The sequence below is a fragment of the Pithys albifrons genome, chromosome 6 (genome assembly GCF_047495875.1).
Source record: "Pithys albifrons albifrons isolate INPA30051 chromosome 6, PitAlb_v1, whole genome shotgun sequence".
NCBI classification, from domain to species: Eukaryota; Metazoa; Chordata; class Aves; order Passeriformes; family Thamnophilidae; genus Pithys; species Pithys albifrons.
Genome location: NC_092463.1, coordinates 7,608,521 through 7,750,367, shown reverse-complemented (window position 1 = coordinate 7,750,367; position 141,847 = coordinate 7,608,521). Strand labels below are relative to the sequence as shown.

The window sequence follows — 141,847 nt, the reverse complement described above, 5'->3', positions numbered from 1 at the left end:
CCAAGTCTGTTCTTGAAAAGATGGCATTGCAGACTGCTGGGTATCCTTGGAACTGAATCCACAGTTACCTTCTTTCAAAGCTTCCCAGTTTATGAAGTACAAAGTGTAAGTTGGGCCCAGATGTACTGCATTAATCTGAAGTCCTGCTACATGGTGAAATGGCTGATGGAGCTGTTTGTGGCAGGCCAGGAGTTTACTGGCATCTAGAAATGTCACCAAGGGCAATGGAAAAGAAAGACTGTAAATTTTCTTATCTACAGAGATGAAACTATAAGGCTAATGATGAGAAGAAATCTACAGAGCAGACTGCTCAGAAGGACCACAGGCTGTGGTGGGAACAGCCTGTGGTCCAAGAGATGTCAAGGGATAGAAAGCCCCAAGTTTAGGTCTCCAAGGGGAAAAGGTTTGGGCTGAAGGGCAAAGAGATGGGATTTTACAGGTACACCTAGGCCCTGGAAGTAAAACTTTATCCTAGATACTCTGCCCTGTAAGTAAACTAGTGGGAGAACCTAAAAGGAAAGAAGCATTTGGATGTGCAAGGGAGGGACACACTCTGGGCTGATACTCAGTCATACTCTCCATTTATCTTTGTGTCTTTGCCTCCTCCAAGAAGCTCCAATGATGTTTTTCTCCTAAGGCAGTGAACAAGAGCACAAAATTAATAGCAGCAGTTGTCCTTTCAGTTCCGTGAACAGAGCATTGAATATGACTCATGGGGCCATGCCAAGCTGGCATTTCACCAGGGCCATAAAGTTGTTGCTGGTAGATCCTCATTACCAGCATGCAGAGACCCACCGTCCAAGAGGAAAACAGGAGCTCTGCATTGCCTCAGAAGGACAAAATGCAAAATATTGTATAGCTCAGTTAATTAAATCTGACAGAGAACAAAGCTGGATGTGATGAGCGGGCGAGGCTCCCCTGCTATGCCATCTACACTGAGCTCTCTGCATGGGCCTCTCAAAAGTGGTCAGTGCTGATCTAACCCGGTTCCCACTGAAGTCAATAAAAAAGTCTTCCTGACATCACTGAAAGAGATCAACAAGCAGAGTTACCAGGGGCATAAAGCCAGGCCAACACTGAGACAATGAACTTGAAAACCACGAAGGAGGCGCCTGATGCATCTCCAAGAAGAGATGTAAAACATGCACGACAAAGGGCCTTTGTTAAAGAAGCAGCAATTTGCCCAGTAGAAGTCTGAGAGATGCTCTCACCCCTGAATTGAGCCCAGGATTGTCACACAAAGCCAAATGATGGTCCAGCATGGAAGCAGCCATTAGGCAGAGGGTGACACACACATCCCAGCAGCCACTCAGTTCTCCTGGAGATGGCACAGCTCACCCTCATGGAAATGGCAGCACATTTTCCCTCTTAGCCTACAGATCCCCACAAATCTGGCTTGAATCTACCAGACCCACAGGAAAGCCTGTCTCAACATCAGCTCACTAGCTCCTGACATGTCCCTTATCATCCTGATAACATCAAGTGATCCACACATGGAGGGTGTCCCCAGCTGCCACCACCCCAGAACCAACAATACACAGCAGTCCATGGAGATAATACCTTTCAGCCCTATAGCTTTATTTACTATCTTTAGACTTTCACTTACTGACTTTTTGATCAAGAAGACCATGCATATCCCTACCTGGCTCCCACCAGCCATAATCCTGCTGACACTTCACATGTGGTGCAAGGGAAAAGCAGTTTGACTCTGCACACACAGCATGTCCCTTTGCCAAAGAGAACTCCCAGAACATCTCTGATGATTTGGGTTCCTTATGGATTCTGGTAAGCACAGCACATTCTCTGTTCAGAGTATCAAAGCAGAGAAACCTAAAGTGACCCTGGGTTCTTAAACCTAAACATGAAACCCAGCTTCACCTTTTAACATTACACAGCTTGTGCAGTGCCCTGGAACTAAGACTCTGGTTTAGCAGAGTAACATATGTAAAGGCCAGGAGCAGAAAATAGCACTAATAATTACAGTTAAATGAGGCCAAGGGTCTTCATCCTTCTTTCTCCCAGTGTTTTCTGCCCCAAGGTGAGGTACTAAGCCAAAAGGCCTGATTGAAGTAAAGTTTCCTGAAATAAGTATTGGACTAGGAAACACCTCCCATGTCTAGGGCACAGTTGCTAGTTAGGAAAATACAGAAAGGGACAGGAAAACATCCTGAAGCAGGATGGGACCTGTAAGACATTTGAAAGAGTGAGCAAACAGCATCATGCCTTCTAGTAACACAGTAATGTTGTTAATAGAATTGATACAGTAATACTGATTTCTCAGAGCTGTGAAGGGGACAGGATGAGTTCATACTCACAGGGCAGTAAGTGTGAGGTTTGGATGCAAGGTGATAATGGCTTCAGACTCTGCAAGAACTGCTGTTGTGCACAGGGGCACATGGGCAAGAAAAGCTTCCTATGCCATTCAGCAGCTCCTGCCACCACAGCCGGGACTCTGCCCATGGATCAGGCCAGCTCCAAGGATCAGCAAGGACTGGCTCGGCTGTGTTTGCCCCATCGGTGGATGCAGCTTCAGGAACACTCTGTATTTTTCCCATTGTGACAAATGCCCATGAGGAAACTGGCACTACAAAAAGGTTGCACCATCGCCATCAACTTAAAGGGAGAAAGCCAGACACACCCATTCCTTCCTCAGCATCGGAGGCACGAAAGGACTAATGCTAACATACACAAATAACAGCTCTGGAGGAACTCTCTCAAATTCCAGTCTATGACAGTATCAAGATAGGATTAATGCTGAATTTTACAAATTATATAAATGGTTAAGGTGAAGATGCTCTTCACCTAAGCCTCCCTTGTTAAAATTTCAGAGAAAACCCTTTCATGAAAAATCAGTATTTTCACATGAACACAGATCTGGCAGAAAAAGCACTTTACCAACATAGGATAAAATTTCATTAAATTGTTGCTATGATGAGTTGGAGTGAAAAGCAAAAGCTTCAACACCATTATGAACCCATAGTTGAGTTATAAGAAAATACAGTAAAACTATGGGTGATCATCAAGAGTTCCTCAGCTTTCTAATCTAAATATTTCTCATTTTAAAAAGTGACTTAGCAAAAGTAACCTTCCCCACAGTTTCCATTTCATCCAAACTCTCATGTGCTGAAAAAATTCCTAACCATCTTTTGTAATTAAGAGTGTTAATCAGGTCTGTCACTTAGCTCTTGTATTTTCATATAATGGTTTGGGAGGATCCAGATAACATTTAAGGCTGACATGAGTCATCCTGGAAAAGATTATGTTCATATAATTGCAGCATGGTATGGGAAGTGCCCCACATTGTAACATGCTCAGCATTAGCCTGACTCTGAAGGCAGCTGTAGTCAGCCACCCTGCTATGAGTAACTCACTGAGGGCTCTCCTCGCACAGCACCCTACTTACCTTGTTAGGGCTTTAAGACACAGCCCTTTTCCAGCCCTTGTGTTCTCACAGCCTGGACATCAACATCCCAAACCACTGCCAGCCTTCAACCCCCACTGTGATGGAAATATTAAAGAACACAATTCCTCTTATTTCAATGCTTGTGACTTTTTGCCACTAGATCTCTTTCTTGCCTCAATCCTTCCCATCTGCCAGACAATACGAGTGACTGAGGAGGCAGCAGAGCTGACCGGCTGGGTATACCACAGTCTGTTTTATCCAGCTGCATCCAGTTCTTGGATCCAAGTTATTGCAGTAAATTCCTCCAGCTGATTTCATAAGCACAGACATTAGGGCCACCCAACAAGTAATGAAATGCTGTCATGACCCTCTCTGTCCAATCAGCAAGAAGGCTGCCTCTGCTCAGCAGGGTTTGGGAGCAGGAATTTGGCAGAGAAGACAGCTCTCAGAGTGCCCAGTGGAGTTCTGACATGCCAGGACACAGAGAGAACACATTCTTAATTCTCAGTGTCCAACACCTTGTGGGATGGGACACACTAAAATGGAAGCCCAGTTGGGACAGCAATTTCAGCTCCCCTTTGACTCCATCATTTCATGGGTTACCTTCTCATCTTGATTAGAAGGAAACCCAGGTTCCCCCACCCCAGCCAGGAGCAAGGTTTCCTGAAGCTGTGTTGCATGAAGGCAGGTGCATGTTTGTGACTCCAGTGGGGGACTGGCAGCAGTTTCACACCAACTGACTGAAAAAGTTTTCCTAAAACTGCTCTGAGAGGATTCCAAGGGGCTGGAGTGCTGTGGGGGGGACTGCAGCTCCTTTCTGCTACCAGGGAAGTGAAACTGTGGGAACATGCATTGCTGAGGAAAGAGTCCCCAACACTAGCACAGTATATGATCTCTCTGTCATTACATTCTCCTTCCATTAAGTATTTTTTTGTGGTGCTTAGTTGCTGGCCAGGGTTAATCCACACCACGTTCACTATCTGTCAAAAATCCCCTTTTCCTTTCCTCATCATTCCCTTCATTTCTCTGCCCTCCCATCCTGTCCTGCCTTCCTCATGTTCTTTTTAAAATCTCACTACGAGTTTGTCTCCCATCTCAGCTCATGGCTGGGACCATCACATCTAAAGAATGGTTGGTCTCCATTACTCTGAAATAGCCTGGCACCATCTTCCCCTCTCAAAGGTGGGAGTCCTACACTTCCAATGCCCAAGCATAGCCTCTTCTTACCTCTACTCCCTGCACCTGCTGCTGTTCAGGTACATGGTCTCCTTCACTTGCTAGACTAGTCTTTATACTATCTCAGACTTGGCATAACAGGAAATTTATGCAGGGATCAGTTGCAATCAGCAGGCACTTAATGATTTGCTTACAAGAGTTAGTTAAGTGGAAGTAGCAGGGGTAAGATCCAGGGCTGACACTGATTTTTGCCCTGTTGACTTTCATTTTGAGCCCATTAAACTTTTCTGCTCCGTATATTCAGCAACACTTCCACACACCAGGACTAGAGCTTTCCACTCTGGTATCCAGAGCTTTGCTGCAGCTCATTGCGGCCAAATCAGTTGGCAGCAGCTCACCAGAAACACCTTTGGAGTCAGTTATGAGATGAGACAGAGCTGCAGGAAGATCAGGACACTTCTCTGTCTCGTGGTCCCATAGCCCTCTGTGAGTCCTTAGCTCACAACACATTTATTACCCTGGGTCTTCACTTGCCACACAGCAGAGACCTTGACATAGCCAGGAGTGCCCAGAAGGGACTGGCTTGCTTTCCAGTGGGTACATGGTGCTGCTGTGCCATGTCTTGTCCAAGGATAAGGTTAAAGTACACCCTGGGCAAGGTAGATCCTGGACACACCTAACTTCACCAGCACATCTTCTCAGAAAAAATATCATAGTCCTTTTCAAAACAAAAAAGCAAAAAAGTTTTCAGGGAACAGGCTCTGGACAGAAGAGATGCAGAAAGAGTGAACTAAGCACAAATTCCAGGCACCTAAACCAACTTGCTGCATGACACCACGATTACGGGGCCCCTCTGCAGCATGGCTGGGCTCAGATGCTTCCAGAACAGCTGGGCAAAGCTGGTGGGGTGACAAGGCATTGGGCTCGTCCAAGTCCTTCTTGCCCCACACAGCCTATAAGCTGCATGCCCACAGCCTGCCGGTTGCCACCTTTGATCCTGCACAGCTTACAAGCCCTTCCTGAGGGCAGCACAAAAGCCTGGAGGTTGGGATCCCCAGGCACTGCCTTTGTCACTTGCCAGCCTGGAGCTGTGGGTCTGGCTCACCCAGAGCTACCACTTGCTGCTCTTCAAACAGGCACACAAAGTGCTTTTGGGACCACCCCCAAACAGGAACGGCTGACACCACAAGCCTGTATTTTAAATCAATTCAGATCAAACACTAAGGAAATTCCAAACCAAAGAGCTTTCTATTTCCTCTGCTTCCCCTGTAATCCACTCGAGTGTCCGCCAGTGCCTGGGATTGCTGCTGGCCTAAAAGCTACCAGCCTCCTCTCACACTCAGGAGAGTTGGATTTATCTGCTCTGTCCCTGATGGGCTCTAAAGCTTCCTACACAGCCCCCCTTTAATAAATTAGAACAATTACTCCGGGCTTCTCAAGGATAATTGCTAATAAAATTCAGCAGATGTCCCCCAAAAGACATGAAAGGGTTGGAAGCAGAAACAGAAACTAAAGGAGAAAGAAAATGCAGGACAGAAATAATAGCCCTTGTTCCATTCATGTCTCATCCACCACTGGTGAGTTTTTGTTCTGGCAGTCACATATTTCCGAGGTGAATCCTGTCATGCTGTCTCCAGAGGGGGAATGCCTCATGCTCGTTGCTTTGGAAAGCTGGCTGGTTGGTTTTGAAGTTAGTTTACAAGGTCTTCCTGAACCTAAAAAAAACCATGAAAGCCTCAGGCTGGGATTTACAAAGAATCAGCATGACATCAACAAAAGACAAAGTCATAAGAAGCAAAAGATGTCCATATTCATCCTGACTTGCTCTGATAGGAACCCCCTCCAATACTTTATTTTCCAAAGACAGTTTAATTCACACAAGCAATGACTTCTAAAGTCCAGATGTTCCCTTGAGGCACTGTGGGCTACTTCTACATGGTCTAGGTTCAAGACAGCTGAGGAGCTATTTAGACCATCAGGTCTGGCTCCCTGTTGACAAAATTAGACCCAACAGATGAGTTAAGCATCTCAAATAGCAGCCCAAATGGCAGGAATCCCCAAACACACCAAGGAGGGGCAGGAACAACCAGCGCTGTTTTCTGTGTTATTAGGTTATCACACTGGGCCTACAAGAAGAGCAGCTGGAAGACTGCAGAGCTCTGGATGTGTCTGTCACATGAGAACATGCGGCTGATAAAGGACTAGGTAGGTCACCAAGCCCTGTCTCCAAGTAATCTGTCTGTCGGTTGAACTGGGAGCAAATTATAGGCATCACTAACGAGAAACATGAAATGGTACTGGCATGTCTTGCCTCCAGTCTGTCTCTCCTTGTGGCACATTGCCAGTACTACACAGGAAAGCCAAAGAGCCTCTGAAACCAAATTATATCTTGGAGGAAGGGGGAGGAGTTTTCACCCTGAGCAGGCCAGTAGTGGCAGCCCTGAGCATGGGATTTATGTGGGATAGGTACAGGAAAACAAATAACTGTGCAATCTTCTTTCACATTCACTCAAATACATCAGCATATCACAAATCCAAGGATTCTTATCACTAGCGTGATTTTATGTCATTATGTTTCTATTCTGTAGTTATAAAATCCCTTACACAAGCTCTCAGAGCTCCACCTTCAGAAACACAGTTTTCTTACCTGCCCCTGCAACCTCACAGTGGAAGACCATTCCAGAACTTTACTCCACAGGAGAAGAAATACATTTTATTTGAAATATAGCACATGTAAGTTTGTAATCAGACCATGTGGATAACAAGAAATGGGAGGTCTTGAACAGGGAAAGAAGATGAAATATCAGAGAGCTGTTCACACCATGACTAACATTTCCCTGTTTCTCCAAGTGACCCAAGATGCTAAAATAATTAAGACTGAATTCAACATTATATAGGACTGAAAATTGCCTTTTGTAATTTTATTTTCCTTACTTTTATTTATATTTCAGTAAATCAATATCCTGAATTCCTGCTTCTACACGGCATGTGCCTCTCTAAGCTTCTCTGCTGACAACACTCCATTCAGACAACCCTGACAAGCCAGCCAGTTTCTTTCAGGGGAGGTAATGAATCTAAATAAGCAGTATTGTAGAATTGGAGGGTCAGTATATGTTTCCCACTAAAAGGCAGGACTCACTTTGGGGAGTACTGCATGGCACAATGCACTGAAAAACCTCTCCTGGCAGGGTTCATCCAGTAGCTTACACCTGATACCTACTAAGCTGAGTCCCTTGATCCAGGACTCATATTGCACTAGGTCCAAATTCCCCTTTGTTTCAGTCTGTTTCTGCATTTGCCACACCACTCAAAGATATGAGCCATAATGAGGTGTTATGACCCATGGACTGGCCTCCTTCTCCTTTAGCAGGCAAGAGCAAAGGGGTTGTTTTGTAAACTGCAGCCTCGAGCACCTCAACTGAGTCTGTGACCTTTGTGTATTGAATTGTGCAGCTGATTTTCCTTATTTATTAATTATCCCTTGTGCATTGAGAGAAATACCTGTCCATCTATGGATTTAGAACTTCCTTAGGGCCACCAATCCTCCAACACTCTTTTCTTCAACCCAGATAAATCTGCCCCTCTTTATCTCAAGGCTTCATGAACTGTGAAATCATTACTCATTAAGTGTTTTAAGAAAATCATCAATCAGTTCACAGAGATTACTACAGACTCTAGAAAGTCACTGAAGTTTCTTACAATCATAGTTTTTAGCTCCTCAGTGGTTTCTCCCAAGGCATATAACCCTCAAACACAGCAGCATCTAAGCTATTCCCCTGTCATCCCCACTTCCACTCTGCAAGGCAGCAAGTGTGGTCACACACCCTTACTTGGGAACTGCTTTCCTTGCACATATTCCTCATGTTGTAACATGTTTCTAGCACCTCAGAGTCATCCAAACCTGCTTTGCAAAGCATTTGGAAATGAGGTCTTAAAGCAATGTCACCCACAGCACAAATTAACACCCAGCAGACTCAGTTGTGACTATTTGCAGGCAGAAATCACTGAATGCCAGTGTTGTCCCTCAGAAACGGCATAGAGGGATGGTAACTCCATCCAGGGCACTCACACAGATTAAACACTGGTGGGAGAAATAATGATTTATTCAAATTGCAGCATTACCTTGAGGAGCCAGATTATTTGGTGACCCCACTGCAACAGGACTGGACCCAGACACCATCTTGATAGGGACACTGTGGTGATGCCATGGCTTGTGAACAACAGCACATACCACTCAGGGAAAGGCTGGGGCAAAGAGGGATTTCAACACTGCCAGACAATCTGCCTCTCCATAGTCAGGGGAGTCTTGAAGAGCACAGAGGACAAGTGGAAGGGAGACACAAATGGTGAGACCAAGGAGCCTTTCTCCATAGTATTGTGTATATAGACTGAGCCACTATAGCAAGGTGTCCTTGCTCATATGGACTGGAGTTGGACCAAGGGTTGTACTTGATGATCTCGGAGGTCTTTTCCAACCCAATCGATTCTATGATTCTATGATTCTATATGCAGAATCTCACTGATTGGGACCCAAACAGCTGTCCTGTGATTCCAGATTTGCTTTGTGTGCTTATACCCCTAAAGTCTCGCGCTCACAAAATCAAGGACCTGCATTCTTTTTCCAGGTAATTCCAGAGAAATTTTTTCCTGATGAAAAGATAGGTAGAAGAGCAGGCCATGAAGGACTCATCCAGTTTGTCATTTCTAAGTAGAAGAACTTCACTGTGAAGTTTGCAGATTTGCAGATATAGACACCACCAGATCAAAGAACAGTCTCTGCTCACGGGGCTGCATTATCTTAAATATTGGCTCTGAGGGGAACAGCAGCAGCACAGGAAGGCAGCCCAGATTCCCAGTCACCTTAGCACTCCTGATGCATGCAGCACTGGATGTGCTGGCTAACATGGAATTTACCAGAAAGTAAAATGGGTAACAACTTTGGATATTTAGGCCCAAATTCTTGGCTCCCTTTAGATAACAGAGTAGAAAACTTTCAAACAGGTGATAGGATCATTTATTTGCATGTGTTGAGGACTACATGCATTTGGTATTGTTTCCCACTGAACCCCACAGATGAGAGATTTAAAACCTCTAATATTTGCTATTCTGCTTCTCAAACACCCTGGTTCCCCTGCTACCAGCCACATACACATAGTTCTCAAAACAAACTCTACATTGACATATCTTATAACTTCTGCAAATGGTAACATTTGCTCAATTGCTTCTTTCAAGAGCAAAACAGCATCTAAAAGTCTACAGAGGATAAAAATGATATTTCCTAAAAAAAAAAAAAAGCTAGTGTCAGCAGAAACACCTTTCTAACTTGTACAGGCAATGCTTTGCTGATGTGAAATTCCAGCAATTACTCACATTTGACATCATCCAATGTCATGTACCCATGTTGAACCCACTGCTTTGTCAGCCAGCCTTCTTGCAGGGAGCATTGCACTGCAATCATCTTGGAAGATGCTAATGGTTGACCAACATATAACATTCAAGGTCACAATGGTAATTCCAGTCCAAGAATATTACCTGCCTGGTACTTACTCTCCTCATTGCACTCAGTTTCAAAGGGACAGGCAGTGAAATGTGTTTGGCAGGTATCCTGAACTAACTTTCAGCTATTATAACTACAAACCAGGCTGGGGATGTTGGGAGAAATAGGACATTTCACCTCTAAGGTTGCGTCTGAAGTTGCTCTTTTAGTAGCTAACATAATAAATTGCGACTGCATTATTTAGATCAAAGAGGTTTTAAGTAATGGATGAAAGTCAGCTATACCCTGCTGTGAATTTATAAAATTAATAATAATAATAATTTAATCTTTGAAGTGCCTTACACAGATGAATTAATTACCTCACAATACTCTTTGGAGTATATGAGAATTATTACCTCGTTCTGAGCCATCTGCAAACAGCAACAAAGATGCTGGATGACTTTACCAAAGTCATAGCAGGCTACTGCCTGAGCTAGCATTCAACACCAGGCATGTCTGGCTCTGTTTTTGTGTTCAGACCACTCATCCACCCTGCTGAAATGACAGCTGGCTTCCTGCTTCATGTGCTTTGTTCAGACATGATCCTCAGACAATGGGTGAAAATATTCCCACACAAATGATCTTGTTGCTTTTTGAGCTAGCCTAGTTGAATTGAAAGACCTCTTTAGTGTCTTAACATGCACTTCCTGACAGCAAGTATTTTTCTCCTTCCTTAAGGTTTTCCTCAGCTGCTGGATAGGAACTGAAAAGTAAAGTATGAAGATGCAGTAGTAAGATTTTAAATTACTAGCAGCAGTACGAAGAGGTCGACATCCCAGGACATGAAGGTATATCCATTTTGGCCTCTAGTTGATACTGACAAAACATCTGGGTTGTGGTGAGGTCAGTGTGAGATGTTGTTTTGAGAACACAGAAGCAAAGAACAAAGGGGTTTCCTGGGGTTCTTCCTCCTGCTCTGTCTCCTGCCCACATGCACTGTGCCATGTAAACCCTTAAAGCAGTGTCTCAAGTGGCTTTTGGAACATTTCAGGTGCAAACTGCTCCATTCCAGAGCTCTTCTGTGGGATAATTGATGGGAGATCAGGCAGAGGTCACCAGCCAGCCCTCACCTCTCCCTGGAGAGCCACCAGGCAGAGTCAGCAGCGTTCCCAAGCCCAGTGGAGAAGTTGGCTCTGAAGCTGCTGAGACACAAACCATGAAAGGCTTCTGCAGTAGCTCTGTGACCAGGAGAGAGGTGAACTGGCTCCACTGTTACAAAGGCTTGGAAAATGCCCAGCAGGGCAGGAGGCAGCATCAGGCAGTGCATGAGTGACCCACTGCAACCACACTCCACCCACTCCCTGCCCCTGAGAGGAGAGATCAGGGACATAGTTTGGCTGTTGGGGGTTTTTTTTGCCAATGGCTTAAAAGGCACAGACACAACTGCCTAATCCACAACTGCCACAGACATTCAAAGCAGAGTTTTGGGCACTTTTTCCCATGCAGAGCTGTGGTTTCCCCAAAGGTCCACAGTGGTCTGGTGCTCCCCACTGCACAGGGTCACACATAACACCAGCAGCAGGGAACATCACGCTGTTGAGTCCCACCTCTGGACATCTGGGATGGCATTTGGCCCTCATGTCCAGCACTGCTGCCCCGTTGTCGTGTGGCACATTTCTGACACAGCAGGACTCACACACACTTTTAACCATTTTTCTGTAGTCCAGCTTGAGACCAGTATGGAGTAAATGCATATTTCTCATTTTCTCCATTAACATGATGCAAGAATTTGTCCCACAGTTGTTGTTTGGGCAAAACAATATTAGACTCTGATTTGACTTGGAACTGCTGTATTTATTAAGGCCTAAACCTGCATAATTTGTAACTGAACATCATTCTTTTACCTTGCAAATTCAAGGGTATTGGTATCATCTGTCTAGTACCACACCTTGAATTAGTTTTATCATCTGCAAGGAAACAGTGTACAGAGTACATGTCATAAATCTATGCTAAAGTTCTCAGCCCAATAAAGTATTTATAATGAAATCCTGTGTGTTTGGGCCACTTTCTATCATTCTTCAGTCTGCTTTTCCCCCAGATATTGTTTCTGGGTGTTAACTGAACAGAAGTTCTCCAAAGTTGCCATTGTAAGAAAGAAAAATGGGTACTTTTCCTTTTTTGTCTTTCAGGTTATGAATAAATAATTGAAAGTTTGCTAAGCAACATCAATTCTCTGATTGCCAGTGAATCAATGGAGACTGACAAATCAAATGGAGGCATGCATTAAACAATACATTGATTTTGCACTTTTTATATAATATTTATGTAATTGTAGAGTCTAAATATCAGGAGAAAAGAAACCTTCATTTAAAAATGGAATATATTGTGCACATTCCTGATATTCTAACAACTTTAAATAAACACCAGACAGACTCTTCAGGTGACACTGGACTAAACTACTAGTAACAGCATTTTTCAGCATCTATATTTTTTTAAAATTCCAAACAAAAATATCCTCTGGAAATAAATGAGTTCTATTAGTCTTTCTTAATTAACAAGAGAGACTTGCAAACCCTTAACTATTATTTGCAGGTCACCTTTAAAGGAAAATGACTCTAATTGCTGAAATCCTACTGCCTACAAATTTAAATGGAGTGAAACTTTGAGGCTTCCTGTGACTTTTTGCCAGGTACCATTCAGCCAGGCAGCCACAAGGCTCTCACAAATTCTTACTCAATCTAATTTGGTAGTAGAGGCTGGATATGGGACAACAGAATAATTCCATGTCAGCAGCCTGCGATGGTTAGACCGCAGGGATGAATGTTAGGAAACCATGGCTCTAATCCTTTGACAAAAAGTGGTTACTTCAACTTGTCTGTTCCAGTCTTCGGTTCCAGCTTTCTAATAGTGTTTTACAACTCTCAGATGAAAAGGCCTGCGCAAAGGCTGAACCTTTATGTTGCACACTGGGGATTATGAACCATGAAAGGAAAACAGTAAAGGTGGTAACACGGCATAGCAAGACCTACCAGTGCACCACAGGAAGGAGAAAATTTCACTCCTGTGCCTCCAAAATACATCTCACCTGCTTCTCACTCATTCCAGTGGCTGAATGACTGCCTCTGTCTGGGGCAGCGGGACAGGTCCCACCCGTGGGTTCTCCTGCGGCCCTTGGGAGCTGCTGCAAAGGCAAACAAGGACAGCAGGAACAGGATGGAGCTGGGAAAAGCAGGGAGACTCACAGATGGAATGGTGCTGCCTGGGAGGCTGCCAGCAGTGAAGGGGATAAGGTGACACGGTCCATGGCCGTAGATCCCAGTATGCAAATCCCACTTCAGCCTGCTCTGTGGAGTGGGACTCATGGCCAATGTCCTCTGCTCCTTCCCAGCCCTGCTAAGCAGCTTCCCTGGGTAACATTTTAGTCCAAAGAGGGAAATTAAGCATTTCCCATGCAGCCACTCATTTAGGTTTACTGTGGCTTTGATGGTTGAAAGCTGTGGAGGTTTTTCTGTTTTTCCCAGGACTGGCAGCAGTGAGGGCAGCTGGTCCTGGTCCCTCTGTTGTGGACAGTGATGTCTGTATAGCACTCTGAATATTGAATACACTTTAGCTTTGGACTTTACAAGATTTAAAAGTGTATCTACCAGGACACAAGTGTGTGACATGACCTAGGTCCCTATGTGAGCCATCAGCTCAAGATTTGGAAGTTGCACCTGGAAATAATGCCCACATGTAGGCCACTCTAGGGCATGATTTTGAGGCTTGGAATCTTTGGGATACTGTGAAGCATTTGCTTCTGCAAGCAGAGAATCTCTCACATGTCATTTACAGCAGATCAGCGTTGTGGATAACAGGTACTGCTTAGATCACACCCAAAATTGGGACAAGTTATGTTGACAAAAGCACTTCTTGTCAATAGAAGTCAAGTCCCCATGAAGGATAAGATTTCATGTCACAGCTAATCCAGACTCAGAGCCAGTTGTTGATGGAAGAAGCATTCTTGCTCCCATCAAAGTTTTCCCATCATTTGTCTTTGTGTTGATTCTATATCTTCTCTGACCCCACAGCAAGGCGGCTCCCTGAACTGTCAAAAATAGTCATCCATCAAAAATAAATGAGAATCTTTCTGTTGAGTTTGCAGCTTAATCAGTCCGTGGTGCAGTCAGAGAAGGACCAGTGGAGATGCTGATAAATATAAGGGGACAGGAGGAGCACCACACCTCTCAAAAACCAGGTCAGCTACAAGGTGAACACGGTGCTGTGCTGGGCCAGTGTGTCTTCTGAAAGGATGAAAATACCTGATCTAAGACTTTCAGACAGATCAGTAAGACAGAAGGGACATTTCCTGTGTTTTTACCCCTTAAAAATAGCATCATTTATTTTTGCAATAGTTTCTGACTAGGGAAAATACTCCTGCTGAAAGCAACACTGAGGTGTTCATGACCACATAGGAAGAATACACGGACAACACAATGTGGGGGAAGAACATTTCCATGAAGCATCCTGTCCCTAACCTTCCTCATTTCCAAAGCCTTCCAAACACTGCATTTTTTTCCTGTAGGTGCTCTTTAAAGGTTTATTCATGCAAACACAATCAGTTCATGGATAGCTAACCAAGAATCTCAAATGAGCCTGAAAACTCAGCTCTGGCTCTGTTCTGTACAGCCATCTCTCTCTTTTTATTTTGACAATTGTGTTGTGTATGTTGTGTTTCCCGTTGCTATTGCCAGCTGCCAAGTACATATCCATGACTTGGCAGCCAAGTTACATATTTAAGAGGATGAGAGAAGCAGGTTTGGGAACAACCTCAGATCTCACCCATGGCAGCCAGGCAGCACTATAGAAATAGGCTCAAGGAAAAGGGGGATGTATGGAACTGGTGGCTCATCAACTCATTTTTAGAGAGTGGGGCTGTCATCAGCCTCAGAAGACCATCAACCCACCTTGGCTCCAGTAAAAGTCATACTGAAAGAACTGGCAAAAATAAAGGTTGAGTGCAGATATTCAGGGCTACTTGTGTTAGTGTTCAAGATGCAGGAGGCAGCACAGACAAACCTTTGGTTGTGCTGGAGTTGGGGGAAGATTCTCACAAAAAATACAGATGAAAGACGGGGAGAAGCTACAACTGAGACTTACCTACAGTCAGAACAACTGTGGATGCAAAGACTGGGACTGAAAGCTAAAGACAGAGCTGGTTAGGCAGGTGGGCAGTGCCTGGGAATCACAGCAGCAGACAAGTGAACTGGGGGAAAATGAAGATAAATGTGGAAGGAATTTGGGGAGTGTGGGACAGAACTGTACTGGCCCTGTAGAAGAGGTAGGACAGACATCAGTGTTAGAGAGTGTAATCTCTTGCCATAACCCTGAGATGCCTGAGTTCCTAGGACAGGGGATTCGGGATACTCAGACTCAGCACTGTGCTACCCCTAACACAACACCTGCTGGAGGAAACCAGTTCAGATATTTCATGAGCATCAAACATCCCACCTGTCCTGGTGGCCCAAATGGGTATCAGTCTGAAAAAAAAATAATTAAAAGCTTTGCACTGTGTAACAAAGGAGAGTAGTGTCAGCTGGATCCGTGCTTCAGCCTCCCATGAGTTGGAACCTCTAAAATGAGCCAGAAGATTACAAGAAGTAAAATTAAGGTGTAATAGTTGAAACAGTGAAGGCTATGAGATAAACTGATTTCCACACGGAAATGCCAGGCAAATCACTCCAACTCACATTCAGCCCCAATGTCCACAATTTCACGCTCTTCTTTCTGAACCAATGGCCTGGCTTCATGGAAGTCAGAAATGCTGGACTCAGCATCCACAGCTGCAACTGAATGGGAAATCTGCTTTGAACAGTCCAAGGAGTGCATAACACTATGGTGTCTGAAAAAAAGCAGCTCCTTGGCATTTCCAGTGGAAGACCCCATAATATACACATGGCATTCAGCTTTTGCTGATTTATCACTTTCTTTCTGTGGGAACTATACACATTTCAGGAGTGGAAAGATACGGATAATGGATAATGTGAAGCACTCAAGGTGATGAGCTCCACAGGCAGCATCCTAAGTGATAAGCTTTCTTCTGAGCTGGGGCTGGACAGCACACAGTAAATAATGTGTATGTTGAACCATGAAATGCTACTTTCTTAGAGCTTAGTGCCCATTGTGGGCAGTGACTGAGGCAGGTGCCCTGAAGAAGGAAAAAATATTAAAAAACCTGCTAGTGCATAATTAAAAACTGGGTTATGAGGCATAAGCACAAAGAAAGCAAGAAATAGGCTTGCTACAATTGTCATAATTCTGAACAACTGACCTTGCACCCTTAATAGGCTTCTTCTAGTGTTGTTTCTTGTGGTGTTTGTGTGTCCTTGGGCATCCCAGTAGCTGGGAACACTCAACAATATGTATATGTACCCATTCTTTCGGTATATCTAATGTTTAATTTGGATATCACACCCAGAAAATAAACACATGCATAAACTCAACAAAAATATCACTGACTCACCATCCAGTCATCCACCTCTTCTCTGCCTCTTGTTTCTTCTTGCTGTGTCAAGCCTCTGTCTTCCATACCCACCGTATTAATTTCCTCCTCTTCTCCCAGGGACAAGTTAAATGTCAGCCCTGGTTTCTCTGGGAATATTGCACTCCTTGTGTGCACTACTGTTTGTATTGGACACACAAGTACAGAATTCAATTTCACAGTAGCTAATAGAGTCCATGACTATGTCATTTACCTGCCAAGTACTCTGCCTGCTCATTAAAAACAGGATCATGCCCTGTGAATAGGGTAAATACTGTCCTTAGGCACAACACTGTGAACACTGGTGTGGTCTTTTGCTTCAGATTTCTGCAACACTGAAGCTCCTAATTCCTTGTTCTCAGCAATTTGCACTGTTTTCACCTATCACCACTGCATTTCGGTGCACTCCTTGGATCACCCAAAGCAAAGGGAAGTTAGGTAGCTGCACTGTGACTTCTGAAGAAATCCTGAGTCCACCTCACATCTTCATCTTCCTGGGACAGCAGCACCAGCCGTGCCCCAGAATGAGAGCCCTGTGGCCTCACAGCTGCATCCACAGCAGCAAACTGGGTAAAGTGTCTGAGAGACACAGACAGAAAGAGCTCCTGACTCCAGACCAAGGATCTAAGGGAACTCAAGAAGCAACAACTGCCCAGCACCACTTACAGGCACGCAGGCTGCTTTTGGGAAGCCAGAAAAAACAGCTGTGCATTATTTCACTGAAATCTTTGTGCAATTACTCCCTCTTCGTGGTTTTATCAGGTGAGATTATTGAACAGTTATCAGGTCTTTTCACACAGCCTTGCGCCCCCAACAATCAACCTTTAGTTATTAAGGTGCTTCTGGCAAAAAGGAAGAAGTATGAAAATGTACTTCACATTCAATAGGTATTTTCAAACTTTGGATTTTGTTTCTGTATTCTGAGCTGCTCAGAAATTTATGGAGCTTAGCAAAAAACATCATAGTCTAGTTTCCAATTCTTCTCAGGATATAATAATCATTCCCTCCTATAGAATTAGGGGGGAAAATGTGAGAATTTAATATAGAAGTACTATAAACAAGATCTTCTCTATTCAATTCTGTTAGCTTTGAAGAGAACTTTTCACTTTTTCTGTATTACACAGACTTTTTAGCTTATCAGAATTTTATATTTAGTTATCTCACACCTGTAGTGCTGGGGGTAGGACTAAGGACTTGCTAGCATCAGTTGTCTTTAACCAGGCTGAGTTGGTGCATTTGCAAACATGTGAATGAGGTCTGAAGCAGGGAAATAAAGAGTCTGCCAAAGCAGAAATAAACGTGGTTTTGAAAGAAATATGTTTACATTTTTAGATACAGCCTGTCAAAAAGAAATGCTGCTTTCAGCTGTGACATGTGATTGTTAGACTGTCAGTGTAACTGCAGAGGAGCTCTTACAGGGACTGACAGAAAATATTTCATTATGCTTGCCAGTGAATATAGCAAGGCAACAAAGACCCCCTAAACCTATGTGGGTTTCTATACAGTCCTGCCTGAAGTACACAACATTGCCACTTCTTGAAGTGTTTTTGTCCCCTAAATCATGTTCAAAACAGGTTTCTAACTGCTGACTTGCATATCATTTAGAGTAGCAACATTTTGAACTGTTCGAGCAGAGAGGGTACAGGTACTGCAAACTGCTACCCAAGCAAGGGCAAGAATGACCTCGCACTTCTTGCTCCAGGATGCAACAGAAATCTGTCAACTTTTGCACAGGCCAATACACAAAAAACAACTCCTGAATGGTGGAAGAAAATATCTTCAGCAGTGGAAAAGGAGCAAAAGTTTCCTATACTCTTGATTTTGTTTAAGGCTACCAAAAAAGTGTTGGGCCTTAAAGGAAAATTTATCCCCTCTCTAAAATTCCTGGCTGGTGCTGTTATTGGGAAGACAAGAGGAACCAGCTTGTCTCTGTCTCCATCCTACTGATGCAGGCGAGAGTAAAGGCAAATGGGTCATGCAAGGGTGGATCAGGGGGTTTTAATACTGCTGTTTCATATGTGGAAGTGAAATATGTTGTTGCATCTGGAAATGCTGGCCTGCCCAACTCTATAATCACCACACTGCTGCAAGCAAAATCTACTCCAGAGGCAGGTCTATGCTATAGGCTTCTGCCTGCATAAATATGTGGATGAGAGCGGTGGAGAGATGTGATACCTGACCCACAAAGGTGCGCTAAAGAAGCTTTACTGGCATAACTTGTTCTGCTGTGGGGTAGGGAGGGGTGATAACTTTGCTGTGATGAACAACTAAAGAACATAATTTCACTGCTCTCAGAACATCCACATCCTTTGCTGGTTTAGCATCACAGGATTTCCATGTGCCAGGTACAGTGTTCCTGGTGTAGCAGCGATTAGACCACCCTGTGCTCTCTGAAGGGACACAGAAAGGGAAATTCGTGCCAGACACAGGGCCAGGAGGAGAAATAAGGAACACCTTTGAAATAAGTAGAGCTTGAAATTCTCTTAGCTTGCAACACACTGACAAGACTGAAAAAGCAAACTTTAAAATTAAGTATGCATGCTGGGTGTAAGTGCATGTTTTTTTATGTGGTGCTTTGCATTTAATGTAACTTCCAAGCCTGGATTTGTGAATTCCCTGAACACTTTTCCCGTTTCTTCCTGTTCCTCATATGTACCTGCAGGAGTGGCTCACAATAGGAAAGACAAAATTTATGGTGCAATCCTGAGGTCCTTCATCTCCTTTCTTAGCTGCGCCCCACAGAGCCCCAAACCCTCAAGGAGAACCTTTCAAATAAATGACAGGCAGCTCCCCAGAGAAACGCTGCCCAGCCTGCAGGGCTCCACGCAGTGTCTGCCGAGAGATAAAAGGCAGGCTGCTGGGATATATTCATTCCTGCCTTTAAGATGGTATCACAGGGGATGAGCAGGGCTGCAGCCTGTCTGCTCAGCCCTCTGCAGAACTTCAAACAGACGCTCCAGAGGCGGCGGGACCGGGGCTGACTCACCCGGCCGGCTGGGTGGACACAGCCTGTCCGAGCACGTCTCAGCTTTCCAGCTCCTGATGGGTTGCCCTCAGACAGCTCCCCTGTCCTCAGCTCCCTCCCAGGGCTCTCACATAGCACGTTATTTTAGCCATGCTTTCGGTTTTGTCTTTTTTTGGCTCTTTCCTCTCCCCCGCAAAGCGGCGGCGGGGAATTGCAGAGCACCTGCATCACACACAAGAAGGGACGGCTCTGCATCACTCCGCGCCTGGATGCGCTGTAAGCGAGGTGCTAAGGCGCTTAAGGGGTTTAATTTGGGTGATTAAATTCCCCAGGATTAATACTATGGGTGTTCCTCTATTGGAAACAATACTATCCAAACTCAATCAGCAAATACACAGAGCCATCAAAAGTTAACTGAGCAGTTGAACAAGCGCTAAAAGTTACAACCACTTTGTGTTCTTCCTGTGGGCTTTGCCTTTCTGGCACAGTCCTGTTTGAGAGCAGCAAAGTGCAGCCACCCAAGCCCACAATTGTGACAGGAGCAGCTGCTCTCCCTGTGAGTCAGGGCAGCACAAACGATGAGAGACGCTGGGTGCAAAAGCAATGAAACTGCAGATTTCAGGCAAGATTACTTTCCTGGCTTTGCCAAATCCATTGGAAATGTGCAACTACTCCCCAGAACAACACGTACACATCAAATGCACCTGTTTGCAAATGAGGAGCAGCATTTGGGAAATTTATTTTATTTCTTTAAGAAATTGGAGTCAGGGAGAATATAGACCCACTGGAGTCAGTGGGAAGTTTCCACTAACAGGATCAGAGTTCACTCCATGGTAACTACACTATACTGAAAATCAACTCCAAGTTCTTCTTTGTTTTATAAACTAAGTGAATGAATGCAAGGAATCCAGCTCTGAGCCCGTCAAGTTTTCTGCCTCTTGCATTCTGGGGGGTTGTTCACATACTTGAAAGGCTACTTTGTGCCTCAAGACTTCAAATCTTTTCCCAAACCTGTAAGTCAGCAGAGATTTCCAATCTTTTGCATATTCCACACACGGTCCAGGTGCAGGAAAAAAAAAAAACAAAACAATTATCCCAGCGTTAATCTGTTCTTGTCCTCAGCCCTTGGGGTACTTTATCTGGATGGGGACTCCAATCCTGTGGTCCATTTTCCCTGCCTGCCCCACTGCTGAAACAGTCACAGAGCAGCAGTGGCAGCAGTGGCTGAGGTGAGGGGAAGGACAGACCACAGCATGGGCGTGTGACAAACTGCTGTGCACGTTTAGCTACATTAGCTCTGCAATACACTTAAATAACAAAAAATTGTGTTTAATAACTGGGAAGCGACACTGAGGAATGCAAACCAAGAGCTGAAAAGTAAAGGAAACTATGTGGCAAGGGCAATTACCCGTTGGTTAATAGAAAAAATAGTTAACCTGTATTTACACTGAAAATGGGCACCACCTGTTCCTTCTTGTCATCCCATGGTAGTGGGATTTCACTTAGGAAGAGAGCATCTGACAGAGTATGAGTTTGCAGCAAGAACTTTTCACCTAGATAAGCTAGTCCTATTCCCAAACATATTTACCTACTATTTCCCAGGAAGAAAAAAAAAAGTCACAGTATCTTTTCATTCCCAGGGGTCCTCTATACGTTACAGCCTGGAAATCAGAGGCTGACTGCCAGGGAAATGCTGTGTACCTGAACACCAAGATCATCCAGCCTGACTGCAGCCTTTAGAGATCGCTCTGAAGCCCTGAGCAGGTGCTGAAGTTGCTGAATTGACTTCTCCATCTCACAGTGACAGCACTGCCATTTACCTACAAAACATTCAATAAACCTGAAGTGGTTTTGAATAATTTGCAACGATAGCTGACGAAACAAGCTTTTTAGAAGTCTCACATCCCCCCCATGACAACTGCAACCCCTGTCTGTACCCAGTGAAGAGAAACCCACAAGACAGTGCCCTAGAAAAACAGCCAAGAAAAATCGACATAGTACATCTGTGCTGATTATTAAATACTGAATAAGTTTATTTTTGTCTGCCTTCTTGTCACAAAATACTTTTGATAGATTTTTTTTTAATATACATCGCCTATAAGTTTAAGGACTCAGAGTCCTAAAAGTTCTTTGCAGCAGGGAGGGCTGGCAGGGCAGGACCCACCGCGGTTCCCGGGACATCAACACTCTCACACACAAAGGAGCAACAAACCAAAACACGGCGGCCGGTTCCCTTCAGCTGCCCTCTGCTCCGCAGTTTTTTCCCTTAAAGGACAAGCCAGCCCGAAATGTGCGTGCCATCAGGATCCTCCATGAGAGCTCATTAACTCGCAGCGCCTCGGACTCCGAAGGCTGCCTGAGGAGTTTTTTTGCTTTCTTAAGCAAATGAAGAGCTCTGCAGACAGTTTGCAGCAAAGCCAGACAAGATTAACTACTACAAATTTTGCCTATTCTATTAAGTCCAGCAAACCGGCTCCTTACTCAGCACTCCCAGCTCTGGGGGTGCCCCTGCCAGCTTTACTTTTGAATGTCTTAAGAGGGGGAGAAAACACATTCAGTGAAGTATTGAAAGCTCAGTACGCACACAAGAAACCCAAGAATAACTCAGCACTTTGCACAACTGCCCACAAACCGGTCTCTATTTTATCGAGCCCCACCACCTGCCAGGCAAGACTGTTTCTGTTGTCCTCATTTCCCCGCTCTTCTCTCCCAGCCACACAAACGCAACCAGCATTCCCGTGCTGGGCGCTCCAGCCCCAGACACCAGTTGCGGGTAAGAGCAGGTCCTGCCCAAAACCAGCACCTGCACCTTTGGGGAACTTCTCCCCACCTTAGGGCAGTGCTGGGGATGGCACTGCCACTGCCCCAGCCACAGGGCTTGACACCAACACCCCCTCCCCAGTTCCCAGTCCGGGCTGGGCTCCCCTCGGAAAGTCCCCGTGCCCTCTCCCACTGCCACCCGGGGGCCACCAGCCCCCCCTCCGGAACCTGCCACCCCCTGGCTCCACTGCCACCCTCCCCCCCCCCCCCCCCCCCCCGGCAGGGCAGGTCTCAGGAGCCACAGACACTGCCAGAAAGGTCTTCCTCACCCCCACCCCCCCAACTACTGCCCCTTCACAGAGAGGAGGATAGATTTATGCTTTAAATACATTTTATTTATTACCAAAATTTCCAGAAGCCTAATTTGGCATTTTGTCTTTTAATCTTCTCTAAAGATTTTCATGCATAACTTGAAACTTGTCAACTGCAACAGTCGAGTGGTTACTTTAGGAGTGACAGAGACAAACATCCAGAGTACAAACAGCTGTATCTGAATTAACAAAACTTGTCTATTACTAACCTTATAGAGCAGGACGTGCCTTCCCTCTTATCAAAACCAAGCTGACAGATCTGCCTTTATACACACCCAACAGAATAAACTCTGTTATCGGCAAGGACGTTTTCCTTAAAACGTTAGAAAAAAAATACAAAGCAAAGAATGGAGTGACTGTCCATAAACCAGTCTATGCTTCAGTCCTCTTTAATCCACTTCTTCGATGGTGGGGCCACCAGAGCCGCCCGCCCCGGCCCCTCCATCTCCCCGGTACAATTTTGTGACGATGGGGTTGCAGAGTTTCTCCAGCTCTTTCTGCTTGTGCTCGTACTCTTCCTTCTCAGCCATCTGGTTGCGATCGAGCCAGGAGATCACCTCCTTGCACTTGTCGAGCACTTTCTGCTTGTCCTGGTCACTGATCTTTCCCTTCAGTTTTTCATCCTCCACCGTCTGCTTCATGTTGTAAGTGTAGGACTCAAGGGAGTTCTTGGCTGACACCCGATCTCTATTCGCTTCATCCTCTGCTTTGTACTTCTCTGCCTCTTGCACCATGCGGTCAATGTCGTCCTTGCTGAGGCGACCCTTGTCATTGGTGATGGTGATCTTGTTCTCCTTACCCGTGCTCTTGTCCACAGCACTGACATTCAGGATACCATTGGCATCAATGTCAAAAGTGACCTCAATCTGGGGGACTCCTCGAGGTGCTGGGGGGATGCCTGTCAGGTCAAACTTGCCCAGCAAGTTGTTATCCTTCGTCATGGCCCTCTCACCCTCGTACACCTGGACCAGGACACTGCTCTGGTTGTCAGAGTAGGTGGTGAAGGTCTGAGTTTGTTTGGTGGGGATGGTGGTGTTGCGCTTGATGAGAGCAGTCATCACTCCTCCAGCAGTCTCGATGCCCAGGGACAGAGGGGTGACATCCAACAGCAGCAGATCCTGCACATTCTCAGACTTGTCTCCCATGAGGATAGCTGCTTGCACGGCAGCACCGTAAGCCACAGCCTCATCAGGATTGATGCTCTTGTTGAGCTCTTTGCCATTGAAGAAGTCCTGTAGCAGCTTCTGAATCTTGGGGATACGAGTAGAGCCACCCACCAGCACAATCTCCTGGATCTGCCCCTTGTCGAGCTTGGCATCTCGCAGAGCCTTCTCCACTGGCTCCAGGGTGCCACGGAAGAGATCAGCATTGAGCTCCTCGAAGCGGGCACGAGTGATAGAGGTGTAGAAGTCTATGCCCTCGAAGAGGGAGTCAATCTCAATGCTCGCCTGTGTGGAGGAGCTGAGGGTGCGCTTGGCCCTCTCACAAGCCGTACGCAGCCGCCTCACCGCCCGCTTGTTACCAGCAATGTCACGCTTGTGCTTGCGCTTGAATTCTTCCACAAAGTGGTTCACCATGCGGTTGTCAAAGTCCTCCCCACCCAGATGGGTATCACCAGCCGTGGACTTCACCTCAAAGATCCCATCCTCGATGGTAAGGATAGACACATCAAAAGTGCCCCCTCCCAGATCAAAGATGAGCACGTTCTTCTCTCCAGCTCGGGTTCCTTTCTTGTCCAGGCCATAGGCAATGGCAGCTGCAGTGGGCTCGTTGATGATGCGCATCACATTGAGGCCAGTGATGGTGCCGGCATCCTTGGTGGCCTGGCGCTGGGAGTCATTGAAGTACGCTGGTACCGTGATCACGGCATTCTGCACCTTGCGCCCTAGATAAGCCTCAGCAATCTCCTTCATCTTGGTGAGCACCATGGAGCTGATCTCCTCTGGGAAGAAGGTCTTCATCTCCCCCTTGTACTCCACCTGCACCTTGGGCTTGCCACCCTCGTTCACCACACGGAAGGGCCAGTGCTTCATGTCTGATTGCACCGTGGGGTCATCAAACTTGCGGCCGATGAGGCGCTTGGCATCGAAGATGGTGTTGGTGGGGTTCATTGCCACCTGGTTCTTGGCAGCATCCCCGATGAGCCTCTCGGTGTCGGTGAACGCCACATAGCTGGGTGTGGTGCGGTTGCCTTGGTCGTTGGCGATGATCTCCACCTTGCCGTGCTGGAAGACGCCCACACAGGAGTATGTGGTGCCCAGGTCGATGCCGATCGCCGGCCCTTTGGCAGACATGGTGTCGGCTCTCTGTGCAGCTGCTCGCCCGTGTCTCCCCCGCCCGCTCCCGCTGCCGCCGCGGCGCGATGTGCTCGCTGCGCGCCGCCGCCGCCCCTTTTATATCCGCCGCCGCCGCTTCTGGAACCTGCCAGAACCCCCGCGGCCAATCCGAACGCGTCGCGAGCCTCCGGAAAGCCAATGGCCTAGGCGATCCGTCGATGAGCGCCCGCCCCCCGCCTCCCGGCGAATCAGAGCGGGCAGCGCCCGCCCGCCCCGCCCCACGGCCGCGAGTCTTCCGGGTTTTTCTCGTGCGCCACTGCCCTCGGCCAATCACAGCCCGCTCTGCCCGCTCGCCCCGCCCCCGCCGCCAAAAGCTGCTGGAAGGTTCCAGCTCGGGGTGACGTCATGCGGGTGATTGACAGGGGCGCTGCCCAATGGCGGGCGGGGTCGGGCGGGGCGGCCCGCGGGGCGCGGGGGACGGGGGTTCGCGCCCGCTCCCGCCGCCGGTGCTCGTCACTGCTGAGCGCTCGACCGGCGCTTGGCTATTTACCCTTATTTGGTCGCAGGGCGGCAGAAATTCCGCCCTCCGTTCTTCACACAAACACACATACACCCTCCCTCCTTCAGCCTCCCCCCGCCTGTGAGAGCGGAACGGCCGGGAGACCCCCGAGCTGTCATGGCGGAACGGCCGCCCCCCACACCCCGCACCCTCCCAGTGGGTGAGGGAAGGTCCCGCCGAGCCCCTTTTTAGCCTTGTTTCGGCCGAACTTGGCGGGGGCAGCGGGGCCGGGTTGTCCCAGAGCGGAGGGAGCTTCTTGTCACTGCTGAGGGGCTGAGGCGGGGGGTGCCTGAGGGGAGGGAGTGGCTCCGGGCTGTCCCCTCCTGTCCCGGCACCAGAACTCAGGGAAGGGCTCCGGGCTGTCCCCTCCTGTCCCAGTGCCAGAACTCAGGGAATGGCACCAGAACTCGGGGAATGACACGGGGCTGCTCTCCTATCCTGACACCAGAACTCAGGGAATGGCACCGGGCTGTCCCTTCCTATCCAAATACCAGAACTCGGGGAATGGCACCGGGCTGTCCCCTCCTCTCCCGGCACCAGAACTCAGGGAATGGCACCAGGCTGTCCCTTCCTATCCAAATACCAGAACTCAGGGAATGGCACCGAGCTGCTCTCTCCTGTCCTGGCACCAGAACTCGGGGTGTAACACCCCGCTCTCCCCTCCTGTGCCAGTGCCAGAATTCAGGGTGTAACCCGCAGCTCTCCCGTCCTGTGCCGGCCCCAGGACTCCGGGAATGGAATGGCAGCAGTGCGGGATTTGGGGCCCTGTTGCTGCGTGGTGACCATTCTTGAACCGCCTCCAAATTCTTGTCTGTTGTGCTAATGTGAGATGTCGTCACGCCTACGTTTAGCAAAAGCTATGGAGCTATTAACTCGGAGCTAGGAAAGTGCTTTGATGAAAATATATTAAACATGAAAATCTGCTGTGGTTCCTCCAAATTATTCCTCCTTACTTTGAGACAAAACACTTCAAAATATTCCACTTCTAGTACGGAGGGTAAAACACCATCCTGAGATCTTTTTTTTTTCCCAGGAAGCTGCTCCTTTTCAGTAGCTGCTTTAAAAGTGTTACTAAAAGTTTGTTGCCCTTAGACAAGTTACATGAGAGAAAGATTAAATTCGCTGTGCAATTAAATCATCTTTCATTCGTTTTGTCCCCAGCCCTCAGCACTATTTTGTAGCAGGCCTTGTAGAAAATAAGTTACAGCTTTTCCCAGAGTGATTTGTACTCACACAATTGTTACAGGCACTGTAACTCCCCATCAAAAACATCCCTGTTTCCATTAGTGTGTTTTTTAAAGTCTTTTTATAAGACATGAGGGCTCCACCTCTTTTGTGTAACCTCTGTATGTAGTTTGGAGATGGAAGAGCTTCAATTTCAGATCATAAATATCGTACGTGCTGACATGACTTATTCTTCCTCAGATCCTGGTCTGTTTTGTTTTGGTTTTTTTCCACACAGGTTCTGACGTTAGAGAAATCCGAAAGTCAATGGAAAATGGAAACCATCAGCTGTCCCCATCGTGACAGGAGCTGCTCTGTATATTCTGTGTATATACTGTGTGCATATTTCTTTGATGGGAAGGGTGTCGGTTTCTCTTGTAGTTAGACCAGTGACTGATTCATCACTGAACCATCTCTTCCTGTAATTCACTGCTACTTCATTCAGTTGAATGTATTATATGGAGCAGGGACAAATGCCAGAGCAATACAAAGAGAGGTGGTTGGTAAATTCTGTTTCAGCTGAAAAGTTGATGTTTTTTATTATTTGTGTCCTTGTGAGAACTGTCCCTTAGGAACATTAGTAATGCACAAGAACCCTGTTTTGATGGCTGCAGGAGAAACTCAGACCTTGTTATTCCAGAGTAAAAAGAGGATTCCTGCCCCCAAAAATACGTACAGAAACAAGAGATGGAAAGAACAAAAGGAGTAAGGAATAAAGCAGCAATATTGATTAGCACAATAAGCAGTTTTTGCAGCAAAATTAATTTGATATCTCATTTAAGTATAGCTGTAATCTAACAGGTTTTATCAGATTTAGAAGGGACACTTCATTAATTTGGCCCAAAGCTTTTAGCTGTATGTTTTATCATCCCAGGCACAGATTATGTACAACAGCTCCAGACACTTGTTTGGGAGTTCCTTGGCCCAATAACCAGTCTGGCCCTGCTATGGTTTTGCTGATACCCAGATGTGCTGATAACCTGCTAAAGAGATGGTTACAGTGACTGGATTACTGCTCACCTGGAGTATTCCCTCCGTCCTGATTATTTCATCATTTGAATTGTTTCGCTACAGTAATTTTGGGGGAAAGATCTCAACGGAATATGCACGAGCACACCATTTTAGTGCTAATGGTGTAAATGAGACACTTGTGGCCGTTCTCGGGAAAAATCCAAAGGTCTGTGAACTCAGGCTACCAAATATTTTATTCAGCCTGTTGCAGAAGTATTTCTTTTTCAGCTGAGCATGCAGGTGCTGTTTTTTTCTTGCACAACAATATATCTAGGTCCAAGCTGCTTTTTCATTCCTAATCAGAAGTTCATGTGATATTCTTGCCATCATCTCTTACCAACATCCTTAGAGAAAGTCCAGTCTAACGAGAGGGAGCAACCTCTAAAACCTCATTAGACTTATTCTCTCTTCTCAGCAGAGCTATTACCAGCCTGCTGTTTGTCAGCAGTTTGTGAACCAACTCATCCATGCAGTCATCCTCTCATATGGGAAGAGACACATGATTCTCTTTTATGTTGCTTCATATGCAGTCATGTTACAGGTGAGCCAAACCAACTGGTTTGGAAATTAAAGAGTGAGCTTTATGGGGAGGGCTTCAGCGCAAGTCTGATTTTCGCTTTAACAAAACATTTGCTGTTATTCCCCCATCCTCAGTCTGTAAGCTGTAACTTTCAGAAGAGCAAGCCGGCACTTCTGGAAGTGGCAGCCCCCTTTCTGATCCATTTATTTGTGTTTAGGATCAATAATGCACCCATGTCTCCTGTTTGGCAGCATTATGTAATACGCTGTAGGCTATTCTCCATTACACCACCCAGCCAGAATGAAGAGGGTATGTAGATTCCGTCAGTGAAGCAAGAGCTCAGTATCTGGAGCAGAACTGGGAACTCAACCCTTATCTCTACCTTGACAAGAACAAGATTTTTTCCCCATGTGTTTCATAAGGCAATGTAGTATAAAAATAGGACTGAACCCAAGTTACAGTTCAGTCAGATATCAGCCACTTGGATCATTACAATAAAGCTGAAATGCAATGAATGGTCTGTTCAGGTTGGACAGTCAGAATACCTTAGACCTTAAATTCCGGTATCCATTTCCCTCATATCCATTTCCCTAGTATCCATTTCCCTAGAAAAACTACCCAGAAAATTGCATAAGTCAGATTGTATTGATGAGAAGGAATTATAATACAGCAATCAGTTCAGAAAAGTCTAAGCAACTGCTGTTCTAAGAACAAATAATACCTTTTCATCGCTGAAATTCTTCATCGCGTTTATATTTGCAGACATATGTCTAGTATTTGGAATTCAGACAAGAACTACCAGTGTATAAAATTACAAGATTCTTCTGACAAGGTGTTGCACTAAAAATTGTATTTATGTGGGGTGAGCTATGTAATTTATTTTGTATTTATGTACCTCCAGGTTTTGTGCACAGCTGTTCCTTGTTAATTTAAAAGGCAGCCACAAGACATGATCTTTCTTAAATAAGTGTTCTTTTGTTTTTGTGAGTAACAGAGTTCTGCAAATCTGCATCACATGTTTATGGCAAATCACACAAATGCATGATTAGTACTATGGAAGTATTCAGAACAGCAGAATATAGGGCATTGTAATTCCATACTGCCAAACCAGGAGTTCAAAAATCATGAGTCAGATATCCTAAAATTATAAACCTAGTTTAAAATTATGAGCTTAAAAAACGTATGTGGCTTTATTCAGCTTCTGGCTTTGTTCAGATGACACTTCTAGGATTTTCCATGTAATTGGCAGATCTATTTTTTTTTAATAAATAAAATAGCCGATTACACCATCTCACAACTGAAACCAGGCTGCCTCGGATTGATTAGACTCAATAAAATCATGGAAGTTCTCAACACTGATTAAACTACTGCTTGATGTTTCAAGGAATAATTATTTTATAATTAAGTGGTTTTAAAGTGTGTTTATTTACACAGACTTCTGACAATTTGCTGAGGCATGATTAAAAGCTGAGGTTAGAATCAGTACTGCTAACTAGATAAACTGGTGTGCTGTGCTTTTTAGGGACTCAGTTGTTTATTCCTTTCCTGTAACTGCAGCCTCCTTTTCTTGCAGCTCTACTGACAGTCATGAGCAAGTGACTGGAAGGCAGAAAGTTTGCAAGTAATCACTGAATCAGATCAGAAAAGGACCTCAATAGGTTATTTAGTCTTATTTTGTGTTTAACCAAAATCCCCCTTCTTGCAATTTAAGGCAATTATTTTATTGACTGTGGATACGAGAAAAATAGCTGGTTGCTATTTTTCTTTGCAACCAGCCTTTATATATATGAAAATCATTGTGTTTTCCCTCCACCATCTCTTCTGTAAAATGACTTGAAATCACTCAACTGTGCTCAGAAGCAAAGTTTTCTCAGTTTCCAGACATTGCTTTCTCCTGGATTCTCTGCATGCAACTTGCATCTTAGTTGTCAAGTGCTATGATCAATAGTAGAGACCTCACCAGCTCACGCCTTGGGTTTTCCAAATGAGCAGATTATACCCCAGTCCAGACATTTCAGTGTTTACCTTCATTTGCAACAGCACGATGCTGCAGACTCATTGTCAGAATTTGATCCAAAATAACACATCAATTCTTTTCAATGGAAATTGAAAGGGTAGATTAAGTTCTGATGTAAGAAATTCTTCACTGCGAGGGTGGTGAGGCCCTGGCACAGGTTGTTCAGAAAAGCTGTGGCTGCCCCATCCCTGGAAGTGTCCAAAGCCAGGCTGGATGAGGCTCCGAGCAACCCAGGATAGTGGAAAGTGTCCCTGCCTATGGCAGGGGGTTGGACCTGGATAATCTTTAAGGTCCATTCCAACCCAAATCATTCTGTGATTCTATGAGATTAAGCACCCACTCCTTTACTTGTACAGCTTACGATTTCAGCTTGCACTTGTTCCTAATAAGTATCTCACGTTTTCAGATCACCAGGACTATTTTGAATTTTAATCTTTTCATGAACTTGAACTCTGCTTGGTCTTGCTGGAAGATATGAAAAAAATATAATAGTCCAGGGGGTGAGTAAATGAAAAAAAATTATCTAGAACTGCTGTGATGGGGTTAAAACAGCAAACTGTAATTATTGACAGTAACAGTAAAGCTGGAAAATTATAAATCTTAAGGGAAATGGTTACTGTAAACACAGGCAAAGACCAATACTTTATACTCAGAGATCAATATAATGGGATAATCTCTCAGATTTACTTGAATGCTTAGTGTGAAGATTTTTTATAATAATTGACCTGTAGCAGTGCTATAGATTTTTCTTATTTTCTTATTCCTATGATTATTTGACTTTTATTCATCTCTGTTTTCCCCCTTATCATTAGCAGGTGAATGGGAAAAACACAGGAGCAAATGAAGCAGGTGGTAACTGGAACTTCATCCTGTTGCCAGGACTGTTATTAACTCAGGTATAAGATGGAATTAAATGAGAATAATAAGCAGATTTGTAAGAGTATTTTATTAAAGATACTGTAGCAAAGCACAGAATAAGCTTTAAAGATTATGAAAACTAACTCGGAATGTCTTTACTGATACTCTACATAGACTACAAGTAATTGCTGAGTTACAGAACAGCCTGTTCTAGATGTCCTACACTCTGTATACTGTGGAATGCCTGTCTTTAGGTGATGCTGTAATATTTCCCTTCTCTCTTCTGCTTCTGGATGGTCCTACCATGAAGGTCCTTCCTGTTCTCTATGGAAAGGACATCCCATTTTCATTTAGATTTACCAGCTATATTGTTCCTTCTCCCTGCAGAGTCCCCAGTGGTATCTGGCTTTGCCCAGATATTCAGAGTCTTCCCTTCTGCTTCACAGAGCCACTGGGACAGAAGTATCAGCATTTCAATTCTGCACTGGAGGCTTTTAAAATGCCTATATTAATGTTTAAGATGTTACGTGTTAATAGAGCTCATACCTTCATCTGTATGCTAAAACTCTGGGGGCTATGTAATTAGATTAAGCAACCACATTCAAGGATATCTGAACATCTTTTCTTGCATTTGTGTAGCAACTTTATGAACTCAAAAAAGAGTAAAGCACAGACACATGCCCTATACAAGTTGCAATACAGACAATATTGTACACACTTTGTAACAACAGTAATGAAAATGATGCCAGGTATAAAACTGTAGACAGACTCTTCTTGAGATAACATGAACAATGAAACATCCTTTTATAATCATGAGTAGAATTAGTAAGATGCGTAACTACAGCAGAATATAATCAGCATGTTTAGTCTGCTTCCATGTCTTAATTTGAACCACTGGTGTCTGGGGGAAGCAAAAGAAATACTTTTCTAAGCCGTGCTTGCCCTAATTTGAAACATTTACTGCCTTACTGGGTTTTTTGTTAGGTTTTTTTTTAGCCCCCATTAATTTTAACTGGAAACATTAGGGTTCCTAAGATGTTCAAATTTAAACATGAATGCCTGATTCTCCTCTTCAAGCCAGGTATTGCAAGGCTTAGATCCAGAACAAGGTGAACCCTGTGCCCTGGGAAGATTATTTCAGATTTACTTATCTCCTAGTTGGTAATAACTTTTCATCATTCTTGTAATAAGACCAGAGCACCATTTCTTTCTCTCCACATACAAGCACTGTGCTCCATGGAAGGTCCTCTTCAGCTTGCAAATGATGGTCATGGCAGCAGGGGGAATCAGGTCAGTTGGGTCTCTCTCACCATCCTGTCCTTCCTCAGGGCCCCTCTGCCTTCAGTTTTTAAGATTCTTTTTCACCTCATACTCTTTTTTTCTTTTTTTTTTTAACACTTGATAGTTTAGCATTGTACATGAGTATACATTTGTAATGTTTAAACTAAAAAATTTAAGCAGTTTTTGACAGCAGCTCTAAGAAGCCTCATTTCAGAAAAGGAGCACTCCAGCATGTGAATACCAAACTCTGCAAGCTCATTTCAGTGCAGCCCTTAACACCTGGCATCTGCCTCTTTGGCTGTCTGCTCCAGGAATGACTTCAAATTGGTTTTTAACAGGTGTAAATATGAGTCACAAGGAAGTAAGTTTTATAATACAGAATAGAGTCCAAAACAACTTTTACTGCATGTTCTAATTTGACTGCTTTCGTGCCTTTTGCGACTGCTGCAGTGTGTCAAAAAAGCAAAGGTGGTGCCAATTCAGATCTGGCACACGAGGTTCTGAGTTTTATGAAATCTTTTGCCGACCAGTTCTTCCTCATGTCTTCTTCAAACCTGGTTCTCTCAGTTGTTCAGAAGCTTAGAAGTCCCTATTTCACTACTGCCATGCAGAAAAGAAATGCAAGAAAAATATTAAAAGTCAGAAGCCCGCACTGCAGTACTGTATTTGCTAAGCATGATGTGGTCCCTCCCACCTCACCATGTGTGGTTTTGCTCTAAATACCCATCCTTCAGTTATATTCAGAGCACCCACCAGAGTCAGGAACTCTTTTTAAAAGCCATACAGTTCATTTCCTTCAACCCCTGCCCCACCAAAACACAACCTTAAACAGTGTTGTTATCATGTTTCAGAAACTTTTTTGTTTCTTTCTCCTTTGCCTTCCATTTTCAAAACAGATATGCTAAAGAAAAACTTCACTTCCCAAACCTCCCAGAAGTTATTTTTGGTACTGTATGTGTTAATTTCCAGCACTGGTTTATGGCCTGGCTTAGTGGATGCTGAAAAAGTTGCATGAGTATTATTTCCCCTCAGCCTGGACTTCTCACAGCTTGGAACGCTCCCACCCTGGAATAGGTTTTACTACTTCACATTTGCCTTTATTTTTGGTTGTGGTTTTTTTCCTCCCTTGCCTAACTCAGAGGTGACTATTATGTATTTACTTAGCCTCCCTTCCCAAATTCTTATCTTAGGTTAAATGCAGATAAATTATACACATATTTAAAATTCCTGTCTCTTTTGACCCAACTAATTTATGACAAATACAAGCAGTTTTGTATCTGGTATGAACAGTCAAGAAATTGGAAATGCATGGATGTAACTTTTGAGGACAATCCAGGGTTGGGGTGTTTTTTGGTACACTGACTTCTTTCTCTGGGTATGTAAATCACATTGTACAAAGTGTGCGACTGTTCCACTTCTGGCTAATTCACATTGGTGTTTCTGTGCACATGGTGGCAGCCCTGGACCAAGCAGTTGTGTCTACACTGCAGAGCAGGAAAGTCTTTGAGGCTGCCCATGGAGCCAGACTTATCAGCCCTCTGCATTACTTACCTGCCAGAGCATCCTCAGGGCCAGCTCAGGGCTGAATTTCCTGGCACACCTTTGAGGGGAAAGCCTGGAGAGTGGTGCTCCACACTTGGTGTGCACTCCAGGGAGCCCCGTGGGACATGTGGCCAGACCCTCACCCACAGCATGTGTCAGGCCCGGGCTGGGCTGCACGTTCTGCCTGCCCTCTGTGCCATGTCACACATTTGGTGCTGGGCAAAAAAGCAAACTGGGATAAAAGGCTTTTGTTTGTGCCATGAGGGTGATATGAGCAGGGGGAAGCAGGTCTTGGGCAAACTGCTACCTTCAAAGTACTGCTGGTTCTGACAGCAAATCTATGTGTCTGCCTAACACATTCTTAAAATCTTGGAGGGGAATTCACTGGACTGATGCTGTTATCGCAAAGTAGCTCTTATATAACTTGCTCAAAAGTCAGGAAGTACCTTTTTTCTTTTTTGTAAAGTAACAAAGGAGAAAAGAAGCCGTTCTAACTACAGAATGCATGTGAGTATTATTTTTCCCCAGGCAACACCAGTGCTTAACATTGCTGTTTGTTACAGTGCCAGCCTGCATTTGCAGTCAAAGATCTCTTATTTGCACATCACACACAGCTGACACACAGCACTGAACTTCATTACACCACCACCCTCCAGCACATGGGCTGTGCTGCGTGGGACCACCTCTGAGTGAGGGAAGGTGGGCTGCCTGCGAATATTAAATTATATTTTTCCGATGAGACTGCAAAAATACTGCTAATCACTGCCAGCAGTGGTGGGGTGGGGTGATGTTCACACAGAGCTGCTGGCACTGCTTGTAGCCCACAGTACGCCAGATTAGAGGTAAAACGTTGTGCCCTCCTCGCAGACTCTAAAATCTCCCAGCTGCCCTAAGAACAAAGGCTGGTTTGGGGATGCACAGCTGCAGGAGGATCAGTTTCACCCTCCCCTCGGCGAACTGAGACGTTCGAGCCTTTGGCATTAGGAACCGGCACGTTCCCAGCGAGCCACGAGATGGCGCTCGCAGCCCCATTCCCCGCATCCCTGAACATCTGCAGAATTCCAGCCCTTCGGAGAGGTTACAGAGGATGCCGCTCTTTCCACTTCATCAAAGTCGGAGGAAGCCTGTGATTAGCTGAATGTTTACAAATAAAAGGAGGATCTGGAGACAGATCAAAATAACTCTCCAGCTTTGGCATCATACCATGTACTTGTGCTAACAGCCTCTGCATGGGTTTGACTGTCACATTAAGTGGCTGAACTTGGTCTTTCTCATCATGTATTAATAATGCTTTTTTAATGCTTAGTGCATTTATTAGAAGCCTAAAAATTCAGCCAGCTAAGGACCTGGCAAAACCAAAAAACTCCACCCCCCAGCTAGCAAGTTCTTACAGACTCCATTTAAGAGAAGCACCCATGGGGTTCCTCATCCTGCTTTCTGCAGTGTAAAGGGGATCAAGAAGCAAAGATAAGCACTGTTCCAAAATCCAAAGGATGTAGTACTTCAGACTCAGTAAAGAGGAGCAGTGGCACTCAAAGGCTGTTCTCCAGCCATCTAAGTAGCTTGGCTGGTCCAATCACACCATATATGCTCTTCACTGAGAAGTCTGCAGTCCATTCAGGAACTCTGTGACTTTGGCACAGCCCAAATGATCAGGGAGAGGAGCAGATGGGAGATAAAAGATGTGGTGTGTGAAATACACTGAGTTAATGTGTATCTGTTCTAAGGGACATCTTTGTTTTGACTCTGTGTAACAAACCAACATAGCTTGTGAGGTCTGGAAGGCCACACTAGACTATTCCTACTCTCATAGTAGTGCTCTGTTTGAAGTTGGTATTTCTATTTGGGGTCTAAAGCCACACTGAACTTCATCAAATAAACATTCACTGAAGGAAACTGCCTTTGAAATATTTAACTCTTTGTACAGCAAACTAAAGCTGAAAGAACAGTAACAATTACTGTAAGACCTCTTGTGTCTTAGAACTGAGTTACTTTCCAGTTTTTAGGTTACTGTTCATCAGGATGTCTCTCTTCTGGCAGAACTGATTGTGTTACCAACAGTCAGTAAAATCTGCGTGAAACACAACCCGGTCTGAAAGCAGACTAGGTGGGGCTAACCCTCAGACTTCCAGGCATGCAGACTGTTAGTCTCATATTTTACAGCACATGTAAGTGTACACAACTTCTATTTAATCTGCCTGATAACAACGCAGCTCAGAGATCCGAGCTCTCTCCTGGGCTGTGGGGCATTCTAAGACAGTTTCTTCATCAGTTCCAAGGGATGCCACCCTGTATTTCCTCCTCCTACGATACCACTGTATCTCTCCTTTTCCCCAAGGAGGGATATTTTAGATTTCATCTCTTAAAATGTTTATACTTTGCATAAACAATTAAATAACCAATGGCTAAAAACCAGAACCTCAGCCATTTGGAAGTTGGGACTCCCTACCAGAAGGTACCAGCAGGAAACCCACAGGCAGGGAGGGAAGAGAGGCATTATCTTTAGCATCCTGAGTAAATGCTCTAACGAAGACTTGTGTAAAAGGGAGGAGTGTAACCGATACCAGAAGTCTGAGGTATCTGCTGCCAAAACCAAAAGCAATCTATGGTATTCAGCAAACTCTATTTTTAGCCAGTGTATCTGCATTTCCACAAACTTTCATGGTCTTTGTGGCTTTTGCCATGGAGAGAAGGACATTATGTTATTTCTGCCATTCATTTTCTGGGGAGTCAGAAGCTCAAGTCCCACTGGTGACCATCCACAATGTACTGGGATGGTTACCTAAAAAGGAGAGAACAGGTATTACTGAGTTGTGTAGGTTCAACTGAACATGTGAGAACCATTAAAAAAGGCAAGTTCTTAGCCCTAGTCATTGCTTTAAAACAAGAAAAAAGCAAAGCTTCCCATTTATAAAAAACAAAAAACCCAGAAGGCAAATAGAAGAGCCAAAAGGATGAATTTTTAAAATAGCAACCTTGTCATCAGGGTAGATGGGGGAGAAGAGAGGAGGAAAGAACGATTTTTGCATCTTTCATGTTGGCAGAGACCTTGGCAACTGCTGACACTGGTGGCACTTTGCTTGATAGGCAAGTTGGGAAACCAAGGATTTACAACACTCCTGATTTCCAGTGGATTTCCTACAATCCACACAGCTTGCAGGATTTGGAGGCCTTTAAGGAATCCTCTCTTCTCATTGCCTGTCAGACACAAGACATACTCATCTAAGATCGTGTTTTACTTGCAAACAAAGTACACCCCAAAATCTCACTGATGCAAGTCACAGCTGAGTTTGAGCGAAAACTTTGTCAGAGAGGGAAATTCTTGAACTATTTTCTTTCTCCCACTGGAAATTCTAGATGCAGCATTGTTTTTGTGGTTGTATCTGTAGGAAGATTTACTGTGGTTTTAGCAATCTAGAAGGCACAGGGAAGAATAAAACCTTTTCATTTTCTTGCAAGAGAAACTGAGATACTGACCATGTCTGAACATGGAGATTCTTGGGGTAAGGTGTGCCATGCTGGCTACACAAAGCAGATAGTCAAAACCTGGCCTTGGACTATCTGCTGATTTCTCGTAATTTTGTTTTGTTCCCTTGAATACATTAATATGAAATTTTAAAAACATATTTCCAACTACTTATATAGGGAATGTTTGTGAGTTACTGAAAACAGTTTCTCTAGAAGCATGAGAAAGAATATTGTTTTCCTGTGTCTTAAATTAAAAAAAAAAACAGAATCCACCCTACAAGACATTTGAGGGCAGAAATAACCAAAACGAGTATCTGATAGCTTTTAGCTTTTAGCCTGTCAAGTTGGCACTGGTCATTCCAGTACATGAAAAGGAACATGGGGCTGTTTGTTTCAGGGCTGAATATTTATAGTCATGATGAAGTGATTCCTGAGTCATGAGCAATGTTGCCCTGTTACAAATTAAGAATTGTCTTTCTGCATGAAAAAAATAAAATCACTATTAATTCCAGAATTGTAGAAGTGACTGTAGAAGTGGCAAAAGACACTTAATTTATAAAATGTGTCCTGATTTTTGGCATCTTTCCCCTACAAAATCTCAGCCTATTCACACGTCCCAAGAATTTGCTACATAGCAAAACTTTAGGAGTTTTTTGAAGTTGGAATAAAGTACAGAAAACTGGTTTATAGCTGAGAACTTCAGAAATGTCAGCTTTTAAAAACATGTTCCTAATTTCTAGCCTTCAGCAGACTTTATAAAGTCAGATTAGTCATGCTTCATCCTGTAGGTCTCCCAAGCCTGTGAGAAGCATCAAACCAAATGAGAACTAGGAAAGTCAGAAGATTTGATTTCAGCCCTTTCAGATTAAGAAGTACTAAGAAGTCAGAAGCAGGCACATGGGGGTAGTAGCAGATACTGCCACATCTCCTGAACTAACACAATTATCCCAAGCTTTCAGTATTAGACCAAAAATGAGGTGACCTTCTCCCTTTATGCAAAGCAGTGAGGGGCACAGGGCAGCAGGAGAGCTCCACAGCTGGAGGGTGGGAAGGCCAGAGGAAGGTGGGAGCCACTCCTGGGTTTGGCCAGACAAGGGGCCCAGCTCATTATTCCTGGCCCTGGGCCAGGCCAACCACACAGACCCAGTGGCGGGGAGCACTACACAGGCTGTTTCAAGAAGGACTGAGAAAGCTCCAGAGCATATTTGTGGGATGAGCTGAATGCAGGAAGGTTTCCAGTTCTCACGAAGAGGGCAGATAGCAGAGATGTGTCTCATTTGTCAGAAGCTGGGCTGCCTTTTGCCTTATCAGGAAAATGGAGATGAATGTCAGAGTTCAGCTTCCCTAAGGATATTTGGGGGAGACAGAGACAAGTTAAACTCAGGGCATTTTGAGTTCTGGTCCATCTCATTTAAGCAAACGAGCCCCCTCCCAGCCACTCACTCCTCCCTGTGCCACCCCTTCTATTGTGCTTGCACAAGATCTGACACAGAGATGGAGAGGGAAGCACAGTGGGGAACTGGTCCAGCCAAAAACCAGCCCCACAGGGAATAAAAAAGGGCCGTTGTTTGATTCAGTTCATTGTGAAGCTACACAAATACACACTTTCTGACAATGCAGGGTGGCACACAGGAGATATGAGAGCTGAAACTAAAGGAGGGGAGGAAGGGGCTGCCAGGGCTCAAGGTGGCACTGCCTCCAGGAGCAAACTCAATAGCTGAGAGATTCTTGATGGTTTAGCACCAGAGTATTCAAATGCAATACTAAAGTCAAATTATTCACTTTTATAACTGTGTACTTTCAATGTATTCTACAGGGCAGTACATTTTCTGTCTTCAACTTTGAATAAAAAATATGCTGAGTTGTATTTTCACCATAGAAAATATTAGAGAAGTTCCCCTAAAAAAAGCCTAAATTCTTAGAATTCTCTGATGTTTTAATCCATTCAAATCAAGATTTCTCCACAGACCTGTTGGCTACAAATATGATTACACAAAAATGTAAATACTCTTTTCAACCAAGAAGTTGCCAACAAGCATTTATATATAAACACTTGAAAAATCTCCTCTGAAACTGAAAAAGCAGCGCAACAGCTTTTGTAGTATTTTAAAGCTCATTCCAGGTCTTCATTAACTCCTTGTTTTTAACTTTCAGCAAATCTTGAAAGCTAATAGCTAGGCTGGCTATTTATTTATTATTTTCAGGGTTGCAGCCCAAATCAGTGCCAAAATGAGAACAATAAAACAGAGAGAGGGCCTTGAAAAATAAGAATAGCACAACACTTAGAAATACAAGTTAGGGAACCCAGTGATCTTTCTTTCTGGCTATGCCCTGTGCAATGTCATATACTTACACCTCCAGTTTTAAAGATAACCTTGAGTGCTCTAACACTCCATGTAGCAAACTAAGGAGATGCAAAGGAACAACATTATGGCAACTGAAAAGTACAAATTAGAGGAAACAGAACTCTTAATGAAATATTTTTGCTTCCCGTTCACTGTCTTTTAAGTAACAACTACTGTTGATTTTTTTTCATCTCCTTTCATCCTGTCTCCACATTAAGTCATTTTTATCATGGTAGGAGCACTGAAATGCCATCACTTCACTTTCCCAAAGATGTCCCATTCCGAGGAGAACACTCAGGAGTGACCAGCCCAAAGCTGTCTCAGCACCCAGACCTTCTCCCTGTTCACAGCAGCTGAATTCCTCCTGTCACTCCTGGCCTTTTCTTTAACACTCTCATGCTGTTCCCCTGCACGCTTTTACACACCACCTTAAACACTCTCCCCATCTACTTGCAAGCCAGGCTGACTTGTTTGTTGTCTTAGTACATTTGATTTGTTCTCCTATACTGCCCTTGATCACTTCTCAGGCTACTTCAGTCATTCTGATTTTCTCTGCCTACATCTAAGTAGCTCCACTCTTAAGCTTCCCTGCAGTGCAGTTCATGCTCTTTGTGAGCTTTAGACTGGACATTCATTCATGTGAACTCCAAGGAACTGGGTTTTGTTTCACTACAACAGGAAAAAACATCAATTCAAGTTCAGTTGGAAAGGTTTAACAAACTTATTTTGTTACTACAACACAGCTTGTAATTGAAAAACAAAGATACTCCAGGGTGTTTATAAAGTTAAGAGAGTACACATAAATACCATCATTCCCAGTTCCTCCATTTAACTTCTTTAGTTGGTAGGTCTACTTACATTAGAAGTCACTTTTTTTGTGAAACATTTCTGGGTCAAGTTCAGACCAATACAATGTAAGCAAGGGCTCCTGATCCTGGGCAGGAGGCTCCATCAATCACCCTTAGCCCGTCACTGTATTCAGGAATGATCTCTTAGACTGCAGAGGTCACCCCCTCCTTTTCAACAAGGTCTTTAATCTGGGCTGTACTGTGGCCCTGCAGCCCTTGGGGCCGTGGGGAAAGCCGTCCTTGGTACGACTCCGCAATCCGAGTTTGTGCCGGAGTGACCTAATGGCTCCGGCCGACAGCGCTCCCAGCCAAGCTGAGTCACCCTCACTCACTGGGACATTTTATCCACTCCTCCAGCCACCCCCTCCAAGACACCCTTGGGATTTGCTTCCCCCACTGCACATCTCTAATCCTGCCCCGCTGCCATTACCGCTTCTCCCCCAGTCTTCCCACTCCTCCAGACTCTTCCACCAACTCCCCCAGTGCTTTCCAGTTCTCCCTCACTTCCCTTAACTGCTTTTCCCAATCCAGCCACAGCTGATACCATGAGGGATAACCTGCATGTCAGAGAATCACTGTGTGCAGCATATTAACCCCCCAGCTCTTCCACTGCTAGCACTTTACTGTTTCACCTCTAAGACAATCATTATAGTTAAGTATTTTGACTTTTGAAAAGTCTTATAATCACCTTAGCAACATCTCCAGTGCTAAAAGGTGTTAAAATACCCACCCAACTTACTCTTCAAACTCTTACACACTGAGCTTCAGTCTGGTTTGGGATGGGGAACATAGAATAAATCCTAAGGGGTGAAAGTTCTGAATTAACCAAAATACTGGAGCTCATTTGTACCTGTGCTCTTTTTTGCCCCAGTGTTATTCAGGACTGGGCTGGCTTCAGCATCATAAAGGAAAACACAGGATTGAGCAGTTAAAGCAAAATATAAAAGGTCTGCACTGCACCCCAAGCAGTCAGTGCCCAAGGCCAGCTGACTAAGGTCTGGTGGGCGAACCTTCTCCGTCACTGCAGAAACGCACACGTGCCAGCCAAGAGAAATAATAATGCACATTTAAAACTCCATAAATGCAAGGCAACCCATATTAATTTTAATAGTTATAGTGGAAATTCTGTACTGTATTCATTTCTCTAAGCAGTCTAACATTAGAACTCAATACTCCTCATAATTCCCAAGAAACAACAAGGAATCAAACTCAACTCTGACAGCAACAAGCATGTGAGAGCCCTGGACTTGAACCTCAGCTCTTGGCTCCTACTCTCAACCCCACCACTGGCACATGAGGTGATAGAATATTTCAGTTGGAAGGGACCTACAGTGATCATCTAGTCCAACTGCCTCAAGTGCTGATCTAAATTACTTTCCTCCCTCCACCTCTCAGTAGGAAATAGCATTACCCACCCTCTTTGAAAAAGTGAGTTCTGCTGGAAGAAAGCACTGCTAGGTTTTATTTTCTGTCTTCTCCACCATTACATATTAGGATTCTTTCCTCCCCCCATCACAAATCACACACTTAACAAACGTTTAGACAGTTGGTGCCTAAGAGTCAAAGCCAGTGTTCTCTCAAAGGCCAAAGTGCCTCACTGAATTGATGTCTGCTAGTACTTAGTAGGATTTTTAAATTCAATTAAATTAAGAGACAAGCCACGCAGATTAGGGCTCTGCTAGAATCAGAAAGGAATCTTAAAAGGCATAAAGTATCTTTACATTTATTAAGCAAACTCTGCAGTCTTTTCTTGTTATATTCTTGTTGAAAAACAGAACATTCATAAAGTATCATGAAAACAAGAAGCAAAAAAACCTAAGGTTCACATGAGCCACACTCCCCCTGCCCCTCCCCGCCCAAGCAACGGGACTATCTTCACTGTTAACTTTCCAACACAAGCAGCAAGGCACAGTTCACAGCTAGGCTGAGAATGCAGACTCCAGTGCATGTGGCCATGCTGCATTCCTAGGAACCCATCACAGCCACTCCTCCCTTGGATGTTGGGATAAGCAGGTTAAATACACCCACAGAGGTACAGACAGTAAAAGAAAGGCCAACGTCAATTGTACAGTTCTGCTAGGACTTCAAGTCTGGAAAACAACCACTGTACTGGGAACTCCTTGGTTATCCCAACAGTCATTAACTCCCTTTCCCTCTGTGCACTCCAGTCCAAGCCTGTGGGTTTAACTGAGCCTATGTGCTCTCACCCTGGGATGCACATTCCAACAAAGCCAAGAAGCAGGGAACCAGGACAGCCCTCACAGCAGAGACAGAGTGCAAAGGATTATTTCTTGGCATTGTTGTTGGGTTTTTTCATTTTGAAAATTAATTTAAGGACTATGAATAATTATGCTCTTGCACATTAATCACTGTGATCTAAAGTTTTCACATGAAGAAACAACACATGGAAATATTAAAGCACTCATCTTACGGACATGGATCCGAGAACTGTTTAATAGCAGTCAGTGAAGGGGTAACATTGTGCTTTTAATCTACAGTTTAAAAATAATGATTTGTATATCTACTTAGTAAAACAATAAAATTAAGAACAGAAACTGATATTAGGAAACAGTGAAAATGTAATAATTAAACACATGATGCTTTTCAAAGCTATATACTTAATGAGCCTAAATAGACACCTATGGTTAAGAGGGTCTTAAAAAAAATAATAAAAAAGAGACTTATTTTCAAATTTTTTTTTCCTTTTCAATTTTTTTCTACTATACTTATGCTTTGCTTTGGTGTTCTCTCTGCTGCCAACTTAATGCTTTAACAGTATGTTTATGCTTATGTTCTTTTCAAATGCTTGGCATTATAGTGAGATCTCATATCTTTCCTCAAATTAAATTTTGCTCCACATACTCCACATGTATACAGATGAACATCCATGTGCTGCTCCAGTTGCTCATTATTTGGGAATATCTGAAAGCAGACCTGGCATATAGTCTCTCCAGCTGATAAGTGAGATATCATATGCCGTACATGGTCATGTTTTCGGAAGTTTCCTTGATCACAAATGGAACAGACATACCTGGCCATGCCTTTGTGCATATCATTGTGGAGCCGCAACTGGCGCTCTCTTAAGAACTGCTTCCCACATGTCTGACAAACAAACTGTTTTTCCTTGGTATGAACGGTATAGTGTTCCCGCAAGTGGCAACGCTGGTAAAATCCTTTCCCACAAAGATTGCAGAAATGCTTACGTCTGTGATCCCTCTCGTTCTCTTCCAACATGGAGTTCTTGAACAGATCTTGCTCCAGGCAGTTGGACATATGTTCAACCACCAGGTTTTCAGTTTCAAAACGCTGACCGCAATTAGGGCATCGGAAAGGACAGGCAGAATGCTTGTATAACTGCTTTTTTTGAAGGCTGTTCATTTGGAAGTGACTGTCCCTGAAGTCCTCTAGCATCTCTGCAAACATCATGTCCCTTATTTCCGACTGCTCCTCAGGGTTTTCTTCCAAGTCCATTTTCTCTTCAGAATTTCTGATCCCGTTCATGGTCAGATCCTGGGGTTCCCCACAGGTCTGTGCATGATCCTGCAACTGCTTGCCTTTGACCAGTATTTGACCACACTTGCCACAGGCACATATATTTTCTATGTGTTTGGATAAATAATGAGAGGACAAATCTTCCTCGGTGATTGTTAGCCCACAAAGTTCACAAGGAGCGTTCTCCATGTCTTCCTGCACTGAAGGAGCCTTCCTGTTAAGGTGCCGCGGACTTTTCAAACACTTTCTTTCATCCTCGTCCATGGATAAACGGGGCTTTAAAGTCTTCCGAGCATTTCTCTTCTCCCTCATCTCTTCCTCAACATAGTATCTGTACAGCGGCTCTTCCTGCTCATCATCTAGATCATCGTTGTCGGAAGACTCATTGCAGTCTTTATCTGCCACCTTAATAATATTAAAATCCTTCAGCTCATCCGTAGGATTGTCCTCTGGTTCCACCTTGATGATAATCCTCTTTCTCTCAGAGGCTCTGCTTCCTTCTTCACCTGATGTCTCAGAGGCAACTGTGCTGCTTTTTCTGCTCGTGATGTTTGACACTGGAGATGAAGAATCATCCGCAGCTTGGCTCGAGTCCCCCTTGTATTTTTCTGTTTGTGTGGAGATCATTTTAGAAGTAGAGTCCTTTTCACTAAAGTCTATTTTCTCAGTACTGTAGTACCTGGCACTTTGGTAGGAATGCCTGTTGGTGCACGTTAACACGTGCTCATCCAGTAGCTTTTCACAGCTAAAACTGAACCCGCAGCTGTCGCACGTGAAGCTCCTTCCAAACCGGCGCGAGTGGGACACGCGCTCTTTTGTGTGAGAGAATTTGGATGTGGTGCTTTTTTTGCAGACATCAAACAGTTGTTCAGGGAAGCTGCTTAGCTGCAAAGCTTCTTCATCAGGCTCTTTGTTATGGGATGTATTTACTGTTGAACTTGGCGGCTCCATGCCCCACCTGTTTGCTTCGCTGCCACTTCTAGCAAGTGTGTCTTCATACATTCTCACACCAAATATCATTTTACTATTCTGGGTGCTAGAAGCAGAAGATGAACATTTTAAACTAGATGAGTCTGTATCCTGTATATCTTCTAGACATTCAGGTACATTATATAGCTGTAAATAGTTCATGGCCACTTTAAATTGCTCAAAATTGGCAGGGGCTGTCATGATTTTTCCTAAATACATGAACTGTAAAATAAGATCAAAGCATTCAGCGCTAATCTTCATGTTGCTTAGATTCAGCTGGGCTGTAGTGTGTTGATGGTTCATAAAAAACATTCTAAAATAGGAGCTGCAAGCAGCAAGGACTGCCTTATGTGCTTGAAAATAAATATCATCGATAGCGATGCAGCAGTCACACAGAAAGCCCCACTCTCTTTGGTTGTTTAGCTGCTGAAGGACATAGTTGCTATGGCTGGTTCTTGCCATCTTGTACTTCGATTATAGACCTGCATAGAGAAGAAGATATCTGTTAAACCATGAGCACAAAACCCAAAACCTACTTAAATGCAGGGAGGAACTGACATCGTTTTGCTCTCTAGATCTTCCTATTCTGACGGTCTGCGGTACAGCTTCCTGTCTGGAGATCTTTGCTGGTAACTACTTATGAATACTGATGCCAGTGAAAACATCCATAATTCCATGTGCTCACCACTAGGCTTACAAGACTAGTAAACTAATAAACATAACCACCACACATGTCAGTCAGAACTATGCTGCTAGAATATAAATTAGCAAATATATCTCAAAGTCCTACAGCCAAGATTTTCAGATATGAATTCTGAATGCAGAACTTCAAACACTTCACAGGGTAGACGTCCCTAAGATGGCCCCAGGACAACACCTATACAAGGCAGGCTGGCTGGCAGAAACCACTCTTCAGCCTCAACTTGCCTCTCTACCTGTCAGTCCAACAGACTTATGATGAAACTCATACCAGAAACCAGGCCAGGCTCAAACTGGTCTGTCCCTCCTCATTAAAGAGAACCAAAACACATCAATGGAGCACCCACACAAGCTACTCCACACATTCTGCTCTTTATGGCAGCTCAGGGACCGTCTCCACCTTCTCTACAAAGCCTCCTGCAAACCAGGAACTGCAGACTGAGACTCCTTCTCAGAAGCAGAGGGCAGCCCGGCTGCGGTGGCACGTCCCACGTACGAGCCCACTGCAGATGGTGACCAGGCGAGCTGCGTGACAGCCCAGGGGCTGCAGAGGCAGGAAGTGGTGCACACTGTGCCTCCAACTGCTCGCAAAACCACCAGCTCAGAGCGCTCAAATGCAACCCAAACACGTAGATGGGAAACCGGACAAGAAAAACTCAGCAATGGAGAACTGAGAGAGCCAGCAAGCCAGAGATGGAGCCACAGTGAAATGAAGCCTTGAAGGGTCTGCAAGTGCTGAGGGTTGCTGTAAGTGAAAGGTCTAATCTGTCCTCAAGAGGATGAAAACATACTGGTTTATGTTAACAAAAATATTGAGAATACATGCACTGTATACAGGAGGTGTGCATTTGACTTACAGGAGATAAACTTAACCAAGTGTGGCCAGATCCAACAGTTAGTGTGACTCACTCTGGAAAACCTGTACTGATACACATAATCTGTTCTCACTTCACAGGGTGAGGGGGTGAGAAACCAAAAGAAGGTATAAAGAACATTCTCATTGAAATGAAAAACATAAAGCAACAACGAGCATTCTTAACATTTTGAAAGGTTATCACAAACAATGCAAAGAACTGTAAGAGATTTGTACAAATAAAGTACAGGCTAGCAAATGACATATATTAAATGGCATTTTATGACTCAGTGAAATGCATGGATTGATTTGCAACACTCTTTCACTGTCCAAAATTTAAACACAATACATACACAACTGTTCCCTTTTTCTTATTATTCCTCTAACTGCTTGCATATCCTAGGGGGAAAAATGCGTAGAGAAATTAAATTCTACAATTAGTGTTGAATTCGCAAGTCACAGGCGTTGCCTGGCTTGTTAAGCAGCAGGCCTAACATTAATTCCCTGTTCCCCATTCCACAAAGGCCTGCCATGGAGGAAACACATTCAAGCTCTCGAGTCCAGAGCATGCTCACCCCACCCAGCAATATTCCCTACTGCCAACTCACACAGCGGTACCTCTGGATCAACACCAGCACAAGACCTTGTCTGGCAATAGGAACCTTGAGATTTGGGCTGAACTGCACTGATGACAAGCATCTGAATGGCAGCTGCTCCTCTGCTCTCAACCTGGCCCTCCACACCCACAACTCCAGGCGAGCACCCTGCCATAATAATTCTCAGGGCCAGTAACGTTCACTCATTGCATGGAATTCATTTAATGGGTTTCTTTGGTGGCTTTGAAAGTAGGAGAAGCTTTGAAACCACTTCACATCTTTTCCGCAGACTTCGATTATTGTCTAGATCACTGGGTAATTTCAGATGTTTCTGTGTAGCAAAGTCATAATAAAAGTATACTTCATATTCTTTCAAGGTATAACGTGTTTTGGATTTGAGGCAATTCATTGGATGCTTAAATGTCATTCAGTCTACTGTATCCAGAACAGCAGCTGCATAATGACAAAGAATTGACTTCAACTTCCACATTGTAAGAGTGAAAACCAATGAGAAAATTAGATGATACAGTCTAAGGTACAATTGGCCTCTTGGTGTAAACTGCCAACATGACAAGAAAAGGTTCAGGACAGCTCGTGTTCATCTCCCCATCCTCATAAAGTGGCAAAAATGTTTGTTCTACACTAAAAGTACTCCATCATGTCCATCAACAGTGAAACAGCAGTCCAAGCAACAAGCCTGTACCAAAAAGGTGGCCACAAACTATCTGCACACACCCGCAGACAGGAGCGTTTCCAAATGATGGGAACGACAAGTGACAGCACTCCAAGTCGCCTGTAAGTTTTCTTCTTCTTTAAAAAAAGTGAAAAGTATTTCTCCTTTTGACAGAGGAACTCCTGCAGAGCTTTCAGCATGTGGGTCCCAACACACAACAATCACCCTCTGGCAATGATTCCCTCCTGGGAACTCTGGGGAAGAACAGCCAGAGCTTGAGGTTACCTGAGCACGATGGCAAAGTGCTCAGATACATTTGCAGCTTCTACTGCAGTAGTACTACAGGTAGATATTAAAAGACTGTTTGAGATTATTTATGTTAATAAAAGTACTGCCATCCTCCCTCTGGATGCTGCATTAACCTGCTGAATCTAACTATGTATTTACAGCTACCAACACTTCCCACCATGACAGCCTGTGTTGGACTGTTTAAAACTTCAACACATTTCAACCAGCAAAAGCAAAACTTTCCTTCTGAATTGTCTACTTTGGACTGATTTATTATTTTTCCGCCCTCCACAGAAAAGTTCAACTAAAACAGTTCCCAAAATGAAGCTAAGAAAGTTTTCATATATGCAGATTAAATTTTTTTCTTTGAAAAATGAAGCTTCTCTTCCAAAATCTTTGAAGAGACACTTTATGTGGGAGAAAGCGTTAAGTCTTGGATATATTGTCAAGATATAAAAATCTGCCTGGATTTGGCCAAGCTATAAGCTTGAGGGAGAGAAGATAAAAATTACCAGTTTATTCACACCTAGAAATTTTGTTAGTTATTAACATCTCAGATTACTGCCTGGTTGAGAACATTTCATCATCTTGCAGCTCCTTTGTACAGAAGGGTCTGCCTGAGCCATCCCACCTGCAGTGAAACCCCCTTTTGCACAGAGCCTTGCCACGGTTTGATGATTCAGGCAGAAGGAATAAAGTTTTTATGATGAAGGGGGTGAGGCATCAGCACAGGTTGCCCAGCGAGGTGGTGGATGCCCCATCCCTGGGAACATTCAAGGTCAGGTTGGATGGGGCTCTGAGCAACCTGATCTAGTTGAAGATGTCCCTGCTCACTGCAGGGGAGCTGCACTAGATGACCTTTTAAGGTCCTTCCCAACCCAATTCCATGATTCTGTGTGCCACCTCCACAAAGTCAGGAGCTGAGTAGAGTGTGCTGGAGACTGCTCTGCATGATGATTCCCTGTTGGGTTTTATCATTCCCCCCTTGGTAGCTGGATAGAGAAGATGCCCAGTTCTGGCTGATGGAGAGCCAGACCCAGGAGGGGATGTAGTGTAAATACAGGGAGATTGGGAGATGTAAGAAGGATGTGATGGAAAACCTCTGGAAATCTGCAAAGTAGGGAGAGGCTGGCTGGGAGTGGAGTGCTGAGCCAAGAGGGGTGACTGGACATAGGAAGCAGCAGTGAGAATTACAAATGGGGGCAATGAGGGTCTGAACAGCAGAGGGAAGGTGCTTGTGCAAGGGGCTGGGACAAGCCAAGACAGGGCCTAGGGCAAAATGGGTAAAAAACACAGACATGCTTTTGTTGGGGAATGGCTGGAAAACAATGACAGCATTCTCTCCTTCAGCACAGGAACTGCACCCCAAAATCCTGCCATCCCTTTGCCATCAGCAAGCATGCCGGGCTTCCTGACAAACTCCTTTCCATCAGGAACCAGCTCTCAGAAAACGATACTTTATCATTATTTTGTTACTTTAATTGCTAAAATGGCAGCAATCTGCATTTATCAGCCATGTGGGTGGTTCAGCACTGCAAACTATTTTTGAAGTTTGCTTTGGAGAAAAAAAAAACAGGCATTAGGGTAAAACCAGGTCATTTTACAGAAAACACAAGATTTCAAAGTGAAATGTGTATACAAGAAATGCTGTAATTAATGCAGGATTAACTCAGCTGCCATTTATCTATCATATACTGTGTATATACCTATATCATGTATGTAACATAGTACAGCCTTCCAGCCCCCGTACCAAAGTTTCCCTCACTCAGTGCATCCTTTGGATCTGTCCAGGCCAGGCTCTGAGCAGCAGCAAGACACGCCCCCTGCTAATTGAGCAAAGCATTTGGAGGATGTGAAGTGAATGGGAGGTGGGGGACAAAAAGGAGGATCTCACAGCAATGATAACATCATCCCATTGCTGCCAGCCCCAGGACAAATATTTTAACCTTTTTATTTTTTATTTTTTTAAGTAAATCTGGCTTGCACTTCTCGGATGTCCAATTTATTAACACAGGTGAACACCACTGGCAGCAACTGAGCCCAATACTGCCTATTAAACTCCAAGTATCTTGAAAAAATTAAAGCTGCATGCAGGCAAGTTTGTCAAGCCAAAATTTTAAATTATTTCTGATCCTCTCTGACTCTTCCATTTCAAAGAGAAGAGAAACACCAGCCACTTGCCCCGTGGAGTAGCACACTGCCTTTTGTGAAGCATTCCGATGCTGGAGGCACCAAATTCACAAACCCACAAGGATCAGAAGTAACTCCAACTTCAGCAATGATTGATTTGTGCAGTAAAAACAGCACAGGCCACACTGTAAGCAACGCTGAATGATGCAGAGGTGTTCCGAAAAAAACGTGCTAGAAAAGCATCTGATATGAAAATGAAAACTGAAGATACCTGAGTTGGAAATTTTCACTCTGATTTTCAAACTCCAAGTCTCCATATGCATTTTATTTCCCTAGTAAATGTTTATTTTTTCACGTCCATGCTTTGATTCAAGCTGGGTATCTGCCACCAGATTTTTTCTTTTGAAGCACCACTTAAGACACTGTTCAATGTGACCATGAACAAGGTAAGCTGCACTACTACACTAACCAAACATGTTTTTGTAAGACTGCTAACAAAAAAGAACAGGTATTTACTACAGCTCCATGCTGTCATTTCCTCAAATTCAAAGTTTTCTGACATGTTTCAAAACAAAAGAAGAAAAAAATCCTCAAGTAAAGTTCTTTTGCTAACTTCTCTGTCTTTAAAACAAACATACCACAAGGTTCAGAATTTAGGAGCCTTTCAGCTCCTAAAATTAGTAGGTGGTTTTCAAAACCCAGCATTTCCAGTGCTGAGCAGGCAAAAACACGGCCCTTACATGCTTAGTTTACTGACTGCTTTTCTTTGGAAACCAAGAACAGGCTGGACAAAAGTGTAATAAATGAGTGGAGAATTTGGAGCTAATAGAAAATGAGACTGGCAAACCTCAAGCAAGCAACGCCCAATCACACAAAGAAATGAGCTCGTGGGCAGCAGACAGTAAATCCCCCATCGCAGTCTGACACCACACCCCACCCTGGCACAAGTTCCCAAGAACTCTCCTCCCTAAAGAGTTATTTTGCCTGTGTGGGTCAGATCTACCAAAGAGCCTGGATTCCTAAATGACAGCATCGAGATGCTGCAGAGAAAATCCTACACAACATGTATAAATTTTCCAAGTGATGCCCAAGGAGTTTAAGTGTTCAGCTACTACATCAACCACAGAGCTCTTGACAGGCTACAACTTTTACCTAGACATACCCAATAGGAAGCCACTGAGATTATTGCTCTGGAACTGCACAGTCCCAGTGCCTCAGTTTACACAAACACTGCACAACCAGCAAAGACCTTGGGGCCTGTGACCACCATCCATCCATCTCCAGAACGGCTAAGTTTGCACTGCAAGTGTAGTCTTGATCAGGAATTAAAACAGCGATGGGAATTCCACGTACTGCCAGGGAAAATGTAATTAAGCTCCATTATCTGGGCTATGAAGGACTGAAGTTGTAATTTACTCTCCTCCCCTAGCCCTTCCAATCAGCTGCCTTCAGGCAGGATAGCTGGGAAGGTGATTCCAAGGATGGAAATACTCATCTTCAGACACCTCCCGATGGCTGAATCAACTCATTTTAAAGAGACTCCTCGACAACATAAAGGAACAAGTTTTATGACACTTGGGCTAGATCTGAACGAGGGAAAATTAAGATGCTCCAAAGTCCCCAACCAGGAGCTGTCAGAGCCACTCCATCCCCTCCTCATCCTGCAGTTCTCCACTGACTCAGCATCCATGACAACAAATGAGAAACAGACATCAAAACTCAGCAAGTTAGGATTCTCAGCTGCTGAGAATTAGTTAGATATATTAAATGGTCTTAGTAAGAACATTCCTCAAAATACATGAAATACAGTGTCATAAAAGCTTGACAAAGTAAATTAAGAAAACGGAGTTCATGCTAAAGTCCCATCTCAAACAACTTTAGACCAGGTCTGGGGATTAGAAGTACTAGAGAGACCTTAAACAGTCCTTTAAAGTCACCTGCTAGCCACAAAGGACTACTCTAGAAAGTCACAGTTATCTTTAATCTGTCACCTTTACAGCTGTCAGGCAACACAGTAATGATATGTTTAAAAGAAACAATTCGTGGGGAAAAAATTATGATATCAAATTTATGCCTTGTAGCAGAAAGATGAGCCTTTTTAGCTGGGCTCTCCAAGTTACACCAACTTTTAACTTCAGGAGGCATCTTTGTGGTTTAACCATGTGTTGAGACCCTCAAATGAAGTCACATGTGCCTTCCAGGAAAACCTTGGCTAAATACAGGTAGTACTTCAGTCTAACAGCTTGCTAGATGCACACAAATGAAGCACAGTAACTTCTGATACACAAGTCAAACTACAGATTTTGTTGACTCCTTCTGGTCTGAAATGTTTCACATTTCACTTTTCAGTACATTAAAAATAAGGCCACTAAGATCTCCATCCAATGAAATAGGTTTAATAATGGAAAAAAGGCAACAGCCAGCGAATTATGGAGTTTTGCTGTGACAAAGCATGCACAAAGAAAAAATTATCATACAAATATGGGGATATAAATGGTCTTCATGCAAATTGTGTCAGCTGTTGTGCCCACACGCTGTGTCCGCAGCAGAACTCTGGGTGATGGTGTTTACTGTGCCCAAGCAGAGGCAAGGCAGGATCACCCACCTGCGGGGGAACCACTGGCCAAACTGAACAGTGAACACGTGGCTTCTCATGCCACATGAGTGTGAGGTCTGGAAGGACTCTAGTAAGAAGCCCAGCTGTAACAACTAAGAGAAAGGACACCGGGCTCTTATCAGGAACTTTCACTATCTCAGTTCTGAACAGCTATTTTATTTCCATCCAGCAGATGAATAACTACTATGGCTTTGTCCATCCTGGATTTTCAGGGATCTCCACTGTCAGCAAGAATGGAAATCTGTGAGAGAAGCAGCCTCTCATATTCAAGTAAGAAAGCACCTAAAATCCCCAATCCTTGGCTGGCAGGAGCACCCTCAACATTATCACTGCAAATTCTTGTGCCAGTGACAACAGTGGTTGAGTCTGATGAAGGAAAGACTTGTGCAAGCAGAGCTGAAGCATCTGTTGTCTGTGATCTAATTCCACACAAAACTTTCCGGCTACTAGGAAGAAGTGTCTTCTATTACTTCTCTGAGCTTCCCACACAGCACAAACCCGTATCTTCATTACCTGCATCCAACCCACCCGGGGCCGGTGCCTCCTGGTTCCCTCTTACCTCAAACAGCAGCAGAGTGCAACTAATACTACTTGTTACTCCTCAGGTTTTCTAGCCAGTCACCCAAAAATCTCTCCACAGTCTTGTCAACTCGCTGTGCTGCTGCTGCCTAGAAAAATCTCTGCCAGCGCTGCAACCGCTCGTGTTTGGCTGGTTTTCCCCACGGCCATATGGTCCCAACGCCTCTCCCCACTCGCCATGAAAGCCTAAGTAGCAATTCCGTAAAAATGAGACGCCTGCATCCTCCTGCTCACGGCTGCTGTGTGGGTTTTTCCAAGGGCTCTAATGAGGAATGTTAAACAAACACCTTTAATTAAAGGAATGTTTGCTTAATGTAATTAAATGCCTAAGGAACACCGCACTGTTGCAACCCCGGATAGTTTTGCAGTGTGTGCTGTACCTCGCAATACTCTGGTGCGAGGGAAATAATGCAAGCAAATGACATAACCTGGCAGCAAACATTCAAATATTAAACAGCATCCAAACCGTGCTACCCATTTACCAAATGCCTACGTGTTAAGAGGAGCCAGCACTCATCAGTCAGCCGAAACAGGCCAAACTTGAAAATGTGAGTTACACAAAACCCTGAAAAACAGAGAGGAGTAAAACCCCAGCCCCAAACCCACAGCGTTTTCAGTCCCTTCTACTCCACTTTCTTTACTACCTTTCTATGCGAGCAGAAAAGAGGAGACCTCTGACGAACGAGACTTTCGACGCCGCTCCCAGAGCGGCACAGGGCTTGCTTTTTATGTGACAAAAGTATTCCCTTTCCTTTCCAGCCGCCTCCGAGGCGATCCAGCACTGCCAGCCACGAGTGAAACCCAAGTCTCCCGCCTGGCAGGGTGGAGCATTCCCCGGGGCTGCAGCTCCGCTCCGTTTTTCGCCCAATTACCGCAACTCACTCCAAGTTTTGGGGTGTTTATTTTGCAAAGACAAAAGGAAGAGAAGTGGCGGGACCCACCGGGGCTGGCCGGACGCGACAGCGGCACTCGAGATGTTTGTTTACCGCGACTGGAGCCACCCGTGAGCGCGGGGCCCTTCCCCGCACCTCCCTAGGCCGCTCCTCGCTCCCGGCGCGGCATCCTCGACCCCCGCCCGGCCCGCAGGTGGAACGCGCCCGCCGCGGCCCCGGCACCGAGGGAGGGAGGGAGGGAAGGAGCGAGGGAAGGCGGGAGGGAGCCGGACCCGCCGCGGCGGCGCCTCCGCTCGGCCCCCGCGAAGCCCGGGCGGCGCCGCTCCATGCCCGGCCCGGCCGCCGGGCGCAAGGTCACCGCGGCGGCCTCCGGCCAGCGACCGGCCGCGGCTAGAAAGCCCCTACCTGGCAGCGCCGCCGCCACACTATGGCGGGCCGCGCCGGGCCACGCCGCCGCTCGGCACTTCCCACCTCCCGCCGCCAGCGGCGGAGCTGGGGCCGCCTCCCGCCTCTCGCCTCCCGGGGGCCGGCGGCGGGTCCCGGGCCCCGCTTACCGCGGCGCGGGGCGAGGCGGCGGCCGCCGAAGGGGAGCTGTGCCCGCGTCGCTCCTGCCTCCGCTGCTGCTGCTGCTGCTGCTGCCGCCGCGGCTGCAACAAAGGACTTCCGCCCCGCCGCGCTGCCGCTGCCGCAGCGCCGGCTCCGCCGCGACCGCACGGGGCCGGACCCCTCCCCTCAGCGGCCGCGGCTCCCGGCGCCGCCGCTGCCAGCGCTGCTGCGCCGCCGCCAATGCCGGCCCGCGGCGGGCGGCTCCCTGCCGCGCTCCGCTCTCCTCCCATGCCGCCGGGGCCGCGGCCAGCGGGGCCGGCGCTGCCGCCGCCCCCTCCCCGAGTGCCGCAAGCCCGGCCCCTGGCGGAGCCCCTCGGCGGGCGCCCACCGGGACCCCGCGGCCGGGCTGTCCCGCCCCGCCGCGATCCCGGTCCCGGGAATCCGCCCCTTCCCCGCGCACCCGCTCTGTCCTCTCCCCTCGGAGCGGCGCGGCTGGTGCGGACGGGGGTCCGGGCACCGGGGGGGGGGCTGTCCGGCGCTGGGTGCTGTGCCCGCGGCCTCCCGGCCCCACCGTGGGACAGTTTAACGGCGACAAAACCACTGCGAGCTGCGTGAGAAAGTATCTCCTTCTCGCTGCGATTTCACACGTTGACACCACCGCCCTCCCTCCCAGAGCTTCATGGTGATGCAGGGGCACAGGGCTGGCAGCCACCGCCTCGCTCTGTCACACATCCCCAAGACAGCGCTTTTTTCCGTCTTCCCAGGAGCTGTCCCAGCCCCTTTCCCACCAGTCTCTGGAGCTCTCCTGTCTGACAACATCCACCTCCTCAGAGCTATCCCAATGAGCAATGGGATTTCCGGGCCCTCTGCTACCTGTCACAGATCTGAGAGAAAACATAAGCCAGGGCAGGCTTTCCTCCCGGTCTTGCCACTTGACTTTTCCGCCCCCAAAGTGACATTTGTCATTCAGCACAAGCACTGGAACTCTTTAATCTGCACAGCTCCACAGTTCAGACAGTTTCTAGAGCTACCACTGGTTTTATGTTGCTGCAACTAGGATCCCTTTTAGCCTCAGACAAATTGAATCCTAGCAAAGTTAAAAGATCTTTATTACAAATTTGAAAATGACAAAAATAACAAAAAATCCTCAATAAAATAAAAGGCCATAATATTAAAGTGTACCAGCATCCATCCCTGCTTCAGTGACCTCTAAGGTTTTCCTGAAGCATCCCTCCACTGTTCAGGCAAACAGGACAAACCCAAGTAACAAAATTCTAGTCCTTCCTCCTGAGTTTATCTGGGGATTTTCTAACCACTACAGAATAAAAGGGGAGCTTTCAAAACGTGTCTTTCAGAATGTGTCTCAAAAAAATCCCCTTGTTTCCCCTCTCAGTCTGCTGCAGTCTTGCCTCAGGGGTGTGTAGCAGTGCCAAGAGAAAAAACCCTCTGTGGCTGTAAGGCACCACCCCGAGAGAAGGTGGAGGGACCCCTTCAGTACAACTTCTTAGTAGGTTTTCCTGTTTTATAGGAAGTTAAATAAAAGGCCTCCATAAGCTGACATCATCGTGGTTTTCAAATCACACTGAAAAGTTGCTTTTCTCATGGTTCAAGGCTCTTTTTCTCCCCAGCTCTTTACACACTTCAGGGCAGCACAAACCAGGAGCACCCATGCAGGGCTTACACAGGTTCTTGCTCCGTCCCAGCCCTCCCATGTGTGTCACTCCAGGAGCTTCTTCCACCTCCGATGGGGCACAAGGGAGTCCCCCTTTCTCACCGCCCGTGTTCTCCCACTGCCCTCCCACTACACTTGCCTTTCCAATTTACTTTCTTTATTATTATTTTCTAGCTACAGAGGAGGGAGCACAACCTCCCGAGAAGAGAGCTGTGACTATGTCCTGATCTTTTGACCCACCAGCATCGGCTGTATCACTTTATATCTGCTGAGGTGGGTGATACAATCACCTGTGTTTTACAGCAAAACACCAGGTTTCATTCCTCACCTTCACTTTCATCAGGTTGGCTCCAGTTTCTCTAAAGCTCTTCAAAGTCCTCTTTGGACCAGAGTCAACCTAAATAACATGTAAATAATTAATCATTTAAATAAATAACATGCCATCTGCAAATAGCAACTCACCCTGTATGCGGGTTAATAAATATGTTAAATAACCCAGAACACAGCACAAAACCTTGAGCCACCTCCTGTCAACCTTTTGGGGGAAGAAAAGTAGCTACTGATATTTATAGGAGGAGCAGGATTATAGACCCATCGTCTCTCAATCCTGTTGCTGTGCAAACAAAGGACAGAAAGACTGGTCCTAAGTCCTGTGAGCTCCTGTGAGAAAGAGAAGAAAATAAGACACGAGGCAATGGAAAAGAGAAAGCTGTGCTGGTCAGAGGAATAAGCAGCAAACACTGCCTGGATCACAATGCTCTGAAGGCTGTTTCATCTTCTCCGAGCCCGTCTTCATAATCATGTAGGCTCAGGCTTTCCAGAAAGTCTCACAGACCACTGGATTCTGGGAGCCAGGGGCATTATTTGCCCTAAATATTCAAGAATTGCTATTATGGGAATGCAGTAAGAAAATGGACTAGAAAACATCAAATGCTGAGAGAAAACCAAGAGGGATAATCCAAGGCAGTAAATACCTTCTGCAAAGGCCCTGAGCCAGGAGAGACACCATGGAGGAGGTGGGTGTGATAGGTCTTGTAAACTGCACCAAAATCATTAAAGAAGCAAATATCAATTTTCACTGCCTTTTCCAGCCGAGAAACAACCTGTGGACGTGAAATTAACCTGGTAGCAGCAGGAGGCTGGACGGACTGGAAGTTTAAACAGGTTCAGAAAGCAATTTGGTAACATTCATCAGAAAGACACCTCGGAGGTTGTACTGAGCACCAGAACAGAGGGCTGGGGCTCAGCGGGACCCTCCGCAGGGGCTGTGGTGGCCAGGCCATCGGGGGGCGGGTGGCACTGCTGCCTGTGCCCCCTCCTCTGCCAGGCGCCTCCCCCAGCGCAGCTGCTCTCGCCTAAAACAGCCCCTGGTTTGACATCAGCGAGACTGGGGGAGGTCTGACAGAGAAACGGGCTGTCCACAGGACTCGTGGTGGTTAAAGCATTGCCGAGGCCGCAGACATCGGTGAGGAAGCCTGACCGTATCTTCACATCCATTCTCATGAGCTGAGCGGGCAAACCAGGGGAAGCTCCTTTCACAGGTTTGGGAGGAGGGTTCTGTTAAAAAATAAAAAAAAAACAAAACCAAAACAAACAAACAAAAAAAAAAAACAGAAAAAAAAACCACCAAACCAACAACAAAAAAAATCCACTTTATAGGGAGAGCCGAGGCGCTCAGCAAGCCTCGCTCTGCCGAGATGCAAAATAAATCCCCCACGGGGGTGGCCGCGCTCGCTCCCTCCCTCCCGCAGGAGCTGCAGGCGCGCCGGGGCCGCGCTCATCGCACCGCACCGCATCCCACCGCACCGCATCCCACCGCACCGCATCCCATCGCACCGCATCCCATCGCATCGCCCCCTCCGGGGCGCGCACGGACCGCGCCGCGGCCGCGCTCACTTTTTCCAGGCAGAAGCCCATCCCATGCCAGCCCGGCCCGCCCCGACGGCGGCAGGAAGCGCGGGGGGGCAGCGCCCACCCCATCCGCCGTGCGGGCAGCGGGGGCGGGCGGTGTCGGCGCTTCCGCGGGGTGAGCGGTGCGGGGGCCGGGCCGGCACCGGGCGGAGGGCAGGGCGGGGCGGGCAGGGGAGGGTGCCGGTCCCGCTCCCCCGGGAGGCTGCGCTCGCCGCCTCCCTCTACGTATCGTTTCCCTTCCCCCCCAATAATTTTCCGCTGAAACAATAGCAAATATCAGCATTTATTTACAGAGGGGCCGCGGGCGTGCGGGGGGGACTCAGCCCTCACAATGGGGCTTTGTTGGGCGCACAGGGCTCCTCTGTGCGGGAGCCGTCGGGCTCGCTCGGGGCGCTGGAAAGCACGGCCCGATCAGCGGGAAAACGCCAGCCGGGTTTAAAGTTCGTGCTGGCACCCCACGGAACGTAGTTTACCCCCGGGAGAAGCAGCTCTTGAGTGTAGCTGGCTGATGGAAAAGTGCCCGAGAGGTTTTGAGCTCGTTGAACGTGATTTGAGCACCAGCGGTAGTATCGGTAGAGAAACTATTAAATTGGGGTGCAGGGACCGTCTGGAGGAGAGACGAAGCTCTGTGACAGGCGCCCAACTCGTTTCAGTGGTGAGAAACCCACATTTGAGCCTTTGGGAGCTCTGTGATTTCTTAATGAGATGAACATCTTGTTCTCCTGCTCCCAGGCACGCCATGGATACCACCGGCCACAGCGTTCTCCTCCTCCAGCAGCTGAACATGCAGCGGGAGTTTGGCTTTCTGTGTGACTGCACGGTTGCCATTGGAGATGTTTACTTCAAAGCCCACAGAGCGGTGCTCGCTGCATTTTCAAACTACTTTAAGATGATATTTATTCATCAGACGAGGTAAGAACACACATCTCTTCTATCCTTTTATCACTCTCAGTGTGCTGCTTTTTCTGGTTTCTAAAGGTATCAAAGTCTAAAAGAGTGTGAGGATGTTAGATGACTTCAGATTATTTTCCTAAGCCAGAAAAGGCCTTGATTCCCTAAATATTCCCAGTGTAGAATGTGCTGTCCTTTAAAACCACCATCTTAGTCAGCATATGGCAACAACCAGGTCCCACATTTTGGAGATGAGACATTTGTGTGCCCAGGTAAAATAAACATGTAAATACCACTGTCCTCCTGCAGTGACAGCTTTGCAGATTTGGTATCCAAGGATATCCTGTTACTTTCTCTGCCCATGTACAATGTGTCCATTACTTTGCACTAGGTTGTGGGCAAGCTTGCTGGGTGGGACTGTCCTTTCTGTCAGGATCCATCGTGAGCTTGGAGCAAGTGAGAAGCTGTAACCTTATTGCAGTTCTGCACTTCATGCTCTTGCAGATAAGGGCCAAGACTGAGACCATCAATTAATTTCAAGTTGTTGTTCAGACACTTCGCCTGGCCAGGTCAGAAGTGGTTCTGCAGGTATAACAACAGTGGTGCCAGGGTCTGGCCTCTGACCTGGACCTTGCTGCTTGTAATGGATTAAACCCTTCTCAGTTCCCCTTCCTTACTGAGGGTCCTTGGCAAAATAATCATTAGGATCAGCCTTGTAACCCTTTGGCTGGACGTGAGATAACTGCCTTTCTCTATAGATGATGTTTGCTGACACTTAAATGCAACACTTGTGAAGATTACACAGTAGCAGCAGCTGAATTTATTACTTAGACACACAGGTACTCTTTGCCTGCTGTTACTGGAGTGGCACACCCCAGTGATGCTGAGGTGCTGTGCGGCTGCATGGGAGTGACAAGGGTGACCAGGAGCTGCCCACGCACACCATCCCCAGCTGCAGCTGTGCACATGGCCTTTAGAGTCACAGGGATAAATGCAGGCTTGGGCACTTTGCTGTGCAAACAGGGCTTATGCTCATCTGCAGGGCTTGGTGGGGAGTGCTGCTCTTAACCTCAGAGGCAGGCAGCAACACAAGTGCTCTGACAGCAAATGAGCAAGTAATGGATCAGAGCTAACTTGGAGCCCTGTATGTACTTAATCATCTGTTTTGTTTCAGCGAATGCATAAAGATTCAGCCTACAGACATCCAGCCTGACATATTTAGTTACTTGTTGCATATCATGTACACTGGGAAAGGGCCAAAGCAGACCGTCAGCCAGAGCCGACTGGAGGAGGGCATCCGCTTTCTCCATGCAGACCACCTCTCCCACATAGCTATCGAGATGAACCAGGCATTCTCCCCAGAGCCAGTCCAGTCCTCCAACTTGTATGGGATCCAGATCTCAACGGCACACAAACTGGCAAAGGAGCGACTGGGAGCAAAGGACAGCCTGCCCAAGGCGGGCAGCAGGTCTGCAGCCCAGGGCGATCACCCTCAGCTGCAGCTGTCCCTGGCCATCGGCCTGGACGATGGCCCCCTGGACCAGCAGGGTGCTCGCCCCTCTGCCCAGCCCGTCGCTCTTGCCAAGCCGGCAGAGGAGCGTCCAAAGCTCTCGGTCTCCATAAAGCAGGAGAGGTGTGACTTGGAGCCCATGGTGTCCCAGAGCTGCACCCCTCCTTCTGCAGAGGTGGCCAGCCCCATCTTTGCTAAGGCCAGCCTCAAAGTACACCTGTGTCACTACTGTGGGGAGCGCTTCGACTCCCGGGGCGGGCTGCGGCAGCACCTGCACACCCACGTCTCGGGCTCGCTGCCCTTCGGCGTGCCAGCCTCCATCCTGGAGAGCAGCGACCTGGGGGAGGTGCAGCCTCTGGCTGAGGACAGGGAGGCTGGGGATGGCCACCGGCTCGGGGCCTTGCTCCTCAAGGAGGATGAGCATCAACTGGAGCATCCCAGCTGCAGTGACCTGGAGCCTCTGCAGATCAGCCAGCTCTCCCTCATCTCCAAGGACCACGAACCGGTGGAGCTGAACTGTAACTTTTCTTTCTCAAGAAAGAGAAAAATCATCTGCACTGTCTGCGGCCGCACATTCTTCCGGAAGAGCCAGCTGCTGGAACACATGTACACACACAGAGGGAAGCAGCACAAATACAGCCGCTGCCAGAGGCTGGAGAGCCCCGCCACCCCCAGGTTTCATCCCTACTGTGACAGCGAGAGCGTGGGTAAGAGCTCCAGTTTGTCCCAAGACCATTTAGATGAATGTATACTGGAGTCAGATCTCGTCCAAGAAAGTGTTGATACCATCCTGGTAGAGTAGTTCTCCCCCTGTGTAGCCTTCAGATGCTGAAACTCTGGATATTTTGGCATTTTCCATCTAGGGAGTGGCTGCTCTCTGCAGCTGATTTTCTTCAACCACCATTCCCCTCACCTCTGAGATAACTGTGAAGGACTGCGTACTTTGATTTGTGTACTTGCTTTTTTACTTCTCTAACTTTTAAACTCTAGCTAATTCCCATCTAAGTCCTTCTTGGAAGCCTCTGTGTAACTCAGTTACATTTTTCCTAAATGTGAACTTATTCCCACTCTGCTTTACTAGAGTTAAGACTGTATTGCTGGATGTGAGGTTTAAACATTGTCTAATACTCTGTGCAGTGCCTAAGACTGTTTGTATCCTATAGAATTGCTTTTCTGAAACTAGATGGATGGAAATATAGAGGGAAATAGGTATTGTGTTTCCCAAATAGTTTGTTTGTAATGAAAATAAATATCTCAAGGAGATGGAACCTGAAGTGCGTTACTGCAGTTAATAAATCTTTGCATAAATATGTGCAGGAGCCATAAGGCTGCTCTTTTCAAGGGAATTGGCAGTGTTGATGTAGGGGTGGCAGTCTTCACTTTGACAAGCCCTGGAGTCCTCATCAGTACAGTCTTCTAAATTTACTTTTAAACTCCAGGGATTTGCATGTGTTTTTTCTCCTCCCTCATTCACTGCTACTGCAGAGTCAGATTTTGATGCCCTTCTAGTACTATGTTCCATTATTGGACCATCTTCTTTGCAAGTGTCCTCTCTTCTTGTAGAGGAGCTATATCCTAAGTCTTTACAGAATTAAATACCACACTTGTATTTTCTGAGTGATGATGATTTCCGACTCCATAAACAGCTTGGAGCAAACAGTGTCTTAAATATTACAATCTGTGTATTTGCTAAGAGCAAACATATAACGTGTTATTTCTTCTCTGCTTGCACAGCAACCATAAAATGGTAACATGCAAGTTTTTTGCCTTTCACAGAATCAGAATGGTTCAGGTTGGAAGGGACCTTAAAGATCATGTAGTTCCACCCCCTCTGCCATGGGCAGGGGCACCTTCCACTGGACCAGGTTGCTCAAAGCCCCTTTCAACCTTTCATTTATCATTACTTGTTATCTCAAGGGTAATAACTTATCCAAGGGTAATAACTTATCCAAATGGGGCTTAAAATTGTATGTGTTCCTCTTAGATTCATATTTTGTCCCTCTCTAGTTTTTCACCTGAAGTATCCCAGGCTTCCTACCAGATGGGCTCCAGGCAATCCCACAAAGATGCTCTTAATCACAAGGCCTCAAGGAAGCCCACAATGTTCTTAGAGTGCAAAGGTCTCTTTTGCAGAGCAGAGCAAAAGCCTTGTGAGCTGCTCCCATAATCTCATTATCCAGTTTTTGAGAGGCTGGGGGCTCCCTGCCAGTCCTAGTGGAGCCGAGTCATTGCCTTTGGAAAGGGGGAGCCTGAACAATGGTGAGAACATTTCACTGTCAGAATGCCCGCTCCAAAGCTCTTTGTAGTCGGGACCCTTGAGCTGTCTTCTTTGAAATTGTCCTGGAGCAAGTGCTGCAATTAAGTCACTGTCGAATTAAAAGACCATCTGAGGTCTTTGTAAGGGCGGCTGCTGCTTCTCCTGGGCAGGGAGCTGCACACTCTGGGGGCTGGATTGGCTCCGTTCCTGAGAGCGGCCAAATTGTGTTTTAAGATAAAGGGGCAAAACAAACAGGCTCTGAGCCTGCCCAGATGATGTTACAAATTACAGGCTGTGGTTTGGGGTGTGCTTCCCTGCGAGCCCCAGTGCTCCTCTCACTGTGTGCACCCATTAAACCAGTGCTGGTGTGAACGCATTTTAACTCTGCTTAAAAAGCCTTTCTTTAAAACAAGCAGACAAACAGAACCCTGCCAAGACCCAGGCCTGTGGATGCTGCATCTGAGCACGCAGCAATTCACATGGAACATTTCCTAGAAGAGAGCCTTCTGTGCCTCTCCCAGGCTAATGGCCTCAGCTAACTCACATCCAGCACGGGCTGCTTATGATGGGGCAAATGCCCTCCAGCTTCCACTGACCTCTATTTCTACATGATGGGTTAACAAAAAAAAGGGTGTTTTATGATCATTCCCGATTTATATGAGACACTTTACCAAGAGGGCTCTCTTCTCCGGGTGATGCTTCCTCCACTCGGCTTCCTACGTTTAATTTAAGGAGGACTGTCTGCTGGGGTGGCTATAGCCATAGAGGGACTGAATATCTACTATTCAGTCAGTAGATAAGCACCTTGGATCGTCGACTAGATGCCTAACTTGCCCAGTAATTGGTATTGAAAGTCAAAAGGCTCTTGATGTCTCTGCAGAGATAACAGGGTAGTGGTAATAGAGCTCAGTATAGGGGACAGCAAGCAGCAGTGCTGGAACATGCTGCTCATCTTCAGGTGCGTGGACAGGATTGTTTTGTTCACTTCATTAAAAAGTGAACTTTAATATAAACTATGATCTCAGGTAGAGGAGCCAAATGCCTCTCAGCTGTATGCGCTGTGTATGTGCTGTGGTAGTGACTCCGTGGTACTGACTGCACACATGCCAGCAAAGCACCAGGGCTGTGCTCATGTGTGTGTCCTGTATGTCTTTGAAAAGTTACAACTGTAAGGGATTATTTTTTGTTACTGTCACACACCCTTTTAGGGTATACTTTGGTTAAGCTTTGTGGTACTGAACATCTGTGACTCCAAACATCTGCCAAAGGCATTATTTGCATCATTTGCAATACAAGAAATGCCTTTTCAGCAGTTTTCTACTCCGAGCATTAAAGACTGTTATAATTAAAGCAGTAGGCAAAGCTGGAGGCAGAAGTCATCAGCTCCAAGTTATGTTAACATGAAAATATCATTCTCTCCAAGTCTTATGAATAGAAAATAATTTTACAGGGCAGTTATATTTGCTAAGCAAGGGCAGCAGCTGCTTCTGGATACATCATGAGAAATTTTATTACTATATGTGGAAGACACTTGAATTAGTGAGTGCTTAACCTTTATGCCGGTGCATTCTTGGAAATCTGCCCAGCTTGCATAGCTGGGTTTGGCAGATACTAATTTCTTGTAGTGTTTTGTTGTTTGGGTTTTTTTTTCATAAAACCCTAAAACAGTTGCCACAGTGTGCAGAACAATGATACTGGTGATTCCTTCCTGATATCTGCAACTGGTTGATAGATGCACATGAGTTTAGGCAAAGAAAGCCCAGGGTAGGAATATTTTAAGGCTGAAAGTCTCAGAGTTCCAAGGGATCCCTGGAGATTTGTCCTGTGCTGCTGAAAGGGTCCCAGTATCAGGGTTATTGAGTTGATGAACCACATTCATTGAAGTGCCTTGTCTGTGGGCTCTGCAGCTCATGTTTTATGTAAAGATGGAAAGATCAGAGTTCAGACCCCTGCCAAAGTCCCTGAGTGTGAGCAGACTCCTCAGTCAACTCAAATTAACCTCTGAAGTGCCAGTACATGCTGCATTGCCTATCATTGTGTATCTGGGTGCTGGTCTGAAAGGTGGCTCAACCACCAGAGCATGCAAAACAATGTCAAGATCGGTAAATTGAAATATTTTGAATTATTTGTAGTGCTCTGATGGTAAACAGACTGGGCCAACAGGTGCCATGTTTCTTGGGCTGCTTAGGGTGCAGTAAAGTATGTGGAGAAAAGTGTATTTGCCACCCTTTGCAGTATGGAGTGTAGTTATTTTACTGAGAAAACCTACTTTTCCCCACCTGCCATGATGGATGGAGATGTGTTTGGAAAGCACTCATGCAATGAAAGAATTAGGTTGAACTTTTCCTGAATTACTGGTGACAGAGGAGCAAGACCAGTGCCTGTTTCCTGTGCACAAGTTGTCCTTAAAAGGTAACCCATCCTCTCTTGTGTTCACCTGCAAATGCTCAGATTTTGCCTCTTCCACCTTGAATTTTTGGTCATCTAGGACAGAGTGATGCTGGCATTTCCCTGCTGGCTGCCTGGAGGTGATGTTGGTGGCTGGGTCATGTTCACCCCAGCTCCACATAGGATAAAAATTCAGCTCCTTTTACCTCTGCACAGACTGTGGCTAAAAAAGGTGTCTCCTGCCATCTGGCTACAGCAGCCCTTTTGGGCAGGCTCTTCACTCACATGTTATCTGTCAAATCACTCCAGAGTTGGGTGAGGGCAGCATGCAGGGGGTGTGGAGGGGCTGACATCCCCTCTGTGGGTGCAGTGGCCCTCGCCAAAGGGGTTTGGGATGCTTGTGCACACTGAGAAGGTGGGACAGGGAAAAGAAATTTGCTGTTGGGATGTAAACCTGAAGCAGTGAGCACTGCAGTTAAAAATAAGACCATGACATGCTGCTATCATGAGCTTTTATTTTCATTACTTTTTAGTGTAATACTGATACTGAACATTTTCTACTATTTTGGAGGCAGAAAGTATTAATCCTGTGTAAGTGAAGCCCTCAGAAGTGCAGTAAAAAGTGACCTCAGCATATGCAATTCACAATCATTAAATGGGACCATGGGCTGTCAGTGGTCAAGGCAGGAGGTTCCATCTTGGCTTGTCAAAGGCCTCCCATGGCAATCTGCTGACAACAGATTGTGCCATATCACTGCCATGATCTTCAGATTCCCTATTGAATAAAACTCAGCCTTTTCTTTTCCCCTCCTGTCCGTGGTTGCCAAAAAAGGGCTGCAACTGAGCCATCCAGCACTAGGAAGATCTATTTGGAGCAATAAGAAATCCAAAGGAAAAAGGCAATGAGGATGGATGTGCCTTTAATTATATGCCAGTTAAATATTTACAACCAGAGCTGTGTCAGGACTGAGTTCTGTGAGATGCAATCACAGCATTACAGGATTTGCATGTTTCATTAGGAAAAAGTAATGACACAACTTCAAAAGCAGCCTACAAGAGGAAATGTTTCCACTAACTATTCCAAACCAGAGGCTGCACCCTCAGAACAAAGACACAGCAAAGCTCTAGACCTTCTCTGCTGCATTAGGCCAGGTTTCACCTGAGCTGAGATGCCTGTGGGAAGCTTTGTGCATTCCAAGCAGCACGGCAGCCCATGCCTGTGTGTACCTCCCAGGATGCACAGGGCAATGCAGCAGTCAGGCAAGGTTTAAACCATGTGAATCCTCCTGTTACTGGGACAAACAGTGTAAGAAAACACTGTATAAAGGCCTCTGTCCCTCCTGGTGCTGGATTTGCAACCCACCATTCTTAGGATGCAAAGCCAGCTGTAGGCACCAGGACAAAGAAACCAAGGCCACGAACCATCGAGGGTGATGGATGCAGAAGAACCCCACGGCAGGCACAGCCGTGGTGTCAGCCACCAAGCCAGAGAGCCGGCGGTGGCTGTGCAGCCTCGCCAAGCTCCGGCCGAAAGGGCGGGGGCGGAGGCTGATGCTCAGCGTCACCTCTGTCCCCGCAGCCACCCGAGGAGGGACCCGCTGCGGCAGCTGTCGCCTCCGCCACCCCGCAGCACTGTCGGAGCCGGCAGAGCAGGCACCCAAGCCTGTTATTAGGGCCGAGCACCCCCTGCCAGGCTGTTTAGCCCGGCGGGGCGGTCGTGAGCCTCTTTCTCACCGCCCTAATAAGCGGGTGCGGCTGCGGGTGCGCGTTCCTGCTGTGCCGGTCGCACACGCGGGCCGGGTCCCCCGCACGCTCTGGGGAGATGCGGGACGAGAAGCTTCCAGCGCCTCGGCCCTCCCCGCCTTGCTCCAGCTGCAAATGGAATGCAAATCGAGTTACAGGCTGTCTGGGCTGCGCCAGAGCCCGACGCCTTCGTGCAGCAGCAGTCTGGGAGCGTTTGGCAGGCAGAGAGCGAGCGGCTGAGCCTGCCGGCAGCGGCGACGGGATGGGCTGCTCCTTCTTCCCTGTGGGGGTGCTCAGAAGCTCCGTAGGAGTCGGCCTACTCGCGCTTCCCACCCAGCTGCCATCTCGCCGGTCTCCCGTCACGCGGAGCTGTCACAGCACTGAGCCTTGACGCATCGGCTCCTCAGCCTCGTGTCTTCATTACAATGGCAAATGGTGAGAGCAAATGTGACACGAGTGACTGGTGTTAGAGCGCGGAGATGACATCCCTCTCCGGATTTAAATTTTCCCTCAGGGACAATGACAAAGTGATGCTCAGTGTGGCCATGCACCGGCTGGGACTCGGTGAAGGAAAGATATTGCCTAAAAGGACACCAATACCTGCAGAAGGGACCCTGCTGGGACACCCACCTTGGTGGGGGGATGTCACCTCTTCCACATTAACGAGGTTTGGAAGACTGATCTCAGAGAGCCCTAACCTAAGGACTGACAGAGTGATTGCCAGGGAGCTCGAGCTGCAGATACTTTGATCTCAGCAATCTGAATTGCAAAATATGTTTTTCTAACGTCTCAATCCCTTTTGTATCCAGCCTGTTTGTCAGATTTTATATAAAAAAACTATTTTAAAATGCTGGGTTTGGCTATTTTTGCTGAACTCCACTTTTCAGCTAAATGGACTTTGACCCCACGGCAGCATCCCCATGATCTGGCACAGAAGAACTGCACTCTTCATAATTCTCTGCAAAAAGAAACTCACATGAAAGCTGTGCCTCCTAAAAAATGTTAACCTACATAGTTGCTTAAATAACTGTAAGAAAAACAATCCTCTGATTAGTTTGTTTTTTTTTTAAATCACATTTAATGTTAAGATGAAAATATTTCATTATTTTAATACCACACAACAAGAGCTAACAAGAACCATGTCTCTGGGAAATAAAACTGCAGAGGTAAAATAATATTAAAGCAATTATTTAAATCAATCTGTTTTCTTGGAACACTTCATCATTTTGAGTCACTCATGTTGAAAGCTTCTAGCTATAAGACAGGCAATATTAGGGCTTCAGTGCCCCTAACACGTGGGTCTGTTGGCAGGGCCTGGCTTCCATCCATCCATCCATCCATCCATCCATCCATCCATCCATCCATCCATCCATCCAAAGCACAGACCAGACCAGGATTTCTGTCTATTTCATGAGTTTACTCAATTTCTTACATACACTTGTGAAAAAAAAAAACAACTAACAAACCAAAACAAAAAAACCAACCCCACAGACAACAACAGCAACAAAACCCACAACTGGACTTTCATTTATACATAAGGACACATATGAGAATGTCCACTTTTTATACAGAGATTGCATCTTGGATTCAAATACTAGATTCGTGGCTGCTGGAGACTGGGTTCTTTGAAGAACATGGAGCTGCCCTCACCTTCAGCAGCTGGAGATCTGGATCTGTGCATTTCTAATGCACTTTGGGTGTCCTGCTGCAGGAAGGAAAACGCAGTATTTGTTTGTACCATCATTGTCTACCAGCAATTTCCATAAGGAACCTTTCAGTGGATACACTTGCTTTCTTCAGGGTTCAGTGTTGACATAACAGAAAAGCTTTTTATCCCCCTGGAAGCCTTTCTGGGCAGACTTACACTACTTAAACACTCTGTTCTTTGCTGCTAATATAAAGAAGCTGTGGGAGATGAAAATATTCAAAATGACACAGCAAAGCAGGGATAGGGAACTTGTTGAACATAAAGCCAAATTGTTCCTGCTGAGGAGGCCTCTGGAAACATCGGGGACAAAAGCGGCTGCACAATCTGTGGGGTGAGAAGAACCACTTCCATAATTCAGAGAGCAGCAAGCAATTAATTTCTTGTATTGATAAGGAGCCAGATAGCTCAAAAGCAATATGAATGGGGCTATAAAAATGATTGGGTATTAAGAAAAGTTTCTTCCCTGAGAGGATTGTCAAACATTGGAACAGGCTGCCCAGGGAAGTGGTAGAGTCACCATCCGTGAAGGTATTTAAGAGACATGTTGTTGTGGCACCTGGGGACATGGTGGCCTTGGCAGTGCTGGGTTAACAGGGGAACTTGATGATCGTAGAGTTCTTTCCCCACCTAAATGATTATATGAGTCTATGATTATTCCAGTTTATTTCAGCGGTCAGTGAAGAACAAGGTCTTAAATCCAGGCCATGCTTTGGTGCTCTGGCACAACCACACAGCCACATCTTCACAGGTTTCCTAGCCCAGTACGCCTTTCTAATAGTAAATTTATCATTCCTTCTCCAAAAGAATAAATGTTTTATTCATGTTCTACTCTCTAATCATAAGGAAGGAGTGGAGAGTCTTAATTAAGTCATTAGCAGCTGTTATGAGCCCATATTTTGTTCTGTAAACCTGAAAGAATACATAGTATTAATACTATTAAAAATTTATTACTTCTGTTCCCCGTATTTTCTGTATGTTGTGAAGTGTCTAAAGAAATTACGTGGATGATATTATGCAAAAGAATAAATTAGGGTGTGGGGTCCATTTGAACAACCACAGAAAGTGCTGAAGCACCAAACTCAGTGTCCCGCACCATGGACCCCGTCAGCACCAAACTGTGCACCTGGAAACAGCAATCTCAAGCCTTGGAAGCAGGAATCATGAACTTGTGGCTCACAGAGAAAACCAAACCACCTGCATGGGATCAGCAAGAGCTGTGCCATTCCATGAGCAGTGGGGTTTGACCCCTCTCAGTCTGCAGAGCTTCAAACAATTTTTTCCTCTGGCACTACAGGACATCTAATAGGGAATTTACCCATGGGGCAGCAGGATGGCTTTTCTTAGCTGATAGAGATTTGTGATCCCTCACAAATTCTTTATAGCAGTCCCAGGGCAGCCAGGGCTCTGCAGTAGAAATGACTGGCCAGCAACTGGAAGGAAAGGTTATAGAAAGAGCAGAGGAGGAGCGAGCCTCCAAAGAATTTGGGGCTGCCACCAACTTCAAGATTTCTTTCTGCTCTCTGTACAGCTGCCTGGAAAAGCTGGGCACAACAGAGCACCACTGTGAGATAATTCTTCCACATATAAAATCTCTCCATAGCTGCCCACTCAATCACAAGGCAAGAAAACAACAGGTACATTCAGCTTTAATGAAATAATCATCAGTTCTATGTACAGCTATAACAGAGGGAAAAACAGCTACAGAGAGGATGCAAACACAACCCTGGACATGGAGCAACAGTCATAGGGCAGGGCTGGACCAAAGCATTTCTTCCATTCTCCTCCTCTTTTGAAGATGTGTTTTGCCTAAAAGGCAATACTGAAATAACATGAAATCACCCCAAAACTGCTTAGTGGGCTGACAGCAGATGACAGCCTGGCCCCACAGGATCTTTTTCTGTTTATTTACTAGAGCTTGGACATCCTCCTTCACAGCTGGACCAGGACAGCAGCACCCCACAGCAGCCCTTTGCTTCACAATGACCTGTCACAGTGCCTGATGTAATCCTGTAAGCAACCCCCAGCATCAGTATGGCTCTTCTTGGGTGCTGTGGCAGCTCCAAAGGTACACCTAAAAGTCCCTTAAAAGTCCCTTGCAAAACTATGGCAAAATACCTGAAAGGACCAGTATGAAGTACAAAGCCATTAAAATTACACACACTGAATTACCAATATCTGATAATAAATAAATTCACAGAAGAAGAAGACACCTTTTTTTTTACATCCTCTGATTTTTCTTGAGTTTTACTTGCACAGAAATGAGCTGTGGCTCTTGTTGCTCACAGTCCTCTCGTAACAACGGAGATGCTTTATCTAGGTTTAAAATGCACCAGGTACTAGGGACGTGTACAGCCCTTGCATTTGAGCAGCAATCCAAATCCTACACTGGGAAGGGAAATCTCAGCGCACCACCCATGGTCAGTGAGCGAGTGCCAAGCGCGGCTGCTATTTCTGTATCGGCTGAGAAACACACAGGAGAATTTTGTCAGAGGAACACACTGCCTTGCCCGCAGCTGGACATAAATCCCAGCCATGCAGATGCAATCCCGAATTATTTAAAAGGCCCCTTTCTCTTGGAGGGCTTGCAGTTGGAGGCAGTGCTTACACATACACCCCACGCTGGCGCAAACCCCCTTGGAGCCGGGCAGTTCACGGGTTTTGACAGCAATAGGCTTGTCCAGGCATTTTCCAGCCATGTCCTCAGGCCCTCCATGTCTAGATTTTTTCCCTGAGGACTTCAGTAAGCTCACTCCAGCATTTCTCTGCATGTTTCAGGGCAACCTACATGGCGTGCCAGAGCCAGCTGGAGCCTGGTGGCAGCGAGCCGGGCATAATGGCTGTTTCCCAAGGGATGCCCGGGCTGGAGGGAGGCGGGCGGGCTTTGTGGCAAGCAGGGAGCGGTGCGGGACAGGCTGCCGCCAGCACCCAGGGACGCCAGCAGCGCTCAGACCAAATCAAAGCAATTCCAGTGCCGGCAGAACATTGCAGCTACCCAAACTATGCTGACTGCTAACACGCATGCAGCTCACTGCTATTTATATCACATGCCATATATAAAAAAAATATGCTACATCTGAGGACAGCTTCACCACGACACCCGGACTGGGATGGGGGAAGGCGAGGGAGGAGAGGGGCTGCCCGCAGCAGGCACCGCTCCCGCCCAGCCCACGCTGGTGATGCCCCAGGGAATATTTGTCCATTGAGTTTAATGGTGCAAAAACAGCCCTCCCCGGAAAGCGCTGTCGTTTTCCTGGCATTTGTGCAGCCCGGGGTCAGCAAGGCGAGCGGCTGATGCTGTGCTTTAACATGTCTGGAGATGCACAGGCTGCTCGTGGCAGGGGGAGAGGCTGAATGAAGGACGCAGAGCACCATTGGCTTCCCCGATGTGACAGCAACGGTGACCGCGGCTCCTGTGGCCTGTAGGTAAGTGAGTGCTCACAGTTCACAACACCAGACACGGGCCTGAGCCTGTCTGGCAGCAATGTCTTCATGTTAACACTGCAGTCACTTCGCTCTCCCACATCTCCAACAAATCCCAGGAAAACCTCCAGCTGTTCCAGCGTGCCCCCGAATCCAGGCCAGCAGTAGGTCAGGCACTCACTGCCTCTCAGGACCTTTCTTTAAGCACATGGTATATATAGATCTACAGCATGAACAGTGGGGAAACCTGGCATGGGAGATGGCAGAAATGTGGCCTTGACATAAATATGCTAATAAATGAAAATACAGTCACTGTAACACCTTAATTTTTCTGCAGCTGCAGTCAATGGTGCTGTCTGAAGCCTCCCAGGGGACTCCGTGTAGGTAGCAGCGTCTGCCCACATCCCAGGATGCATTTCACATGGACACACAACTTTCTGGGTGTGCAGAATTAACTACACCTGGACCCTGGGAGCACTCCGAGCTCTCCACACATCCTCCCAGGCCAAATGGAGCTTTAAATCACTCCCTTTACTCTTCCTCTTGGGAGCAAAGCTGCCATCACAGAAAACTGTTGTGTTTATTCTGTTCCAGGGCCATTTCATTGACCAGCTGCTCTATGGATGACTGAATGGCCGCCTTCACGAGGGAAGAGGCTGTTTCTATGAGGAGCAATTCATACTGCTCCCCAGTTCTGTGCCCCTGGTCACCCAGACCTTTCTCCTCTGCCTGGGGACCACCATCAGCCTCAGGGCCCTCTTTTTTACCAACATCAGCATTCCTGTTTGATTTTTTATTCCCTTTTTGCTTATTTTGGTGCAAAACTGGGGATGGCTCGTAGGCCTGGTCAGAGTCATTGTTGTCAGAGTCCTCGGCTTCAGTGATGGTGATGACAATGCCGACGCCGATGCCAGCACCCATGTTTGACTCCAATGGCACCTGATGGCTGGAGCACTCCTGCACACTTGCTCCATCATCTCTAGATGCCAACTTGCTGAACTCTGCTACAGGCTCCTCAGCTTTGCACTCCTCAGGAAGATTTGTGCTTTTCCCTGATCCATCCCCTTCAGGCAGCTCTTTGCAGGTATCAGGGATTTCCTGCACCTCAGAGGTTTCAGGGGCATTGTTGGGTTGATCCTTGGAAATAGATGCTTTGGGAGCTTCCCTGTCTTCTACAGCATCTGTGGTTTGGGGCAGGCTACCTTCCTGTAGTTTGTCCTGGGCTATTTCATTAACTATCTCTGAATTGGTTATCTTGGACTGAACGGTGCACTCTGTATGTCCTTCCACATCAGGTGTGGGCTCTGTCAAAGGCTCACTCTTCCCAACAGAGTTGTCACTTTCCTTTGCTGTATCCTGGTCCTCTTCCAGTGAATCCTGGTCCTCCTTCACTGTATCCTGGTCCTCCTTCACTGTATCCTGGTCCTCCTTCACTGTGTCCTGGTCCTCCTTCACTGTATCCTGAGCTTCCTTCACTGTATCCTGGTCCTCCTTCACTGTATCCTGGTCCTCCTTCACTGTGTCCTGGTCCTCCTTCACTGTATCCTGGGCTTCCTTCACTGTATCCTGGGCTTCCTTTGCTGTATCCTGGTCCTCCTTCACTGTATCCTGGGCTTCCTTCACTGTACCCTGGGCTTCCTTCGCTGTACCCTGGGCTTCCATCACTGTATCCTGGGCTTCCTTCGCTGTATCCTGGGCTTCCTTCGCTGTATCCTGGGCTTCTTTCGCTGTATCCTGGGCTTCCTTTGCTGTATCCTGGGCTTCCTTCGCTGTATCCTGGGCTTCCTTCACTGTATCCTGGGCTTCCTCTGTATCCTGGTCCTTCTCCACTGTATCCTGGTCTTTCTTCCCTGTATCCTGGTCTTCCTTCGCTATATCCTGGTCCTCCTTCACTATATCCTGGTCTTCCTTCACTGAATCCTGGTCTTCCTTCACTATATCCTGGCCCTCCTTTACTACATCCTGGTCTTTCTTCACTGTATCCTGGTCTTCCTTCACTGAATCCTGGTCCTCCTTCACTGAATCCTGGTCTTTCTTCACTGTATCCTGGTCTTTCTTCTCTAAATCCTGGTCCTCCTTCACTGTATCCTGGTCCTCCTTCACTGTATCCTGGTCCACCTCTGCAGAGACTGGGCTGAAGGATTCAGGTTTGTCCGTTGGGGCCAAATCCTCTGGCTCTTCAGCAGCTTTATTCACAATGCCCATCACTTTGTTTGCTTGACCACTGCCCTCCGACTCCTCCATGGCTTCCGAGGGGCTGTGTTTTTTCTTGCCTCTGGAGAACCGCACGCAGGGCATCTTCACCCCAGAGCTCGCCCGTTTCTTTGGGAGGTCTTGTGCACAGCCCTCCTCAGCATCCACCTCCAGCTGCACTTGGGAATCGGAGGGCACCTTCTTCCGTGAGGAGGATTTCTGCCTTCTCCGAGGTCTTGCGAGGCTTTTGATGGCTGCCCAGGCTCCTTTGGAGGATTGTGATGGACTGGCAACTTTTGCCTCCCCTTGGTCAGTGCTGACACATTGGCTTTTCTCCTCTGAGGCTCCTTCGCACGCATCCTTCACAGCCAGCCCCTTCTTACAGGGCTTCTTCCGCTTCTTAAAACAGAGCATGGAGGGTTTTTCTGTTTGTTCCTCTGGTGGGGAGCATGTCGCCCCTGTGCTGGGAGTCTCTGCCTCTCTTGGGTTCTCCATTTGAATTTCCTTAGCTGCACTCATCACATTTGCTCCTCCTTCATTTGCACTGTATTAGCGATTTTCTTGATTGATGCCTCAGACACAAGAACTGCAGAGATGCTCAAAGTGCATTTTTTCCTCAAATAGTTCTCCAAATAACATTAGTTGCTTTGTAATGAGCGGATGTGGCAGTGAAAAGAAGTTCTGCTGGAGCTATTGCATCCTCTTTATAACTCCCACTTCGTCTTATTACTCACTTTATCACCTCTCCAAGGAATCCCAGGCAGATGTGCAGTTGAACAGGCTTCTCCTTGGCTTTGCTGGCCACAGTCACTCTCATCTCCGGAATAAACCCACTCAAAGCTGCTCTTGGTCTAACAGCAGCAACTGTATAATGGCCAGTCTGACATACTTTTTGTCCCCCAAAGGATGACAAATCAAGCCGAGAGTTAATAATTTTTATTCACCCCATGGACCTCGAAAGATCTTGCACTTTGTGATCTCTCTGCAATTCCACATTGCATAGGGAGCTTGATTGAAGCACCAGTGGAACCAGTGGCTGTTTTCTGCCCCCCAGTGACGAGGTCAGATGCTGCTTTGCCGTGGCTTTGCTTTCTGCTTCAGTTCCCCTCACAGGTTATATGAAGTTTGCTGTGAAGCGTGACAGGCTTCCACTTTTTATCTGGAACACAACAAACAAATGATAAGACCTGTAGTGCAATTAAAAAAAAAGTATCGAAAAGGTTTTTTCTCTAAATATTTAATTTTGGAAGGCAGACCAGGGCTGGATGCACTATAGCAGTTTATTTCCACTAATCAGCATCAATATCCAAAGGCAAAATAAGGCCACAAGATGTCAACCCAGTGATGTTCCACCACAGCAAGTACTACTTTGCTATTTTATGTGGTAAAGGGGGACTTTTTTATATAACTGTCCATATTATGGTGAATACATATTACACATGCACACACATATATTTTCTTCTCCTATGGTTTGCTAAATCCTTTCCCCACTGCTCCATATGCACTCATAGTTCCAGCTAGGGAAATTACACCCTGAGACAGCAGATATTTTTATCTTTAATGCACCATATGACAATATGCAAAAACAGAGAATACAAAAAGGAGGCTTGTGGAATACAAAAGCCAAATCACATGGCAAGAAAGGAGATTATTTATACTACGTGCATGCCTCCCATGGCAACCTCAATTAACACCGTGTGTGCTCATCAAAGAGGTGATGTTGTAAGATGTGTGTCACTCTTATCAAAAGAAAAAATGCCAAAAAGAAAGCACTGCCTCGAAACATCAGCAGAACATTTTGGGATAGAAAGATGCAAAAAGGTGTTACCGCAAACAACTTCTGCAGGATGGGCTCGGGGGCTCCGGGCAGGCATTTTGTGCTCTGCTTTTCAGGAGCAGGGTGGTTAAAGGGAGCCTCCGGGTCGCACTTCCCCCGCAGCACATTTTGGGGTTTAAAATTATTATTACTATTATTTCAATTATAATATTTTAAGGGAGCACGAGCGAAGCTGTCGGTGCTGTGTGAGCGCGCACCCGCAGCTCCCGCTGCCCCGAGCGCATCCCGGCTCCGCCGCCCCCGTGCCCGGGAACTTTTGGGGGCGTTCGCGGGTGTGGAGCAGGAGCCGCCCGGCACCGCCGCTCCCCCGCCCCGGGCAAGGGGAACCCCCAAAGCCAGACCCCTCCGAAGGGATGCGGGGGTTGCTCCTCAGGCAGCGACCGCAGAGGCGGACCGGGAGCCCCACGCGTGTCGCCGCCCCCGCGGGTCCCCCCGAGGCGGTGCCGCCCCCGCGCCCCCCGCGCCCTCACCTGCATCCCGGCGCATCCCTGCCCTTCCCGGCCCTTCCCGCTCCGCTCCGCTCGCTGCGCTGCCGCCGCCGTCGCCTCCGCCGCAGCCGCGCCCCCCGGGCCGGTGGGGAGGGCGCTGCCGGCAGCCCCCCGCCCCCCGCCGCCAGCCCCCGGCCCGCCCCCCGCCCCGGCCCGCACCTGCTCGCAGCCTCCTTCCTCCGATGGGAAAGCATCTGCTGCCTGTTGGCTGCTCAGCATCCCTTTCTCGTGAGCATCCCAGCCTGGGGCGGGATAGCACCGCTCTTCTGGCGGGCAGCATCCTTCCTTTCTGGAAAGGCAGCATCCCTCCCCGTGGGGCAAGATCCCTCTCCCGCTGGCAGAATAGCCTTTCGTGCCCTCCCAGGCTGTGGGACAGCAGCAGACACGAAAACCATGAACTACAACTCGAGGCAAAGGTCCTCCTAGGAATCGAGCTGTGGTTCGTAGATCCGAGTGACAGCAAGATGCACTGGAAGAGAGCCAGGTGTACACCCCGCAGGGAGGAGGCACCGCTGGCGTTTGTCTGGCTGTGTGGGAAGGAGTGTGTGGGGTCTTGCTCTTGGAAGCTGTTTTTCGTGTCCCACCTGAAACCTTCACAGCTTTTAGCACACACTGTTGGGGGTGCTGCAGGAGCTACACCTTCAGAGGTGGAGGTAAGGAAAGTCAGCTCTTGGCCTTGAAGTAGTCCATGCCCAAAATGCCAGAAAAAGTGCTCCTTTCATATGAGTTTTTTTCTGTCCAAAGGAGCTGAGATCTTTAAAAAATCATGTCTCCAGCTGTTATGATTGATGGGAGAGCCTCTGGAAAAAGGACTACCTAGTGCAGCTGATGAACTACAGGAAACTATAGTTGAGATGCCTGAACGTCCCCATTCATCTCCACGGGGAGCTGACTGACGCCCACAAAGGTTTTGCAGACATTAACTGCTTCACAGTGTGTTTGCACGTAAGAAACTGGGCAAAGCAGCACTTTGAACCTGCAAGTGGCTTCCAGTGTAGGCCAGGCTTAGAAAAATACACATGACCTTCCCCCTCTTTGGATTCTTCATGGGAAAAAAGGTACAAAATGGGTTCAATGCTGAAATGTTAGCCAGGAGGACTGAAAAGTGCATCAAGCATAATAAGGAATTTCCTTTTTAAAAGCTCCCCTATGAGATGTGTTTGCTCACGTTCACTCAGGATAATAAACTTCATTTGGAAACAGCTTCCCTCCTGGGGTGGGCGGTGGGTTCTAATTACAATCCACTTCTGCATTAAAGCCAAGCGAGGCCCCTCAGTGTGAGGAGCTTTTCCCTGGTTGCAGTTGGAGGCAGGAGGGAGGGGAACAGGCAGCAGAGAAGAGAATGGCTAATGAAAGGATGGGGAATGTGTGCACTGCCTCAGGGGTGGTGTGATGGAGGCAACCTCCCAGCAACTCCATTTGGGAACACTTTGCATGGAATTCAATTATTCCTGATGCTCCAGGGGCAGATGGCGGCTCCAAAGGCTGTGGTGCAAGGGAAATAAATCACAGGGTCTGTGGCAAGCCCAGGAGCTAGTCAGAAGGTGGGTAAGCTTGACAGAAGATCCTGGCCCAGCTGGAGCTTTTTTTCTCTCTGGGCCCACACTCAAATGCTGGTGACATGCAACAAGCCAACCAAGCAACACTTTCTCCTTTCACTTCTGTCCCTTGCACTACTCAAGAAAATAAATCTGTGTTATTTCTTATATGATGTGATGCAAGACTCTCATTATAGCACAGCTCACGGGACGGATGGTCATAACACCAACTAAGGGCTCTAGGCCCACAAATAGCCCTACAGAGAACAAATTTGTACATAATTAGTTTTTTCTCTAGGCAACAGAAGGAGAAGACAACCTTCCAGTACTTAGAAAACATTAAGTGTCCTCTGTGTCCTATTTAATAGGACATGACCTGGCATACTTAGCTGCAAAGGTAAGAGTTAAAAAAACAACCTATTTATGTATCATCTCTGCAAGACCCAGACTAGGAACAGATCACATCTCAAGGGGGTGAAAATGCAGGTTAGCAAACATTCCCCTCTGGAAATGCTCGAGGCTGTTTTTCTGGCCCTCATGCCTTGTCGCTGCCAGTCCTGCCATGCACAGCAAACCCTCAAACAGTTCATGCCTGATCCAGGGCTGTGCCTCCCTGCAGGAGGTGGACTAGCAACCTCTTGAACCATCTCTCTCAAGCACATGGCTATGATCTCATGCTAAACTAAAATGAGGCTAATCTTAGCATAAATTTGCACTTATCCCATCTTTCATAAGCATAAAATGAAGGTGGAGCACAGAGCTCTTGCAGGAAAGCAGTGTAGCAGGGAAGATTAAATGTAGGAACTGACAGCAGACTTGGCAGCAACCACTCTGGCAACCTGCTTGGAGGGAAGGCTTGGCCAAGGAGCTGCAGGTGAAGAGGTCCTGTTAGCCAGGCAGGGGGCTGGGGCAGCCATGGGGGAACAACCCTTTCAACCCCCTAAAAAGGACCTGAGTGTGCTCTGCAGACCTGGCTGCCAGTAAATCCTCAGCACCATCAAAAGGAAAATTTTAGGAGGCTGTGAATACATCTCAAATACTCTTGTAACTATTTAAACTATTCTGTCTGCTTGTGTCAAAACCAAGTAACTTTGATATAATTATTCTCCTCTCCTGAATAACTGAAGAGATATATATCTCTCTCTCTCTCTATACATACACATATATATATATACACAGTATCTGTGTACTACAGATTCTCCCCTGCGTTGGTGCACACCTACATCCTGATCCTCCCAGTTCTCACCAAATCAGAATGTTTTTAGATTCAGTTCTGACACAAGCAGATGGGCCTCACAAGTTTTAATTCAGATATTCTGCAGTCAGATGCAAGTACATCAAATTCACAGAATAATTCAGGTAGTTTATTTCCTACAGATGACATACATCATCTAGGGAAGGAAACCAGATTAAATGCACACACACCCCCTGGTGCATTGCAGGCAACTTATTACTGCAATAATCACTCCTACTTGTCAATACAAGGATTGCTGCTTGTGTGCAGTTAATCACAGAAATAAGTTCTAATTCAGTAGTCTCAGTGCATACATTAAAATCCAAAAAGTTGAAGTCTTTGCCAGTTTATTTGTATTAGTTAAAAAGATCAGCAGCAGTGCTATGTTCATGTTACAAAATGATTTTTGGCCTGCGGACAAAACCTGCTACAAGTCACTTGATCAGTATTCATGTTGTCTCCATTCACCAAAACAGTACCTTTGGAAATAAGGCTTGTCACTGGTGTAACTGCACTTAATGTGAAGCATAAAATGGTTCAAAAGACACATTTGGTACAAGCCACAGATATGGGCAAGAGATCCAGTCCCTACAGATCTGATATCCAGAGGTTTCACTCCATTAACAGTAGAATACAGTAGTTGCAGATGGGCTTTCTAACACAGAAATCTGACGTTGCTCAGGTGCCTGCAGGAAGAATCCACAGCAGCAGACAGGGCAAGCACTTCTGGAGACAGATGAGGAGCAAAGGGGATTCCTCCTTGCTCCCTCTTTTAAATGACGTTGGTGCAGTTTCAGAGCACGGCGGTTTCCCCCACAGTTCAAGAAGTGGAACAGAGAAGTCAGTATGGCAAGTGGGAAACTGCAGTGTACAAGACCTTTCAAAGATAATATATGCTACAAAACCCCTATGGTTAAGACAATTAAGTCTTGAGACTGTTTCAAAGAGCTCCAGCTTTAGGATTTTTAATTATTAAAATCATGTCACTGAATCAAAAGAGGTCACTAAACCCAAGTTTCTGTATTCTGCTTCTGCTACAATTTTGAAGTGGGAGGTCTGTAGAGGAAGTATGGTTTATATGCTCAGTGTCACCTAGCTTGGAACATAGCAGTTTAAAAAATTATTACAGATTAAAAGTTAGCAGTTGATTCTTCAGCACTCCTCCTTCCAGTCAGTTCTTGCACTACATTCTCAGTCATATCTTGTTCTGATTTAAAAAAGAGATCAGGGCACAAGTTCCATTTACATGACTCATCAGGTGTTCTTCTGGGAGCTAAAAACAAAAATAAATTTAATTACTATTATATACAACTGCAGGCAACTTTCAGGCTGAATTATCATTAAATGTCATTTGGAAACATATGGCATAATACAGGATTGGCTTAACTCCATTATCTTAAGATGAGAAATAAAGCCCAAATATTGAAAGCCTTCAAGAAGGCACCTACCTTTGGTTAATTCTTCCTTTCAGAAGAGCCCATTTACTCCTCCTGACACTGGGTCCAAGTCTATATCATAGAAACAGGGTCTTGTAGGAAGTCCTGGCATAGTGCTCATCTGGACAACAAGAGAGAGAGTGTTAAAATGGCAGTGGCATCACTTTGTGCACAAGATACTGAAGACAACAATGGTGGCAGCCGGGGCAGCTCCTCGCACACAAAGACACCAGCAGGACGGTGGTCACGGACTGTTTTGAAGCACACTGTGAGAACAGGAACTCCTGGATCAGTAGACAGATCTGAGGTTTTCTCTTTTCATGATGAAGATTAAGTTTTGTTTCTGCAGCTGCCAGTGACTGAGGCCAAGATTTGGCAAAGTACTTGGGTATCCAGCTGACCAGGTCACTGTTGGAGGAGCATTCATGGACTTTGCTGTGGTGAGACAATTACTCAGGGCAGTTTTCTGGGTGCTAAAGTGAGGATACATATTTCAATGCAACTTTGCCAACTGTGAAGTCTGAGTTGATTACAACTCTTCAAGAGTCTAGAACTAGAAATATTAAATAATTAGGAATAATTACTGTTGAGAAGAGAGCTTAAATAGTTCGGGACTTGATTTGTTTTTCTAAACTAGGATAAAGCTTAGAAGAGAGATGAAGAGGTCAGTTCTCCTGACTGGAACATTTTCAGGAGGGCTGTGCAGTGGCAGAGCTCATAAAACACCTTCCAGCACTAGGCTTGCCTCAGGCCAGTCCTCTCTGCTTGTCCCACTGCCGAGTACCCAGTTTCAGGTATGCAGAATGCAAGGCTGGCAGGAACTACACTTGGCCTGATTTATTCATGCAGCTGAGAACATTTCCCCTTCCCTAACTCAGCATTCAGCCCAGCAGCACACATAGGCCAAACACGGATGCTCTACAAAAGTGGACAACTTGTGCCCATGTTTGGTAGTTTGTGTCAGTGGTCATTAACCGCTTTAATAAAAAAGGACACCTTGAAAGGTCTCATTTTCTATTTGCATCACCCAGCCTCAGCTTTCACAGTCAGTATTGTTATGCCTGTCTCCATTAGATGAAAGATCTCTTTGGCAACCTGGTATTTTCTTCCTGAGCAAGTATTTTGCACGCTAATCAAATTACCTCCCCATCTTTTTTTTTGATAATAAGCTAAGCAAGGAGGCAGAGCTCTGTTGGTGAGGCCTTTTCTGCCGTTCTCAAAACTGTTTCGGCAGCTTTTGGAGTTCCAGCCCATTGTCCTAAGCTGTTGACAAGTGCTAACTCCAGTGCCACATGTGCAGTACCACTGCAGGTCTTTCACAGCTTATGCAGAGGCAAAAATGACTTCAGGTCTCCTCTGTAATGAATTCTAGGGCTGCACTAGGTTTTTGTCAGAGCCACTGCCTTCCAGACAGACAATAGGGGGGACACAGAGAAGACCCTCGTTCCTTATTTTTCTGCTTAGCTGTATGAATATTTTGCTCTTAAGAACCTCTCACAAAGGTATTAAGAGGTTCAAGAGCCCGGAGGGGTTTTCCTATTCTCACCTGCCAGTCTCTGGTCATGCAGAGCAAGAAATTTCCTATTTATTTATGTGTCACTGAAGAATCATGGAGCTTTGCAGATCTCCACCTCCAGATTCAGAGGGCCACAGCAGGAGCTGAGAGAGTGACATTCAACAGAGTAGGAGGTGCTGAAGATATGCCTGACTTTGGCATTTCTTGTACCTTCTGTTTTGAAATGAACAGCCAATTTTTCATCCTCTCCAATCCATAGGGCATCCCACAGTGGCTACTCTGCTATCTATAACTTAAAGGCAGTCTGCTTAAACCCTAAATTTTCATACTGTGCAGAGTAACTTCCATTCAGGCTACTAATTTGCTGTACAAGTATCCACAATGCTTAACGTACTCAGTTATTTTCAAAGCTGACATTCTCCTCCTCCCCTTTAATACCACATGTGCTCAAAAAGAATTCTCACTATTTACTTACAAGAAAAATTAGCCCACATGGTTATCAAACCCCTTGCAAGATTTCAAACAAAACTAAGGCCAACTAAACATGTATTATTTATTGCCACTTAGAAACTAAAAAATAGCTGAATAAAGGATTTGAGTTCAATTCAGCAGCAGCATCAGAAAAGAAACCCAACCAATCAGAGTCCAATGATTTCTTTAATTTTCACTTTAAATCTAGCTAACCCTTGAAATTACATTTCCTTTAAAATCTCAAAGTATTTCAACAGTTTCAACTCTGAGCAAGAAAGGGAAAAACTGAAAGCTCAGAACCTGAGAAAAAAAATGAAATGTGACACCCTTTGTGATGACTTCAGATAACAAGAGTACGCACACACTGGTGATTAATTTCACCTCACATTCATCCTAAAAGCTTCTGCACAGAGCTACGTATTTGTTGCATTTTCAGCTCTCAGTTCAATGGCTGCTGCCAAAAATTTATTCTGAGGCTAACACATCCCCCTGATGAATGGGTTTAAAATAGTGATCTGATTCAAAATGCTCTGGATTGCTTCTCAAGGGCATAACCATTCCCTGGGTTTGCAGACACCACAGAAGAGTGATCATGTCCCTAACCAGAACACTTACTGTTAACTCTAGCAGAATTAACACCATGATTTACCACATAGCCAAGAAAGCATGAGGAAACTGGGAAAGGAGCAGAAAGGAAAAAGTTCAATTCCACAGAAACTGAAGACATAAAAAAAGAGCCAAAACGTTGATTTTAATGTCTGAAAACATCTCTCTTGTGTAGCTCATTAATGCAGTGTACCCTTTCCTTCTCCAATGTTTATGGGATAAATAATAAAAATAAATTGTTGTTTGGATTATATCTTGGCTTGCAAAAAATGCCATTTATAACAGCAACAGATATGTTATCTTTCATTCTATCCCAAACACACACATTAGTCTTTAGAACATGGATGAGCCAGACTTCCATCAGGATGTGGTTATTTTATTTATGTTGGGTAATCTGGAAACCCTTACCTAGCATTGGAAGGAAGAGTGGCTCCAACTCTAAACTCAGCAAATTTCATCATCTGAGTCATGCACCCCTAATGTTTTTGACAGTCTATTGTAACAAACATGTAGCCATTAAAACCTCAGAAAAAGGTTCAGGCAAGAAAAAAGATAGCTGTTTGCTCCAGCTGCCTCATCCCCTAAAAACAACCTCATTAGTTACTTCACATCTGCCCAGAGGAGATTCTCCAGATAAGACTTCCAGTGGATCCTTTCTTCCTAATGTTCTTGGTATGGATGCAAAGCTGAACTTGAGTTCATTTTGCAGGTAGCTCCTCTTTCTGCCAAGCAATTCGTATCAAAGCTGTTCAGGGATCCTGTTTCCATTGTTATTAACTCTCCCCCCCTCTCAGCTGACATGCCAATCATGCCAAAGAACAGAAACTAAAAACTCAAGGGCACAGTGAAATGAATTGCTGGAATTGATGCTGAGCAGAAAACAGATGGTCAGCAAAACCATGAGAACCAAATGGGAGGGGAGCTTGATAAATGATTGATAGCACAGGTCAGCTTCTCTGTGGAGGTGTCTCATCCAGAGCTGTTTGCTTTGAAAGCTTTGGAGGAGGAGTTGCCTTGTTCTACCCTGACATGCAGGTTCATGCAGAGCTCACCTGCAGTACCGCAAAACACTTTCATCAGGAATGCCAAGTCCAGTGGCAATCACGTGGCCAAGGATTTTTCCTATGCCCTCTACTGGATGCTGTTCCTAGAATTCACCAACTACAGAGCTCACTCTTTTCTCAAAATCTAGAGAGATGTGGGACCTGAGGGGTACAACAGGGCTTGCTAATTATTCAAATGCCAGATGGTTTATTTCAGTCTCTCTCTTCCCCCTGAAAAAAACCCATTAAGGCATCTAATACACTGGATTGTTAAAACACCAACTGTAAATGACAAGAACTCTCCTATTTTGAGATACTTAGGAGTAACTGATTACTGGAATGCACATCAAGGTTTTTTCCTCGCCCCACAGCAGAGGGTCTCACTGCCATGCCCCTCAGTCACGTACCGTTCCCACTAGTGGATAAAGGAACCCGGCTCCAACACTGGCCCGAATGTCTCGGATTGGCAGAACAAAACCTGTAGGTGCTCCTTTTTGTTCAGGGTCATGAGACAATGATAAGTGAGTTTTAGCCATGCAGATTGGCAGGTTTCCAAATCCCTAGAAAAGAGAGGAAAATTAGTGGAAAAAACCATAACTTTTCCTGTGCCCAAATGTAATTGCTTTATTCTGCCATTCTCTGTAGACATTTTATGAGGACATTTCACTCCTCACCAACTGTTTCACCCACAGCCTATCAGATCCATTGACCACCATTCTGCATCTCCATTACTGCTCTCTCAAACTCTCTCCCTGTTCCCCACTAAATCCTAAAGAAAGAACCACCATGGCAACCCCCCAGCACATCCATCTGAGGAAAAAAATTACATGTTATAGAACCTTGATAGCCAACGTACTTTCTACTCTCTTCCCAAAACATTAAACAGCTCAGAGTTAAAGTTTTGTTCAGCTGAGGTCAGTTAATTAGAAATGTTTGATCAATATAATTGTAGGTCGTGAGGAAGTGGCCATTACATGCCTATGGGATTTTGTTAGGCTTGTAAAGGAATTTACAAGAAGCATGAAAACAAGAATCTGTATATGGCAGTAGTAAATGGAGTGCAAAAGCAAAATTATTTGAGCACTCTGTAACCAGCAAATGGCCAATTCACACACTGACTTCTTTTCAAAGACCTTCAGTAATGCAAAAGGAGGTAAATTGACAAGAATCTCACACTAGAGAAAAGTAACACAGCAACCAGAAAGCATCTAATTCAACAACCAGATGCCAGGTTCAATTCTTAGAAGAAGCAGCCATTTTTTCTATCAAAAGTCTTGTATCCTGTGTTGGGAAATCTTTCCCCAACATAATTGTGACTGCCAAAAATACATGTGGATTCACAAACTTAGTAGCAGAACTTGATCTCAGTGGAACAAAAAAAATAATCAGAGACTATTTAACACCAGTGTTAACCACTTTTAATTCCCTAATTCTCTAATTGCTGAAGGATTGGAGAGTAGAGTAGAAAAAGATCACTTAACTCTTCTGCCCTTCCCTTTCCATGCACTATCATAAAAATGATACTGGGCCAGATGAGTGAGTTCCATCTTCTCCACTAGAGGACAAGAGTCACTTTCTTCCTCCCCACATTCTCTTCCTTCCCTGCTATAGCAGCATTTAAGCTGAAGAAGGACACGATTTGAGAGGTGATTCCCTTCACACACAGTTTGAACCCCACTTCAGTATGTTCAGAATTTTAAATAAAAAGCACCACCGCTATCAGGTGACATGGAAAACTCACTTGCTTAGTGTAGATGGCAACTTTCTCCTGTGCTTCTGGAAGTAGCTCAATGTCTCTTGCCCCGTAGACCTGCTGGGCAATAATCCTGATCTTATCTACAACAGGGAGCTAGAAAAAAAAAACAGACAGGCAAGTCAGTGTGGCCAAATTACAAAGACCTGCAGCATCACAGCAGCTTCACATCCCTCATATGTGTTGTGCAGTGCCCATCTGTAGATGTTTAATCCCACTTGCTGTAGAACAAAGCTATATAGCAATCTGAGGGCTTTCCAAACAGGTTTCAATATTTTACTGGTTAGTCAAAGCAACAAGAACTGACTAACAAGATCTTTGAGACTGGTGGAATAAATGTTACAGTTCAAAAACCAAATTTCTTCTCAATTTCTCAAGCAGCCTTTAAGATAGCCCTCAGAAACTTAAGCTACCAAAACCAACTGATCTCCACCTTGTAAACAAGGCAACTCTGTGTGTAATACTGGAAGCTCCTACCTCTGTGTTATAGAGGAACCTGAAGTTGCTGGGTGCCTGGGATGCTCTCTGAACAGCTCGGGCCAGTGCCAGTGCTCCTTTGCCTCCATCTGCCCAGTGAGTGCACTCCACGGCATCAAATGCTCCTGCCTCCTTTGCCTTTTGTACTACAAGGGCCAGCTCAGCCTTTGTGTCTGTCCTGTAAGAAGAAAAATTTGCATATTTGTACCAGAATGCACTGACAGTAAATTAACTGTTCCCGACAAGATCCAAAACCTGTCCAAGGAAATCTCAGAATCCTGCCATCAGGAAGCTGCTCATGGGCTATCCACCACAGTCTTCTCTCCCTTGGTGAAGGAGGGTACTCCACAGAGGAACACACAGCAACAAGTAGCTCTGGAACTATGTCCAGGGATACACGACTTAGAGCAGCATTCCAGACCTTTTGCCCTTTCTGCTTTCCAGTTTTCATGAGCAAACTCAAAAAGGTCTCAGTACTGCAGATTTAGAGATGCTCAGGTGTTCTGTATCATGGGGACACAATAGGCTAAAAGCCATCACTCCTCTACATCAGACAATATGCATCTACTTCAGATGAAGAACCCTTAGCTGGCTACTCCCCTTCAACTAGCATCAGGTTTAACACCCCAGCTCAAAGAGTCCTTTTGCTCTCATAAAACAACCACACAGAGGTTCTATTTCCTGTGCAGTTCAACGTGCAGAGCCCAATATGCCTCTTAGCAGGGCACAATTATTCCATACAGCCAACCACTGAACACGGCACTGCTGACAACACAGGCACCTCAGCAGCTCTCAAGGGCTTAGATTCAACATTGTCACAGGCACACCTGCACACAATAATCTGGCCAGCCACGGTGTAAATGATGGCAGATACTAGCTGTAAAATCCTAGGCTAATTCCAACTAAGGAATAGATTTGAAATGACTAAGCAGAACTCCCTTGTTCATTCAGCATCTTCCAACAATGCATAATGCTGCAAACAATACATCAACAGAACTGAAAACAAGAGCTTGTGTTAAACATAACATACAAAATGCCACAATTTTATACCCATGCAGCAATTCCACATCCCAGCTCACTTACTTGAAAGCATTGACAGCCACAACTACTGGGACACCAAACAGCCGTGCATTCTGGATTTGCTTGTTTAGATTACTGCAGCCATTTGCTAACAGTTGAAGATTCTGTAAAAATGCAGGAAGCATGTTTTATCAGGGGCAGTGGAACTTTTATTCCAGATCCACTATGTTCACAGCTAATGGTAAAAAATGTCAAAATGGGAATGAAACCACAAAGGCAAACACCCAGTGCTGCTTTCTGAACAGTCCAGACCACTGCACACTCTTGGAGAGAGAGGAAAAAGAATGACAACTTCTAATGATCATTGGTTTCAGCTGTCAAGCCAAGATAAACCACTTTTTGTTATTCTTAGTAAATTAATACCTGTTCCCATTAACTCCCCACAGTAAGGCCTCAGTCTCCTCTCTGTCACGTTCCTTTTTATGTATTAAATATCACCAGCAGTGAATTTCATGACACCCTTTTGAAGCCTGTGGCAACAGCTTTCAGTTTACATGTATTTACATTTTGCAGCATCAAAGACTATTCTTGGAAATTCAGACATTTCATCTCTTCCTATGCAAAGAATAATTCATACAGAACCTCCACAAGTGAAAAAGCTGCAGCAATGTAAAGAGAGCCAGATAATTACACAAGTCCACACAACTATTCAAGGCACAAGGATGGAAGGTGAGAATTTAGTTCACTCTCCTCTCTTGATTGCAGAGCTAGGGGGGACAAAAATAAAATCTGAAGAGCATAATTAGAGAGGTACTCTGGATACTTTCCAAGACAACATTTCAGCCAAGCAATTACTCAATATTGAGATGGCTGGGGACACAGAGTAAGCATTACTATGAAAAACGGAGCACAGACAATCACATGAGTGAAGGAGAAACAAAAGGCTCTGAACACTGGCTAGATCAAATACAATAAATGCTTGAAAAAGCAGCCCCAAAGTAACATCATTAAAAAAAAGAACAAAAAACCATTACTATTTGTATGAGGAAGCATTCCCAAGGCAGCTAGAGAAATGACACACTGTAATCCAAGCATGCACAGCATGACATCTTCATGCCATGACTACAGTTAGCTGGTCACCTCTCACAACAGCTTAAGATTACCTCTTCCATGTATTCCCTTGGTAAAGGTACCCCAGCAGTGACCTGGGGAAAAAAGGGAAAAAATGGAGCCCCGTAAGATTTTTACCCATGACAGCAATCCATGCTTGATTCTTATTAAATGGTATCAAGATACAACAATCTACTCCACGCTGACCCCTTTTTTTGTAAGAAAAAAATAAAGAATAAAAGACTGCAGGATGTACTCAGGCTAAAATAAATGACTGAGACTATCACAAGTGCTCCAGCACACAAGCAAATAAAACAAGCAGGTATGAACCCGTAATATACTGCAGTGAAGCCAGTGACAAGCAACAGAAAGATATTGATTCCTTTTACAACTTGAATCTCAAAACAATTTCAAGCCGATCAAACCCTACAGGGCTTTAAGTGGCTGGATCAGTACAGGAACAGCCCCCCAGGCCTATGGAAAACCTTCCCCAGTACTTACAGCAGGTCCTCCTCCATGCATTTTCAGAGCTCGGACAGTAGCAACCAACACCACCACATGAGGCCGGAGACCAGAGTAGCGGCATTTAATGTCAAAGAATTTCTCCATGCCTATGTCTGCACCAAATCCTGCTTCTGTAACTAGAGTAGGAAATAAAGAGAAAGAAGCTTGTGAAAGGTTGCTGGGTGGAAAAATCATGCTCGGATTATATAAATCAGAAGCTTCTTCCAAGATAAAAAAAAAAGCCCAAGTACATTCATGATAAAAAAGGCAGATCCTTTCCTCCAAAACAAACAGAAAGCAAACAAAATACCCTACACTCCATGCACTTACCAACAAAACCATCTTTACCCACAAGCTTCAGAGCTATTTTATCTGCCAACACAGAGGAATTCCCATGTGCAATATTGGCAAAAGGTCCAGCATGAACAAACACTGGTGTTCCCTAGAAAAGGGAGGATGTGGGAGACAGAGAAAAAATCAGAGTACAATTTTCACAGATATCCAGCATTTCGGGAGCTAAGTACTGTGGTACCTGAAGGTAAAGAAAAACATTTTTAGATGACAGATCTCAGAGCCTTCTGATCAGACATTTGTTATCAGCAATAAGGACTACAGGGCAAACAGGATTATTATAATCTGCACAAGTGGAGGTATTAATCCGCTTAGGAAAAGGATAGCTAAATCCCAGCAACTTTGAATTTACAATCTTTGTCATTCTCCTTCATCCACACCATTTAAATTCCCCAAACACTTTCTGACATTAAAGGCAGCAGAACAAAGACACAGCAAAGTTTAGAGCATTTCCTCAGTGTCATCGCACATGTCAGTGGCAGACCTAGAAGGACATCAGCCTTCTCCCCTAGCCCTGAGCCTCAGGCAGCAAACCACAGTAAAGTTCCAACTCTGGGCTAAGCAGGTCCACACTGATTGTGATGAATGAAATAAACCAGTTTTTTCTTGGCTCTGAAAAGGCACTTACAGTAAATCATCTGTGCTCACCTCTAGAGTCTGCATGAGGTTTGGTTTAATAGCATCTTTCATCAAGACAGCCAGAGCTCCAGTCACTCCCTGAAAGAAAAAAGGACAATCAGTTTCCATATGTACCAAGACCTTGAGACTGTTCCCATGTAGTGTCAAGGCTCTGCTTTTGTCCCAGTGGGCTTTCAGAACCAGAACCAGCCGTTGCTCTACATAGAACTAACTAGCCAGGGCAAGGCAGGAGAATGACCTTCACATTCCTGTGATTTCTGGTGGGGCAGCCTCTTAGTTGTGACCTTGCTGGGCCATCACTTTGTTGCAAAGGCATAAAGAACAATTAATTGCTGTTTCAATGCTATGGCAAGGTTAGTAAATATGAGCAGTGAGAGAATAACCCTTCAGCACAGACGGTTTACTGTAGCCCATTCAGTGGCACAAAGCAATGTTCTTAGGTTTGGAAGACAGATTTATCTTGGACCTTTTTCCTTCTTCATTTTAGCAACTCAGCTCCCCAGCTCTACATGCTGGCCTTAAAATGTCATAACAAGCTGCTACATCCTGCTCAAATCTCTTGTGCAGAAATAACTTTTAAAGTGAACCTCTGTGCTCATGAGAACAACCAGGCAGACGTGAAGAGCAAACACTGGAGCCCATGTAGTGCAGTCACGGACCCTGCTGAATTCTGCTTCCTGTGCAGTGGAAGGTTATGATTTCATCCCCACATTCTTTGGGAAGAGAAAAGAAGGGTTTGGTCCCCTTTATGAAGGACACAATCCAGTGGAAACCAAACCAGCTGTTATGTTACCCAGCACTTGCAAAAGTAACTAAAACTGCTGTAATGAGTCCTGAGCCAAATGTTCACAGCAGTTATGAAAACCTTGAATGATGATCTCCTTTTCTTTCCTTTCAATTTCAACTGGATTGCAGCACTCAATTATAGGAAAGATTATTATTTTATAAGACATTCAGTGCTTTGTTTCATTAGTTTCAATCTTGCCACATGAAAGCTTATTTAACATTTAATGGATAAGCTTGAAATTTCAGTCATCTCCGGAATAATGAAAATTGCAGAGCAAGATTTCCATGGTGACATTTCAGGCCTGTGTCACTCAGTGGAACTTCAATACATCCCATCTCTAAAAACTTGTTGTCAGTTTTTGATTCCACGCTTCTTCCCAGCTTTTTTTGCCCTTCCTGGTAGCACATTTGTGACATTGGCTGTATCACAGTGGAAGGACCCAGCCTGGTCTCTGCAATCATTCGATTTCTGTCTGCATGAGGAGTATGTAACAAATCCTAATGATAGGAGCTGCTGGCTGCCATCAGTGCAAACATATAACCCCTAAGAGAACCTGTTGGACAGGTCTGATACCATCCTCCATTCTGCACTTGCAATGGACAAATTCAAAACATTATTAGATAAAAAAAAGGGCAAGAAAATAAAGTATTGAGATGAAAGACTTCTATCACTGGATTCTACAGAAAACTTAAAGCAACTCCAAACCCAAGCATCATCTGCCTCCACTGCTGATGGGCAGTAGGAGACTTCTGCTTTCTAGGATAAGAGTTTAACTCATGTACATAAGGTTAAACTGGAAGCGTGCTGGGTGTAGAAATTAAAATCTCAAAGCTGCCTACTGAACTTTGGCACATGCACTCCCTCATTCACAAGAAACACCTCACAGGGGAATTCACAGCTAAACACTGCCCAGCCCAGCCCTCTTCCTGCAAGGCCAGAGTCAGACCACAAATCTACTGTTTCTTACCCTTATCCTGGTAGGAAGTAAAACAAACAAACCAACCCCCCACCCAAACCACAAGAAAACAAAAAACCTGCAGCAAGAGAGCAAGAGCTGGGTAAGGCTAAGTGGTGCCAACTTGCTGGAAACATAGGTCAGGATACCCACCCTGTGGATTCTTCTCTCCCACTGGGAACAAAATACAATGCAAACGTGGTTAACACCCCATCCTGCACTTCATGTGATACCCCTGTCTCTTGCAAAGCAGGCAGTGAAGTACCTGCTATACAGGAGAGCTCTAAGCACCAATACTGTTTCTCTGTTGGCCAGTTCTGAGCCTGTTCTCTGTCTTGGGGGCAAATGGCAGGGCACAGTTCACACAGAGAGCTCAAATCCCCTCACCCTCTTCAAACAGGGTTGTCATTTTCAAAATGCTCATTGGAAGAAGTGTCTGGGCCACAGGGCATTCCCCTGAAACCACTCTGAAGCACCGTTTGGGAGAGTGCCAGTTGACACACTCCACAAACATACCAGAACTGTACTAATAATTATTGTATGGGCAGCTGCAAGACTTAGACTGCTTTGCACACTGGTAATAGGCATCACCTGTGCTGTGACATTCAGCATTTCTTGCAGTGGAAATAAAGGATTTGTGTCCCTCATCAAGGAGTGTCTTATGGAGAATACACACTTTTTGCAAAGGCTTTGGCTTTTACAGCATTCAAAGCCTCCCAAAATAAGGTATTTCACCATCTGTAATTAAATTTACACAAGGCTTTGTTCCTGCTCAGTGCTTTCCTCACTCCAGGGAGCCTGAGGAACAGGATGGCCAGCAGGATGCATTTTGAGTTCTTCCAATTCATAAACAAGTAGAAGCCACCACTTATTTCCCCACTAATTCCTACGGTGCCATCTCCAACTTGACACAAAGCACATCACACAGAACCCTTGTCCCTGTCCAGGGCTCACACAGACTCCCTGGATGAGGTGGTAGCCACAGAGAAGCAAAAAACCTTCATTAACTACAGGGGCTGAGATGTCATCTTTGATCCCCTATATGTGAAGATCTTTTATGCACAGAACTCTTTCTGCTTTTCAATCCAAAGACTTTCAGAAGTGATAGGATAAAGCATTTAATAACTGAATGACTCTTACAAGGTCATCTGCTGTAACTGGTTGTCCTTTCTTGCTGGAAGCTACTACCATTCTGCCAAATCTCTTTTTCATATCATCCAACCCATCAGCCAGTGCTAGGACTGCCATGATTTCACTGCTCACAGTGATGTCAAACTGAGCCTGCAAGAGATAAATGAAGAACGTGAACTCATCAAGATTCCCTTGCAGCAGTTCTTACCTCTGGCAAATTCTCGAAACAAGGCCAATCATCACCATCATAACAAAAAAAAAAACCAGAAAAAAACCCGCAGGTATTCAATATACAAGAAATCCAAAGCATTGCTCTCAGGACACAAATCATTTAATTTGGCCATTTTAAACTGGATTTTTTTCTGCAAAATTAAGTAAAACCTATTATTCTGCTGCTATTATGTGTCTCTCCTGGCACATACATTAGTGATTCATGTAAGAACACTTAACACTAACAAATTATGTTTTTGAAGGCTGAGCTTACTAACTCATCTGATTGTCACTAAACAATACAGCAAATTACAAAAAAAAAACCAACAAAAAAACAGATTCTATAGGAAATGAAGGGTATAATTCATCTGACGTAATGCAGGCACTTCCATCCTGGGGAAGCTAAGCACCCTAAGGACATTTCAAGTCAATAGAAAGAGGCTTTTCTGAGCACAGTTCATTTGAACTATTAATTTGACAGTTACTTAAGGGATGAGGGGAGTCACAGCCCAGTTGCCTTTTTTACTCTATTGATTATACCGTGAATCTAGACAAGCTCAGCTACTGTGTCTAGTTTTGGCCAGATACACCCCATCCAAAGCATCTGCAGTGGTGAAGATGAGACATTGCCATGTATCATCTTTTGAAAAGGCACTTGTATACCACTTATGCCACAGTTATCCCAGTTTAGGAGCCAATACTTAGGAGAAGGGAACAGACAACAAAACATGCACTGATAGCAAATTTAACTGCTTGGTTGAAAGACTTTCTGCTTTCTCTTTAACAAGATACTGTTAAAAGATGAAATTATCTGGAGTTAAAACTTGCCTTAGGAACACATTTTTGAAAGGACTTTTTAAAACATAGAAGAAAAGGGAGCAATTACCGTTCGTGAGAAGCCTTTCTCTGTTGGAGACTGTCCAATAGTGATTTTCCTAAGGAACCTGTCATTTGTATCCAGCACTGCAAGGAATGCAGAGAGATGTCACATTGCAAGTCATAAGTCACATCTATGCCCTGTGACAAAGACTCAGCCAGGTCACTCATGAAGACAGGATGGCAGCTGGAGATACCATCCTCTCCTGGAGAGTCCCAAGTGCTTCTCAACATAATTCCTCCCCAAAACTGAACTGCAACAAAGATACCCACAGACACATCAGACCCTGCACTGCATCCAGAGGGAGTCTACATCCCTTTGTGCGCACTAACCACAAGACCAAAGCTTCTCTGAAAAGCAGAGCTCTTAGTATTATTCCAATTGATTTTCCACCATCATTAGTCAATGTGAATTCAGGAAATTACTACAGCCAAAAAGAACTTATAAAATGATAATTTTATTTAAGTGATAAAACAGTCAGACACTACCATTTAGGGAGAATTGTTTCACATAACTCCATTAACTCAAATTACCTTGGAAACACAAACTATCAAACAGTGGCATAAATTTGCTATTTCTTACTATCTGCTTGAAATATCCTAAGTATTTTGTAAAGTATGTCCCATGAGGCAAACTACTTTAGTCTCATTACAGCCTATGAAACAAATTTTGAAGAATACATTTCACACTGTATTTTAATAGAAGAAAAAGCAATACTTTTGGAGTCTAACTCAAGGAAAAAGTCCATTTTGAAATTTCTTTTGTTAGTGAAATACTAAATCTGCCAGACCAGAGATTGATTTCTTCAGGTATTTTAAAAACCTGTTAAATATGTGACCTTCATTTGCCATCCATCCCCAACAGAGCAAGGGGACAAATTAAAACAGTTTAATTCCAGAGCAGAACCCTCTCCTTGCTCACAGAGTAGTCAAGTAAAAAGAGTGTTGGCTACAGTTGCCAAATTTGTCTCTCAGTGACTGACAAATCCAGAAACACAAACTTGCACCAATTAGCAAAGACAATCTTTGTGAATTCAGTGCAGATTCAAACCCCTGTGTCAGACCCTTTAGAAATGGGATCCCAGCTGCAGGCAACTATCCCACCAAACTCAAAAGGAGAGGCCAGCCCTACCTTCTTCCTCATTTTCCCAGGAAACACAGTTTCAGCTGTATCTGCAAATGTCTTTTTTGACACATGGTTGTGTTTCTTAGTAATCATTTCATTTAATGTCTCTTGTACCTCTTTGCCATGTTATGGTGCCTGGGTCAATGTCCAGTCTCACAAATGAGTTTATTTCTTCCTTTGTCAAAGCCATAGGATCCGTTTTGTAAATGCCAAGTTTCTATGGGAAGAAAGGACAAATAAAAGAAAAAGGGTATGGTGAAAAAATTCACATAAACGAACCTTTTACTGCAGCAATGAAGCTTTGGCAGCAGCATCTGCATATTCAGAAATAATGAAAGGCTGCCTTTTTGGTGCCACTTCTCCCAGACCTCACAGCAAGGTAAGATGATCCATATCAGGGTGCATCTGGAAGCAGAGCTTGCTGCTGGACAGCTCGTAAAGGGCAAGGCAGACAATACAGCCCATTAGGGCAGGTTGTCACCAAGCTTTGTGCAAGACACCTACAGAAAGAGTGAGAGAGAGAGCTCTGCAGTTCCCTACATGCCTTGTTCTCATCATTAGTCTCACAAGCTTACATCCCTTTCTCATTAGTTTGCCTGGGGTCACTGCACACAGCCATACGCATTTAAAGCCACTGCTTTCAGCATGCTGGTTAAGCGGCACAAAGGAGGAATTAAACAATTCAGTCACAAGGCTGTCAGCATCCCAGAAAGCTGATCTTGAACATACTGAGAGGATGGGCAGTTTGCCAAGTTGCTTAATTGAGAGAAGAATTATCTCAAGAAGCCTGATACAAGCATAAGCTTAGGAATGAGGAAAGCGATTCAGTTGATTTATGAACGAGCAAGGTTTTTTTTAATTAACTAGACAGTTAAGTCGTATTTTCCCCCTGAAGAAACAGCAGGGAAGAAGAAAGTCTGTTCTCTTCCTCTTCAAGCATATAATTTAGAAAAAGAAATAAACAACAACAACAAAGATATCATCTTTCTGGAGTATTAGCATCCTGTCACATCTCGACATTCAATAACCAGAAGAATGGTCAGGGGTAGAGTTCCCTCAGCAATCTGTCAGGAAGACCAAGCACTATGACATAGTTTCTTGCTCAGCAGTGAAGCAAACCACACATTGTCTAATGATTGAGACACTATAGCCAATTAATGTAGCAGAGTTTTAGCTTGCTAAGTAGTCTGACTATTGCTCCTGACTTCCAAACAGACAGCTGATCCAGCCTGAACACTCTACAAACAGCTGTGTAGTTTGAATGAGCTCAGCAGGGCCCAGCCTGTTCTCCGAGCTGAAAGGTTCAAGCCTAGTGCAAAACTATTCCTCTGTTAATCCTCATTTTTGCAGAAGTCAATGTGAACTAGCATTTGTCCTTAATTTCTGAGGATCAGAGGAGCTGTGGGCTGCTGAGACTGCCACTCAGTGACAGGGCTACTCATCCAACTGGGGATTCTTTTTTGTAGAGGAGTGGGCAATGTAGGGAGGTGTTTTTTCCATTTTATCTTGTTTTCTCAATCTGGGTAAGACAAAAAAAATTCTCTCTGTTCTCTTTTTGCTGAATTTTCTAAATTGCCTTTCTTGTCCTGCATTATCTGCATAACTGTCACATGGGAACCATTAATCTCTAGCTATAAATGTCTGTAAGGTACAGAAACTGATTCTAGTCCTTTCTTAAACAGCATTAAGGACACTGAATTAACACTGCTAATAAAGGACACTCATCCCTTTGCCTCTTCCCACCGTGTTACTCATAAAGCATATGACAGAGTTATATCAATGATTCTTCCCCTTCGGGCTGCATCTCACTTTCTTCTGTGCTATATGAAGGGCTACCACACTTCTGCATGCTTTGTGTAAGATATAAATGCTAGCAGAATGACCTAGGGGACAAAATGAGTGTTTCTGTAACAGCTCTGTTTGTGTCAAGGATGAATAAATGGAACAGAACCAGAAACCAATGAGAAACCAGTGAGCTTACCTGCAGTCTTCGGATCTGAATGTCTGAGAACTTCCTAACTCCATTGACAGAAGGCACCAAACGGTTGTAGAGAGCCTTGCAGAATGAAACAGGTAGTTAATTAGTATTTCTGGCACACCCAAAACAGCCTGGCCAAAGTGGGTTGCCATCAAATAGATTGTAGGAAAGGACTGTACCTGGTCAGACTGCGTCAGCTCATGGAACATGCGTGCGTCAATAGCAGCAGCGACCAGGTTGTTGGCTGCAGTGATAGCATGGATGTCACCAGTGAGGTGAAGGTTAAACTAGAGGAGATAAAACATATCAGTTACCTCATCCTGCTGCAATTTTCATTTATTTCAATTCAATGTAGACAGATGGAAAGAGAAGTATTAATAGTGCTGTTAAAGTGGGTGAGGGTGGAGGGGGAGAGATTGCTCAGTGCAGTGTGTGGAAGAGAGGAAAGAATTTCTCTAAAACAGAAAAAATGCCTCCCCCACATTTATGTCATTTTACAAACTTCTAGAACAAAGCTCCCATATAAAAAGTTGTTTGTTTTTTCCCCTCCACAAGAACAGTTTTCAGAGGCTCCCTGACACTTGGTAAGACCATGGTATGGCACAACTGCATTGCTTCTCCTTCACCTTCGTTCTGACCCCCTCATTTGCACAGGTTTCACACATACAGTAGCTGAACTTGCTGCTGCTCCCACAAGGGAATCTGAGCTAAACTGGAACTCGCAACCTTGTGCAGGAGTAGCAGTGGAGCTGTGGTTGCACAGAGCTCTGCATAAGGTAACCACCCAAACACAGTGTCACAGGCAGAACCTGTACTACACAGTGATACTGCTAGTAGTTTCCTTAGTTCTACTTCATTAAAAGATAGTTTGAGTGGGCTTGCCTACATGAGTTATCTGGCTGCTTTGTAGCTGTGAAGCTGGTGAAGAGTCTAAACTGGGTTTTAGGGAAAATTTTTTCATGGAAAGAGTTGTCAAGCATTTGAACAGGTTGCCCAAGGAAGTGGTGGGGTCACCATCCCTGGAGGTGTTTAAAAGACATGTGGACACAGTGCCTGGGGACCTGGTTTAGGGGTGGGCTTGGCAGTGCTGGGTTAACAGTTGGACATGACAACCTTAGAGGGCTTTTCCAACTGAAAATTATGATTCCATACTGACAAACAGCTTAGGATATACAGCTTCCATGACACACCTGCATAATGGCAGGTGAGTAGTGGTTAAAACAATCCTTTTCCTCTGTAGCAGAGCAGCAAGGGAGGAAGATGAAAAAAGGTAACATTTGAAAAGGTGATATGACAAAAGACCTTACAAATATCATTTTGTTGAAGCCTTGCTACTGTGGTCTTAAAATCCACAGAGCTAAAAGAGAATGCAGCTATTCACACACTGATTATAAACTGTAATTAGTAAATTCTAATTGTTGTCTCATTCTGCATACATGCAACAAGAAGCAACTATTATTACCTTGGTTCTGCAGTATGAACTCAAAAGTTTTTCACTTGCTATTTTTTTTCCAAGCATTAAAGCTGCATGTAGAATAATTAAATTATATATCAAGGTCATTATTGTAACTAGTGACTGCAGATAGTTTAATTTTACGAGATATGCATTGATTAAAACACCTCCACAAAACTAAGTGCATTTGTATCACATGGGTCATAATCAAAGAAAGCTCTTTCAGCCAGTTTGGTTCATAAAAGAGGGCTGTTTCCCACTGCTGCACATAGTCAAGTATTTTGGCTTGTCTTATTAACACTCCCAAAGAGGAAGAGATTATTTTTCCTGTCACATCTATCATTGACACATGCTCTTGGCACACGACTAAATCCATATTCTGCCTCCTTAACATTTTTGTATTTTATGGACTTGCTGCATCAATTAGAACAAACAGCCCTTTTGATAGTTTCTGCTTTTCTTCCTAAAATTGCCCTGTGTCAATCTATAGTACATGAGACAAAGGCAGAATTCTACAGGCAATTACTGAGAGTTGAGAGAAGCACGAGAGCACGTGCCACACGTGTCTTTCAATTCCCTGCCTCCAGACACAGAATTTTACTTGTTGCCAAGCCACACTAGAAATATGTTCCAGTGCCAGCCCCCCACAGACCGAGGTCTTAAGATTTCTGATTCCCAATTTCCCTTTTCCTAGTTCATGTTAGTAATTTAAAACACAAGTACACCAAAATAGCTCACACAAAGAGCTGGTGACCACCACAGCTGACAGAACTACTTAATATGCTTTCAAAAAGGCATTAAGTCATTATCACCATTTCGTTGCTGGGAAAATGAGGCACAGGATGTACTTTGCTCAAGGGTATACAGCAATTAAAGGCAGAGAAGGGAAGGGAACAGAGGAACTGGGAATTTGTAGTCCTATGAAGTTCCCTGAGCATGCAGATACACTTCTGAAACAACCTGAAGATGCTTGTCTGTTTTTTTTAAAAAATGGCTTCACTAAATCAAGCATCCAGTTCTCAAGAGTGCCATATACTTATAGATTTTCCAAGTTTTCTGATTGCACTACTTTGTTACAAAGTCTGGGAGCTGTACGTGCAACGAGGTTTAGTATAAAGAATTACCTCTTCCATAGGGACAACCTGACAGTAGCCACCACCTGCAGCTCCACCTGCAGAGATACAACAGTCAGGACATACAATTCAGGTGTCTCCAGCCCTGAGTGATATTACATGTGTTTGCTTCATGGCTTTAAGAGAGCAGCTACCATTGAGCAGTTTAGTTTAAATGCCAGTACAGCACTTGAAGACAAAACTACAGAACTTAGCTGAAGTTTTTCTTTATTAAAATAAATGCAGTTGTAACAGGGAATTACGTAAAACTCCAGTGCAGCAGAATAAAATCTCTCAATGCCATCTTTCCCCACTTAGGCCAACTGCAAGCAACAGAACAGCTCATACCTTTTATACCAAAGGTTGGCCCCTGAGAAGGCTGTCGAACACAGGCAAAGACATTCTGGTGAAGGTGAGCTCCCAAGGCCTGAACAAGGCCAACAGTGGTGGTGCTCTTCCCCTCTCCCAGGGGAGTGGGAGTTATCCTGCAGCAACAGTGCAGAAGAGATACAATTAAATCCTTGTAGTGGGTGAGACTTAAACCACAGGGACAAAAGTTACCCAGTGTTTGCAATTAATGAGAATTCAAATTCTCAGCTGATCTTCATAAGTTCAAAACTGGAATGAGGTTGGCAAATTATCACATAACTGCTGATGACTGTCCTCTGAAACAGCTCACTACTTCCTGCTGAAGGCAGGCTACTAGATGAGAACTTTGATTAGGAACCAGTCTGCCTTTCATAACCCTGACCTGCAGATCAAATCAATTAATCTCCCGGAGAGAAATGTTCAGCTACATTCCCACCGTTTGCCACAAGGAATCAATCTACTTCCCAAACCACTGCATTTTTGCAGAGTGATTTACTAAAACCCAGAGAACTCCACACAGTCACCCTACCAAAAGACAATACAACAACGGGCCATGATAACAAAATTTCTTTTCATCTTGACATCATGTAAGTGATGTCTCAGTTAAGGAAGCACCTACCCAGTAACAACAACATATTTTCCATCTGGCTGGTTCTTCAGACGATTCAGAGCTGACAGCTGGACCTTGGCTTTAGTTTGGCCATAGAGCTCCACCTCATCAGGGAGCAGGCCAACTTCAGCTGCAACTTGTTCAATTGGTTTGGGTATGCAAGACCGTGAGATTTCAATGTCACTTAAAGAAAGAGAGTAAGATGAATTTATATGTCAAAGACTTCATAAATTCCCTGCTTCTGGATGGCATAAACACTTAATTTGTATTTTAGAAGTGAAGCTTTAAACCCTCCTAGTTAAATGAGTCAATCCCACCAATATCATCTACATTGGAACAGACACATCCTCAGAGTTGTCTTTTTAAAAATAAAAAATAGTAAAAGCTAAACCAAACAACAACACCCACACCCCCCCAATCCTCCCTCCACCCCAAGAATGCCTTTTTGTAGGCAACACGTTATGCGCTCTTGAGGTATTTTGCGTATTTTCAGCCGCTCCTCGGGAACTTGACACCAACAACTCCTACTTCAAGATGCTATCTTCTTGCCATGTCAGATTGAAAATATTCAAAAATGCAAGTGTTTCCTTTGTGTTTACAATGTCCCCCTGAGGGAAAGCAGAGTGGAAGAAACTGATCTCTTCTCTGTGGTGACCAGTGACAGGACCCAAAGGAATGGCCTGAAGTTGCGTCAGGGGAGTTTTAAGTTGGATAAGAGAAAAATGTCCTTCCCCCAGAGGGTGGTTGGGCACTGAACAGGTTCCTCAGGGAAGGGGTCACAGCACCAAGCCTGACAAAGTTCAAGAAGCATTTGAGCAACACTCTCAGGCACATGGTGTGACTCTTGGGAATGTCCTGTGCAGGGCCAGGAGTTGGACTTTGAAGACCCCTGTGGGTTGCTTCCAACTTTGAATATTGTGTGACTGTTTCACTATTTGCTGGATCATGACTTATTCAGCAATACTATCAGGATTACCCAAACCTACATTTCAAGAGATGTCATAGCACCACTGCAGGTTAGCTCTGCTCCCTCAGGGAGGCCTCACAGTGCCTTCCCTCTACTCTCCAAACTTCAATCCCAGCCACAGTCTACATACATATATGCCCTGTGTTACACAAAGCCTGGGAACAGATGTGGATACTATACTGCAGTATACTGCCAGTAGCTTTATTTGAAAGCATTACCTTGGAACAGGCATCTTTAGGTTAAGCTGGTTGTATTGGATGGTCCATTTGCCAGGCTGGAACTTCTCCAGAAAACGCTGTGCACTCTCCACTGTGCTCTGAAATGAGCATGAGAATCCATCACAGCAACCACCCACTGTATGAACCATGCTGGCTAACAAAGAGACCAGAAAGGTTTGCCCCTCCCATCTGTCTCACTTTGGGATTAAACTAAAGTACGTCCATTAAAGCATTTGTTAATTAACCCAAAATGAGATTTCGCTTGTAGTTTTCGTAAAAGGAACCCCGCACCACCACCATATTTAGATCTCTATTGATCTTCCAGTGTGCTGGATTTTTTAAGGTGCTCTGAGCAGGGTTTCTTAAGGAAAGCAGGAAAAAAGAGGGAGCTGGCTTGTAATGTAACTCTCCTTCTCTTTATCCAATCACTCTATGGAGAGTCTTAGAATTACAGCCAGAGCATTATATGACACAAGGCTTTCTCACTGTTTTGAGTGACCACACTCAAAAAAACTTAAAAAAAACCACCACCAAAAAAAACCAATACAAAAAACCCAACCAAAAATCTCTGTCCTAACATTTTCTTAAAGCCCATCTTCTCTCTCAGTTAACTGAATCCAAATAGTAAGTTGGAAATCCTAGATAGGTCTCTGTAAGAGCAAGAAGGAAGCAGTGGTTGCTTTGGTAGTGTGCTGGTGGGTCAGCAGCAACGTACCCCAAAGGCAAACACAGAGGAGATGACACAGACTCACAGTCTGCCCATGTACCTGCATTAACATGGCCACAGTCATGGGCCCCACGCCACCAGGAACTGGGGTGATGTAGGAAGCTTTTTCCTTTGCTGTATTGTACGCCACATCTCCCACAACTCTTTTTCCACTGGCCTTTGTGCTGTCTGGGGATTTAAAGAGAAAGCAAATTTACACATCACATTTCACCATAACAACAGAGGACACAGAGCACTGACTCAATTCAAGGTCTTTTCTTCTGCTGGAGTAAAGCCAGTAGAAGCTGAGTATGCAGGAAGCTGCAAAGAAAGATAAAAAAGCTAGAACATCATCACAAGATGAAGCTGTTATGACAGTTCACTCAGAGTAGGTCAACAGCTCATGTAACATATCCTCCCATTAAGCACCATTTACCCTTAGCCAGACAGATCTCCCTTTCCTGGGGGGATACAAGTCTTTTCTCAGTGGAGTGTGGTCCACAGGGCAATCTGAAGATGGCTCCAAAACAAACACATAGGGGTTAAAGCACAGACCAAGTTTTATATCTGTGCAATAATAAAATATAAATGGGGTGTACAAGAGAGATGACACCTGAACCATCCCCTTGCAGCTCCTGCTGTATTGTTCTGAAGGATTACAATGCTCTGATGCTTACAATGTGAAGAAGATAGAAGTCAATGGTCCGAAAAAGATGAGAGAAGAAATGCAGCTGCCTTGTTCCAAAATTCCAGGTTTACGTTTGGTCTGTTTCATTTTGGAGGACAGCTAGGCCTTAATACTGAATAAAACCACCTGCCTTTACAGAAACTGAAGACAGAAAGTGCTGAACTTTTCAATTAGCCATTGCTATTCTAACGATGGACCAGTAAATACAGCAGTTCACAGAGATTAGTCTTGTCAAAAACCTCACAGGTGGCTTAAAAGAGCTTCAACAGAATAATCTTCTTTCTCTCTGGCAAAAAACTTTGCTACCTCCTGCTCCACCACATGACCCAACAGTTCGGAAGCAGCCCTTTTTTTCCATTGGTGACCTTTAAGCCCATCCATAGAGAAAAAGATAAAATGTTTTAGTAAATTAGTACAGTCATCTAAGAAAACCACTGATTATGGCACATAAAACAAGAAAATATAAGTTTCTCCTGGAATGGCAGATCCTCGTTTCAAATAAAGGACTCTAGGGAACATCTAAGAAGTATGGAAAATCTGAAGGTAGATTTTAAAGTTGTTATATTGAAATATTATGTTGCATACAATACGTGTATGTTTGAACAGAACACATTCTATAACTTTACCATACATTTGGTGAGGGGGAGGAGTGGAGGAGAAACCAAACTCCTAAACAGCTGATTATGTTAAAACCAAAGAGAGAACAAAAGCAGCTCCTGCCAACTCTAATTTTTAGCTGCACTGTTACTGACAAGTAGCAGCTTGGATGTTTTGCTGTGTTTGTGTTTTTAAAAACATTTCTTCTCCCTAAAGCTCAAAGTCGGAACATCACAGTTGTTAACCAGTGTTTCTGCAGCCACTCTCAGCTTTGTTGCCTGGACTGCCGACCAGTCTGGCCTTCCAGCCTACAGACCAGTTTAATTAAGGCTGAAAAAGATAAATAATGCAATTTTATTTTCTTCCAAAGATGTCAAGTAGGCTTGCTGGCCACCCTGGCCAGGAAGACTTCAGGCTCAAAAATCAAGAAAACAAGCAGATACTCCAAACAAAAAGAGCCTCATCTGTTTCACAGAGACAGATGAGCACAAGCCAAACAACCCCTCAGTCCCTGCTTCTGCATCTGCAGCTCATGCCAAGCATTGCTGAGCACAACTTAGGAGCTATTCAATGACCTGCATTCTTTGAAGGATAGCTCATACATTTGCCATCTCTCTCTGTAATTCCACCTTTCACAATATTCATGATCTCACTTTTGAAAAAAACCAAACTAGTAACAGGGAGTTATAAGTGATGCTCTAACCATTCCCAGTGTCTGTCTTCCTTGGTCCAGCAGGTTCTCCAGCCAGCTGGACGACATGAGAGAGACATCCAAGGACTCTGAGATCAAAGAAGCGAAGGACACACATGGAATGAACAGGTATGATGATCTCCCAGGGTCAGATCCGTGAGACATAACCTGACTGCAGCTACTGGACTGGAACTAATTGACAGCTCTACTTTCCCCAGACAAGGGCTGGGAATATCTCCATGACTTCCAAGAAAACTTGTGCTAACATACATGCAACTCATACATTTCTGGTGGCTATGTGACTGCAAACTGACACCACCATACATGACCCTCATCTATAAAACACAAGGCCACTTTGCTTGAAATCTGCTTCTTTTTCTGGACATCACGGGGAAGGCTGTTTCATGAGGAATCCAACACAATCTGATCTCACATGCTGGTGATGCCAGCTTGATCCCAGTACAGGAAGGTACAAACAGAGAAGCAAGTCAAGGTTTTCTATATCTTTCTAGCTCCTCTGGTGTTTGAAGAGCATGGCACCGAGATCTACAGAGGCTGATTCTCCTTTGCTCCTCTCACATCTCACTGTTCAAGGCTCCCTGTTACCAAGGGCTGGAAAATCCCATACCAGAGGAGGAGACTTTGAACAGAGTTGCTTTTTCTATCAGGACTCAGAAATGGACACTCCAGAGGCACTGCCATCTCTGGGAATATCCTCTGCCTGCTCTCTTTCCCTTTCTGTAGCAGAGCAACTTCTATAGGCTTGGAATAAGGCATTTCGAGTATTTGCTGGACTAGCCCTCCAACTTCAGCAGTGGGGAGAGAAAGACAAATGCAATCCAATTTGGAAAGTAAGACACACTTGTCTGCTCTAATAGAGGTTTCAGGAGATCTTTCTTCCTCTTTGTCTGGAAACCTGGAAGAAATTCCGTTCAGCTGCAGTACACATGAACACAAACCAGATGTGCCTAATCTGCCCATGCCAGCTCCCAAACTGGCACCCTTGGGAGCATACAGGCCATCCTCTATTCAAAAGCACAAAAGCTGCTTTTGTATGGTGCTACCTGGCTATAATTTGTTTTAACTCCAACTTGGCAAGACTGTATGAAGGGAGTGTCCTGACATGTCATATCATTTGGGGTCTGCTTGTACAGAGTACCTGGACTAGCAAAGTAAAGGCATATCTAGATGCCACGTTCTCCAGCTGCAAATCCAGCAGCAATAGTCTATCTGTACAGTGACTGAGCTGGAGAAGCTGGCAAACTGGCTGATCTTTCCATAGTCATGCAATGCCAGCACTGATTTCCCAGAAGATGCATCTGAAAACTTTTTTGCAACCTATGAGAGGGGAAGAAAGAGGCAGGAAAACTCAGCAGCTTCAGAAAATCACAAGAAGGGGGCGGGGGGGGGGAAGTCTGTGGCATCCATCATTCTGCATTGTGACAATTTCCATGGTATCTACTAAGCCCTGATCCCTGAATCTCACGATGCCATTAAGTGTATTCCATGCAACACTGACTAGGCTGGGTGCACAAGAAGCTCAGATGTCACTGCACTGCCCAAGGCAGACTAATTGCAAAGGAACAGGGACGTGTCCTCAGAGATGCAGTTCACATCAAGCCTGAAAAAAAGATCATACCATCATATGTCAGAAACACAATGGCAGTTTGATTTGCAACATGTCAGTTGGGGAGACTCCAAGCCATTCTGCTTCATGCACACCATCAGCAGTGACCCTGTGCATTTTGGCAAAGGGCCTAAGTTTGGGTAGCTTGGAACAAATACATCAAGCAACAAACAGCAACAGCAGATGACTCTTTAATTTTAATTCGACAGAGGACTAATGTTTTTAAATGCAGCTCAATGTCACCTTTGAGGAACAAGACTGCTGAACAGAAATTTCTTTACATTCTGTTAAATAATGACAACAAAATGACTGATTAATTATGAAAACTACCTTTTAAAAGCCTTGTGGGTGTAGCACAGAGAGTGACTAATTTTCCATATCATTCAATATCTGTAATTTGGATTTAAAATGAGATGAAAACAGAAATTGCCAGACTGTCTGTACCTTCTCTATAAGGAAGGAGTAGCTAAATGAAACCCTACCCTAAAATCCATTATGTTAAAGCACTTTATTCTATGCCAGAGCCACTGTCACCAATACTCTTGCAGAATCTGCTTTGTTTCAAGATAACAGCCATTCAAGCCTAAGAAGTTAATGCTGTGATTCAACAAATCCGCAGCTACTTTAAGAGACTGCTTGTCATTTCTGTATTTCAAACAGAACAGCTTCATCAGATGTAACTGCAAAGTACTGACAGCAAAACATGTGCTCACAAGTGACAACACTGGCAAGACTTCACTATGTAGTTGGGACAAATTGAATGGATACTCTGTTATATTTCCTCGTTAATCATCAGCCTTGTTGAAGGCAGAATCAAAAGTGGCACTGATCTGCTTTAGGTGATACTTCAGACCAGCTATTTTTTACTCTGGCGCCTTCAGAGATTGCCATCATTACTTAAGACAGATTTAACATGATAAAGATGTCCACATGGACTAGAAACACCAAGGAAACAGTATTCATGAACTTACTTAGCAACTGCATTTATATACAAATAAACACATCCCCAGCCGTTATACATTACCCACGCACCTGGCACATGGTTAATTCCACAGTCTATTACAATTGCACCAGGCTTGATCCATTCACCTTTTACCATTTCAGCTTTACCAGCTGCAACCACCAGGATATCAGCTTTGCCAACCTATAAAAAACCCAACAAATACACAACTGTGTATTACACTGGCAGTGGAAAAACACAGAGCTCCTTCAGCAGTAACTTAGATCAGCTTCATCTGCAGTGAAACTGTGCTCACCCACCACCATCAGAGGGATGGAAGGGTATTGTCAGTGATTAAAAGGGAGCTGGCAGTTCCTTGGCAAGGACAAAATCCTGCAGCCAGAAATTATGGCCTATTTTCACACTCCTACCCTGAACTATTGCTAGTCAACACTTCAGAACCTCCTCTGAACTCCTCCATGATTCCCAAGTAGATCATACAGACTACATTTAGATAAAATTAAAGCCTTCTGCATATTCTTCTCTTCCTCCCTTGAAATATCCCTGCACATTCAGTGCTAGAAATACACCCAGCACTCATCAGACAACAGTCAGGAACAACCCCTGCATAGAACCGTTTGGCAGTTCGTTTCTGGCAGTGCTGTCTTGTGGTTTTCATGTCCAGGACTGCATAACACAAAACTCCAGGGGAAGCTGACTGCACTAATATGTGTTCAGGGAGTATTGAATTTGACAGATCTCCTCACAAAGCTGGTGTTAGAGACTGACTAAAGCTTCTTGTCAGTTCTTGCACTGCTTTATTCATGTTTGCTCAGGAAGCTGCTATCCCTTGGAATTATTTTCTTTTCATCTTCAAGGGAGATAAGCTATTTTTCAGATTTCACTAAGAATTAGCACTTCAATTTTAATCAGCCTAATGATGGTCTTATTGAACAGCAACTTAATGGCAAGAAGCATTGCAGTGTTTCTGATCTTTGTGAGTTATATTCAAATACACCTACTCTCTTTTCAGCTTTAATACTTGCCTACAGAGCCTGGCAGTGTTGATGGCTCTACAAAATCCAAGTAGGTGGCATCACAGCAACACACTATTTCTGTCGCTCTCACTGCTAAAGAGGAAAATGGTACCAACTCCCAGTCACAGAAAATAGACTGAAAAAAACAAACCAACTGAGAAATCATTTGGCCTAGCTTTTCTCAGCCATTAGAGCAAAAGATCACCTGGCCTTTATGGTGAAAAAACCTTAAAAAATCAAAAGCATATGTAGACTTGCCAGCCCCTACAAAGAGATTAGGAAAGGATAATTAAATTCTCGGCACTTGCACAAAGAAAACAAAAATAATAATTTTCTTGTTATAATGAAACCCCTCAAATTAAGAGCCAAAAATAATCAGGATGCTAGTCCAGCAGAAGTATTTAGACAATCAGATGAAAGATACCCCAGAACTAATGACTCAGAGTAGCAACACACTGAGTAACAATATGCAGCAAATAACTACAGCCTCAGGCATCCAGCCTGTCCTTACCTCCTCAGCCAGGGTGGAGGTCTTGGAGTGGCAAGTGGTGACTGTTGCATTATTCCAGAGCAGCAGGTCATGCATGGGAGCACCAACGATCTTACTGCGGCCAATCACTACGGCTCTTTTCCCTGTGACCTGGACACCTGCACCACACACAGTCAGCACAGAGTGAAAACAGGTCACTGTGCATCCCAGTACAAACTGACTCAAACTGCTCTAGAGTCCTTCAGTCAGTCTAAGTCTGGCCCTGGTACTTCAAAATGCTATTGTTCTTCTCTGTTGTGTGTGAGTTGGGAGGGAGGAAAGACTAAGCTGGTACTTTTACTACCTAAAATGAAATGTGGCATCTCGACAGAAGCTTCAGTGTGAAGCACAGCCTTGCAATGTGTGTAGTTTCTCTATTTATTGAAGATCACTGCTCTCATGAATAATGTATGGCAGCCTCCTTACCTGTCTGCCTGATAAGTTCCATGCATCCCTTTGGTGTACACGGAATAAAGCAGTCTCCAAGGTCCCCTCTTGACAGTTTCCCGGCATTTATGCTACTTAAGCTGCATTTTGAAAGAATAAAAGCCAAGTAAGATTCCCAGGCCCGTGATCACCATTCAAAAGGAAGAAAAGCAAAAAAGGGTTTTTTTCTGGAGTAGCTGTCATGCTCTCTAGGAGTCGAGTCAGCTCACCCATCCACGTCCTTCTCAGGTGCAACAGCATTGGTTATTTTTTCCGTGTTGATGGGTTTGTCAGAGTCGAGCGGCAGCTGCACTATAAAGCCATGAACAGCTGGGTCTGCATTCAAAGAGGCAATGCACTTGAGCACCTACAGAAAGAAAAGACCAAAAAGCCTAATGGCTGATAAACTGAAGTATGACTGATGTAAAGGAAAAAACATCATCCTATCTGGATTAAAAGATACACACTTTATGTTTAGTTCTTCCACCCAACAGTAACTGTCTGCCTGATAAGTTTCATGCATCCCTTTGGCATACACAGAATAAAGCAGATTTTTTATTTAAAAAAATAGTTGTTGAAGTATCTAAATTTTACATTGTGGTGTTTTAGTTTTCTTTAAAAAAGAAAACCAAACACCTCAGCAGGTTCCAGCTCTTTTTTTTGTAAGTTAATAACTATGGGCAAGTAGGTTTTTTTATCCAATGACAGGGCAAATATAAGTTCCTATCTTGAGCTCAACACCAAAGTTATATTTTTCATCACTGGTTATATTACTTACATCAGCTTCTGTTGCTGTGTTTGGCAGTTTGATGTGGTTGGCACTGATCCCAATCTGCAAATGAGAATAACAACAAATTATGTGATTTCTGAATTGACATTTGATTGATCTGACTAATCTTTCTATGCAGCTCAATCACAGCTGCATTCTGTCACATTTCCCAGGTCTGCTCCTGTGGCTACAATCCTATTGTTTAGAAACACCATAAAAAATAAAAGATTAGTGCTTTGTCTACTTAGATTGGTCCATCCTTTAACAGTCCCATTCACCTTTTGACATGAACAACACCATCTCTGCTGGACAGCACCTTGCCTTGAAGTGCCAGCAGAGATGTCAGGCACCACCAAGGGAAACGGGGACTCATCCATGTTCCTGCCCTGCTGTAGCATGTCAGGTACCACTCAGTGACAGACACAAGGCAACTGCAGGTACAAGACACTCAGAGAACACAAGCACAAGGCCACAGGTCAGGAAAGACAGTATCAGCATTTCAGACACATGTAATCTGTGATGATCACAGAAAAAGTAGCACCAACCCACACTGCTGTGACCAGTGTATCCCACCTGGCTCTCAAGATTACACAAATACACTATGTCCTTGTAACAAAGACTTCAGGCCAACACTGGTTGCTCCAATACGGGCAAAGTTCAGACAATGCTATTTGATTTGCACCTGGTTTTTCATATTCAGATTTGACTGACTCTAGGAGGGTAAAAGGTAGTACCAAAAGTCTTGGCATTACCTCAGCAGCAGCCTTCAGCTTCATATTGATGTAGAGGTTCGAATCATCCCGATTTCCAACCTAAGGATGAAAAGACAATTGAATCACAGCACAGAACAGAGATCCAGACACAGGTTGAGATTGCTTAACCCTCTGCTTCCTTGGAGCCACATCAAGGAGAAGGAGGTATTCTTGAATAACTGTAGGACACACTGATGGAGGCTGTATCTGGAGTTAACAGGGAAGTGTGCTTTCAAGTAAGAAGAAGATAGACAAGTTGTCTGATCTCCTGCATGAACATTTGCACCTGTTGAAAAATCTTAGAAACACAGTGGTCTCCAAAGCAGAAAATACTCCCTGCCAGCTGATCTAAGAAAGTTAAATCCTCAGCTAATTAACATGATCAGCAGGTGCTGATAGCACTCAATTATCTGATGAAGGCTTTCAGAAAAGTTGGCCCTCTTTGATACCCAGGAATCTTAATTTTATGCACATATGTGTGCTTTGATGGAGACATTTCTTCCACTACTGTTTCCAACCTTGAGAATTTTCCTGCCAAAAAAACCAAAACAAAACCAAAGTGATGCACAAAGAGAAAGCAGCAAGTGGAACAAATGCTTGTAGTTTCTTGCAGCACTGGGTGCTTCCAGTACAACAGCATTTCAGGAGACAGCTTGCATTGTCCAGTATGTTTTGTTAAAGGTTAACACTCCTGACCTTAAGAAAATGAGGGGCAAATAAGGAAAAGCTGATAAGCAAACTCTTGACACCCTTGTACTTGGGAGACATCCCTGGTTCTCACACAGGCTACAATGTGCAGGGCTGAGTGTATTCCCTGATCACCCAGCACATGCTGGTTTTTCCTCCCTAGGTACAGACAAAAGGGCTGTCTCCTCTGTGAAGTCTGCTGGGTTTAGGAAAGGTATGCCTCACACAGGGCAGGAAAGAAGGAAGACTGTGAGCATCAGTAGGTGCTGACAAACAGAACATACATATTGTGCTCAGAGGACACCAGATGCCTCTCAGGAAAAGAGCACATATTGTGTGGGGTGCTACATATCAAAACCAGCTCATTGGTCCTGACTTCAATGGAAGACAGACAGCAGTGAATATCAGTATTAGGAGATGAACTCCAAGACCAGACTATTTGTCAGCTTACAAGTGTCAGACAGCTAAAGAGTACACAGGTTGTAAAGGGCTCTGAGACAATTCAGGATTGAAGAGAACACAGGCCTACCATGAAAACAATCCAATAACGTTACAAGACAACAATATTTGAAGATAGTTTATGAGATCAACAGTTCAGCAACTTTCACCAAAGCATCCCTTACTAAATTTTATTGAAAAGACTTTCCTCCTTCCTCCTAAGCACCTGAAGGCAAATCTTCTGTAGAGATGATATTCTTAAAGCTAGTGGAAAACAAAACCAGAAAAAAATTCAAAACACAAACACAGATTTGTTTATGGCATTGAAGAAGAGCGTGGCCTTTGTGTGCTATTCAAAGACAGACACCAAAAGCTCTGCAGGAGCCCAAAACACTGAATAAGGACAAAAGTCACTTCTCTGAGCAGCCACTTACATTCCATCAATCCTTTGTAGGCACACAGTTCCTTCCTGTTACATGACACTTGCTACTGCTAGTCACCCTCCAAGCACAGTTTCCATTTTTCATAACTGCAAGGGTAAAAAAATTCTCCCAAACACAGGCCAACCCCTGTACTGATGAGTGCTTTTTATCTCTGCAAGCATTTCTGTGTAGACTCTAACACTTAGAATTTTGACAGAAATCCAGTTCAGAAAAGGGATTTTGTTCCAACTCCTGCACTCAAAGTTGTCTCAGCTAAAGGTAATTTGGTTCAGTTCCTTCCTCTGCCACTCTTATCTCTCCATGTTCCAACATAACAGCAGACCAAATCCCTTAATAAACACCCCATTTGGAAGATTTCTGGTACAAACACATCTCTGAAATCTGACCAACTTTGGGACTCACTCAAGTGCAGAGACTTGAAACAGAGTCTACAAGCACTGCTTCCTCAATAGGCAAGCAGCTTCATGTCACCATTTCACACACACAACACTCAAACAGAGTCTGATGAAAGTAAAAAAAACAACTGAAAAATCCAAAAATGTTTTTGGGCCCCAGTACTTGCAGAAAAGACATCACAGAACAGCGCTGCCATCCCACAGACAACTCTGGTCTTCTGTTCCTTATAAAATACCACTGCAGGTCAGCTTTGACAAAGCTCATTAGCTGTGCACTTACCATTGCAAAGCAATTCAGATTTTCTGTAGTGCTCATTAAAGAAAACAATACCTGCAAAATTGCGAGTCCTGGTCTGAAGCCTGGAAACTTTTCTTTCATCTCAACAACTTGCTGCTTTAGTCTGTCTCTCACTTGCCTGAAGAGGGGGAAAGGAACAAAAACAAGGTAGAAGTTAATCAAGGATCTGACTTCTGATACAGTGATAATTCAGGAATTTAAACGGTGACAGATGGGTTGAGTAGCAAACACATAGTTATGTCTTGAGTACAGAAGTCCTGGCAATCTCCAAATAAAATTGATGTCCATAAATCACTAAGAAACTTTGGAACCAGGTTTATTCAAACAATTTTTTTAAGTCCACGCTGTACTTCTTCACCCTCCTCTTCATGATCACGTAGGATACAAAGGTCAAAAAATTTTCAAAAATTGGCATGGAAACCCCTGGGATTTCAAACTCCCTTCTCAGAAAGAAATCCTCTTTCCACATATGCTGCACTAAAATTACCTGTCTTCCACAGGCACCATTTAACACTATCAAATATGCTGTACTGGTAAGGGATGATGAATCTGCAATGGTAAAAATATGTAAAATAACTAAACGAGCACAAGGTACCCAAAGAAACCCCTCTTCTGCAGCTTGTCAATACTGTGTATTTCTATTTCCTGCCTGCCTGGCCTGACCCAGGCTGGACTGGCTGCAGTGCTACACCCACCTTCCTGCCCCTCACGTGCTTCTGAGCTTGCCAACACGTGTGAGACAATGCCCTCAGCAAAAGGGCTTTCAAACAAGACCAAGATTTTGCCATGGGAGCACGAAGGAGAATGGGAGGAGGACAGAAGTGAGGAAAAGTAGCTGAACTCTGGTACACAGCCCAGGTCAACTCTTCAGCAAAGACAAGTTTAAGGATACAATTGTTAAAACACAACTTTGAAACAGAACATGAGAGGATTTATTGATTAATTAATCAAGCTCAGATGTGAACTCATACCCAGTTTACTAGGGAATGTTTTAGAAATAATGAGTACCTATCACTGATAAATTAGCCATGGACAGCTCAAAAGCCACTGTCACCACCTCCCCCCATCCTTGCACTGATCTCTAATTTACCGCTCCCTGGCCCCACATGCGTGATCCTTCACCAGTGAATGTGCAAGGAAAGAGGTCCTGGTGCCAGGCCCAATGTGCTCTTTTGAACCTGAAATTCTGCCAAAAGCCCAGGTGCAGACCCAGTGCCACTGCTCTGTGTGCTCACCAGAGGCTGCTGGGATTCAGAGAGAACTGACCAGTCATGCCAATCTCATGGGCTCATGGCACTGAATTGCACATGTAAGAGATACTCACTCAGAAGCAAAAGCCAGGTAAGCAAAACTTCACAGAGCACCAGAGGCTTGACAAGTCTTTCCCCCACATGATCTCCAGCCCATATCCCACCCACTATTCTCAGAGATAAGAAGGTGCTACCATCACAATTAACAAACCCATCCTGCGACAAACATGCTTCCATTTAAAACACAGGTGGTCTCCTTGTGTTCATCTACCCTCAAATCAGTATCACCAGGTCTGCTACTTCCTAAGTGGAACCAGAGTCCTCAGATTGGAGGAGGTGCTCTTGGTATCAGTTCATTAAAATGTGAACAAAGGTACAGGGACAAAGTAGCTGACACCAGCTGGGAGGCTGCAATTCCTGCCACATGGGGAAATTCCAGAATGACAAAAAGCCAACTCTACCTTGCAACTGTAAGCTCCAAATCAGAAATGCCAGAGGCAGCAGAAGAGGGAAATGGGAGCAGTACACACTCTGCTGCAACCCAGCAGCACTGATCCTAGGGGACAGCTGCAGCTGGGCCAGCCTGAAGCAGCCCTAAGGCTGTTCCAAGTCACCTCTCAGGGGGAATCACAGCCTCCAGCTACATCCCAAATCATGCATCTCTCCTGCTGCATCCCAAATCACATGGTCAGAGCTCTGCCACACCTGAGGAGCAGCTTCAAAGTATTTACAGGTATCTGGCCAAGGGGTTCAAAGTTTCTTAACAAGCTTCAGCAGAAGAGGCTGTTTACAGCCTTAGTTAAGAAACAGTAGTTCTGAGGCTTCCTTTGGCTGTTGCCTCAAGAAGGCTTGGCACCAGGAGTGGCTGATGAACTCAGATGACAGTGTCATAGCAAGCCTTGTCCTGGCAATTCTTTGTGCTTAAGTGACAAAAGTTCATCTGCCGGGGCAAAATCACCAACTGCCTCTCCTTCCAGTCCAGCTACAAGCCCTTAGGGAAGGCACCCGAGTTGGCTCATGATCAGCCTGCAACAACACAACAGTCTCAAGGAGCATCAGAAACCCACTACACGTGGCCTGGGAGCAGGGGCTGTGGGCTTTAAGGGACCTGTTTCTGAGAACAGTCTCTGGTGTTCCAGTAAGGAAAGGGCAGCACTGGTTTGTGGCTGGCAAACAAAAAGAAATGCAAAGAAATATGAAATGTATTGTGATTCATGATGCAGTAAAGCCCTTGTAAGGGACAGCCAACTGGAAAAGTTCCCAGGTATTACTTTTACTCCTGTCTTCTCAGTTGAAGAGAAATGAGCCCACCCAATTTCCCCTGGCCTCTGCAAAGCAGGGCTTTGGTGTGCTTTTACCCCCAGCAGTCATGACTATTCACTGCTGTCATTTTCTCTAATTAGGCATTAGCTCACTTCCCCTACAGCTACAGAAGAAAGGTAACACAAACACAGGGAAGTGGTGCTGTCAGTGCTGATTTGCTTTAGGAGCCTTGAATCAAGAAATCACTTGTTAGACAGCCACCTAGTGTTGGGCACCACTGTCCTACAACGACCACAAAAGCCACAGGGCCAAAGGTTTGTGAGAGAATTCAGGAAAAAAGAAGAAATCCTTGTTTTAACTCCACAGACTTACAAAAGCCTTACAAAACAATCTTTGCAAGCCAGCAGCTATTTAGTGATACAGTCCACAGAATTCTATTGTGGACCTCAGGTCTTCCCAAAGATAAAAGTTCATATTGATAAACCAACACTGCTTTTTTACAAGCTGTATGAAAATTCTTTCAAATCTTCAAACAAAAAATTTGCAATTCTGTGCGGCTGTTTCTCCAAAAGCCTTCCCTCTAAGACCCCTTCTGTGCTCACATGCCCTTCCACAAACAAGCTCACACAGCAAACAAGAGTCCAGGGTCCACACAGGTCAAGGACAGCACATGGATCTAAGCATACAATGCAACAGCCAGCTCCAGAGATTAAAGAACTTGATAGTCTGCCTTTCTCTAGGCTGCAACAGTGACTTGAATTTAAATTCTTTGAATGAATTTCCCAGAATGGCAAAGGACAAACCACACTCCTCCAGCTCTGCTGTAAGTGGAGGGAGAAGCACAGATTCCACACCAGGCAGAACCCCCCACATACCTGTGGGATTATGTACACACACTGCTGAGCTGGTGAGCACACACAACACTGTACTGAAGGGGACACCAGGCTGTGTTTCTGTCCCTTCTGTGAGTAATGGGGTTCAGGGTCTATGTGAATACAGCCAGATGACCTGGCAAATACCTCCTCAGAGACAGTGATGCTCTGGAAGAGCATTTTGCCTGCCCCCAGAGAGGAGGGTTTGACCTTACTGCCTGGATCACAGATTCCCCAAGGGCTGCAGAAACATGCAGCAGAAATGCTCTTGCTGCAGCCCTGCAGAAAAGGCTGCATGAGGCTGATGGTCCTCCCCAGGTTCTGCACCATCCTGGTCACAGGTGGTGTGCCTCAGCCATTCCAGCTTTCAGCACTGCCACTGCTCACTTTCTGTTGCTCCCATGGCAAACCGACAGTTGTGTGGAGAAACAAGCTTTTCCTTCTCCAAGGCATCATAGCACTGTGTCCTAGCACAGGTCAGCTGCATTATCTTCAAATGCTGTGAAGAGGCTCCAAGCAAGCACACCACAAAACATCCCACTGGTACCCTAATGAGACACAGAGGAGTCTCTCCTAGCAGGAGTCACAGGTTGGCTGTCTCAGTGAAGTGACATTGGAATGGGAAATGCCTTGGGAAAGTCCATCTAAACACAACTGGCAATTCAACAGATGTCTCCAGTTGAGGGAAGAACCATTTAGACAACAAGTCTGGAACCAGTTCACAAATCTCCCATCCTTTTGTCTCATGCTCCACCTCTGCATGATCCTGGCACACTGTCATTATCTCCCAGGAGAACTTCCTGCTACTTTCTACCACTCCCAAGACTTTTAACCACCTTTTTGGTTGTGTCAGCTCAAATATTTTCATGAGCCTTCTTCAGGCCAGATAAATATATGAAGACGTTTTTGCTTTCTTACATGTTTTTCCACCATGTTCAAAACTTTAATCCAAGGTGGGCTACAAACAAATCCAACAAGGGTCTGAGTTGCAAAAGCAATCATCTGTAGGGGATGGGACAGGCAGCAATGGAGGCACTTCTCAAATGTGGCTGGCTGCCAACAGAACAGCAGAGTTTAACATACAGGTGAGTCTTTAAAACTTGGAAGAGTTTGCCCCAAACATGAGTTACAATACTGAGAACTGTCACAACCAGCTTTCTATTCTGCAGCATTAATGACTCTAATCAGGTCTGCTTCCCAAAATAGATACTTCCTACAACCCAACTATCAGCTGATTTAATTAGAGGAAAACACATGAGAAATAGATGAAAGACTCAATCCACCTTTATGGGGCTGCAGGCATTCCAGACAGTACTCTAGGCCTTTCTACAATGCTTTGTCTTCACAAGGAGTGATACTGAGATTTTATTTGTTCCACAAAGGATAATCTTCCCCTTCCATGTAACCCGGTGCTGATGTGCACAGATCACAGCATTGTGGCCCTGTTGTCCACTGTTTTCTCCTAACTTGTCACCTCTTTGGAGCAGCATCCCACTTTTTAAAATCCTGTGTCTGAACAGCACCGAACACAAGGGGGTCTTGCTCATATTTGGCACTGTGTCCACTTCAATTTAGCACATCCACAGTGTGGTATCCTTCAGTGCAGGTCTGCAACACTCTGGGTGGGATCTGGTAAATGTAATTGCACAGATAGGGGCATTTTTCAGTTCAGACTAGATTTACCTGGAGTGTCAATAGGAACTCCAAACAACTTGAGTCCCAGTCTGAAAATGCTGAGGAGTAGTTACTGCACTGTTACCTACAGTTATAAGCTGCGCCTGATCATTGCCATATCCTTTGAACTCAAAGCACTACTTGCCCCATCCCCAGTGGCTGTGAGGGATGTTAAGTCTTCCCTGCCATCACAACTCATTAGCTGCTCTTCCAGACCAGGACTATTGGTCCATTTTTGGTGCTATCAACCATCCAGACCAAGCCAGAGGTTTCGAAACCTGGGCTCCTTCAGAGGGTAAATATTGAACACACAGCTCACTGCAGTGAACCTAAGCTGGTAAAGAAGAGCCACTGCAATGTTTTGCTTGGAGTACCTATTTCAGACACAGGGAATACCAGCAATAAAAGGTGTATAATACTGCATTATTATTACCTTGAACCAATCGTACTCTGCATACCTAAAGCACTGCTTCTCTTCCTTTTACTGTTACACAATAACTTGTCTTTTGCAACTCATTTGCCAATGAGGCAAATTTAACTTGGAGCAAATCTAAGGCTGAATTACTGAACAGCCACTCAGAGAAGTAGAGGAAAGCCACCCTGAGGTAACCACCCAGCTCAGACTGATGCATAACCCTTCCAACATTTAATGTGTTTTACAGAGTGTTCAGGCACAAGAGTTTGTACTGACAGAAGCAGCCTTAGAAAGATGTATTAACATCAACACTAAAATTCTATACAAAAAACAATGTCTGCTGTGTTGTCCTTCCCATGCACAACCTCACCACTTCACCCTCCTCACAGGTAATACTGAAAACATCAATTTTCCTTTCTACTTTTTTTGAGCCTTCCCAGACTTTCTAGGGTGTGAACCAGTTTTATAAAATTTTCCTTATAGAGGCAAGGAAATTTTCTCAATTCTTTTACATGAATGAGAATGTCACTGTCTACCTGATTTTTGTTTAAATATCTGGCATGACTGTGAATTAGGTATTTGTCCACCTTGGAAAAGGGGTGCTTGGTGGCTGAAGAAAGTGCACAACACCTATGAGTTTGGATTTAAGACAAATACAAAAACACAGAACTATGTAGCTGGAACATTGCTTGTTTGATTCACCTCATTTGTCAATATTTGACAGACTTACAAACAAACATTTTTCTCGATTAAAGGGTAAAGTAACAAAACCCACCCCCTACTAGATAGTAACTGAAAAGGTTTTCCAGTTGATGTAAAGTTGGGGATATTCCCTTTCTACAACAGGCAATTCAGTTGAAAGTACTTAGAAAAACCACATGTCTGATGCTTGTGCTGCTGCTGCCAGACTCCTGGCCTGGAGGTGAATTCTGGATAATGAGAATTCTCTGGACCAGCACTTCTCTAGAGGGTCTGAAAGAAAAGTACAGCTATCTGCAGGGCAGCCTAGTTCCTCCTATCTCCTTCAAATACTTCACTAGGAAAAGGCAGAACTACACAAGGCCCATTCCCGCAGAGCAAAAGACACTTTTGCTATATTGGACATAAATACAGCAGAAATAAAGGAACTGAAGGACAGCTGCAATTTTTTTTTCCATTTTGTGGTGCCTTCAGGTCAAGATTTGCTGACTCTGGAAGACAGACTTCAGCCAAACACCTTAGGGATGTGCTGGAAGCCAAGCAAACCTTTCTCCTGTACGAGCCTATTAGAAGTTCATGCCTCTTCCCAGGTATTTGCACATCATGAATGTCCTCATCTCTGAAAACTGATTGCTTATAGCTGCTAATACAGAAAACAAACAGATATGAAAAAAATTTACGACTGTATCTATAAATTTAAATAAAGTAAGTAATGCAACGTAAACGGCCAAGGAAGCTAAAAGTTTTAACCTGAATGCTCAAAACACATTAATTGTACCCAAACTAGCATCTTTCCAGTTTCTAATCACTTTTAAATAGCCATAACCTGTTGCTTGAAAGGACCTATTGCTCTTCAGCTGCACCTCCTAAGCCAGAAAAGAACCCTAAAACAGGCAAATAATCATTAAGTCCCACCAAGTAGCATGCACAGGCACTGCAGTGTGCTGCCTTCAACACTGCCAAAAGGACCAGGTGGAATGAAGCATGTAAGACTGAGAGGCTGAAATACACAAGTGGCACCGATACAAAAATTACCAGGTAAAAAATATGCAAGCAGCCTTTAATCATGGATATTCAGATTCAAGGCACATTAGGCTTACTTTTCAGCACTGCTCCACTGTCAGCTCGATGCAGCTGTGTCATACACAGCAAGGACTAACAGCTTTTCTGAGATTACTTCATACCATTTCAAACTTACCCTTTCTGTCTGAATTCCCTGATTACAAACTGCCTACCTAACCCTGTTATACACTGGAATACATTAAGAACATAATGGAAACATTGCACTGCATTTTACTAGGCTTAGGGAAATTTATTTGGCTTTTTTAGCAGATATGTATGTAGACTGGCAGCAGGGAAAACAAGCAAACTAAAAGACACGCCACAGGCACACCTTACTAGCAAAGCAAATGCTGAAAAGCACAAGAAAGCTTTTCCCTTTAAGCTCTCCCAAATATTTCAAATAGCTTTGGCAGGGCACTGGTGAACATTCAGCTTTGTGTTATCCAATACATGGACAACTTATTCTGATTTAAAGAGGAAAGATCAATGCCTGTACGGTATGAACACAGAGACCATCCCTAAGGCACATGTTTCCAAACTCCTGTTGGTACAGCATCCCACCAGCACTGCTTGCACACACGGAAGCTGTAGGTCAGCTGGCAGCCTCACAGCTGCCTGGGCATTCATCTCATGTCATTACATCTCACCTAATCTCCTCTCAGCTCAGGGATGCTGAGCGCTCCCCACCTGCCCCATGGGGCTGCTGCTGCCACAGAGGCCCAGCACGCTGCCCGCTGGTTTCTGCGGGGCTGGCAGCGCTTTACCTTCTCCTGAACTAACACCTCACAACTCCCAGTTTCCAGCCAGGAAGAAGCAAGCTTTGACTGCAACGTAGTTAAAAACCTTTAAGGTGTGTCCAAACCCGCTTGGCCCCCACAGAGCCAGAGCAAAAGCCCTCGGGGCGCCCCTCAGCACCCCAACCACACCAGTTCCTTCCCGAAGGGCAAAACCCCCGCGGCTCCCAGGGATTCCTGCCCGAGGAAACCCGGCCCAGCGCGGGGGGCAGGGCGGGCGGCCCCGGCTACGTACGCGGAGACAATCTTGCCGCTGAGGATCTCTGCGGGGGCCATGGCGGAGGAGGGCGGGAATGCAACACCGAGCACGCCGGGGCTCCCGGGCCGACTGCGGGACGCGCTGCCCCCGCGGCCGCCACACTCCCAACCCACGTGGGCCCGAACTTTGGCGGGCACGGCCCCGGCCCCGCCGCGCAGGCGCTGCCCCCGCCCCGCCCCGGGGCACAGGGATGGCCGCGGAGCCCTGGGGGGTGGTGGGCAGGGTGTACTCCCACTGGAGCGGCCGTGACTGCCTCAGGGGTACCGAGCAGGGTGTGCTCCCACAGGAGCGGCCGTGACTGCCTCAGGGGGACCGAGCAGGGTGTGCTCCCCCCGGCGCTCTGGGCAGGGGGGGATGATCCGCGGGGAAATAGCCACCCCAAGCGGCCTCCCGGCCCGGCCCGGCCCCTGCTCTGCGCGGAGCCCGCCCGGTCGGCGGGGCCGGAGCGGAGAGCGAAGGATGTCCCGGAGGGCGCTGGGGCTGAGGGGGGCGCGGGGCTCGGCTCCGCACAGCGGGTGCGTAAACGTATCTTTAAGAAAATCCCAATCAGTATTGAGAGTGATCTGTGTTTTGTGTCCTGTGGTACTCTGTGCTAAGACTAGAAGATAATAGCTGAATCTCAGGATCACAGAATGGTTTGGGTTGGAAGGGACCTTAAAGATCATCCAATTCAAACCCCCTGCCAGGGGAGGAAACACCTTCCACTATCCCAGGTTGCTCCAAGCCCCATCCAGCCTGGTCCTGGACACTTGCAGGGATGGGGCAGCCACAGCTCTGGGCAGCCTGTGCCAGGGCCTGCCCACCCTCACGGTATCACAGAATCTGCTCATCTAAAGGGACCCATCAGGATCATCGAGACCAACTTGTAATCCTGCATGGGACATCTCCAAGAGTCACACCATGTGCCTGGGAGTGTTGTCCAAACACTTGAATGCCATCAGGCTTGGTGCTAGGGGAGCCTGTTCAGTGCCCAATCACCCTCTGGGGGAAGAACCTTTTACTAATGTCCAACCTAAACCTCCCTGACACAGTTTCAGGCCATTCCCTTGGCTCCTGTCACTGGTCACCACAGAGAAGGGATCAGTGTCTGCCCCTCCTCTTCCTCTCATGAGAAGTTGTAACTGCAGTGAGGTCTCCCCTCAGTCTCCCCTTCAGCTGAACAGACCAAGTCGCCTCAGCTGCTCCTCATACATCTTCCCCTCAAGACGCTTCATCATCTTTGTTTTCCTCTTTTGGACACTTTCCAAAGTAAAGAATTATTTTCTAATACCTAATTATCAAATAAAGAATTTTTTCCTAATATCTAATCTAAATCTACCCTCTTTTGCTTTGAAGCCATTCACTTGTCCTATCACTACATGCCCTTGTAAAACATACCTCATTCTTATTTACATAATAATAAGTAATCCTTATTTTTCAGGATTTCAACACATTTGTCCAGCACAGTCACCAAACCAGGGACAAGCCAGAAAGAGCCATGAAGAGGAGGGTTAGATGGTGGTCTGAAGTTCATAGGAGTTGTCAAGAGTGAGAAACAGGTTCCTAACAGTGGCCTCCAAGGGATGTATTTGCAGTAAGTAATTCCATTAGAACTGGTGAAGGTGTAGCTTCCTGTAGTTCCATGCAGTTGTCTACGTGTACTGTTATTTACATAACCAAGGCTTTTCTTTACTCTGCTGGCCAGTGCAGACGTTTTAGGACCTTGCTTAGAGAGTTGTCTGTCAGTGGTTTTTCTCACACATATGGCAAATAAGTGATTAGGGTCCAGCCAGGGTTGAAGATAGAAAAAGCAGTTAAATGTCACTGATGCAGGCTTGCCCAGACAAGATAATTCTGCAACCCAGAGAACTGTTTTGGAACTCATCAGTGTTCCCTGCTAATGTCCAGCACATGGTTATAGAGCAGGTCCATGACTCAAGAAACTGGTCATGAAAAGTTCAGGGGCAGAGAACTGGAAAACTTGGATTGATGCTGGGCTGGCCCCACAGTGTTAGATTGTTGTTGGGGAATAGTAGCACATTTCTGTGTCTCCAGTAAAGCAGTGCTCTCACTGTTTTGGGACCAAGCAACATCTGCCACCTGTGTTGGCAGTGAAGCAAAGAAACAGAGTAACCTCACTGAAAATTAACAAGCTGTGGAGAATAGGGGTTGGATGCTAGAACAGCAGTGTTCCTGCTGAGAATTTGAGACTTGAAAAGCCTGTGTGAAATGCTTTCCTGTAGAATGCATGGGTTAGGAAAAATAAAATGTCTGTTCCCAAGAGTTTGCTGAGAAAGCATTCAATCCCACTACTTCATGATGTAATTGGTTCAAAAAGGAATTTGGGGAAGTGTCAGATTTTGAGAAGGCTGAAGTGCAGGCCTTGCAGGTTCCACCTGGGGCACCAAACTGAGGATGGAAATGTAAAGGCCCTTCTGTCTCAGAAGCTTAGAAGCTTTAAGGTTGCTTCTCCAGTATTCTGGGAGGGGAATGGAAACCATACATAGTTCAGTACTTCTCTGAGGATAAGGCTTTTCTTCTTTTTGTTTCTTTTCATAGCCTAACAGTGACATCTTTTCTGCTTTTTTCTGATTTCTTTTCTACTTAGGGTAGAGCTTTTTACCCTGAGTTATTAAACTACCTTAAGTTAACAAAGTGTTGTGATTGTAGAATTAAAGGTCAGAAATTTCTCTTTAAAAATGACTTGGAAAAGAGAGAAAACATTGTGGTTTAGGGCTTTTATATACTAAATAGAAAAACATAGGAATAAATAGAAAAAGCTGCAAAGAACTTCTTTTCCCCTTTCATTATGCATTCCCTGTATTTCCTGGACTGCTCCAACAGGCACTTGCAGTATTATACAGTCAAAACTGAGATTATGCAATTAACAGAGAAGGATGGTAGTGTAAAAATATCAGGCAGGAAAAATAAAAGAAAGCCACTTTATTTAAAATATTCAGGTGACCTTATTTGAAGAGCGAGCAGAAGAAGCCATTGCTATCAGGAGCTGTAGAGTCCTACCCAGAGCTGCTAACTTGAATGATTTACATGTGTGTGTGAGCAATAAATCTCCCTTCCTGCTTTTCTTAATGCCCCAGCCCCTGAAAAATAGATGTGTCATGATGATAGATAAAACTCGGAAAATCACCTGAATTTATTGCAGGAAAGGAACTAAGAATAATTCCAAACAACTTCTTCTACTGTTTCTTTACTTTTGATCCAGATTCTCATTTTTGAGAAGGGACAGACTCATGAAATTTAAATTCTTATGGCAGAAAATCAGACTTGCTAACCTCCTTTTATCATAGCAGGATGTTCTTTTTTATTTCTGACTTGTCTCCTGTGGCAGTCAAGTACTAAAGCTGAGATTGTTCCTCAGAAATGGTGCACATCATGTCTTTAGGTAAGAACATGTTCTTTAACATTTATTCTTAATTGTTGTCCTGAGATCAAAATACCGGAAAAAGAGTGGGAAGAGAACAGAAAAGGGATTGTGTGATGAGAAATGGCTGAATAGATCCTTCTGTTCAGCTCATATCAGAGCCAGAGCCAGCCCCAAAATGCAGTAAAAAAGTTAAATCTACTATACACATATAGGAAATGTCAGAGAAACACAGTGGCAAAGGAAACAAACATTGTGAAAATGTTTACAAAGTTGACAGCAAAGATCAATGTTTTAAGCATTCAGCACCAAAACAGACTTACTATCTAATGGTTGTTAGAATCAAGGAGAAAAACAGTTACTTGATGATAGGCTGAAGTGTAAGAGAGAGATCTCTGCTCTGAGTGTTGCCCCAACTAAGTTGTTCTCCCTCCCTCACCTCTGTCAGCACCTCTGGGTTTGATTTGGCAACTCCCACAGTTTGATTGTTTATCTTTGCATCCACCCCCTCTTACCCAACATGTCAAAAGTCATGGAAGTTGCTCTTTAAAATGCCTATGAAGGCTGCAAAATGCGCACCAGAAGCACTTCCAGTGTTACTGGTGAGCCAACAGCTGTGCCTCTAATGGCACAGGGCCCAGAAACTGTGGTTTGTCATCAGAAGGAAGAACATTAAGCTTTGCTTCACCCATTAAGTGGGATGGTTAGGATAGGACGTTGTCTCCAGTAAAGGAGGAGGAACAGAAAAGTTAGATTAGCTTTATAAACCTTGGTCAGAAAAGAGATTTTGAGGAAACTTGTTTGCATGAGCACACCGGAAAACCAATATCAGACTTTGATTCTTCAAATGTTTACAGGGACCTCTTCCTGCTTAGAGATGCCCAACTGAACAATGAATGTTATTACGCAAGAATGTACCTTATTTACCATGATGAGGAACACAACTTTTTAACAGGGTAACATGCTATTTATTGGTCAACTCTCCCTTTAATCAGAAAATGACTAAACTTTGACGTAAAGCTTGAGACTGACCTCAATGTACGTGCTTTCAAACAGCCCTTATAGCTAAGCTGTGTTAGTGAACTGGTAGATAGTTTGACCTATGATTTGTCCCATCATAAAGTGTTTCCCAAATGTAGTTATACCTTAATCTGTTTAGTCATATCATGTGGTCCATCCATTTTAGGCATGTCACTGAAGTAGGAGGGTGGTGATGCAGCCCCCTGTTGCACAATCACTGCAAAAGTAGCTCTCCTGGGTTAGGATGGTGTTTAATCTCTGGTCTTCTCCTGGTCCAGTGGCTGAACTAGCAGAACTTGTGGTGCCCCTCATCCACTTCATGTTAACCAAATTTCTTCCAAGACCAATTTTAACTACAATGAACTGATTTTCTGTAAAGGCAGTGAAGGGTACTTTCATCATAGCTGTTTCTGGCAGGCAGGTAGAGCTGGTTGTGTCCCACAGAGTGGCAGTAACAAACAGGCCTCACTTACCTGACCCCTGTCTCAAGCTTGCTGATCACTTGCCTACCATGCAGGCCTTTTATATTGATCATAGTTTATCTGTCACTCTAAGACAGCAATAACCAGCTCAGACTATCTCTGAACTTCCACTTGTGTCACTATGCCAGTGACACAAATTTGTACGTAATTGAGAAGATTTCCCACTGGCTGCTTTACTTGTTGCTCTTTAACTACATCACCTTACCTTCACATGGAAGTCTTCCAACACTCCCCATTGACCTCTTAGGGATCCTGCAGAAGAAAGATGTCTTGTTAACTGTTTGAAGAATTTTTCATCACACTTGATTCCATTGAGAACCATGCCAGAGTCCTCGACAAACATGGGTTCCAGGTTGTCCTGACTCTTTGATGTTAAGAGATAAAATTCAGGTAGTTCTCTCTCACATATAGTAACCATTTCTGATACCACTTCAGTATACTGGGGCACTCCCTGCAATAAACAGCCTAATTCACAGTCCCAGCCTGCCTGTGAGTAGTTTTTTACAACATTTTCCAGATAAGGTAACTGAGAAAAAAGGATTTATTGATTCCCTAAAGCAGAACACAAATATAAGCAATGGTGCTGTGATTAACTACCTTGCCTTTTCTACCTCCTTCTAATTCTCTCTGGCTAAGAGTTTTTAGTTAATGGCTTCCAGCTGCATGGGATTTTCCTTCTTTTTCCGACTGCTAAATTTCACTAGAAAACTATGAAAAAAGCATTTCCAACATTTTCAATAGATACACAATACCAATTCCACCTTTCTAACTGTGTAAGGAGTTGCACACCCTGACACAGGCAGGGATAGGCAGGGAGAAAGGTGAGTTTCAGGGCTGCAGGTAGATTGTCCAAAAGACAGTGTTTCCACTGCAGTTGAATCCACACTGCCTCCCAGCCCAAAAAAGGACATCCCTGACAGAGCAAGATTTCATAGCAACAACTTTCACAGGGTGCTCTCTCAACCAAGCAAATCCTGCTCTGAAGAGACAGGGTGAAAAGATCCTGTGAGGTTTGTGGTGGGGGAAGTCCAAGAAACCAACTTTTCTACAGACCATAATTCCAGCAAGGGAGGTAAAAATAGGTAAGTGCACTCCGTTTGCACTTCAAACTTGGGTGTTACAGTCTTTATGGTTCTCTTCATATCCAGTTTGACACACTGAGCAGTGTTTGATGATACATGCACACAGTTCATAGTAGGAATCAGGCTTAAGAAGTTGTACATTCAACATGCTTTTACATATAGCATTCCTGATTCCAAGTTGTTTCCTATCTGTAATTGCCTCTAGATCATAGGACTGTCTATAACAGATCAGACAAAAGGTTGTCCCATCACAGGGTCATGGCTTTAATGACGGCCAGTGCAGATGTGTAAGGAAGACTTACAGGAACAGGGCAAACTGATGATATTCCTGGTCTCCAGCCACTTACAGCTGAAAGAATTTCTAAGACAGAGTAATGGAAGTGGGAGAAAGATAGAATAAAGTTAGGGACAACTTTAGGCCTGTGCCTTCTGTTCTCAGAGGTTCATGAGAGACATAAATAATTTCCTTAAGATATATGTCTAGATTTTCCTCAACACACTTGCCTTTTTGCATTAAACCTCTTGGCTGTGTGAATCTGTTGGTTAGTTTTAATGGTAACAGGATGAGGTACCTTCACAGGTTGTAGTGAATTATTTTTTCCCTTACTTGGCATATGCATACATTTTCTGTCTCTGAAATATGGATTTATTTGCCCTCTGTGCTTCGCTATCTCCCTATTGGGGTTGTTTATAATTAGACTTGAATTTCCCCCAGGTAGCAAGCGACAGGACAAGAAGAAACAGCCTCAAGTTGTGCCAGGGGAGGTTTAGATTGGATATCAGGAAAATTTCTTCACTGAAAGGGTGGTTAAGCATTGAAAGAGGCTGCCCAGGGAAGTAATGGAATCACTGTGCCTGGAATTGTGAAAAAAATGTGTAGATGTAGAGCTTTAGAGGTATGATTTAGTGGTGGACCTGGCAGTGTTAGGTCAGTGGTTAGACTTGATGATATTAGAGGTCTTTTCCAATCTTAATGAATCTTAGTGTTAAAATTAAAAATCCATTTTTATCCCCCATTGCCCATATTTCATGACTGTTGTTTGTAGTTAGAAAGGAACAGTAAATTGAAGGAGGAAGAGGCCTAACTGAACTGCTCTGGCAAAGCAGATTATTGTGATGTGCTGTTCATGTAAGCACATGCCCACACATGTGAAACAAAAAGATTTTCCTTTCCTTGAAGGTCTCCTAATTGAAGTATTTGGACCTGAGTTTCAGCTTTGTGTGAGCACAGCTTGAAAAAGTTAAAAAGTGCTGATGCACAGACTATTCAAGTATCTTGTTCTTTTTCACTCTGAAGAGTATGGAGATTATTGTGAAAGCTTGTTCCACAGTTGTTTTTATATCTACCTATGTCCATGTGCATATATTACCCAGTTTGTATGTCTGATATTACAGACCTTTGTATCCCAGAAGTTTTTCAGCTTCTAGTCAGAGTAATCACGTTTCTACCCTTTCCTTTTGCCTAAGAGCTCTGTGATTTGCCTGGTATTTAAAACAAGAACTGCTCTATTTATAAATGATGCAGAGCCTGGCAGAGGCACCAGACTCAGAGACACATTGCTAATGTTTGCCCTGAAGCTGTGGTGTGTGTCCCTTCCCTTATGCTCAGCTGCATCAGAGAAGAAAAGCAGTGAATTAACCTCACAAGTCTGCTGAACTCTAGTGTCTGTCCTGCACATCCCTGAGAGAAAGATTTCTCTAAAGAGCAGCAAGGTTTGCTCATGTCTGCTGCTGGGAGCTCTCTCCAACCTTTCTGATTCACAAACCAGTTGGATAACTAATTAGGAAGTCTGTGTCATGAAGTGGTCTGTCCTTTGCTGCTGTCTTTGAGAGCTTTAAATAACTCAGCAGGGCAGTGTGATGTTTTGTCCTATGTCAGCCACAGCTGGCAAAAAGCACAGTAAGGACCCTTCTGGTCCCCTCCATCATTTTGAAGCTTTACATTTTGACATTTGTAGCCTGAGCACCCTGGTGCAGGTGCCTGTGCATGGAGCAGTGCTGCTCTGGAGCCCCACTGCTTTGCAGAACAAACTGTGGTGAGTCTGTGCTCTGAAGCTGTGCCTGGGGAAGAGACAGTGTCTGGCGCTTGCCTGGGCCACAGGAAGATGCAGAGCCTGTGGACTTACTGTGGAACAGGAATATGGTGAGCTCAGCAGGAAGGAGTCTGCTTGGCCTGTGATTCCTCTTTATTGCTTAGCAGCCTGGAGAAGAAAATGAATAATCCTTCCAGGAGGAGCTGTGCCAAGCCAGGATGTTACTGGTGTCTCTTGTGCCCACCATGGCAGTGCAGGTCTGGCAGGCAGGTTCTGAAGGAGGCCGAGTGCCCACACTAATCATACAGGATCAGCAAAGACCATATTGTAGCAACAGGTCCACAAGACAGCTTGGGCCCCAAGACCTGTCCTGCAGTGTAACATTGACACTAATGCAGGCATTGACCCTGTGGATATACGTGGTGAGATGTCAGGATAGGATAAGTGTATGGTCTGAGTCTCTGCCACAGGGACACTTCTGGAGCATGAGCCTTCCTTCCCTTTTCCTCTGAGAATTCAGTTGCATTCCTGGAGCTTCGTGAAAGAATCTGGTGAATGGCACAAATAAAAGGAAGCTGCTTTCCTGCCTCTCCTGGGATCTGAAGAGGGGTGCCTTGACATTTTAAGCAGGAACATTTTCACACAGGACTCCATAGCAATTTGGACTTTTTCTTTAAAAAAGTCTCATTCTGAGACAGCGCACTTGGTGTCCTTCACTCAGGAAGGTGCCATTCACTCAGGGACCACAAGCATGAGTGCTGCTGGCAGAGAAGTGTTACAGCTTTGCATGAGGGATGCTTCCTAAAGCCTGAAGTCTTCTTGTGTTCACTGAATGGGAAATAGAGAGACACATAGGCAAATAAATGGGTTTTTTTTCCAATTTATATGGATCAAGTATTCAACTCTTTTCACCTGTTCCTGGGAGAGGAGAGGATATCACCACTTACACACAAGCAGAGAGAAGGAGCAATGGTTTGCTTGGGTTCTCCACCTCACTTCGTGTTTTTGATCTGCTACCTGGTGTTTGTGAACTCCATGTACCACAAATATATGTATCAATTACAACATGTATACACACAGACTTGCTCCTGGAACTACAATACCCCGGGTATGAGGGAAATAGTTTATGAAAAATCAGTGACTGTCAATTCTTCTTATACTTTCAGGTGATATTGTGCCTTTTAAATCAGATGTAGATTAGAGTGCTTGTTGACAGACAAATATGAGCCCGTTTCCAAATTTGCTTATTAACACTTTTTTTATGTGAGGACATTTTGTGGTTGAAATATTAAGTTTAAAGGTAAGTTTATAGCAGTTTATTTGGAATGTCCTTACTAGCTAAGGTTTCTGTACAGTGGGTGTGCACAAAGAATGCTGAGACTTAGCAGTCTAGAGAAAAATGTCTTCTTCTTTAGCTCAGCCTTGGAAAAAATTAACATAGCAGAGAGCTGCCTACAGCCTGCATCCACAGTGATGCCAAGTGCCCAAAAATGGCTTGGAATTCAAAGGATGGAGAGGAAGAAAGAAGCTTTTGCTGCTTCAGCCATCTGTTACCTGTGGCCCTGTGGTGGTTTGTGCTTCCCAGGGGCAGCTACAGTACCATTCCATCTTCTGCCTTCCATGGAGGAACACAGCTCTCTCTGCAGGAAGAAGAGTATCCCAGAATGTGTTGGGTGGGACAGGGGTGGTTCTGGTTTTGTTGTTTTGTGTAGGAATACTTTTCTGGTTTAGGAAAGCAATTTTAAATCATGGATTATTGGGAGTTGGGGAAAGCCTCTCTGCTCCTGTAGCATTTGATCTCCCACAGCCATAGCTGAAGAACCAGAAATTCAAACCAAAAATGGCTCTATGCTGAAATTGAATCGACCAATCTGTCAATAACCTAAGGCACTAGTCACACAGAAAGGGATTAATTTTGAGTGGTTTTTCTTGCTGCACATGGGGAAGCTGTAGGGAGGAACATGCTGTGAATCCTGAGAGGTCACAGGTCTGTGTCGTTGCAGGCCTGAGTCTGGGCACAGGGAACTGTGTGTGCATCTGCACTGCCCTGGGCTCCTGTCTCAGCAGCTACAGCTCCTCCCCCACCTCATTGCTCCCTGCGTGAGGCATTCCACAATTACCTTTTAAGTGTAACAACTGATGCTGGTAGCTCTCAGTGTGATGTTTATTACACCTTATTATAGTGGGATTGTTACAAGGTGAAGAACGTCCAGGGCATTAGCTAAAATTGCTTGCAATCACAAACACACTTTCCCTTGGTCTCAGTGATTTACCATTTTCAGTTGCCCCAGTGCTGCTCAGTGAGCAGGAAAAGCAGTTGGGATATGGAGCCTGGCTTTTGTCCTGGCTGATTCCCATCAGTACCTATATTATAAATGATGCAGGCTTAGACTTGGAAGATTTATATCATGTCATAACAGAAGGCTTCTATGAAGGAGAATTGGCCATTTTTTCTGCTTGCCATTGGCCATATGACATCCCTTAAAGGCCTTGGGAAGGAGGGAATGGAGAAGTCTGGTGGGTGTCTGGTGTCTGCCAAACAGCACTACGGGGTAGATGTGGCAGAGCCTGTGCTGAGCATCTGGATGAGCTCAGTCTTTCCTTCTAACTGTCCCAAATCTCACCATGACATAAACATTTGCTTCTGAGCTTGGACTTGAAACCAGACAGCTTGACAGCAAGATGAATTTGGGCTAAAAGCTGAGCAGATTGCCTGACTTAGAGCAAGCCAACAGTGTTACATGAGTCCACACCAAACCTCCCAGCTCGTGCTCTCTTGTGCTGATCAATGCAGACCTAGCACACCCAGTCTGGGAAAGGGTACCTTGTGTGACTCCACCCATTACTATACTCAAGGCACCAAAGTTTTCTGCGAGGAGATACATTTCTGTTTGTGCAATGGGATACAGTCGAACATATGCATGCAGTCTCCAACCGCTAACATCCTCATGTGAGGATCAATATTCAGTGTTGCTTTTCCCCTTTTGTCTCAGCTTTTGCCTTCTTGAACCACTTCCTTAAGCTGAACTGTGCAGTCTGTGCTCTATCCATCTTTAACACTTATATTTCTCCCTCCTGAGACCCACCTCATGTTAGGAAGCCCTGAGCCAAACCAGAACAATTGGTACTCCCACCACAGGACAGCATTACTAGAAATCTTTTCTTTTTGGCACACCTGGAATGTATAGTCTTGGACTGCTCAAGAAACTATAATTTGTTTTATAAACCCAGAGTGCTGCCTGAGAGTAACTTCTGTGCTTTTTCAGCCACAGGCAATCTTCTCAAATTCTTCAATACTTAAATTCAGTAGGTGCCCTGAATGTTATCAAGGCAAAGGGACACCTGAACCTTGCAAGTCCTTAAATAGGGGAAAGCCTTTCTGAATCAGCTTTGCACAGTGGAACGAGGAACGGATTAGTACATAAAAAGGACTACATAACCTCCTATCAGTTGCTTCATACTTTTTCAGCACTGTATTTTTAGAAGTCTGGAGCATTATTTTGTTTTCTTTTGTGGGATTTGTTATAGCAAGGTTGCTATCAGCAAGGAAAGAGGCTAAAATTCAACCCAGCCTGATTACTTTTTAATCTAAAGTTTGCTGAAGACTTTGTACACTCACATTAAATGCCCAGTGAAAGCTAATGTTTTTGATGGGGGGAAGAGGGATTTTCCTGAAGATACAGGCAGAAACCCTACTCATTACAATGCTGAAGTCACAAAATTATGTCCCATGCCCCAGAATAAGTAGATTTCAAATACTTCTTTGTAGGAAGTTAAGAAATGAACAGAGTTGAGTGATGCAAAGAGTACTCATACTGAAACCTGTATTTGGGCCAACCATTCAAGGTAAGAGACTGAAAGTCCCTCATTGGGATTGGGTGCCACTGGGCTATGGGACCCCACATATGGTCCTGATGTGGTGCTGTTCATGCCGTGGCGTTGTGATGGAATACACTATGTGACATCCCAGCCCACTCAAGCTGGTGGGAATCTTGGTATTTGTTCTGTGACTGTCGGTGACTTCTGTTATTGCAGGTGATGCAACATCTGTGTTACAGTGATACAAACGTCACAATGTAGGTGCTTGACCCTATGGCAAAAAACCAAACAGTAACAGCAGCCACCAGCCAAGGCAAATAAAGAGTTGGGAAAAGGTACAGTTTTAGGAGGTTTTTAAATTTTACAAACTGTTCTGGATACACACAGAATTTCTGTTCTTGTTGTTAATTAGCTCTGAAGAAGAATTAGTCAACATGGCTTAAGAACTGAGAAACATTATGGCTATAGAAGAAATCCAAAGTAAATGCTCCTCACACAGCAAGAGCAGGAATCAGTGCTTCTTTTCTCAGTGCTCAGGAAATATGAAGTTCACAAAGAACTTTAATTTTACTCTGTGAGGTCCAGATTGGGTTGCGTGTTGTCGGTGTGCATTGCCTTGCTGTTCCCATGAGCTGGGCCCTCTGAAAGCCAAGGGGCCAACCAAAAGCAGTCACTTCAGATGTGATTTTAGACCTTCCTAATACTGCCCTGACTCTGCACAGGTGTGGCAGATACTGCATCCAATAATGCTGGAGGTGAGCACAAAGTAAAAATCTGCACAGAGCAGAAGGGACATGTTAAGCAGCATGTAATATAGGTCACAAACTCACTCTCTTGCTTTTCCACAAAACCCCAATAGCTGTATTTAAACAATCCTGAAGGACTCTGTTGGTAAAAGGCAGTGCTGTCACTTCCAGTTGTGAGGGAGCAATGGACGTGAACTGAGCCTCTCCTCTACACTCTCATGACAAGCAGCAGTGACAGCACATGCTGAAGCCATTCAAACAGTGGCAGTATTCCCAGTGAAGCACATGCTCCCCTGAGCTTCAGGAGTGGAGCTGACTAGACCAGACAGCATCTTGCCCAAGGCCTTTCCATGCTCCCAATTCTACTTGGAGAGAGCCAGTTATTTATAGAAAACTATGGGAGTTTTCCTGTATCAGTCTATTCCCTGTAAAACATTGGCTTTTCGCAAAATTTTTGGCAATGCCACATTCAAAATGGTAATATAGTAAGATGTCTCTGTTGGAAGAGTCTAGATATCCTACAGCTTTCTTGGGGAGTCTTCTGCACCACCGGAAAAAAAAATAAAAAAGAGAAACATATCAGGCTGAATTCAACAGCCTGTGAATTAAGCATAACCCACCACTCAAACCTCTTTTGTAAATATTTACCTTTTTCATTAACTTGAACAAGAACTTTGCAGATCTATCTGTGTATTCTGCCAATTGTCCCATTTATCCACGGAATAAATCTGGTAAAATTCAAAATGTTCAACGACAAAGCAGTTTCTCAGTGTCTGGTGTAAGATCAGTTGACTGAGAATAGCCAACAGAGTATTTTTCACGTGAAGTGACCTGCCTTCAGTTTTCTCCCCAGAACCCCTCCAACAGCTGTAAAAATAAAACAGTTTACACCCATTTCCATCAGAGCATTTCGATACTGCATTTGCACTCCAGCATGTAATAAATATGCTCCGATGTACACTGAATTTAGTGACCAGATGGCCCTTGCACAGCAGAACCTGGAAGACGACCCGAGGCAGACACAAATATACTGTGCAGCTAAAGCTGTTATTCAGACGTCTGACACGAAGGGGAGCTCTGGTAACAGAGAAAAGAAACTTGCCCTACATCACTGAACGGGAAAGGATGGTGTAAGGCTGTTTCTAGCTTTAGTCTTGTCCTACGGCTTTATTTGCAAAAGCTAAGTGTATTTATCTCATTTGTTAATAAAGAGCTCCTTTTATGCAGGCAGCTAAAGCTCATACAGCTGGTGAGATAATCTCCTGTGTCTGTGTCCTGCTTGTCTGGCTGAAGACAAAAGATTTCTTTTGGTCTTTCTCATCTTTTAGGTTTCTGCTACAGTTCTACTGGCTACAGATTAGTTCAATCCCTGTGATTTAGTTCATGCCAAGTTTAAAAAACAGGGTACATACTTTATTGGAAGGTGAAATCCTCTGTTCTAAGATGACCTTGTATGTACTGAGATCATATTCTAATCTCAACAAAAGAAACAAAGGACTAATATTTAATTAATTATTTTCTATTTTCTGATAGGCAAAATAAAGGCAGAAGTAAAGCTAAGAATAGCTTAAATTTTGGGGAATAATACAATAATCATCAGGGAGTAGCAAGGGCTAATTGCTGCCTAAGGGAAGACGAGCTGGGAGCAAAGAATGATTCCAGCCTGGTCAATGTCTTCAGTGATGGCTGGACATAGAATCACAAAATGGTTTGGGTTGGAAGGAACCTTAAAGATCATCTCATTCCAAATCACCTTCCATGGACAGGGATGTCACCCACTAGATCAGGTTTCTCAGAGCCCCATCCAACCAGTCATTGAACACTTCCAGGGATAAGGCATTTCCAGCTTACCTGGGCACCCTGTTCCAGTGCCTCACAGTAAATAATTTCTTCCTAACATCTGATCTAAATCTCTCTTTTAGTTTAAAACCATTCCCCCTTGTCCTGTCACTATCTTCCTATGGCTAAGCCAGATACTTTTATTACCTGCTTTAGATACTGGAAGGTGCTCTAAGGTCTCCCTGGAGCCATCTCTTCTCCAGGCTGTTTATTTTAATCACACCCTTCCTCCAGCAGCTGGAGAGGTTTGCCTGAGCAAGATATTAACCTCTTGGATTGCCTCTTGGTATGGCAGGTCATTTGTTGATTGCTCTCTTGTTATACATTTGCATGATTAACTCTGGCTCAAGCTTGAGGAAAAAAGGCCCTTTTTTTGTTCTGGCTGCATTTTCAGTCTAAAATTCAAACAAACCTGTTTGAATTTTCATAGAATCATAGAACATCCTGGCTCGGAATGCACTCACAAGAACTATCCAGTCCAACTCCTGACCCTGCACAGGACAACCCCAAGAATTACGCATCATGTGCCTGAGAGCCTGGTGCTCTGACCACTTCCCTAGGGAGCCTGTTCCAATGCCCAACCACCCTCTGGGTGAAGGACCTTTCTTTAATATCCAACCTAAACCTCCCCTGGCACACCTTCATGCTGTTGCCTTGGGTTCTAGCACTTGTCACCAGAGCTGCAAACTCACAGTTTCTGTTATCTTTTACATTATTCTACTCCAGTTAGCCCAGTAGCACTTCTCTCCTCTGACTGTCCAGGTTGTTTAAGGAAAATGCTGCTCAGTGTAAGGGTCAGGTCTCACCAAACACTTTTATCTGTGAAAGACATGTCTAGAGCCTGTAGTCAACAAGATGAGATGATTTCTGGTTTATTTAGTACTGTCTTCATCACATCTAGAAGGTCTCTGACATTTTCCTGTGGGTCTTACAATGCTCACATTTTGTCAGGTAGAACTGTGTGGTAGGACAAGCATGTAGGGAGATAAGCAGTGTCTGCATGAAAACCTGATTAGTTCTAGTGGCAAATAAGAATTTTACCTATGAATAAAGTTGCTTGTGTCCTCCCTGTTGTAGATACCCTGCATTTCCAGTCACACACCTCTTGTTTCTGATACAAAGCCCTCCATCCAATTGCTTGCTTGTTTTATATGTATTGCACCTGCCTACTTAGTCATTCAGATGCCTCATTTCTCTAATCATGCTCTTTATGGGTATATAGCTACATTAAGATCAGGTGGACAATTTCAAACCCCCAGTCTCCCTGACTAAATTTGTATGTCATTAGCAATGATATACAAGTCAGAATTGCACTGGTTTTCTTTCTGGCTAGTTGGTTGGCTTGTCTGTTAGATCAGCTTATTGAAAAAGATCTCACAGAGTGGCAGATTTGGTTTAAAAAACTGAGAGCAAAGCTGAGAGACCTGTATTGCTTTTCAGACCAAAAAGATCATGAATCATGTGCAGCTGTTCTCCTTTGCACTGGCCAGAGGATGTTACCAGACTGGGTAAGGCTGATGTGACTCAGCCAGACCTGAGACAGATAAAGTGACTTTTGGATACTTAGTATGTGATGAAAGCCAACCTCTTATGATATGACACCAGTCCACTTCACTGAAAAACCAGCCAGCATAACTAGTACAGACTGATTGGATTTTGGGTTCAGTAATGTGCTTAAATAGATTAGAATTTCAAAATAATTGCAGTAGCACTAGCAGATTCATAGTGCATCAATTGATATGATAAGGACTGGTAATTTGTTACCTGGAGACTGTACCAAGCACCTCATACAGGTTGAAACTTGGTATTTCTCACTACAATGAGTGCACCAAAAGAATAGCAAATAATTGATGTAGGGAAAACATCTATCAAATAGAATATTTTTAAAAAATAAGAGGGGGGCACAGTTATACCTATTCCTAATCATGTTTTTTCAAAGGACTTTTTTAAAATGAAACTGTGATTAGTTTAAAAGTACCTACTTCTGGCACCTGTTTCCATGACAACAAGAGCAGCAGCTAGAAATGACATCATTTGAGTTCTCATTGGTTGCACAGGCACTGGAAACTGCAGACATCATATACAATCATTGGGACCAGTCAGTAGAGTGTAGTTAAGAGAAGAGGAAGGTTTCATGGTGTGTTTAAATCCCTTACCATACTTACAGGAACTCCTTACAGCTAATATTATTGTTATTTTCAAACAACAACAGCAAAGATAAAGTAATTTTAATTTTCAAATTGAAGCTAAAATTATTAGTAAGAAGTAAATTTTGCTTTGAAAAACTGCACCTCTCAAGCAGCTAATAACATTGAGCTTGAGAAATTATTTTGTACATTATTGTAGTATTGTAACAACATTACTGTATTATTCTGCACCTGTAAAACTGCCTGACAAGAACTTATTTGTCTTTTATCACATCCTTTCCTTAATGGTATTCCATTACATCTAATTTTAATATGTGCTGGCAAGACATCTTATTATGTGTTGCTGAATCATACATTTACTTTGAGTGACTTACATTGAGCAGTCTTAGTTAGTTTTCTACGTGATTTTGCCTAAATATTTTCTTGGACCAGAAGTGTTTTGCAATGGAAAATTTAGGCAAGAATTCCTACTTAGTTGGGCAATACTGTAAAATCTGGAAAGGAATATAACCAGCATGATGGACTCTTACACATCTGAGGAAGCTGTTTAGATGTCTTTCATGTAAAATGGAGGTGTGGCCATTTGTGCAGTCGTTTAAAAACATCTTGCTTCAATCAGGGGCAGAGGAAAACCTAAGGCTACAGTGCAGGCAGAACCTCAGTGACTGCAGCTACAGGTACAGGTACTGTGTCAAAACATCAAATCCCACCTTTTCAACTTTGATTAGGAAGTGCAGAATTTCTGAAATTCTGCAAAGTGTCAGATCTGAGCAGTCCTGGACTAAGTAAAACAGCTTCCTGCTTCTTCCACAAATTCCCTCTCCTAAGAAATGCAGACCCAGAAAGTTTATTACAAAACAGAATTTATGAGTCATGAGACCTATGAATTAATACATGGTTTAGAACAAAGTTCTCTGCAGAAAAATATGTTGTTCCTAATGGTGGTAAATAATTGATGTTCAAGAAAAATGGTAATGAAACTCATGGGTGGAGCAATCCTTCCTTTCTATGACTACTCCTGGCAATCAGTAAACTAAGTTTAGTTTTAGTGTGAAGGTATGAAACCATTTTCCTGTATCTGGTTACAGATACTTCATTGTGCAATCATTTTTCTTCAGCTCATTCGTGATCAAGTTGTTGCATGCCACGTTTAACAGTATTGAGTTAATTGAGCTCTGCCTATGTGAAGGCAACTATTTTTTCCCCAAGGGAAAACCTCACAGGAAAACAAGGAACAAAGCCTGGAGGCTGCAGGTACTTCATGAGCATGCAGCTTTTTCAGGGAAATGTTGGATAGCTTGTAATTGATGCAATTTCTTGCAGTAACAAAATGTTCCTGACCTTTTATTGGTCAGCTTTGCAACTATTACAGCTTTTAACAATTTGGTTGCAGCAGTGGTGACACGTGGTGCTGTCAATGAAAGAAAACCATCACAGCCCACCCGTGATGTGTCTCTACCAGGAGTTGGAACAGAGTTCAGGCATCACTCAGCCATAGCTGTTGTTGCGTGGAGTGGCTAAGGGTTGGGATAGGATTTGGAGTCTGGTTACCCTGGAGTGACAAGATGTGGATCATCCAAGCTTGAATGCCATGAGTAGTAATTATAATCAATGACATTTTTATTCTTTTCTGACTGACAGTATCACAGTGCCACTAAGCAAATTTCAGTGGTGTTTCAGGGCAGATGAGTTGGAGAATCTCATTCAGTAGAAGTCTGGGACTCTTCCTGGGGACTTCATTCTGCATTGGAGGCTGCACTACAAGGTGGGACTGGGGGGCACTGGAACTCTCCCATTCTCCTTGTGGTACAGAGTTCTTTACCAGATCACAACCTCTCTTGCCCCCTTCCCTATGCCCAGAGTGGTAAATCAACACAAATAATGCTGGCAACCTCTGACAGCAGGACATATGAAGAAACCATATGACAGGTTGGTACTGATTAGCTTACAGCTAAACCATGGAAGGCAGCAAGGTGTACAGGATTACTCTTTCAAATACCATCAGAGTATGGATACCTCATAACTTTCAGTATTGAGGGTCTCATGTGCATTTAAGAAGTTATTATCAATGGATTGTCTCCCACTAATAGAAATGACTATGGGAACAGTATGTGAATAATTTGATCTACTGCTTCCTCTAAGGAGAGGCAATTTGAGCAACAATGTTAGACTCTCAACACTCACTGAAGTTGTATCTTACTATGCATTTTCAAATATTTTAATTTAAAATAACTACTATGGACTGTCATGTATAGTCCTATGTCCAATATGTGAGTATTCATTTGTTTTGTGAAGATTTATCTGCTAAGATATTCTAGTCCTCACACACAGGCTATTCTGCAGCTTGCTGTAAAGAAAAGTAATTATTTCTTCAAAAGTTTTCCTAACTTAAATCAGCTTTCTTATGCATGAGACACCAAGAAATATCCAAGAGATGTGCAATTTTATCTTCATTGGTATTTGCATATCCCTAGATACCATTTTTAGCCCATTTTGTTCTGAAGAGTGCTCATTCATATTATATTCTGGATATCCCTACAGAGGGAGAAAAAGAAGAGCAGCAGCAGCCTAAGAAGAGTCTGAGAAGCCAGAGGCAGGTTATCCTCTTATCTGACATTAACAGCAAGAGGATCTGCTGGGATTTCTGCTCATAAAGGTGAGGGTATTCACGTCCCTTTTTATTTGCAGAGATTATGAGGCAAATCATTGCAATGATTCCTGGGGCAGTTTTCATGGCTGTGCTTCTCTGTGCTGCCAAAAGAAAGATAATTTTGTCTGTTACAAAACTCCTTCCAGAGGGGACATGTTTTTGTTGTCTCTGGTCAGTTCCACCACTCATTTAGTAGAAGGTGAAAGAGTTTTGTGCTCAGCTCAGAAACTCCAGCAAATGTAGAGCTTATTTCTGTGTCATTGGGTGCAATTGTCTTTCAACTGAAATAATAGTTCTTCAGGGTGACAAAGACTGAGTACACACTCCCCGCTGTGGAATTTTGAAGTCTTAGCTATTAAAGAGGTAAGTTCTGATACCCAGCTGTGAGGGACATTCAGGTAAAGTCACAGGTGGATTTAAAGTGTCAGTCTTGAACATTGTACTGATGGTCAGTAAACACACTCGTAGTCACTAACATGTAAAACATGCTCCTAATCATCTCTCAACTATTAGTACAATCTTTCCCACCTGAGATCAGTACTTTCTAAGAATGCACAAGTGGATTTAGCTGTGGGTTAACCTACCAAATCTTTCTCTATCTGCAGTATATCAGCAGTCATGCTATGTCTGGGACCAAGACCTCAGTGGGTATGATGAGAGTCAACAGCTCCTCTAAGAAACCAGTAGTATCTTCTCCTAAATTTGAAGCAGCTTGTCTCTCTGCATTCCTACCTGAGGTGAACTCTAGGAAAAAAAGGCAGTGCTTGGCAGAGCATCCATGGTACATACTTTTGGTGCTGAAATAAAAGGTTCTAGGAAAACCTGATGCTCTCCTTGAAGTATTATCTACATGGATTCTTCACTGCAGCTGACATGTTCCTGTACAGTAATTTCCAG

At 44.7% G+C, this 141,847-nt stretch overlaps 7 protein-coding genes and 1 long non-coding RNA gene across 17 annotated transcripts in view; 2 read left to right on the top strand and 6 right to left on the bottom strand.

Moving 5' to 3' along the window:
* PPP1R36 (protein phosphatase 1 regulatory subunit 36) overlaps window positions 1-16,620 on the bottom strand; it is a 19,548-nt gene extending 2,928 nt beyond the window's left edge. Inside the window, 10 exon segments of the mRNA XM_071558047.1 lie at window positions 2,639-2,726; window positions 5,110-5,231; window positions 5,233-5,273; window positions 8,702-8,789; window positions 9,976-10,048; window positions 10,737-10,780; window positions 10,782-10,818; window positions 11,960-12,003; window positions 13,141-13,236; window positions 16,555-16,620. Coding sequence (XP_071414148.1) covers window positions 2,639-2,726; window positions 5,110-5,231; window positions 5,233-5,273; window positions 8,702-8,789; window positions 9,976-10,048; window positions 10,737-10,780; window positions 10,782-10,818; window positions 11,960-12,003; window positions 13,141-13,236; window positions 16,555-16,620 — 699 coding nt within the window.
* Window positions 16,621-22,670: 6,050 nt separating this feature from the next.
* Window positions 22,671-25,024, bottom strand: HSPA2 (heat shock protein family A (Hsp70) member 2). Its single transcript, XM_071557351.1, has one exon. The coding sequence runs from the start codon at window positions 24,960-24,962 to the stop codon at window positions 23,058-23,060; it is 1,905 nt and encodes a 634-aa protein (XP_071413452.1). The 5' UTR covers window positions 24,963-25,024; the 3' UTR covers window positions 22,671-23,057.
* Window positions 25,025-31,194: 6,170 nt separating this feature from the next.
* Window positions 31,195-57,608, bottom strand: ZBTB1 (zinc finger and BTB domain containing 1). Of its 8 annotated transcripts, none has more exons than XM_071557358.1 (3): window positions 56,953-57,608; window positions 43,649-45,560; window positions 31,195-33,014 (listed from the first exon to the last, which is right to left on the bottom strand). In XM_071557358.1, exons 2-3 carry the CDS (start codon window positions 45,538-45,540, stop codon window positions 32,978-32,980), a joined length of 1,929 nt encoding a protein of 642 aa, XP_071413459.1. In that variant the 5' UTR covers window positions 45,541-45,560; window positions 56,953-57,608; the 3' UTR covers window positions 31,195-32,977. The 8 variants fall into 8 exon arrangements, with proteins under 8 accessions (XP_071413459.1, XP_071413461.1, XP_071413460.1 ...); XM_071557360.1 differs by having other exon boundaries at window positions 43,821-45,560; XM_071557359.1 differs by lacking the exon at window positions 31,195-33,014 and adding an exon at window positions 33,028-36,738.
* On the bottom strand, window positions 56,038-58,637 carry LOC139672798 (uncharacterized). The gene is made up of 4 exons (XM_071557363.1): window positions 58,521-58,637; window positions 57,828-58,181; window positions 57,599-57,727; window positions 56,038-57,021 (listed from the first exon to the last, which is right to left on the bottom strand). Exons 1-4 carry the CDS (start codon window positions 58,602-58,604, stop codon window positions 56,911-56,913), a joined length of 678 nt encoding a protein of 225 aa, XP_071413464.1. The 5' UTR covers window positions 58,605-58,637; the 3' UTR covers window positions 56,038-56,910.
* ZBTB25 (zinc finger and BTB domain containing 25) lies at window positions 58,582-62,242 on the top strand. 2 transcript variants are annotated; one of them, XM_071557361.1, is made up of 3 exons: window positions 58,582-58,650; window positions 59,268-59,447; window positions 60,601-62,242. In XM_071557361.1, the coding sequence occupies exons 2-3, from the start codon at window positions 59,275-59,277 to the stop codon at window positions 61,736-61,738; spliced, it is 1,311 nt and encodes a 436-aa protein (XP_071413462.1). In that variant the 5' UTR covers window positions 58,582-58,650; window positions 59,268-59,274; the 3' UTR covers window positions 61,739-62,242. The 2 variants fall into 2 exon arrangements, with proteins under 2 accessions (XP_071413462.1, XP_071413463.1); XM_071557362.1 differs by lacking the exon at window positions 58,582-58,650 and adding an exon at window positions 58,724-59,190.
* Window positions 62,243-70,662: 8,420 nt separating this feature from the next.
* Window positions 70,663-77,043, bottom strand: AKAP5 (A-kinase anchoring protein 5). Its single transcript, XM_071557350.1, has 2 exons — window positions 76,953-77,043; window positions 70,663-75,804 (listed from the first exon to the last, which is right to left on the bottom strand). Exon 2 carries the CDS (start codon window positions 75,162-75,164, stop codon window positions 73,014-73,016), a length of 2,151 nt encoding a protein of 716 aa, XP_071413451.1. The 5' UTR covers window positions 75,165-75,804; window positions 76,953-77,043; the 3' UTR covers window positions 70,663-73,013.
* Window positions 77,044-79,850: 2,807 nt separating this feature from the next.
* Window positions 79,851-121,883, bottom strand: MTHFD1 (methylenetetrahydrofolate dehydrogenase, cyclohydrolase and formyltetrahydrofolate synthetase 1). The gene is made up of 28 exons (XM_071557349.1): window positions 121,748-121,883; window positions 113,517-113,601; window positions 111,223-111,282; window positions 110,480-110,533; window positions 109,932-110,068; window positions 109,702-109,802; window positions 109,258-109,394; window positions 107,802-107,913; window positions 103,228-103,355; window positions 102,461-102,558; window positions 101,285-101,458; window positions 100,645-100,781; window positions 100,309-100,355; window positions 97,911-98,018; window positions 97,735-97,809; window positions 95,868-95,970; window positions 94,638-94,714; window positions 93,551-93,691; window positions 90,678-90,746; window positions 90,009-90,120; window positions 89,676-89,815; window positions 89,228-89,269; window positions 88,128-88,228; window positions 87,045-87,222; window positions 86,556-86,663; window positions 85,222-85,374; window positions 81,191-81,299; window positions 79,851-81,015 (listed from the first exon to the last, which is right to left on the bottom strand). Exons 1-27 carry the CDS (start codon window positions 121,786-121,788, stop codon window positions 81,210-81,212), a joined length of 2,808 nt encoding a protein of 935 aa, XP_071413450.1. The 5' UTR covers window positions 121,789-121,883; the 3' UTR covers window positions 79,851-81,015; window positions 81,191-81,209.
* Window positions 121,884-122,933: 1,050 nt separating this feature from the next.
* On the top strand, window positions 122,934-141,641 carry LOC139673623 (uncharacterized). Of its 2 annotated transcripts, none has more exons than XR_011698157.1 (4): window positions 122,934-123,019; window positions 123,192-123,344; window positions 140,842-140,956; window positions 141,556-141,641. It is a non-coding gene; the product is annotated as an uncharacterized lncRNA (long non-coding RNA). The 2 variants fall into 2 exon arrangements; XR_011698158.1 differs by lacking the exon at window positions 141,556-141,641 and adding an exon at window positions 138,920-138,983 and having other exon boundaries at window positions 140,842-140,865.
* The last annotated feature ends 206 nt before the right edge of the window (window positions 141,642-141,847 follow it).

What these genes read in the sequence shown, in the direction of transcription:
- HSPA2 (XM_071557351.1), bottom strand. Translation starts at nt 24,962, where the DNA reads ATGTCTGCCAAAGGGCCGGCGATCGGCATCGACCTGGGCACCACATAC.
- ZBTB1 (XM_071557352.1), bottom strand. Translation starts at nt 45,540, where the DNA reads ATGGCAAGAACCAGCCATAGCAACTATGTCCTTCAGCAGCTAAACAAC.
- LOC139672798 (XM_071557363.1), bottom strand. Translation starts at nt 58,604, where the DNA reads ATGGGGTGGGCGCTGCCCCCCCGCGCTTCCTGCCGCCGTCGGGGCGGG. An exon ending in TGGGCTTCTGCCTGGAAAAA is followed by an intron (nt 58,182 to 58,520) that starts GTGAGCGCGGCC and finishes ATTTTTTAACAG; the next exon opens with AACCCTCCTCCCAAACCTGT. An exon ending in GCTCAGGGCCTTTGCAGAAG is followed by an intron (nt 57,022 to 57,598) that starts GTATTTACTGCC and finishes CATGTTATTTAG; the next exon opens with GTTGACTCTGGTCCAAAGAG.
- ZBTB25 (XM_071557361.1), top strand. Translation starts at nt 59,275, where the DNA reads ATGGATACCACCGGCCACAGCGTTCTCCTCCTCCAGCAGCTGAACATG. An exon ending in ATATTTATTCATCAGACGAG is followed by an intron (nt 59,448 to 60,600) that starts GTAAGAACACAC and finishes GTTTTGTTTCAG; the next exon opens with CGAATGCATAAAGATTCAGC.
- AKAP5 (XM_071557350.1), bottom strand. Translation starts at nt 75,164, where the DNA reads ATGAGTGCAGCTAAGGAAATTCAAATGGAGAACCCAAGAGAGGCAGAG.
- MTHFD1 (XM_071557349.1), bottom strand. Translation starts at nt 121,788, where the DNA reads ATGGCCCCCGCAGAGATCCTCAGCGGCAAGATTGTCTCCGC. An exon ending in CAGGACTCGCAATTTTGCAG is followed by an intron (nt 111,283 to 113,516) that starts GTATTGTTTTCT and finishes TTTCATCCTTAG; the next exon opens with GTTGGAAATCGGGATGATTC. An exon ending in CAGTTACAGCAGATGACCTT is followed by an intron (nt 90,747 to 93,550) that starts GTAAGAGTCATT and finishes TTTTTCTTTCAG; the next exon opens with GGAGTGACTGGAGCTCTGGC.